Source organism: Perna viridis, chromosome 12 (genome assembly GCF_037379345.1).
Source record: "Perna viridis isolate PV_CMFRI_1.1 ecotype Kerala chromosome 12, ASM3737934v1, whole genome shotgun sequence".
Lineage (NCBI taxonomy): Eukaryota > Metazoa > Mollusca > Bivalvia > Mytilida > Mytilidae > Perna > Perna viridis.
Window position 1 is genome coordinate 8,318,689 of NC_142456.1, and position 129,746 is coordinate 8,448,434.

A 129,746-nucleotide genomic window follows, 5' to 3' on the forward strand; every position below is an offset into this window, starting at 1 on the left:
ATACCTACAGGAAGAATGTGCTAAAAAATTTCAAGCTGCTGTGATAGTGTAGTTGCTAAGAAAACAGTGAAGGGAACATGGACTATGGTAAAATAGTATACCCTATGAAAACTGATTTGTTCAATGTGTCATAGTTTTCCTTTCCTCTCTGGTCTACCCTGGACTTTACTTTTTAGAGTTGTTCTTTTCTTTAGTTACTTTGTATGTATTATTGTATGTTGTGTGCTTCTTTGTTCCATGTCTGGTCTTTGTCCCTGGCTTACATTCTTTTGATTTCCGAAAGAATCTTTGTTCCCCTGAGCAGGGGTATAATCAAAAATATATGCATTTATATTAAGTTCAAGAAAGAAGCTTGTTTTCCCACTTTTTCCTAAATGGTTAGGGCCATATCTTAAACAAAATTTATTGAAGATTTCCTTACACATATAGACCTATTCTACCCCACTGAAGTAATTGTCCTTAAACAAACATGTGACATCTTACCTAGCAACAAAGACACCAACACAGGGACCACTTGGGGAGGAAGTCATGGGTCATTGGCCCTAATAACACAACAATGACCTCAAAAAGATAATAAGGCATGGGTCAATGGAACAATTTGTATGTAAAAATAATAGCTTATTGATATTATTGGCCCATTGCATTACAAAAATATATTTGAGTTCACCCATTTCATGTCACTAGAATGGGTCATTGACCCAATGTGAGAAAGTTCAAGCATTATCCCAGCAACATCAACATATCATTAAAGACACATAAATTGTTTGCTAGATATGCTAAGAGCGCAAGATACGCCCGTCCGTAAGAATAGCTGACGGTATAAATTTTAGAAAACAATAACTGATTACTGATTACCAAAAAATTAGTCTGTATATATAGTGAGCAAAGTTTTTTCTTTAGTTATTCAAAAAGTATAAATGATCTTACAACTGTTTGACATGATGAAAGCATACAATAGCATTTAAAAGGGATTCTTTGTTTTTGAACAAGATAAAACTAAAATAAACTACAGAATTGAAAACTGGACAAATAATTCATTATGTAATAATATTATTATGAGGTAAAACCTACAGTTAATAGTACAATTCCTTCTACTTCTACTGTAAGGAAGTCCATATTGCCTTGTGGTCAGAATAATAAGTTTCTAGGGTACTACTCTGATAATTTTCAGTATTCATAAAAATCAAATCTATTGTAAAATTGAAGTCGTTTGTTGGTCCCAATATAATACAGCTTTTCAAAACTGTAAGTAAGCAGCAATCTTATGTCGTGGTAATTACATCAGATTTGACAACAATATAGATTTTTAAGTGAATAAAGTTCCGTAACTCTGGAACGACAAATAAAAAATTCTTCAAAAGAGAAAGGGAGCTTTCTTCCATTAATATTGTACTAAAATTTCATTTGAATCCGTAAAAGCGAATTTGAGTTATCACGCAACGTGTGGATGGACAGACGGACAATGGTATACCATAATATGTCCCATCTATATAGACAGGCGTATAAAAAGTATTCAAACTAAGTAAAAAAAAATGAATATAATCACAGATAGCTTTATTCCAAAACTTTTTTTATAATGAATCATGTCTAAATCAAACTAAAAAATATACCTTTAAAGATAAAAGTTAAAATAAGAATCATGTCTAAACATGATTAAAATCCTTCATTGATAGTGTAGACAATTAAATTGTAACTCTTCAATAATTACAAAATTTAAAATTCAGTTCTCAAATTTTTAAGATATTACATGTAACTTCCTTAACATAACGTATAGAGAAATCAAAACAGATTCTTCAGACATAACAGACAAACAAAAGCAAAAACAAGAAAAAGAAAACAAAAGTGACATTGTGACCAACAGAAAAGCAAGAGTTAATAATGGACTTGTCAAAATATCTAAAAGAAAAAAAACAAAACATTTTGTCAAAAAATGTCATCAGTCTACAATAACAGCAAAGCTGCCAAGAATTCTTATCAAGTCATTCAAATTACATCTCTCTAAAAATGTTGCCATCAGCTGGTTTTCAGGACATATGCAACCACTTCCTTGGAGAATAACTTTTGCAGTGAGTACCAGTAAACGACCTTTGACCTCTTCTACATTTGGTCTGTAATTAAACCATTCTGGAAACCACAAGTACATCTGCATAATATTAGCTGCATCAACTGGAGAGATCCTCTGAAATGTTAAAGTTTTTTTTAAATCAATGTTACAGAAACTTTTTTGTTTGGTACCAATTTTATTGAATATGCAACAGAGAAGTAAAGAAACTGTGAGGCATCAACATAGTAAAACATTTATACTTTAATCAGACCAAAGACTTATCAATATGTATTTATGGTGAGTGTATGTATTAGTGAGTACCTAGAAATACTAGCAAGCTCACAAAGAGAATGCCTCCTGCTTAGAATTGACTTAAATAATTTAACTCTTGCAGAGTGTCCATTTCATGTACAATCTATACAATTTTTATCTCAAAAGCGTGACAACTAAATAAAACTAATATTGGTTTTGTTATCAGTACAATGTAACTTTCTGAACAAGAAATAAAACTGAATTCGATGTTTTTTCACATGCAAGAATCACCTTCTGTCCGATTTTTAGAAAGACTGCTACTTAATAACCTTGTGTCTAATTCTTAGATTTCATATATGTACAATAATGAATGATTGGCTGTAGTTTAATGTCATAATGCCAATATTTTATCCATTTCAGGTAGAGAACATTTGATCAATCAAACACTCTTCTTTGAACTAGTATTGCACGCTGAGCCAGATTTTTTAATTTGCTTGCTCACAGAAGGTACAGACTTCAGGTACATGCAGGCATGTTACATCACTTGGCCACATTCAAACTTGGAACCAACCAGTCAACTTTATCTCCTATATGCTTACTAGAAATTCACTGACTACCATTTCTGAAGTATTTGTTATGAAATGGTCAGGTATTGAACCCACGACCTCTCAATATTGAGGCAAACATGTTGCCATAAGACCACCTTAGAAATTTAAGACGAAACTAGTCTATGCCAAAATCCTTTCAGTCTGGCTTTGTTCGAATGCTAATGAGACAGGGGTTCAGTAAGGGCTGTTCCATTTAAATTTTCAAGGGAAGGGGAGTGCCGATTTTTATTTTTCTCTTGGTGGGGGGAGGGGGGATATTTTCTAATATGTTGGTAGGGATATGTTTGATAAATTAAATTATGTTGGTAGGGGTGAAATTTCATCTCTAAAATTCAATACACCTGGGGGTTGGGAAATTTTGATGCTATGATTTCCCGAAATTTAATACTACACATGCCTTTTTCAACAGATTGATCATTTTTTTATATTTTATTTTTTTCTGGTGGTGGCAGTGGTGGGGGGTATCTTGTTTGTTTGTTTGTTTGTTGGGGTTTAACGTCCGAGCAGCAATATTTCAGCTATATTCAGACGAGGAACATGAAATTGATGATAAAATGAACATGAAATGATGATGAAATGAAAAAGGGATGGGACACAAGGACAATGGGGTCGACAAATTTTGATTGCCATTGGAAATACGGAGAGGTGGGTAGGGTCGGGCAATTTAGCCTCCTGTGGCGGAGTCCTATGGTTCCTTCTCCGGGAGAATACCACAGTAGGGTTCTTTAACATGCGAGGAACGTTGCATCTTTCCCAACATGGTGCACCACTATGGTTTGCGGTCAGGTTTCCGTATTATAGCCTGACAACCCCAGCATGTCACACGCCAGGGGTACCCCATTCCACCACCTGGGGCACTCATCCCAGTTGCTCTGTGGGCAGAGCGCCCTAGCCCCCGGTTAGGGTTCTGAGCACTATTTAGTCACCTTTTACGACAAGCTTAGCGCTGCTGCAGGCCTATTCTTTTAACGCCTGGACCTGCACGGGGTTGGGGGGGGTATCTAAAAGAATCTATAATATGCTGGGGTGGGGGTTGCCAACATTTTTTTTATATTGGTGTGGTGTCATCCCTCCCCATGTTAATTTAAATGGAACAGCCCTAAACACAGAATCAAGGCATTTAGTCTGATATGCAGAGACTTATCTTTTGTTACTGCAGGGTAGGAAACTCACTCAAATTCTAGCCAGTCCTGCATACAACTTTTCAATACATTATCTGTATGGCTATATAGATTTTTGCTAAAATAAGCCAGCCCTGCCAAAAATAGCCAGTCTAGGGCTTACGGGAAGGCTACTATTTCTAACTCTGTTACTGGTTCATTAAGGATTCATTTTAGATGGCTTTTGTTGCATTTTATTTTTCATATAAAGATAAATTACAAACCCTCTTTGGATCTCTGCTCAACATACTTTTGGTCAAACATTTCACAACCTCTGGAACTGCACCTGTTATTATAAAGAAATTTAAAGAATAGTTAAATAACAAATCTTTTTTGTAACTAAAACCTGATGATTGATAGATCATTGATTATTTACTGTTCTATGGTAGAAATTTTTAAGAGGAAAAGACAGACACTGCCTATACTGGTCCTACACATTTAGCTGTATCTTTTTGATGCTAACTCACAGAAGCTAATGGTAGATTGAGCAAGCATTAAATGTCATGAAAAAAAGTCATCGTATTTTCAAATAATATTTGATATGAATCAATTCCGTCAATTTCGGAAACACCGTCTTTGATGGTAAGAGAGGAATATATGTCTGCTGCTGAGTCGAGTTTGAAAGATTCCTGTCAACATTGACACACTTGGAAAAAGTAATTAACTTCCATGTCTTTATTAATATGTAGTACCAATTGTTCAATGTTATTTGCGAGGCTCCAGTTGCTATCAGCTGATGTTACAGATTTATTGTCTCTGCGAAACTTATAATTCATGATTTTGGTAATTGTCTCTTCTGTGCGATTTATATTAGGCAAAATAATCACAAATACAAAATAATTACAATTTTGTTAAAAACAAAACTGCTGAAAAAACATGTCACCCTATTAAGCTCTTCAATAGTGTAAAATCAGTGAATGAGACCCTATCGATTTAAAGACTAGCATGTAGTATACATGTAGATCACAGTTGATTAGGTGATGTTATCACGGTTATATTTGATTAATTAATTACTAGGACTTCCAAAAGATGTGGCAAATGAAGAAATGCAGATTTGGCAATTTAACATGGGAATTTTTAATGCAAAAAAAAAATCAGTACAAACAAATTTGATGGTGATAAGTGAGGTTCCAATAAAATGACTGGTGATAGGCCGAGGGAGCACTGTATACTGTATATATATATATATTACCATTCAAGGGAGGCAAATCTGTTTCCCGGTATGTCCTGCTATCTAAGACTTCAGATGATTGGTTCATATAAAATGGATTATCCAATTCAAATAGCTCATATATCAGTGTACCAACTGCCCAGAGATCAGCTTTGCTGTAATCCAGCCAGACATTTCTACCAGGTGTAGCTGTTGATATCTGAAAAGACCAAAAGCTTGTAAAATATTTCTGTTTTTAAGAGGGACGATTTAACTTACCCCAAGTAGCCAATTGTCAAATAATATTAAAAAGATTTCTTTTCATCTGTGTAACAAAATCCAATAAAAACTGAAAAAAAAACCTCTCTGAAAATGGCCTTAGGAAGAGAAAATACAAAATACAGGCACAATTTTCTTTTGCTTTAAACTGATTTCCATAAGTCCATGATTATGGCCTAAAAATATCAACTTTGTTGAAATGCCATAAAAGTATATATAAATATTAGGAAAATGAATGTTTTGTGGCCCTATTTCATTGTAATGACATCACAGTGATGCAGTAATTACATGTCATTTAACATGCACTACTGATTTGTACTGATATTGTCTGTTTTTATTTTTTAACATATTCACATCCAGAAAACTATGTCCACACCCAAGAAACAACTTAATGTTTTAATTCATGAGATTAACTATGTTATGAAGGAATATATTCACTAAATATGAAGTTGTTTCTTGGTTTTGAACACCATTTCTTTACTGGAAATATGACATAAAAATGACCAGAAGTACAAAATAAACAGAAGATCTTAATTCTAGCAAACTATAAGCATTTCTTGTGACATTTCAATGCAAGATTTTTCAGAATCATTATATTTACTCAGTTTTTTTTATGGATTCAAGTCTCAAAATTTACATTTATATTTTCAGATAAGAGTCTTTTATACCCCTTCTACTTTTACTGTAACAATTTGCCATTCCTGTAAAATTTTACATCCAATTTGCCAATGATCATTTCTCTGTTAGCCTCATAAAACCATGTCACACAGTTAATTGTACATAAAAAGTTTTTACTCCCCAAGATTTTTATTTAAATTATCCTGTGTAATTCAATTTATGTAATATTTACCTGTGTTTAAAGATCATTTGTCACATGTAACTATAAAGTTTCTCTCCACTGAAAAGTTATTTAAGAAATTCTGACAGTAAAAGAGAGGTAACAAATAATCAACTCCCATTTTATCAATATATTTTTTAATATTTTCTCATACCTCAGGTGCCATTAATGAACAGTTGCCTCCCCTGTCAGTGTCAGAGGTAAAATAAGGTAGCTCAAGTCCATATTCTGTGTCCGCCAAACAACAGCCGAAGTCACCAATCACAAGCTTTGGAACTGCATCATCTCCACCTATTAAATCAGACATTTATTTTATACATATTTTATAAGACAAGAGGCTCCCAGGAGCCTCAATCCCTCACCTTGTTGAATTTTGTCTTTCAAGGGCAATAAATTTAACAAGAAGTTGTCCAACAATTTTGACTTAAGATGACAGGTAGGACTTATCGTAAGGATCATTTCAGCAACTGAAAGTTTCCTTCTACCTAACATAGTTTTCAAGATATTGGCTGAAAACTGTTAAAAAAAACCCTGTCATTTTTCCCCTTTCAAGGGCAATACCTCATACAAGGAGTCATCTGACAATTTTTATGCCTAAAAACTAATAAGGATCATTTCAGTTATTGAAAGAATTTGGCTAAACCTAATGATTTTGGAGATATATGTGAAAACTACTGTCTGACCCCTATGTTCTGTTTTCAGTAACAGCAGCCATATTTTTTCGATGGATCAAAATTCCCCACATCAGTTCTATGGAGGATACCCTTATGAATATTCATACCAAGTTTAGTTTAAATTGGTAACGTAGTGTCAGAGAAGAAGAAAGAAATAACATGAAAAACGCAAAAAACATTGAAAAAGGGGCAATAACTCCAACAGGGCTTAACAGATTAAAACCAAAATTTGACTAGAGATAGATGTCATCATGCTGAGCACTTTAACCCTGTCAGAATTTAGCTTAAACTAAAGGTTTTGGAGATACATGCAAAAAACTACTATGTGACCCCTAAGTTCTATTTTTAGTAACAGCGGCCATGTTTTTATACAAATCAAAACTTCCCACGTCAGTTCTATGCAGGATACCACAAAAAACATTCATACCAAGTTTGGTTTCAATTAGTAAAGAAGTGTCAGAGGAGACGATTTTTGAAAGAAATAACATTAAAAATAGCAAAATCGTTGTTAAAAGGCAATAACTCCAACAGGGCTTAACAGATTAAAACCAAGACAAATAAAAAAAAAGTTCTATGCAGGATACCCCAAGGAACATTCATACTAAGTTCGGTTCTAATTAGTCAAGTAGTTTCAGAGGAGAGGAGTTTAGTATAATAGTTAATGACAACGACGAGGAATGCCAAGTGATGGCAATAGCTCACATGGCCTTTTGAATTATATATCTATCAGTATTTGACAGACCTAAGAAAATTTTAGAAATTAAATGCATTTTTGTAAAGACAGTGAAAATTTCACTAATCATATCAACAGAAATCTGCCTATGTACCAAAACATACATTACTGATTATGGTTTAACATCCTACGGAACATACTTCATGCATTTTAGGACAAGATTGATTGATCAACTCAACTTATCCTGCTTTGTTTTTTTTTAATTGTGCATCCCTAATGTCGGCATGTCACCAAACTATGACATATTCTGACCTTGAACCAAAGACTTGTTACTCTATTTTCTATATGCCACCAAATTGGCAGAGAAGCAGTAACTACCAATTCTAAAAAATTCTTTGAGTGACTCGGCTAGGAACCCAACCCATTACCTCCCACATCTGAGGTGTGCATGGTACACCAAAACCACAGAGGCAGAATGATAAACATTAGACAAACATAAAATTTCCCAATATACAGCACTCATTTCTAGAGAATTCTAGTTTAAATAGCTTTGAACCTAACCACAACAGCTCTTAACCCAACTCTGAGAGCTCTTTTCAGTAACTGTATTTCTCCAGTCCATAACATAAGGCCAAAATAAACAAGATGTTGCACTGTATGATGTGCTAGGAATACCCCCACTCCACCACTTCCGTCAAAGCTGGCAAAGGGAGATACAGTACAATTCATCATGCAAAAGCAATATCCTAAATATCTAAGCATTCTCATCAGTGGGAGCTGAGAAATCTGTTATGAAAATTTCCAATATGCAGCATCCTAAAAAACTACTAAGTCTATAGGTAAACTGGAAGTAGATGAGTGATGAACCTGAAAAAGGGAGACACGTGCAAGACATCATGAGAAAGCAATATACCAAATATCTAAGCATTCCCACCAGTAGAAGTTGAGAAATCTGTTACAAAAAATGTATAACAGACAGACTAGGTGATTGTAATATAGTCCCCACTCTAATGGGTGGGGGTAAAAAAAAAATATCCTAGATTCTCATCCCCTTCTGACCCAATTTTTTCATCCTTCCTGAATTTTTTTTTCAATCTAGGTCAATTTCTTTCAAATTGACAGCATTTTTCACTCAAATTGATAAAAAAAAATTCAAAACAAAATTAGCTGGCCCACCTCTCATTTTGAAAAATGTTAGATGAGAGCCTAGGAATTTTCATGATGGCCTTACCAGAAAGGTCAAGAAATAGGTTGTCACTCTTCATGTCCCTGTGTGAGATTCCTTGACAACCAAGATGGACAATGCCTTCCAATAACTGTGCCAGTAGCAGACATCTTGTTTTTATGTTTGGTTTTTCATCTTCCAGGTATTGTCTTAATGTGGTATCATACCTTTAATACACAATGTAAAAGTATAGGGACTGGGTTTCATAAAAATGTGTAAATTGAGGCTTTTTTTTTAACAAATCCTTCCCCCTACTTTCAAATCTTACTTGAAATCAAATTTTTGAGGATAAGATAGTTGATTTTGGAAAAATCTCACGTTAAGAATTTTATAAAACTAGGTTCAGTAAATAATAAACACTATTGAAATGTTTTAAAATACAAACAGTTCATATTGTGATAACATGATGAAATCATAATGTTGGAATCATAAATCCATGTCATTTTTTTTTCTTTAACACCAATTCTCCTAAATCACGTATGCAATTTTGGAACTAGTATAGCCTTTACGTTAAATGGCTGAAAATACCCCTTTATCATCCAACTCCTTAGTTTGGTTATGATATACCTTTTCATAACAATGTACATGGTCATATTTCGTCCTAGACCTCCAGAGAACAGTCTCTTTGGTAACGCAGCTGGATATGTTTCCATGGCAACAGACATCTGAGGGACAATAACTGGGTCGACAAATGCACCCATCATATCAACAATGTTAGGATGTGGTGGTAAAGATTTAAGTCGGACTCTATTTCTAAAATCAAAATCATAATTAAATCTTCATATTTCCTAATTTTTCTTGACATCGCTTTAAAAATATATACTTTATAATTCAAATCTAAAAACATAATTTATCAAATTTGATATCAACACAATGAAACCTTTTTATTTTAACCATTTTCCCAAACTATTAAAAATGGGCCAATAGAATTGTGTTTAAATTTGTAAATAAACTGTTTTTACATAGACGTGTCTCGCATGAAACAACATGGTCACTGATGCAAATCTATTTCATACCAGGGTATTTGATAGTGACTGGGTGGACATATGTATGAAACAGATATTGAATACATGTATTATGTAGTGATTCTAATACAACTATACTGTAAATTTCAATGACATAAATAGTTCATGTTAAACTGACATAATCAGAAAACTCAACATTTTAATCTCAAAAAGAGGTTCCTAAGTCAATAGACTGTAACTACTGGGGCATATGCATGAAAAAGATAAGAATTGTGATGAAGTGATGCTAATGCAACAAAATTCCACATATGATCGACAAAGCAAAAGTAGTTCATATTAAACTGACCTAATCAGAAACAAGAGCCTGAATCAATCACCTGTTTAATTTTTTGTCTTTCAAGGGAAATAGCTCTAACAAGACATGTACTTAAGTTAACTAGATAAAGTGCAAAAAATCATTAAACAAGAGGCTCCTAGAATCCTGAATCATTCACCTGGTACAATTTTTGCCCTTCAAGGCCAATAACTCTAACAAGGAGTCAGACAACTTCAAACCAATAAGACCTTTGTAGGACTTATAGGATCATTTCATCATTTGAAAGTTTTTTTTCTATCTGTCATTTTTCAACTTTCAAAAGGCAATAGCTCTAACAATATGACATCCTACAACTTTGACCCAATATAGACTTTGGCAAGCCTAATCATAAGGATCATTCTATCAGATTTTTTCTTCACAGAATAAAAGAAACCAGAAGTTCCCATTACAATTACATACATAGAAATACTGTGAGCAAGCTCATTAAGAAAATACCCCCCACTTCCAATGGACGTAAATGAATAACACTTGTTTGATATCTCCTTTTATCATCCAACTGTAAATGTATTCTTTCATCTGCATATGATACCCAACTTTCTACCAAATTTCATTAAAATCCCTTGAGCGGTTAAGTAAGAGTTGCATTTACGAAGTTTGAACATGTAAAACCTTAAATTAAGGTTATCTACCCTTTGAGTCCACCAACAGTAATTATATTCCTTCATGCACATCTTCATATGGTAGCCAACATTCCTTCAAAATTTCATCAAAATCTCTCGTGAGGTTTAGGAGGAGTTTCGCTTCCAAGGTTTTAACATGCATAACCCTTAATTTGAATTATCTCTCCTTGGAGTCCTCTGACATTTATTATATTCCTTCATGCACATTTTCATATGATACTCAACCTTCCTATCAAATTTCATCAAATTACCTCGAGTGGTTTAGGAGGAGTTGCCCTTATGAGGTTTTAACATGTAAAACCCTTAATTTCGATTATCTCCCTTTGGAGTCCTCCAACAGTAATATTCCTTCATGCACATCAACATATGATACCCAACCTTCTATAAAAATTTCATTAATATCCCTTGAGTGGTTAAGGAGGAATTGTGCTTACAAGAAATGTGGACAGACAGACAGGATGATTTCTATATATCCCCCAAAAACTATGTTTGTGAGGGTATAAAAACATTTTCCTGCCAATTATCTCCCCCTCGAAAAAGTTTTAATTTTAGTAATGCATGTTCTGAAACAAGTTAAGGACAAGAACTCCAACAAAAACAATAATCAGTCCTATATTTCAAGCAATCAGAAACAAGCCAAGGTTACTGATAGACACAGAAAGAGAAATTATACAGTCTCCTATATCACAGTTAATAACCTACCCACTACCCCAGGAGTCTCCAACTTGATAAACTGGTACCCTTGCTGGTATTGTTTCTTTCTCCATTGCTTTGATGATAGAATCAGCCTTGGACTCTACCTCATAGTTATATAATATTTTTACAGCCAGATTATATTCATTGTCACTGGTATTACCTAAGGATCCTACAAGCATATCAAAATAATTTATAAATGTTAAACGATACATGTAGTTGAAAATAAACAGGTTATACATGTAGTTTAAAAATAAACAGGTTATACATGTACGTAGTTTAAACACAGTGAAGAACCAAAAATTGCTAGTACAGTCAAACCTGTCTTATGTGACCCTTCAAGGAAGTAGGTAAAAAAAGTCACATAAGACAGGTGGTCACTTAATACAGGTTTGACATCTAGGATTTTTTAAAAACACTTTAAAGACAAAAGTTTGTCACTTAAATTAAAAACAAATAAAAACAATCCAATTTTATTAAGTCCTAAGTAAAAAGTCATTCTAATCTAAAAAATTTTAAAAACTAAAAAACATTATTAACATGATAAAGTTTTTTTTTAGTTTCTCTCAGCTGCAAAAAAAATCTGTTATGTTAGTTTGTTTACATTGATTTGCACAAAATATATTTAGTTCATCTTCAGCTTTACAGATGCTCTCTAAAAACATTGAAGAGCCTAAGTGTTTTCCAAAGAGCTTAAGCTTAGTTAACAAGTCACTGGCCTCGATTTTAGATATTGGGGCCGCTGCATCACTCGTATTGTCGTCATTGTCATCACTACCACTGTCGCTGTCCTGTGATTTGAAGTGGTCTAGCAGATCATTTCCTGACATTTCCCAATTTATTTCATTTGTATCACAAGTGCTTACGGTGCTGTCAATACCTAAAAGTTCGTTAAATTCACGACCGAATATCTCATGTGACATCTTTAGTGCTGCTAACGGAATATTATCATCCTGTTCATCATCGCTTAAGCTTTCTTCAGTTTCAGTTTCAGAAACAAACCAACATTTCTAAAAACACTTAAGAATGGTGTTTTTGTCTACCTCATTTCGTCGTCATTTTCGTATCTAATGTAAACTGTTTACAACTGATTACTATTCATACGTCAGTATTTATTTCCGCGAGTTTCCGGATATTTTCGTAAATTTGACGGAATTTTTTGTTTTAAAATTACTTTACATCCGGTTTTCAAACACTTCCGCTAAAATCAAAAGGTCGCGTAAGTCAGGTTTTTTAACCATTTAGACATGAATAATACAGTCGCTAGTCGCGTTACACAGGGAGTCGCTTAATACAGTTAAAAATAATAGAAAAATGAATTTCGGGGACCTAAATTAGGTCGCATAAAACAGGTGGTCGCTGAATACAGGTGGTCGTTAACACAGGTTTGACTGTAGTTGAATAGTCTGTCTCCAAACATTTTTCAGGTTCTAATCCAACCCTTCTATTACAATGATTTTCAAAATACATTTATTTAACAAACATTTAACAAATTTCTACAGTTTCTTATCCATTTTTACGAGCATATAGGGCTTGTAACTAATAGCATACATGTACAGCAGGTGTTAAAATCTCATACAAGTCCAACTCTAGACAGTTACAACATTAGAGCATGATAAACTCTGCTTTTTGGATTGTGATTAAGATGGTGTCCATGCAAAAACTAAGCAATGTGAGGCACAAGGCATATTTTATTTTTTTTCCATTCATCGCATATCACAATGAATCCTTTCTAAAAGTCAAATGTTGGTTTATGATTAACTGCAACATTTAAGAGAAATAAATTACAAAGAAAGCATTGAAATTCATTGAAAAGGGAGACAACTTTTCACTTCTTGCAAAATTTTGTTCCATTGTTGGAGAGCTTTAAAGTCATTTTCTGAGCCATCCATCCGCAATTAAAACAAATTTTTATACTACTAGACATGACATAAAACCCACCTGTGTAATCTAAATTTTGATCCATCACAGACCATTTGTCATCTTCATCTTTATAATTGGTCACTGAAAAGGAGTCATTCTCAACGTCAGCATCACTATCCAGACTCATCAAGGATACTGTATCACTGCACAGGGAAACCGACTGTCAAAACACACAAAGTTTAGTGTTTTTTTATTAATTCTTATCCAATTAATTGATATCATATACTGTGAAAGTACATTTATTTGTAGGTATTTAAACAATTTTCAGGTTTATTTTTTTATTAAAGTGTGTTAGTTCTAGTTTTTTTAAATGCTAATCTTTGTAAGAATCTGGCAATGATGAAAAAATCAAACAAGTTTTTAACATGCATGTATCATGCTATTGAAACTCCGAAATCGCTTTTCTGCATCTTCTGATACTTCTTAGAACTAACTGTCAATATGTCTTCAATAGACCAAACACTATCTACCCATATTGTGTGGTTTTTTTTTCTATGCATGATTCATTATTTTTCATTCAGTATTTTTTTGCCAGATTCTTACAGATTCCAGCACTTAAGAATAATAAGTTACGGCTAGATCAACCAAGTTGTAATTTCGCCCTTTGCTGGAAATCATAATTTGTGGTTTTACTAAACCACAAAAATGAGTACTCTGATTACATACACATGTAGTTGGGCAATAACAACACTGAATCATTTTGGATGCATATAAACTTAACAAAGTCTAACTACATTTAACAGGAACTGATTTTTGAAGTGCATATATACATGTACATTTATATCATTAAAATGAAATTCTTTTTTTCTATTTTAAGACACATAACAACAAACAGGATCAATAAGCAACTAGTTGGTTCTGCTGCTTATAAACAGATTGATTTGTTTTAAAAAGTTTCTTTCCTTCTGATAATAAAACCATCCATCATATATAAAGATTATGCTTTTCATAATACTACCAAGCTCAAGCAACAAACTTTTGTTCAAGATTGCAAAAAGTGCCAATTTTTAATAATGTTATTAAAGATCCAAGTTTCCTTTTTTATGTTCACATAATTACCATAGAAACTGAATTCTTGCCACTATCAAATACACAGAAGCTGTTTTCACTTCCTTCACTAATGATAACAAAACTCTCCTCACCGCTAGCAACAGACAGTGCATTCCTTAACACAGAGCAAACAGAATCATTAGTTATTTCCCCTTGAATGTTTTCCTCTGTGGGGTTGGGTAGATACCATTTATCTTCACCTTCTTCTTCCTCTTCATCCATCACTTGGTAGGATGGTGGGAAGCTTGGTTGTTCAACAGAATCTCCAGTTGACTCAATGCTGAAAGATTCATCAGTTATCTCCCTTTGACTGTTTCCCTCAGTATAGGATTAAATTCAGTAAAAAAATTCCCATTGCTTCCAATACAAACCCAAGTGGTGCCCCTTGTATATAAACCTTTAGAAATCAAGCAATTTAATGTATCACTCTTTAAGGTTCATAAGCCAAGTTTGCAACTTTAAAAACGCAGGGTCATGCAGCATTTTTTTGCCTTTCCCATAGCATGTTTACATACAATGTGAAAATGTGCTAAATTTTGACCCTAGCCCCCACCACTGTTAAAAATGCTGTGAAAAAAAGATCTGAACAGCAAAATAAAGAAGTGGTGTATTCTGAAGCGCAAAAATAAAATACCTTTCAAATTATACTAAATTGAAAAAATATTATTCAATCCCATGGCCACTGGCCTTCTCCTCATAATATATTGTTCTCCCCAAAAGGGGCAGTCCTTGTGATGTCATGAATATTTACTATATTAATACCAATAGTTTGTAGGTGACCATTTATCTGCACTTTCTTCTCTTTCATTGGTTGATGGAACAGTTGGTGTTGGACATGGATTTTCAACAAAATCTGCACATGCAAATAAGAGAGAAAAAAATTAGTCAGACAGGAAATATTCACATGAAATTTGACACATTTTCACCTGTAGAAATGTACTAAGTTTGGAGAGAAATACTGTATATGTAAAAGCATTCAATTTCTCATTGTACTTATTTTCACCAGATTTACTGTCAACTTTTACAAGAAAGCCCAGAATTAATAACCCTGAAATTAATTTTTAACACTATAAACAAAATAATTTACTTTCTTAACTGTTAAAAAATTTAATTAAGAATTATTGGAAGAGTTTCATGATTAATGATTATATGTATTTCTAACCTTTTTAAGTCTACAGTACTCAGCTATTTTGAAGATACATTATTTGTACAAACCTGAAGCATTTTCTAAGCTAGTTGTCTCCATTTCACTGACGTCTAGCCGATTACGTTTGGCTTCGTACACCACTGCATTGCATCCTTGTCCAATGATTTTCCCGAAGTCAAAAGAATTCAAACTCAGCTGCTGAATAATAGAACTAGTCTTTATCCTTTTTTGCAACACCTCCTACAAAAATATTGATTACATCGAAAGTTACTAAAACTTGATTGCAACATTTAAATGAGGTCATATATTCCCCAATATCATTATGACATGTAAATTGAACCTGTGCAAGACATACACATGCACAAATAATGTATATACAAGTACATGTAGGTTTATTTTCAAACTTAAACATTTGACAATAACATACATGTACAAGTGTATTATTGTTATCCACATTGAGAATAGTTAGTTTTAGATAGACTCTATCCACACCTGCGTCATTCATGCTGGAGTGTTCATGAGTTTTCAAGAAAACCAACGTTATAGAAGTAATCAAGAGAATGTAATCCAAAGACAAAGACCAGACATGGAAAACAGACAAACACAACAAAGAACATAAAGTAATTAAAATCATACATACAAAGTAAATATGTAAAAAAAAAATACACAATACATGTACCAGTACATGTACAATGTATATGGTTTGTACGTAATGTTTCAGAATGGGAATATAATTTATTGGTGTTCAATTAATTTAATAACTCCAGAAACATTGCACTCATCTTCTTTTCCTTAGAATGACATTAAAGCTAATTCTTTTGGATAGGAGACAAGGTGGAGCTCTGTTTAGACATTCAAATAAAATAAAATAGTTCTAAATATTCATCAAGTTATTATATACATTTTCCCTAGGTCCTTTTTTCATCAGTGACAAAGATTCTTACTGATATAGACCAGAAACAAGGTGGACATCTGCTGAACACCAAAATATATATCCACATACATTTTGAAATACATGTACATGTATATGATAAACCCAACATACTGTTTTTCCATGTATAGAGCAAACTATTTTCAACTTTTTCTTTGTTCCAGGAGGGGTGGTATACACCAAAACAATGAGTTTCTAGATTTTTTTCTGGAAAGATAATTTTCGGGAATCAGAACCGAAGTCGTCAACACAAGACAACATTGAACCATTTGGTAAAAATTTTAGCTGACCTGTTGAATGGAGCCAATGCATTGCTATATGGCTTGCAAACGCAGGGAAATATAAAAAAATACTTTTATTCAAAAGATTAATGACGAAAGGTTACACATTTCAGGGAATTTACCAGAATCCATTCAACTCAATGAGGTCTTCTGCTGGTAATTACTCCTTTCTTCCTAGTGTGCATTTTAAACAGAAACTAACTTTTTTGTCCATCACCTTTGCCAAAAAGAGGGTGCATGGTAAACACTAATGCGCATAATACACTGAATATGGTAGTACATTTAATTATTAAGAAATTGAGCACTACAGCATGAAAAACATATTACCTTTGTTGACATATTAAATTTCATTCCACCTAGTGCCTCTGAGGCTTTTCTTTTGTGTAAAGAAAAAGGCTCAGGAGTTTTAATTGTAATGTCATTTTGCCTGAATGGGCCACTGATAAGTTAATATATTCTACATATTTCTGTAATTACTATGGCTCAAAATTGGAATTGTTTTATGTTTAATTCCAAATCTGAATAATGAAATTTCACTTCAAATATGTGTCCACTTAGTTAAGTCTAGAGTTACACATAGTACCATATACATTTTGTACGTGTACATGTAGCTGGGAAACAGTGAACTGTTGCAGTAGCTCTTTAAGCTATAAAAGGGACCTTTAGAGCTTTGATTCTGTATCTAATACCATCAAGACAAAAGCTGTGCTTACTCTGATATCTGCAGACAAGCTATCGTTTTCATCTTGATGTGCAGCACTTAACGCCACACCAACAAAACCTAGAAATGGAACTGTTCTACCATTTGCTCTACCGAACTCAAATGCAGCCCTTCGTCTCAGCTGGCTTGCTAGTGTTTTGTAAAGTGACACATAAGTTCTAAAGAGGCGAAACCTAAGAGATGCTTCATAAGGGGTATGGAAGCGGAGTAATTCTGCTGCTGGTTGTCTAACATTGTCTGTTTTGTTGACAGGAGCCTGAGTTGGTGCAGGCTGTTTCTTCAATACTACACGGAGTACATCCTTCCCCCTCTTCAACACGTTAGAAACAATTTTTGCGGCCATTTCTTATGGCCCGTAATGAGGGCTTAGGCTTTTCTGTCGCCCAGCCCTCTGCGAAGTAATTAGTTTCCCTTTACACGATAAAATATTTAATTTTATGTTGATGCGCAGTTCCCCTATCCGACGTCCATCTTAGTTTATAATTACAAGTCTGACGAAATAACGAGGTTCCGAACGGAAGTCCCTTTTCCCGCCAAATATCTGAAGTTTACAAAAAATTGTGACCCTGGGCTATGCTAGCGGTAGTCGGTAGGGCTGCACGGACTGTTAGCCAAATGCTAGTTGAGACCAGCTGAGATTGAATGTGACTAGATATATGTCTCTGATGTGGCTAATTAAATTATTCAAATACATAAGTCACACTCACAGGGCCACAATATTTCTCTATGCTTTTCCTTCTATAGCAGTGTGGCTAATTCATTTTTTGTCTTACCTTTAGTTTAAACCAGACAGAAAGTGTAGATCTATATTAGAGTAAAATAAAGTCCCTGAACGAGCCGATTTCATTACATGTCTATGAGAATACTAAGACTGCTACAGGAAGAAAGAAAGACAAGTCACATAGACAAACAGTCGGTGTTGGTCCCATTTATACATCTACATAGATCTCTTGATTTACCACTCGCCTGTTTTAACAATCGATGTGTATAGAAAAGGGGGGTGTTTTACAGTTGGATTTTTAGTGCCATTTTAAACTATTTTCGTTTTGTGGTTCTTGAAATTATTGGTATTCCCAATGATAACAAAAAAAAAAGAGGCCGATTTACATACGGATGAAGATTTTGTTTCATTTACAAGTACAAGTACTTCATGAAATTTTAACTTCTTTTTCAAAGGTGCTGTGGCGGATCCGGGGGCGGAGACCCCCCTTGAGAAAATTGCAATTTTCAAAAACTGTCGAAAAATTGTTCAAGGTAGCCTCAGAATGCAGGATTTGAGGTACAATATTTCAAAATTTTCTGGCAAATTCACTTCGTGATCTTCACCGGTGATCCTATCAAGAAAGTTCTTTTGGGCCCGCCTTTTCCAGAACTCTGGATCCGCAACTGAGGTCTCCATATCCGTGTTGTATTCAAACCCACTGGTATTTCATAAAAAGTGAACCTCTCGGTCTTGAGACGGCTTGAGACATTGCACATGGTTTAATTTGCTATAGTTCCTGATTATGAAGCCGAAATATGACAAGCCATTGTGGAATTTATTCCCAATTTGTTAATCAATAAATCCTTTATTGATATGAATAAATATATTATTGATTATAAGGATTAATTACTGATATCAATAAATTGTCATCTGTTTATATCAACAAATTTTAAAATAAATCATACTTATTTACACATTAATGAATGAATATTGATATCAATGAATGAATTATTAACACGTTATTAAATATTTATATGCATGTTGATAATTATTGATATCTGAAATTTAAAATCGCATGTAGCACTTGACAAATATTCATGTAATCTCAAACGCACATGTATGTCATAAAAGTATTCTGACAATAACATTACCAGGGGCGGATTCAGATACTTTGAAAAGGACTGAGGAGTGCCAGCCGGGTTTTCTCGGAAAAAGGGACAGGGTGCTAGGACTTTATTGGCCTTTTTTGTCAATTTTACCCATAAAAATGACCAATTTTCCAATAATAGGAGGACGCCAACCCCCTGCACCCCCTCTGGATCCGCCAATGATTAGATTGACTCGGTGAAAGGGATAGGTTAGTTACTGGGAAACATCGGGATGCGAGTTATTTCTCTTTGAACGTTAAGTATTCAACAAAACCTTAGTCGCGATTCAGTCAGCTCAAGAAAGGGAAAGTGTTGTTTGTCTCTCATGTTGATTTTCGCCTTTTATGCTTTAATTTACGTCAATCTTGAAATTCTGGAATTATACAAATTTATTCCACATATATATAATGCTCGTCGATCCCGTTATCAATTCTCAAAAGCGGGAAATCACGGTCCGGTTTGGTGAGTGGATAAACAGTTTTAAAATTGAAAGTATGGCGAAAAACCATCTTATTATGTAAGATATTTTTTATGCAATATTGCCATTTAACTTGGCTCCCTTGGCCTTTTGCAAGCTTTCCGTAGGAATGCACAAATGTTGACATTGGTGTAATTTGATTAATAATAAGATACGTGTATACCTGTATCCAGAGACTTCGTCCTTTAAGTAATCTATATGTATGGGCATTTTAAACCCAGGGCGTGGAGCAATCATGCGGCGTGTTTGAATTGATATGAAATAACAAATGTTGTTCACCGAACCAAAATACTGTAAACGTATTAATTTTCGTGGTTGCTAATTATCGTGGATTCTGTCAAGTGAACACATTCGCGGGTATCAATTTCCGTGGATTCGTTAAATGATAAGCCTTACATAGTGTTAAAATCAATTTCGCGATTACTATTTTTCGCGTCTTTATACTCCCCTCGAAAATAGCGAAAATTAGTACACTTCGAAAATTAATACCTTTACAGTAATAGAGTATATTTTTATCATATTTGATGTTAGGGGCATAATGAAGATTAAAGGTCAAGTGAAGCGAGGCTAGAACAAATTTGGGGGTAGAATTTGTAAAATAAATCAAGATTTCATACCAAAAAAGATATTTTTCCTAAGTTTAGGGAGTGTGCACATGCATACACTGGTTCCACCCTTGGTGATTTCCTGAGTAAAGGTTATTTTCTATAAATAGTAATGCAAAACTTACAGACAGTATATGCAAACTGGCCTAGAATGTTCTTCTACAAAAGAAACTTTAACCATGTCAGTTATTTCAGTAGTTATTCTATAGCTAGTATTTAAGTACAAGTGCATTTTGTACATGTAAAAATTTGGCAGGTTGCGATACACCTAAACATTTTCGGAACATTTTACTGAGCATACTGAAATGCTTTCAACTATACTTTATAGAAAACCCTCTTGAAACAAAATGATCATGAGTGCTGAGATATTATTGTGAAATAAAACTTCGTTGCCGGATGTCTTTTGTTGATAGGTAAATGCGCATGGTGCAAGCTATTACACAGAGTACACTTTATACTCCTCCTTACCAGATTAAAAAACAACTTTCGTAACCATTTCATATATCCCGTGGTGAGGGCTTATTAAGCTTTTTTCGCCCAGCCCTATGTCAAGTTATGTTAAGTTTTATTTTACATGTATATATAAGATGTGTTAATTAATAATAAAAAAACCCAATATTTTTTTATATGTTATAACCGATGGGAATAGCGCCTAATTCATACTATACCTTATCTGTGTCTTGCTATGTTTTGATGCCAAAGACCAAGAATTATGTAAAGGGCGTACCGAATCTGTTATTTATGAAAAAGAGTTCCGTGATATCGTTTGCTCATTTGTCCAAATTTTGCAAAATTGAAAAAAAAATTTCAAATCGAAAAAGGGGAATCCAACCCGCACGGAGCTTGGATCCGATACTGCGATGTCCGTGAAAATTGGTAGGTGTAGGGGTAGGAGTAGAGTTTCAATCCACAGGACCTTTGCCACTAGATTCTGTGTTCGGTTTGATAATTATTATAATGATATGACCTGAATCTCATCAGTGGCAAATTTTACATAGAAATTGGTTATGAATTTTCAGATACTTCAAGATCATATGTATAGATATTGTACATTATTCTAATTTGATCCTTTTATTGTTTGTTATAATTGTATGCAGGACCCCGGAATTTGTCTATATCTCAAGCAAAATAGGCACGTTTTAATCTTGTATGAAGATAATATACCCAGACTATTTATAATTAAAGGATTTTAAAAGTTGAAATTGTAATTGTTGGTGAAAGGACGAATAGAGGACAAACATGTATGTACTTGAAAAACGGCACAGTGAAAAACGGGAGGCGAGGTATACGTAAAAAGCCACGTTTTTTACAAAGCTAGGAGTGCTTAATCTATCCATTTTCACGTCATTTACATAGCAAAGCATATACCTATTTACTGCACGTTACTATTCCTAAGTACACCATTATGAATTATATCTAGATAAAATGGTTTACCTATATATAGGAACGCATCCCTAAAGATAGAAATATAAAATACACGTACGTATAGATCATATCTGCACAATCTCGTTCTCTTAATTAATAGAACTAAGTTTGTATAATTCGTATTACGAACACCATAGATGTATGTACATCTATGCAAATACCAATGTACTACACAAAGAAACTAAGAATAAAAAAGTAAAGCAGCACATTAATAAAACACAAACAAATTAATTTTTTTTCTACTGATACAAAAAAAAAAAAAACAAAAACAAGAACACAATTTTCCATTTATGCTATTGCCACCAAACTAATGTTCAAAACTACATATTCTCTAACAACGTAATTCTATCTAGAGATCATGCCAACCATTTCCTCTTATAATAATAATATTCTGTGTAAAACTTTATTTCTTATCAAACAAATCAACTTTTCTCCTTAAAACGTTACCCTTGTTATAAACAAAGAAAATCTGTGAGAGATTTGGTTCGACGCCAGAAAATACACAAAATCAGTAAAGATAATTTCCTTGACTTAGTAGTTATAAATTGGGAAGTCGATCTCTTTCCAGTTACCATAGAAACTAGTAAGAAATATTACCTTCCTTTTACGGGACAGCGAATGATAGCACACACAATGCGCGTGTGTTTATTACATACATACCAAAGAAAGATTTGATTAGATCATTACACGCAAACCGATCCTACCATCCCATATTAATCTCCCAAATATGGGACACCTCTGACTCAAATTATCTTAAAACATATGCGCTTAGAACAAATTTGGCATCTGTATTTGGGGTCACATGCATCCCGCTGACCCGCGTTTGTAAGCGATTACTCAAGAACAGTAGCAAACGTACTGACACAGTTTCTCGATACGGATGGAAATTCGCCATGACAGAATTTTGACGATTTACTGAAATTTTCAAGCCTTGAAGTTAAATGTGAATGAACTTTAGTAACTTATTGAAGTATTTAGAGGAATAATTAATATGGCACATCGAAGGAAAAGTTCTCTTCCTCAGTGTAAACAAAAACGGATTTCTTCAGTAGTTGATCGAGTTCTGGCAGCTAAACTACAAGAAAATGATAAAAAGAAAGTAAGTTTTTACATTAATACGATTTTTCTCTTTTGATCCATAGATGATTGCTAAGTATATGTGATTTTATCTTAATTAGTTCATTAATTTAGCTTTATCAAGAATTCACGTGGGTGAAATTAACACGAGGCTGCAAGTGAAGTGATTGCATCTAAAAATAAACATTTGGTGTAATTAATTTAAACGATGTCCATTTGTGTTCTTTTTCTTTTTTTAAATACTGTGAACAAATACTGTGAACAATTATTTCATGCGTTTGTTAGTCAAAACATGTTCAGGGTGAGATACACACAGAAGATGTATGTCACATAACTCATCGCTAACATTCTGCACATTCTGTTTGTAAATATAGGGAAAAAAATGACACAATTTTATTTTTTTTCACTTAACTGTTGCAATAAACCATATTTTTTTCATTGAAATATAAGTTAAAATCAAGAATTTCCGGATTAGATTTATCACCATTTCCCCTCATGAGGCTCCGTTATTCCATATTTGGAAGATGCGTGCTAAGTTGATCAGAGGAGAATTACAAGAGACGTCACGTGAAGAATCTTAAGAAGCGAAAATAACACCACATATATCGTCTGCCAACTCTGTTAATCTGAAACAGCTGAGAAAGATAAAACCGCCAAAAATGCGCATTTAAGTCTTTGTGTATTACTACTCGTTGATTGACACTGTTTTGATGATTTAGAGAATTTTGAATGTGGTTTATGGAGAGAAAACGTTTTATAATCGCTTCACGAAAGTTTTGAAATGAAACAATTTTTTTTCTGTCAAATAGTGGACCTTTTTAGATGTTTTTTTAAGTGCGTTATAAAACACTTGAATACTAGTATCCATAACTGTAACTATTAATTCACATCTAGTCAGTTTTGTTTAACTTTGCGGACCTACATAATGCTTTTTTAAAAAAAAAATATGTTGTTGAATTGGAAATAAAATATGACTTTAATTTATTTGAAATACCATTTTAGAAGCAGAAGCAAAATTGATATTTAAAAATATATAAAATTTATAAACATCAGTCAAAAAGTATTTATAAGTATATCGACATTTTTAGCACTGCACCGTCTAAGCAAGAACTAATGTCAATATTTGAAGTAGTTCTTAGTAATTATAAAGTGTTAAGAAAAACATAAGAATATACATGTATGAGACGATTTAATGGGATACTTACTGTTCTAGTACAGTAACTGATGTCCATCGCATTAAATGGTTACACGACATCTTTATAAACTAAGAGCACATACATGTATTGTAAATTTTAAACGAATGACATTTATGACCAAAAAGTGCCAAGTATCATATCTATGCTTGTATGATTTAAAAAAAAATGTAAATTAAAAAAAAACTCATTTCAATGAAAATCCTTTAATTTTAGAATTATACACTATTAAACGGTTATTGTTTCTTTTAGATGTGAGAGTGTTAAAAATGTACGTTTTATTTATTATCATGTAAAGGGATGGGAGCCCTCGAAAACAATTGACTCCAAGCAAGTTGGTACCACATATAACCTCCTAATGTGTTTTGTTCAACAGATGGTTACCGTATCATGAATAAAAGTTGATAGTAGTAAAGAAGAAAGTAATTCAATTGATGAACGATTTTGATCGATCGATTTTCGATTCCAATCGATAATCGGACCATAACTCTATGATATGTCATGTTACGATAGACATCTTGAATACATAGCTCTTCCTTAGGGTCATATGGACATTACGCAATGGACCATGTAAACAAATATTTACTTGTTTGCATCATGTAGGGAGATAAATTAAAATCGAGGAAAGTAGCGGGAGGGTTTCTTCAAGTTGGTAAATGATTTTATGTCTACTTATACATGTTATTATGTACAAATGTAATATGATTTATTTTGTAATCGATGTTAGCGGAATTTTTAACAAATCTGAAACGGGTTGTCACGTGCATTATAGTTGTTGACAAATTGTCAAGATTCAGAGGCAGATCCACAGATTTATTATGTGGTGGGGCATTTTAATTTGAAATAAAATATTCATGATTGAACTCTATTGCTGTCCGAGTATTTGAAGAACAAAAAAATTAACATTGCTGAAAGTAAATCACAGTGCAATGAAATTTAAAGTTATCGAATATGATGCTAAAAACGCCAAAAGCGGTAATAGAATTTTATTGTGTCAATGATGGTCTAGCGACGGGAATATCATATCATATGCCAAAAATACAATGGGATAAAACAAGACGGACACTACTGATTTTAGTACATGTTCATGAGATTGTAATGTTGTTATTTTTAGCATGAAGTAATTTGAATATGTTTATTTTATTTTTCCACAGTTCTTTGACAGCGATTCTACATCAGATGATACGGAGAGAAAGTATGGATATGGAAGTGAAGATTCAGAAACACAAACCAGGAAAACAGTACTCAAGGAGAATCCCTTCTCCAATGGAAACAACAAAAATGGGGAGGATCCCGACCTGGATATACCCGAAGACCTAATGTCAGAATTCAAGGCACTGAAAAAGGCCACGCAAATGGACACAGCATCTCTAATGCGGAAAATGATAAAGGATTATTCCCAGTAAGTTTCTTCGATATTTTTTCCATGATACGCGTAAGACCACAGGAAGTGGATGTGTCCAAAAAAAGTATAAGGTTTTGGTTATCAGGCCTCATTTTGGTGTCACATGATCGTTTTTTGTTTCATGTCTTAAAAGTAACAGGTTATTTTGTCAGGCTTTTAATCAATTAAGTAACTTTTCCGGGACTTCTGTTAAAAATATAACCGAATTGATTGGTTTTGGTGAACGGGAGATAACTCAAATGTGTTTATCAATGTACCTATGCTTCTTGAGAGAGTCAAACAAACGCATATATAAATAATAATAAAAAAAAACCACTCGCACAAACATATTAACAAATTATCTACTATCAGTTTATTATAGAATTTATTATAGAGTTTAAACTAAATGAAACAGAAGCCAATGTATCTGTTGTTACACAGTATTTGCACACTATATAATATAAATTAAGTAAATGGTTCACGTTTAAAATATTCTTGACCGCCTACTTCACGATAATTGTTGGTAAAATTCTGTCATCTAAATAGAAACAAAAAGTGACATTTAACAAAATATCTTTAGTGTAAGTCTCTGAAAGAATTGGGCAGTTGGTGAAACATGGTGTGAAAAATCCCGCCATTTCGAAGGTGTATTTTGACTAAAAAGGATAGGAATTTCTGTATCACTTTGGTAAATTGAGTTATAATTTCATTGAAATGCACTGAAAATGAACATTTTAAGGGCAGATAACTATATCAAAAACCATATTTTTCTAGCATTCTATTGAAAAATTTCTTAGCAAAGACAGCGATGCAGAGATCAAATAATGGTCTTTTTTTTAAAGAGATAGCACCCTTTAGTCAGATAGTTTTGTTTTTGACATGTATGTTTCTGATTATTCCGATATTGCCTGATTGTTACAAATACTTACACTTAAATAGTATTCCTCAATAAGAAATAGATTGTCAATCTTTAATTGCCTGCAAAATTGAAAACAAATGTAGAAATCTTAATAAATTGTGTTCACTTCCATGATAAAATGCTTGGGCAAAGTGCTGCCTGTTGCATTTTCTTACAAACTTTTTATCAATATCAATGACACATTACTTCATATCATTTGAAATGGTGATCATTTTGAGAGACACCCTTGCTTTGTTCGTAAAAGTGAAAGTTTTGCTGTAATTGTGGAGAAAGTGACAAAAAATGAACTGAAAAGCTCCTAATTAGTGGTTCACGATCCTTAACGTGCTCCATTCACGATCAAGCTGTAGTACTTAACTTATATTATCGATTTAATCATGAGTTGTCTTAATGTCTTTTTTTTTCAGAAATTCTGGATGTGATAAACCAACGAGTGGGTCTCGATTGACAAGCCAGTTGTTCGATGTCTCTATCAAGAGCTCGGAGAAAGACCGGAATAACCAAAGCTTTCACGAACGAAGCCTCACAACAAGCCCTGGAGAGATCATCCGTTCAGATATAAGCAAGCAACGTCAATATGACTCACACGCCAGAGATCGAGTAACAAAAGCAGTTGAAGTCCAGAGAAATCCATCACCAGCGAGAACATATTCTGCGGAGCAATATTTGTGGGAGGAGGATGCATTCAATCCGCAATGTAACAGAGATACATCGTTTTCAAACGGCTACAGGGGCTCAATGAAGGTACCAACCGTTATCAGAGATTCCGATAGCGGATCTGAGGGGCAAAGTTTTTCACAAGGAAGCCGGCCTATGTCAAGACAGAATATGTATTCCCCGATGGGATCCGAACACTCGGTGAACATACGGACTGGACTACAAGACATTAACGGCGACTATGTATACACAACCAAATCACCGGAACCAAAACAAGTACAGGACCCGTATGGTGTCGGTTCCCCCATGGTTGAGGAAGGAAGTGTTGCATCTGCGTTTCCATTGGTTGCAAGCCTTTGTGACGAAAATGGAGTAATAATTTCACCTAAACATGATGACAGTGTAATTGAAAAAGAAAACCAAATTGATCAGGCTAAAATAAATCAAGAAATTATTTCTCAAACAGATGCACACTTGGCCATGCAAGCGCTAAATCCGCACGGCGTAACAGCTAAACTTCAAAAAGCCAGCGGTAAAGCCAATTCAAAGAAGGGGCAAATGAAACTCATTGCCGAAAATACATCACATCACGGTGTGTATACCAGCGTCCTGAAACTGCCATGGAGTCGAAGGACGAGAACTCCAAAGAATGATCCTAGCAAATCCCAAGAAAGGGTAGCGAAACAAGTAGTACCGTGCGAGGGAGCACACTTAATAGAAGATTTTTCGGAACTTGAGCAAATCAGCCCATCTCATATTTCAATAAAAACTGAACCCAGCGATGAAATACCAGAGTCTCCATCCACTACGCAATTACAACAACCTGTTATGTTGGTACCCGTGTCAAATATTCCAGCGTCACAGTCGGGGATATTTGTTCCAGCAACTAGTTTACCGCTGACACCGGAGCAGCCATCCAAACCACCGATGATGATGGTTTATCCGAACTCATCATTTGCAAATGTTGGTCGACCAGCCAGAAAAAGGGGAAGACCACCGAAGGTCCCTGTTTTGACCAGAATGCTGTCAGATACAAGTAAAGTACCGAAATTTGACTTTCCAGTGACCAATTTTTTTCCACAGTTCGCACCATGTCCTCAACCAGCCATAGTCTTAAATGTTAATAACATGATGAACACCGGAAGTGTCGCCAATGCAACAAACAACACTAATACAAACGTTAATACAATGTCTGCTACTAATGTCGTTGAAAATAATGTTCAAACGAATTTTCAAAATGAAGATACAAAGCAAGATTTGAAAGAAGATTGCGGAGTTGTACCAATGACAACCATGTCACCAGAAGTAGTATCTCTTAATGTTCCAGTCCAGGCGACAATTTACAACATGCCCGAAGAGCAAATGAAAGATAGAGACAATTACAAGACAGAGGGGCAGAAAGTTGATGAAAGTATTATTTCCAAAACTGCCATGACAACAACAACATCAGTAGCTAATGCACGAAGTGGTGCAATCTATCAAGAAATGATACTCTCCTCCAAGTCTCTCGTCAACGTCAGACCTCGAAAACGACAAAGTACAACTGATATGCTGAAATCAAAATCTACCCCCAAAAACGATTTTATATGCACTTCATTTAAGCTACGAAATGTTAACAAGCCCGAGAAGGAAAAGAAAAAGACGCCATGGGTCCCTGGTATGAAACGCCGGGGAAGGCCGCCGAAAAAGAAAATATACAGCATGGTCGAAGGACAACCAGAAGTTAACGTGCATCAGACCCAATTTTTACCGGCAACTATTCATCATTTTCCAACAACTGTAGCACCAAGCCCCGTGCAGCAGCAGGAAGTATTGGCACCAATGGTATCCACACCAAACCAATTAGTCACAACCCAGATATCACCAAAAAGTTTTGAATATACTGATCAACCCGGACATGACAGCGATACAAGTGATTCAACTGAATTTTCTACGACTTTTGAGGAACCCAGGCAAACAGATGACGAGAAAGACGAAAACGGCAAAGACATGTTCCAACAATTATTTCACTGCAAAATCTGTAACGACGTCGTTCCAGTCGACAAACAGGAAGAGCATCGTGAAAAACATGTACAAGTAAAATTTTGTTGTAACAAATGCGAAACTCTCAATATGTCGTATGCCTTAAGGGATGACTTTGAAAAAGACGAAAGCATCGATAGACTTTTTAAATGTCTTCATTGTAGCTCAGCAGACAATACAACCAAAGACTCTTCTGTTTCTCTGGTATGTCTGCTATGTAGCGAGCGTTTCTTGCAATTTTCATCCCTTGCTGCTCATAAACAGAACGCTCACAGTAATCAGACCCCGACGCCAAAAGAATTTAGCTGTACAGAGTGCGATAAACTATTCGTTAACTACCAGAAATACAAGCTTCATCAGCAACTGTGTCACCAGACTCGTTACCACGCATGTCCGTTTCAAAATTGTCAAAAGATATACACGTCACCTGTCAAGTTGCAAAATCATATTCAAAAGCGTCACGAAAACAGATTACATTTGCGTTGTATTTATGACGGTTGTACGGAAAAATTCTATACGCATGCCTCATTGAAAGAACACATTCAGAAGGGACATTACAGCGTGAAAGGTTATGCTTGCTCAAAACCCGGATGTGACGAAGAGTTCACGTCAGAACGAGACTTAAAATTTCATCTTTTGCTACATAATGATAGTGATATGTACACTTATAAATGTGACATTTGTGACTATCGTTGTCATCAACAGTCTGTTCTTGAGTGGCATATGAAAAACCTACATCCGGAAACGGACATGACGAATGAAAACGGGAATGTTTCTAACATTGAATAAACTGAAAATTGATTTTTATAACTCAATAGCTTAAAGACTATAAACTGTAAAAAGGTTATGAACTTATACAATTATTAACAATTATCCGTCCATTTGTTTATATATTTTCTTCTTATTGAGCGTAAAAAATCTTTGACATTTTTAAAAGGCATTGAGAATGTATCTGTAAGGAGTACATTTCGCTTTCGACCACTCCATGCCGCTTTTGTTAGTATCATATTAAAATCACTCAAAAATATTTTGACAATTTAAATAATGTTAGTAAAATTTAATATAATTATACTTTGAAAGTTGATCTTTATTTCTTAGTATTCTTTAAATACGTACTTTAACAACATATGATTTTTTATATCATCCAATCATTTATTGTATGTGTTACTTAAGATATTTTTCTATTGTCGAGTAATAAATTTGTATATATGTAAGTATCCTCACAAACATTTCCCATGCCGTTCTATCAGCTATTTATACCAATGTTAACATTTTCAATGGAAAATTGATATACCCATGACTAAACACACAGAAGTACATGTTAAAACACATAGGCGGATTCAGGGGCTTTAAGCTCGAAAACTTTGTTTATACATGTAAAACAAAAATCCCCGGAAATCATTGGAATAGGCTTTTTCTTAGGTCAGTCAGCGGGCCTTCATTTTCGAAATTTCTGAAATCACCATTGAAACACCAGAAAGTGTAGACTTTTTGTCACTTCTATGTGCTATTAAAGTGTGTTACTGTCCATCTGTCTGTTCTTTTGTTCTCTCGATTTAAAATTACTGAAAAAAGTTTGGAAAGGTTTTAATGTTTTGGTGTGATTTTTTTGTTTTGTTTTGGTCTCTTTTTGCTGCAAGTTTACTAAAGGTTTAAACGAATGAAAACATTAAAAATGAGGGACAAGCGTATCGTGTGTTTTAGCACAGCTCTTTATCTCAGACATATTTTACACATTGCAACTTTACGTATACTTTTTGCCGACATGACAGGGCAAGTTTTAAATTGACTTGATAACGACAACCAATAAATAAATGAATAAATAAATAACATAAACAAAATACCGAGGCATAAAAAAGACACCAGATATGGCCAAAACGGTCTCTCTACATACACAATGTAGAAAATATAACAAAATACTGCAAAAGATAATACTAACGACCGAAAAACATGACAAAAAATTCTCTGAAGGAATTTTTGAGATTATAACTAAAACGTAGAATCAAGATTTGCAATTTTGCGTTTAATAACTTAATTGTTTTAATTGAAAAGTACTGCAAAAATCGGGAACAGATAATTCTGAGACAAGTGCAAAATTTGTAACATTATGTTGATATTCAATCTAAATTTATCTGTAGGCACCAAAAAGTAATCATACTATAGGTAATTGTTCTAATAACATATAAATTCATAAATGTAAATTTGTATATAACGATTTAATCACCACAAGCCATATAAATTGTTGGATCCGGGTGGGTTTTGACTTTGTACCTGTTTAACAATTTTATTAATTACACTTTTTAACCCGATTCTTACGAAGACTAGAAAAAGTAAGGACAAAGAGAGAAAACAATTTACATAACGGAAACGTTCACTTAAATTAAAAAAAAGAAAACAAACAACATCTGCCCGGATTTAATATTAAATAGGGAGCGCATGGTCTCCAACCTAGATAGTGTGAAATGATAGGATAGGCCCTTTTATTCTTTTAATAAGTAAAAAAAATATACAAATGAGATCAGTTCTAACCTCTCAGACCCTAAGACAGTTCTAAAAGTATCATAGAACAGTTCTAGAGCCAGCTCTTATGACACTTCTACTAGCAGAACCGACTCTACGAGAACAGTTCTACTACCAGAGCAAGCTCTTCTGACAGTCCTGGCAAGGCTGGCTCTACGAGAACAGTTCTACTAATGGAGTCACCTCTGCTAGAACTGCCAGAAGAAATGTGTTTCATAGAACTTTAATTTCTTCTGACAGTTCTAGGACAGTTTTGTGAGAGGTTAGAGCTGATTCCATCTGTAGCTATATTGTTACATCGGGGGAAAAATAAACCACTGTCCTTTATTCCACCTAAATGGTAACTGGTAAAAAAAAAATTTAAAAAAATAACGATCATTTTCTACTATAAAACATAACATTTAAAAGTAATTCTATTCAACCTATAGCTGCAGGCCATTATCTTACGTTACAATGCATTTCTGTTGTACATTGTACCTATTAATGCAGTACACTTAAAAAGTGTATAAACGATTGAGTTTTATCAACAATCTGTAATGATATTAATTGACCATGCGCTAAATGTCTTCCGGCAAAATATGTCACCTTTAAATGACGTAACACCTTTCTTTCATTGGCTAACGTGAGGTTTAGTGAGTGGCAAAAATTGACGTTGATCAGATAGTTCTGGTCAATTGAAGCACAATGTACCTTTTCGTCACACTTCTATGACTTAATGTACTCTGAAATTTTACAAAATGACTAAAACAGTCCCATTTGTTTACCATTAAGGTTCGGCCATGTTTTTGATTTTACTGAAAAACGAAAGTCCTTATGTTTTGTTAAGTTTAATTTCGTATTTAATTTCGATATGGAATGGAGTTACTATAGGTAGTGAAAGCGAATATGGACGATTCGGAATACGTTTTATCGAACCCCTTGGCCGTTCATCGCTGTGGAGGCTAGATCCGTCTCGATTCCCAGTAAATGAAAATGACGACCACCTCAATTGTGGAGGTTTTGAAGTGAGTATTAATGATTATACCAAGGGATAAGTGCTTGTGTTAGTAGCGGAGAATTTATATTTTATGTTGTTTATCTTCAGCTTTAGTCAACCCGTGTTGTCGTTTTTTGTCGTCATATGTGGTCGCAAAAGTTGGTGTTAGTGAGCTATATTTTTTTATTAGAATGGGTGAGGGATGGTGGAAATGTTTTATTACGATGTGATGTTTGAATTGTACTTAATCACTTAACTTTTTCTAAATAAGTCAGCACAAGAAGATGTCCAATGCAAGGTTCGATATTCGGGTAAACTTGTTTAATAAAATATCTATTATATCAGTCTACTGTGAACGTTTCAATTTTAACAGAATTTGAAAAAAATAATAATATTCGCATGCATTTATTATCGCCTTTAAAAAATTATTATTGTTTCAGATTATACAATAAAAATACTAATTTAAATATAAAAATGTTCGGGTCTCATTTTCGCTCCTATTTGTATACCAAGGAATGGCGAAAATTAGTAAACGGCGAAAATGACCACTTTCACAGTAATTACACCAGTTTCAGATACACACGGGGTTTTAATATAACTTTTAAAATGTTACTATTAAGAATCGAATTCTGATTTCCTAGACATTTAGTGTTAAAGCATGTTTCGTAAATGGACGTCACGAAAACGAAGAGTAACGGAACACAATCTCAAGCTACGTATTCGTGAAGAAGAAAATAAAGCTGTCCAGATAAGATTGCCAATGGCAGAAAACGTCTTTGATAATAGAAAAAGATATACTTTGAATAAATTATCCCTTTATGTTAAAAGGTAGAATGCTTTTTATGTTCTTAAAATGATAGGCAATTGGCGACGTGTGATGATTGGAGTTAATTGAAATGACCTATATTCGAACCAAACTGCATTAGCCGTCACGTTAGATACATGTATCACGACATTCGTATTTTATTTTCCTTTAGAGGGCGCCCTACTCATACCCGTATACTCGCCAACTAGAAACTCTTCACCAGATACGACACCGTTATTTTTATGTACTGTTCTACCAGTAGATTTCCTATCGGAGGGATGCATATACAATTAATAAACTACATGTATCTTTATTATTTACATGTAAGAGAAGGATTTGTTGTAAGTCTAATGTCTATTCACATCGAAAAAATTACGTCAGACCTCAGAGACAATGAAAACAAAAGAGATTCCCGGATTAGGAGTAAAACTGAAAATGATACTCCAGGTCTGTCTAGAATCATGATACAATGGGTCAGTGACTGTCAAGTTTGTTTATCGAAAAAAAAAATACACTATTATAAATACTACTTAATTTTCTATCGCTGATTTAATGAGTCATTCCGAAATTTTTTTTTAATTGCCATTTTGATTATTTCGATTTATGTTTATAGTTCATATTCAATTTTTACACATGCTTCCTCAAAAAACGACCAACACCCCCGCTTTAACCGCCAAGTTGAACGTTGAAACTGAATACAGAAGTACTAAATCAACTCTTATTGGCCTATCTAGTAAATATAGAATGCAAAATAAATTGTGTAAACTGTCATTTGCAGATATTTTGGTATTGGTGTTTTCCCTAATTTTTAGCTCACCTGGCCAAAGGCTACTTTTAATGTTATTTCTTTCAAAAACCTTCTCCTCTGAAACTGCTTGACCAATTCATTCTATACTTGGTACGAATGTTTCTTGGGGTATCCTGCATAGAACTGATGTGGGGATTTTTGATCCGTCGAAAAAACATGGCCGGCGTTACTAAAAATAGAACATAAGGGTCAGACAGCAGTTTTACGCATATATCTCCAAAACTGTTAGGTTAAGCTAAATTCTGACAAGGATGAAAGTGTTCAGCATGATGAGATCTATCAGCAGTCAAATTTTTGTTTCAACCCGTTAAGGCATGTTGGAGTTGTTGCCCTTTTTCAACGTTTTTTTTTTGCTATTTATGTTATTTCTTTAAAAAGTCTACCCCTCTGAAACTGCTTGACCTGTTTTAAACTATACTTGGTACAAATGTTTCTTGGGGTAACATGCATAAAACTGATGTGGGGATTTTGATCCGTCGAAAAACATTGCCGCCGTTAATAAAATAGTACATAGGGGTCAGACAGTAGTTTTTCGCATATATCTCCAAAACTGTTAGGTTTAGCTAAATTCTTTCAATAGCTGAAATGATCTTTATTATTAGGACTACAAAAGTCTTTAGTGATAAAATTGTCAGATGACTCCTTATAAGAGTTGTTGCCCTTGAAAGGAGAAAAAAATGACAGTTTTTTACAGTTTTCAGCCAATATCTTGAAAACTATAATAGATAGAAAGAAACTTTCAATTGCTGTAGTGATCCTTATGATAAGTCCTACCAATGTCTTCTTGAGTCAAAATTGTTGGACTGCTTCTTGTTGAATTTATTGCCATTGAAAGGTAAAATTCAACCAGATGAACGATTCAGGCTCTTGGGAGCCTCTTGTTATATATGTTTGCACTAATTTAAAAGTCGCCAGTCACATTTAAAGTAAATTCCCATAAACGGTAAGTGATACATGCCTCTAAATGCTGAAGTCTGGCTCTGTATACTAATATAAGAAATAATTGTCACATCCTATTAGGGACCATAACTAATGCGTACCTGGTAGTGGTGGCTTTACGGGGTACATGAAGTAAAGATAAATTATTCAAACTCTTAAATAAGATCATTATTACAAAATTATAATTTCATTTTTATAGACATTTAAAATTCTTTAAAAAAGCATTTGAAGTACAGGCTCACCTAAACATCAAGCAAGCAACGGGTGATAATTTCATATATTTTGTCAATTTTAAGGTTATTAATGTATCCAGTGTTATACACCTATAGTGGTTTGAGCACCAATAAAACAGCAATCATTATGGAGGTCGTAGGGAAAGTGGAGAAAAAATTGTCTGGTTCTTGCAGTGACCTGTACTGAAAATGGTTTAAAAATATTTCTCGATAACATTCAACTTAAGTGACAGTAATTTTTTAAAAAATGGATGTTTAAAAAATCTGACAAGATTTTCGTCAGTTATGGTGCATTCATCTGCACCATGAAAACTGATTTATTCAACGGGTCATAGTTTTCCTTTCCTCATTTGTCTACCCCGGACTTGACTTTTTATGAGCAACTAGGCGGGTGTTTCTAGAAAAGCAGAGGACGCTTACCCTACCGGTGCACCTGGTCCATACTCCCAGTTTTTGGTGGAATCCGAGTTGCTCATTTGCTTTTGTTATTTTGTGTGTATAATTTTAGTTACCCCATGTACGCCTGTTTTCCATGTCTGGTTTTTGTCCCTGGATTACATTCTTTTGATTAACTCTTTAACCTTGGTCCCTAGATTATTCTTTCAGTGCCGTTTTCTACAGTTTGTATGATTCTACTAAGCTAAGCAATAAGCAATTATAAATCACGTGATTTTAACTACTAAGCCGAGTGCGTGATATGCAGTTTTAATTCCAATTACACAAATCTGACTGCTTAAATGATGGTCTTCATGCACCCCCACCCACAACCCCCAATCAACTTTTCGAATAAGTATAATAAACCTAAGATTGCTTGCACATCTTGTTATTCAAAATTTTATACATATAATGATAAACAGCACATGTAAGGAATACGGGAATTTCACCGACGCGGCGAACAGATGAATGGACTGAAAAGACAACAACTTGTACATGTGGTAAGAAGAGCATCCATAAAATTATATAAGGGGTTCTTTTCAAAACCATTCCCACGCAAAGTATATGTTTTTGGGGTGGGGACGTTGGGATTATAAATCTCAATGTCCGCCCCTGGATCCGCATATGACACAACTGAAAGAAGTTGTTTTCATATAATTTTATCTTGTCTGGAGATTAGTTTTGACAATGCATGTTATATTTCAGAGGCGATGGATACAAAATAAAGGACAATGTGGAATATGTGGCGATCCAGCTGATGGACCAAGGGAACACGAAATTGGCGGGAAATTTTACAGTGGTCATATTTCAAAATCATTTTCACAAAATACAGTGATTGATGTTGCCATCGAAACAAAGTCAGTTTTTAAAGGATATGTCGAATTTAAAATTTGTGACTACAGTGGCAGCTCACCGGTAACTCAAGATTGCTTAAATAATCATGTTCTTAAAATTGGAGGAACAAATCATTCTCGTTATAGAATTCTTAACCAAGGATACCACGTGATTCCACTGCAACTGCCAGAAAAATTATATTGTAAAGAATGTTTGTTGCAATTAAAATATCACATAGGTATGTTTAAAGTTCTAAAAATTACATTTACTGTGCATATCATTCAAATACGCTAATCTCGTTTGATGTAATATTGCCTATTATCTTTGTATATCTAAAATATTACAAAAAAAATTAGAGAAACATATAGAATGTAATTATAAGAAGTGAATGTTTCATTTTTGCTATTTTATTGCAATTTCAATTGCGTGTAAAAGCGTTGACCGGTCGCACATTTTGGACATGAGTGCACTTTATTGAAAATGTGTTACGGTCAAGGCTTTTACACACCATTGAAACATCAATATACGTTTTTCAATCAGGTTTCAGATACATTTTGTATCTCTTACGGTTTTCGAGATATTAGGGATCATAGGGCCACACCTCCTAAAATCTTTTTTTTTTTTTATTTATGGTGTGTTTTTGAAAATCTTGAATTGAATTTCAAATTTTCTTCTATTAGTGTCCAAACCGGTTGTTGTGTCCATAATGAATTATAAGTCCCTATGCTAAAGTGTGTCAAACATGATAATGTTGTGTCCACACTTGCTACAACTATTCAGGGATCGACCACTGCGATCGTATAATGCTGCCCTCCGCGAACAACTTCATTGTAAATTTCATCCTTATAACAGAATCCTGTATATTAACAGACAAGATAATTCTTTCTGCTGTTTTCATACGTCCACAAATGATGCCCTCTTCGTTGTTGATAATTTTTTCTTTTCCCAACTTTTGTTGTGGAGAACCAAATGACATGAAATTTGTTACGATTTTTCCTGTTATTAGAGGAAGCTGGATCACTGGCCCCTACCGTTTTTCAAAAGAGAGATAAAAATAGGTGTTGATTTAGATTTGTTGTAGAAAATTTATTTTTCCTTCAATTTTGACAATTCATTAATAATTTGTTTCTTATAAAATTCAGTTTCAACGTTGAGCGCAGATTATAAATATAGCATTTTGCATTGTCAATCTATCAGTGACCAAAGTGATGCGACACCCTTAAAATCAACTTTTTTATTTCTTGTCTGATTTCGAAAAAAAAACACTAATCATTGGATTTCAATCAGTAGTTGGATATCTCTCACTGTAATGAGTAACAAAACAAGGGATCAAAAGACTGCTCAAAAATATTTTTAAGACCATATAAAAATAATCCTCTGATTTTAAAGTTTTTTTTCTAAATAAATTATTCATTTTTACAAGGGTTTAAAAAAGAATGCTAGCTATATAATTGACTGCTTTTGAGATAATGGGGTACAAAGTGATTCATGAAAGGACACAGGAGGCAGAACATTTTACTAAAATTGAATTTCAGAATAAAGTGCAATATAATTGTACCCAAACCAGTTGTTGTGCCCATAATGAACTGTGAGTCTCTATGTTTTAGTATCAAAAACTAATATTGAGTCCACTGTTGCCCCCATTGAACAGTGTTCAACTTGTGCGGTTGAATCATGCTGCGATCGGGCTTTTTTAACCTATATAATCCAGCTTCCTCTCTTTCCCATTATTGATGATCCCAAATAAGTCTTGTTCTTTAGAACAGTATATAAAAGTATTCGTCTTTTGTCTTCATTAGCAAGAACATGGATATTGTCATAGACAAATCTTTTGAAAATTATAAATTATTGTAATAAAGCGTGTGAATACAATGATGTTAACTACTTTTGAGGTATGAAAAATGGATAAATTACATGCTTTGGATAAACCCGTAGAATGTGTGGACAGTTATCAAAAATGATTTCTCCACAATTTACATCACACTTCCACATTACCTCATTGAACAGAAAATTTCTTATCTTATCAAATGGGGTTTCGATAAAATATCATAAAATATATTTGCTGTAATAAAAAAAAAACAGATCATTTTTCTCAGACAAAGGAGACAAATATATAAATAATGCTTACTGGACCCTTGAGGCATGATTATTCAGTCAAATTTCTTCTTGACAACATTTACAACTGTTTCGGGGAGAAAATTTATCGACAGGTGTTAGGTTTTCCAATAGGCACAAAATGTGCTACCTTAATAGCACCTTTTTCAAATACTGTGCTGAAATTGACACTGAGAAGTTGACTCAAAATAAAACTAATTAGGACACTTTTAATTGACCTTTTCTAGATTTGGATGTTCCATTTGACAGAGTAAACTTGAAACTAAAATTTAGGATTTTTTCGTTTCCAATTGTTAATTTTCCCTTCCTTTACGGGGATGTACTTTTGGCTCCTTCATACGGTTTATATATATTTCTCAACTTGTTCGTTATGCCCGTGTTGGTAGCGATGTTTTATACTTTAATGAACGAAATCTCTGTATTAGAGGTAATTGTTGAGTCAAGGTTCTCGTTACCATTAGAGTTGGACTAAATTCTTCCATAAATTTAAATATTTGAAGCTGAAGTTTGGCTGTACTTGTAACTTAATAAACAAATGGGATTTTTCATCCTAGTTTTTATGATAGTGTTATAGAAAAGCTCGAAAGTTTAAACAGAATAATTTAAGTCTGGAAAAATATTTGAATAATCTTATCCGTAAGGGTTAAGTTCACCGTATCATTGTTAAATCTTTGAATTTTTTATTTGGATCTAACATTAACTCTCTTGTTAAATTAAATATTAATTAACTCTATTACATTTTTTTTTTTACAAAGTTCAACATTAATGAATCCCGCGCATTGTTATGTAGATGTGCATGCAAACATCACTGCTTTTTTTTATCCGGACATTGTTTTACTTATGGTGAATGTTCACTAAATCCTGTTGGGCGTTTTTTATTAATATTTTTGTTTGAGTAGACAAGGTGTACTTTTAGATTTTGAACTAGCTCAATACTCTTTCGAGATATATACAGCTTATTGTCTTTTGTCTTATTTGTTAAAGTGTCTGTATTATATTTCGATCTCAGGAGTTAAATCCAAATTCAATAGATTTTTATACTTTTGTTGTTGTATTTTCCCATCACTGTCTCAGGTTAGTGGGAGTTCGAGCGCTCACAAACATGTTTAACCCCGCCACATGCTTTATGTGCTTGTCCCAAAAAGGAACCTATGGTCCAGTGGTTGTCGTTGTTTTTCTACGTTCATTTTTATTCGTTTTATTGATAGCAATAATTAATTCTTATAAAAGATTTTCTTTAATATGCATAGTCATTAATTTATCACCTCATTTTCGTACTTTATTGGTAGAGTCCCGATGGGGTTGTCATGGAGATGAATGCTGTTTTGGATGTGGCAAACAAGAGGAATTTTACAACTGTGCAGATATCACAATAGGCTCAGAATTCACATTAAAATATAAATCAGCGTAAGTTCAAGACGATAAATATACTACCAGTATCTATGTTCACCCATCAGTATCGATTTAGCTAGGGATTGCAGAGAGAAGAGGTTTTGCAAAGGGGTGGGGTATTAAAAGCTTTTTTCATACTTCAGCTACAGAATTCATACTTTAGCTACATTTTTCATACTTTAGCTTCCGAAATGTCCTGTCGAGGTAGATTTAATAATTGGTTATACCAAAAATTTTAAAGCAAGCGTTTAAATTCAACCGACTGGAAGAAATGTTCAAAATTGAACCGTAAACTAGTTCACTGTTCATTATTCAAAATTATAAATGATATATGTTTACGGTATATTTTTATTTCTTTAAGTTTGTTTATGTTTGTTCATTGACATTGTTTCATTATCTGTTTCTCGTACTTTAAGTCCGGTATTGTTTTAATGGATTAAATCCACGTTTCTATGAAATAATTATAATTCTCAATTTCTGATAATTAGTAACAGTAAACAGGTCTTTTACCTAAAAAAATTTCTAGTTAAACAATATGCAATTTTAAAAATGATTTTTATATGTCTTCACCCGTAAAAGGACTGCTGCCCAGTGCCATTCGTCGAGGGTCGAGAGCCCTTAATATGGTGGCAGAACGCAGCTATGCCAAAAATATTTTTTGATGTCGTTCCTAAAACATAATATGGTGTTCCCACAAGATGTTATGTCATTTCCACAAGACAAGATAACATTATTGGTCCCTCAAGATAATATGTCGTTTCCACAATGCATCATGTTGTTCATAAAAGAAAGTTATTTTGTTCCTGCAATACCTTATGTTGTTCCCTCAAGATACAATTCGTTTCCTCTAGACACTAAGTCGTTCCCTCAAGATACTATATACATGTAGTTCCCTAAGATAATATGTTGTTCCCACAAGAAACTATGTCATTCCCACGAGATGAATACATCGTTCCCTCAAGAAACTATGTTAACTTGTTATGTTTCCTCAATGTTGTATGTTGTATATTGTTGTTTGCTCACGATACTACGCTGTTCCCTGAAGAGAATACATGTCGTTCCCTCAGGATACTATGTCGTCCCCACAAGATAATATTCAATCACACAAGATAGTTATATAGTTACGCAATATCCTGATGGGACAAGATATATTTCTCGTTTGAACGAAGTAGCATTTTATAGAAATGACAAAGTTTATTGAGTGAACAACTTACTGTCTTGAGGAAACAACATAATATCTTGAGGAAACAAGATAGGTATGTTGTAGAAACGGCATACAAAATAGTAATGTCTAAAGGGAACGATATGAATATATTGTTTAAAATGCACATTATGTTGAAGGAACGACATAGTATATTAAGAGGAAAATATTACTATCTTCTGAAAACGAAACAGTATCTTGTGCGAATGCCATATTATCTTGAGAGATCGACACCATATCTTGTGGGAATGACATAACTCATGGGAACAACATGTTATGTTGACGGAATGACATGAAAATATTTATTGCATGGCCGCATTATGTCACCGTACCTAAATACGCAACTGAGTTGAATGGCATTTGTAACCAGTTTTTTTATTTTATAACCATCCACGCATGTAAAATTGTGTGGGTACACAATATCCTGTCACAGACATATTCTATTTTGTATATTTTCAAACAAATCAAAACAAGAACAAAACAAACAAAAACAAAAATACCCCCCCCCCTTCCCAGAAAAAAAAACAAAAAAAAAAACAAAAACACATAAAACAAAAAACAACTAAACAAAACAAAAACGAGGTATTATCATAATTATAGTCCTAATTCATGGAGAAAAAGATATTACAGTGTCAGTGGTACAAAAATCGCCTTTAAAAAGTAGTGTTATTCTAATCAATCGGAATTTATTAATAATATTATCCTTTTTTGTGCTTATCGAACAAAAGAAAATAAAAACAAATTGGATATTGTTTAAATTCTGTCTAGTCGCTATTGATGTAACAAATGATTTTCACCAATTAATGTGAAAAAAATATCTGCTAGATATTTAATGCAACAGACAGACTGTTATGTCTAGAAAGTTGTTAAATGTTTTCCAGAATATCTCCGTGCAATATGTTGTCAGAAAAAAACGACTTCAATCTGTGGTACTGTTCAAAGCATTAACACAATGAAGCATTTTTTGTCCACATGATGTTTGTTTGTTCGTTTGTTGGGGTTTAACGTCCGAGCAGCAATATTTCAGCTATATTCAGACGATGAACATGAAATTGATGATAAAATGAACATGAAATGATGAAATGAAAAAGGGATTGGACACAAGGACAATGGGGTCGACAAATTTTGATTGCCACTGGAAATAGGGAGAGGTGGGTAGGGTCGGGCAATTTAGCCTCCTGTGGCGGAGCCCTATGGTTCCTACTCCGGAAGAATACCACAGTAGGGTTCTTTAACGTGCGAGGAACGTGGCATCTTTCCCAACACGGTGCACCACTTTGGTTTGCGGTCAGGTTTTCCGTATTATAGCCTGACAACCCAAGCATTTAACACGCCAGGGGTACCCCATTCCACCACCTGGGGCACACATCTCAGTTGCTCTGTGGGCAGAGCGCCCTAGCCCCCGGCTAGGGTTCTGAGCACTATATAGTCGCCTTTTACGACAAGCTTAGCGCTGCTGCAGGCCTATTCTTTTAATGCCCGGACCTGCTCGGGGCTTGTCCACATGAACACATGTATTATGTTATAAGATATGTCAGGCACATTAGAAATATTGTTCATTGATCGCAATGTGTTCCGTTTTATATGCTTGTTCTGACTGCCTTAAGGTGTACGCCTAACTGAACGTCTATTAAAATATTGATTCGAGTTAAACAGCTGCATACGAATGTCAGTTATATACAAATGTACTTCTTAGAGCTGATTTGTTTAACTTGCTAGCTGAACCATGAAATCATTTTTAGAGTCACTAAGGCTTTATTTAAAGTATCTTCAGCTTTTACTAAATACTTCATCATAATTTTTTTAAAAAAGACCTTATTTTCATATCATATAATCATATAATTAGGAAAAAATGACAAATACAAAGAAACGAAAGCAAAGGAAAACAAAAAACAAAAAAAAAAACCTCCAAAAATAAAAACGAAGTAACAAACGAGAAAAACAAGGAATTAATTATTTGCAGCGGCCAACCAATTGATATTCACATTACAGTGAGTAAAATAGTTTCAGTGAATTGAGTTGGTATTCCCTTGAATGAATGAACATTACCTATGAAATGCCTCCGGTAGGTAATTGGGAGAGATTGTATGAAAGATTAAATACTTTATTTATTATAATACTTAAATAAAACCTAAGTTCAAGAAAAAATACTCTAATGTTTAATTTTCGTGGTTGTTAATTTTTGTGGGTTATGTCATGTGAACATATTCGCGGGTATCATTTTTGGGGTTTTTTCAGGAATGATTTGCGTTTTCAAAGTGATAAAAGTCGAATTTGCCGGTATTATTTTTGACGCTCTTTTGTCCATCACGAAAAAAAAATGGGAAAATTATACCGCTAAAAAGATTACGTTTACAGTTTACTAACAAAAAATCAGTTCATGTTGCATTGCATATTATTACGATTTGTTCTGAAAAAAATATAGCTGACTTTTCCTATAGTAAACAAATACAGTTTTTGGCAGAGTTTTCCTATATCAAATTTACATAGATTTTAACAACTATTTATTTTCATAGTTTTTGTATTTTTTTTTCGGCAGCGATGCGGAATCGTACATTAAGTGGTGGTGCACTTTTCAGTGTCTGGATAATAAGTGCCAACTAAATGTTTGTTCTAGATTTTCTCATCTGAGGAAAAAGCGACAAACAGCAACAAATTGCAAAGGCACCGGTGTTTGGGAAAACAATGCTGCAATGGATACGTGGTGTCAGCTTAACTGTGCTTCTTACTGTCCAGATTTATACTGTAAATGTACCGGTAAGTTCTCTTCAAAAATAAAAAAAAAACGTGAACAAAGCTCAATACAGAATATTCCCTGTTCCTCAACACATTGACCACATGGTAAAAATACAGTCTTCAAAAATTTGAATTTGATCAGTCTGAAAATGGCATACACATATAAAAGGTTTTGCTAATATAAATATAGGCGGGTAAAACATGTAAGAGGATGAAATCGAATATAATATTGGTATTAAAAAAAAAAGAAATGTATTTTACAGTTTCACATTTACTAAGATTTATATTCTTCCTCCTTTTACCAACCTTACTTAATATCATTGGTTGCAGACCGAACATTTTACAATGCATGCAATATTGTTAGAAAATTAAGGTTACCAGGTAACACGCTAATTTCTCTTTCGGAAGTACTCCGCTATTTCGACTTTATTTAAACCAGATATAGTTTTGTCCACTATTAAGTCGCTGTAATAAGTAATTGTAGGAAAAAAGTGTCACATAAATATTGATGACTGACACGGACTGACACCATGTACCTTCTGCAAAGCGGGGTATAATGATGCGTAGTCTAGAGTATTCTGCTGTCTGATTTGTCAATTTCTATAGATACTGATGTCAATATCAACCGATAAATCATTTGACAACGACTGGAATGGATTGTTTAAGATCGTTTCGAGGCGTTAGAGCGCACATCTCATTTTTGTACTTTCAAAATATAGCGAAATCTGGTAAATTTATTCTATGCAGGATAGCCCAAGAAACATTCATACCAAGTTTGATTTCAATTGGTCAAGTAGTGTCAGAGGAGAAGTTTTTTTAAAGAAATAGCAAAAAAAAAAAATAGCAAAAATCGTTGAAAAAGGGCAATAACTCAATTATGGCATAATGGAATAAAACCAAAATTTGACCAGAGATAGATCTGATCATGCTGAACACTTTTACCCCAAGTCAGAATTTAGCTTAACCTAATGGTTTTGAAGATATATGTGAAAAATTACAGTCTCACCCCTATGTTCTATTTTTAGTAACGGCGGCCATGTTTTTTGACGGATAAAAAATCCCCACAACAATTCTATGCAAGATACACCAAGGAACAATCATACCATGTTTGGTTTCAATTGATCAAATAACGTTAGAGGAGAAGATTTTAGAAAGAAATAACATTAAAAGTAGCAAAAATCGTTGAAAAAGGGCAATAACTCCAACATGGCTTAATTGATTTAAACCAAAATTTGAAAAGTGATAGATCGCATCATGCTAAACACTTTCAATTTGTCAGAATTTAGCTAAACCTAACTGATTTTGAGATATATGTAAAAAAAACTACTGTCTGACCCCTTTGTTCTATTTTTATTAACGGCGGCCAGGTGAGCTAAAAAAATACTTGGTCGCTTCACTGTGTAAATTTCTGAATGAAAAAAAAAACAACAGTCATTTACGTGTAGCCAAACATATATCAAATGCATGCGAAATAATTTTAAAAAAAGTAAATTTATATTTTAATTGTAGGTGGTTTTGAAACATTGTCGACACCGACGACAACGACAACAACAACGCCTTCGACAACTCCAGGTAGGTGTTTTCATTAAAATTTTTAAAATATTGTAAACATTCAACCTGAAGGTACAACATGCTTGATGTTATCCTAACCATTTCTATCTATCTCAGTCAAGGGCAAAATCCTCGAACTACGCTTGTAATTCATGCGGAGCACATGTAAAAAAAAGCAGTAATCATACCCCCAATCATTTAATCGATGTGGGAGGAGTTAAGGTAACAAAAGTGTGACGGTGGACAAACGGAAAGATGGATGAAAATCCAGCGCTATATACCATGTCTTTAAACATTTTACAGGAGAATGGATAATAATTTATAATTATGTCCAACTTGTCAGTGAATTCAACAACAAAGTAGATTTCTTTCTATACACCATCCGCTATGTTATGCTATGGTTAATCATGGAATATAAAAAAATCATCGAGGCGAAGCCGAGAGAATTTCTTTTCCATATCCATGACCAATTTAGCCCATACGTCTTTTTGGAGTGGTCTTTGATGATCAAGAATTGGCTATTAAAAGGGATTAACATTAACATGTTAAAATAGTTCGCTGTGGAAAACTTTTATTTGAATGGGAAATATTATTATATTCTTACATTGAGCAATTAGTGTTAAAGAGGATTGTTTGATTGAGGTCAATTATTTAAATTTTTTATTTGCAAGAGACTCTCAATCTGTTTTCCGAATGCATTGAAGATTTTTGTTGATTTTACTAATTCACTGCATTCATTTTGGTAGCATTCCGTAGCGGTTTAAAATAAGGGACGTGAATAAAAAAAGGCCTAACTAAGCAAGACAAGACCATCTGTTTCAGAACTTCTGAAAATGAAGATTCTATTTTCCTCTTAATTAGAGGGAATGGCGAATGCCGGGTCCGTGACATATGAAATGCACCTGAACAGGGGCGGATCTAAAGTTATAAAAAGAAGGGGCTAGATGATTTTCAGTTTCGCGTTTTTCAAATTTTGCCCGAATGAAGCAATTTTTTTTTTAAAAAAATAAGGGGTTTCAAACAGGAACTCTTCTGGATATGCCCCTGCATACGAATTAAAGGCGTAGCTTTGTTAGTAAGTTGTATAAATATATTTGTGCATTTGATTTTATTGTTGGCTTAAATAAGTTATGTTCCAAATTTGCCCCCTTCCATCAACCCCGGTTATAATTGCAGTCTAAAATTTATTTTCAATAAAAGTTTAATCAAACAGTCTTTTTTAAAGAATATGCTGAAAAATCTTAATTTAGATACTTAATAAAACCTTAGTGAGTCCCGTCATTGATTTTGTGGTTGAGCTACATGTAGCTACATAGTTTGGACTAAAACTAGCGCAAGATTTAAGAAAGTAGTACATTTTATATATGGTCGTTGAACTCACTAACAACCTGTTTGATTAAAAAAATTCAAAAACATACACCTTTAGGGTGTCATAAGATGCATATCAAGTTGAAGACATCGTCATGTATGAGCAATTTTTCAATTTTTAATGTGCCTGACATATACCTCACAGCCAAATATTCATTAAATATTGTTGACAAAAAACTTGCTTCCTTGTACAGATGCTTCGAAAAGTACCAATACTTCAAGCCATTTTTCTTACAGCATATTGCAATACGTCTTAAAATGTTTAAAAAAATTATTTTTAAAGACATTTCACAACTTTGCTAGATGTAACAGTATACCCATTGCTTCCAATTATTATATGCTTTTTGACGAATGTGTTATAGAATACACGTACCACCATGATATTCGCCCGTCCACCAACACGTCATACGGTTGAAATCAACATAATATTGATAACGTCAATAATTTAATGTATTTCTTGATTAAGTGAAAATCCCTTTTTCCCCAATGCTTACCGACTTCTTGTTCCAAAGTTCAAAGTTCAACCTTATGGCATTTTAATAAGTACCGATCTATTCAAAATTCAGATCCGAAAATAGAGGTGATGCAAGATGCAGAAAAGTTTATGGAACAAACTTTGCTTTTATTTGGTCTACATATTACTTACTTAACTATAATAGTCCTTTTTGTAAATAGATTCTTTTTTAGATAACCTTAGCTTGTTACCCACCATTTGCTGAAAAGGAAGATGAGAGGATTATGTAGTTACTAATTATATTACGAGTTTTCTTTTTAAAGGGGAGATGTCTTTGCTCCTCTGTGTCGGATTTCGTCATATCGGTCAAAACTGCTGATGATTAAATAATCACACACTGATCCTTGTCTAGAAAGACCTCTATGCTGCGGAAGACGTTCGGTTTTTTCTCTTCCATAATGCAACGGACAGACCTTTCGAAAAAATCTGTCATTATTCAAATCAGACGTTGTTTGGCAATATTGGATAACGTTGCATTAAGGTTTACACATTATCCCGACTTTGCATGATTTGGAGAGGGCTGTCTGCTATATCTAGTGAGTGATGTTTGAAACTGTTAGGAGTCTTGCCTAGACCAATATTAACAGGTCGACAGTGACGTCAGGTTTAGTTATCTTTTCATTTTTGACGTTTGCATTGTATCCTTCTCAAGTCGAAGAGTATACCAAAAAGTGGGGAAAAGTAATCAAGGGAACCAAGATTCCTGCAGAAATCAAAAGAATGTAATCCAGGGAAAAGGTCTGGACATTAAAAACAGACACACGTTACAATGAACATAAAATAACCAAAGTTGACTTACAAAGAAACAAAAGTAAACTTTGAGCAACTCAAAAAGTCAAGTACGGGGTAGAAAGTGGAAGTGGAAACTACGACACGTTGAATGAATCTGTTTTCATAGTGCAGATGGATATGGCGTAACGGTCCACGAGTTCATGATGACAACAATAAAACTTCCGTAGTGATGACTTTAATCTTGTTTCAACATAACGCTGTTCAAAACCTTATTGTAAGATAGATATGATCAATTAGATTAGATAAATGAATATGTATTTATATATCAAATTTGCCGTTGTTTTGTTAACTTTGATCTCCCTTCTCTTTTGTTCTCCTATCAGTTGACAGGTAAAACTTACTTGCTGAATTATCTCTCTTTTCACGATAATACATTTCACTCAACATTCTAAAATGTTGTTGGATGTTTTTACAAGAACTTGTTTCCTGGAACTGTGGACTCATATAATATTATATGACATATCATGGGCTTGTACCAATATTGGACATACTTTCGTCTAACTACAAATATATACAAGTATACATTTTAAATAGTTGGTTTCATTTGTAGAGGGTATGTATTGGAAGTTGTGTTAGATATTTTTCATCAGTTAAATTATTCAGTTATATTTTCCTTTAAAAAGACAATGAAGTGTTCTTTAGGACAAAATGATTTATGTCTGCAAGTAATATGGCTGGTAATGGAAAGTTTTAACACATAAATTACGTTGATTACAAATATATTTACTAGCTATGAAAGTATTAATATATTCTTACATGAGTGAAGATTAAAGATCGGGTTATCTTTCACGAGTTTCATAAATGCAAGTCCTTTTCACGAGTGGGGCGTACCGGAACGAGTGAAAAGATTAAGAATTTCTCTAACGAGTGAACGATAACCCTATCTTTGACCTGTGACGAGTATAAATACCTATTTTCGCCATGAGAACGTATATTTCGAATGCCTCTCCTGGAGAGCTCTGCAGTGTCTGGAGTAAATAGTGACGTCAAATTATCTCTGGCCTTTGTTTTGAATATGTCTATGACGCTGCCACTTCTTGGAAGTTTCATTGGTTAAGAGATTGAGTTGAGACGAGCGCGCTTGATCTCGTCTTACACGGGTCGTCCCAACTCGCAAAGGTCCATTTCCGGAGACCATCTTTATTTACTATGGAATACCAGTATCAACATTGATAAAAAAATATTTCACAGACCGAGCAATTATCACCTCCTTCAATCATAAAGTACATGTAGTATGACACTTTCTAATTAAAAAAAGTAACGGTGATATAAAACAAAGAAATGATAAGTCACAGGTGCGCATCTAAAGAGTTAGACAAGTATTAGCTTCCTGAAAAACTATGAAGCGCTTCGCTGTGTCATTTTGTTTAGTTGGTACAATAGTGTCGTTTGGAAATTATTTTTTATTTAAAATATGCAACGGGAATATGTAGTAAATATTCCTTGGAAGTTCCATCCATTCAGTGGTCTAGAAGGACTTACGGATAAGAGATGGGTACCAATTTCCCCGTATACATAAGTGACCAAGTCCATGTTTTGCTTAAGTGAAACCCCCAAATTGAATTAGGAATAAAATCTAGAACAGAAGGTGCATTATGGGAATATGTAACAGAAATTCTGTGAAAGTTTCGTTTAATTCCATTCAGTGATTTAGGAGGAGCAACTGATAAGAGATGTGTACCTCTTTGTGTAACATAAGGAAGGAAGAAATGAAGGACGAACACCCCTATCACTCATTGAAAATTTCACAGTTGTGATTTTAAAATTATATTTTGACTCAGTAAAATTTATTTTATTCTAATGTTTCGTGCTGTCCGCTTTTCTCTGTATGTTTTGTTGGGATTTCGTACATTCGATATGTGTACTTCTTCCTTCGGTGAAAGAACTTTGAAATAGGGTTCGTTACGTAGAAATTCCTATGCCAATAATCTCATTTGTGCAAATGTGATATTCATTCTATAAATTAATCTGAAATAGATGGTTAAAATATAAAACCTGAAGTAAAATTAGTCTTTAAGTCCGCCCGTCCGTCTCTCTGTCTGCCTGACCTTTATATGACTGTTTAGTTATTTTGAGGTCAAATTGATAACAGAGGAAATAACCTAGATAACATGATATGTTTAATACTTTAATTTCTTATTGCAGTTGCGTATCTATCCAGGGGGAGGGTTCAGGGACTTAGACTATTATATTGTAGGAAAATTTAAATTCGCCGAGGACAAAAACGATTAGAAGAAAGACTGGAGCCCTTTTATATTAACTTCTGGATTGGACCCTCTTAAAAAATATCTACTCTTGTATCGAATTGAGTTGTCGCATTATATATGAACACAATTTAACACTGCTTTTTGTTTGTATCATATTTCTATTACAATTTGCTTCTTTTTCTAAAATGATACGCAAAGAAACCTCATTCTATTTTTTAAATATTTACCTTTGCAAAATGACAAAGAAAGACAGTCTGTCCTAATATTGTTCAATACTACCTCGAATAGTTCGCAGTTGGTAGTCCACGACATTTCTACATGACAGCGTATTTGACATTATCAGAAGTAAAGCAGACTGATTCATTATTAACGGAAACTGTGACACCTGTGCTGTTATTTAAATAATATCCTTTCCGATGAACTCAAAAATAAACCCAAACATCATTCTTTATGTAAACGTGTTACGTTTAATATCGTATTACGGTATTGAGTTCAGTCATTCTTTTTTTGCTTCCACTTCTATCCCTCGAATTTATGACGGACTCTAAATAATACATTTTAATCATGATTCCCCATGGTTTCTTTCTTTATAACTACTATTTATATTTTCATAAGGGCATTCGTTTTTGTGTTTTTTTGTCTCCCACAATAAGCATGAAAAAACAATAAGATTGCATTATATATGAACACAATTTAACACTGTTTTTTGTTTGTATCATATTTCTATTACAATTTGCTTCTTTTTCTAAAATGATACGCAAAGAAACCTCATTCTTTTTTTTTTAATATTTACCTTTGCAAAATGACAAAGAAGGCCAGACAGTCTGTCCTAATATTGTTCAAGACCACATCGAATAGTTCGCAGTTGGTAGTCCACGACATTTCTACATGACAGCGTATTTGGCATTATCAGAAGTAAAGTAGACTGATTCATTATTAACGGAAACTCGGTCACCTGTGCTGTTTTTTTTAAATTATATCCTTTCCGATGAACTCAAAAATAAACCCAAACATCATTCTTTATGTAAACGTGTTACGTTTAGTATCGTATTACGGTATTGAGTTCAGTCATTCTTTTTTTGCTTCCACTTTTATCCCTCGAATTTATGACGGACTCTTTATAATACATTTTAATCATGATTCCCAATGGTTTCTTTCTTTATAACTACTATTTATATTTTCATAAGGGCATTCGTTTTTGTGTTTTTTTTTGTCTCCCACAATAAGCATGGAGAAACAATAAGATTGCATTACTACTTAGCTAGTTAGAATAAAAGAATATGCTTAGAATATAAACGAAATACACTAAGATAATCTATTTTTTTTATCCTGATGGCGCATATTATTTTTTGTATGCTGATGGTAGCTATCAACGACGTGTTCATGAAATATGATTACATTTTTAAGAAGTTTGTTTAATTTTCGGATACTATTATCCTATTGACAGAATTAAATAAATTCACCATTTTTGTACTCATGACCAATAATAATAATCTTTCGATAAGTTTAATGATTATGTTGGGAATAGTATTTGATATTTTTAGTTTCATCAGAAAGTAAAAAAATCAGAAATTAGCGCGGGGATTAATGCTGTGTTATTACTCTAGTTAAATAAGAAATGCAATAATTTGTTTGTGATTTCAAAAAATAAATCCCACAATAGTTTATTTAAAATTTCCATAACACGAACGTTAATTGATACGATTCTATGTAAGTCGCATTTTTCGGGATGATAAAGTCATTGCAATTATTTCTGAATTAACAGTACTTCAATATATATATATATATTTATTTCAAGTCATTTGTAAACGTTAAACGTTAAAAAGTCAAATTAACGTTCTTTTTTCTTGTTTCTGAATTAAATAAACTTGAATAATAAAAAAAAGAATACTCTGTAAACATTTTAACTGTCTTAGTTACATGTTTCTTCGAAACAAGTGAGCGAAACGCCATTAGGAACATCTGAGTTTTTTTTTAGTAAATTTGCTTGTAAATAAATTTTAAGTACTTACAAAAATAATCAGACGTTAGAGTATTTGATGTGAAACACTAATTAACCCAATGTTTTAAAACGTGGTAAGACTTCACACGTTGTTGTAGTATCTTAGTTACATGTAGCATTGATGATTGTTTTACCTTAAATTTTGAAAATTCTGTCAGGTTTGAACTATACACGCTTATAATGTCGGTTGAGAATAAATCAACTTTAATTCAGAACAACAGTTAAAAATATTACAATCGTTTAGTTGAAGTGCATATACAAAACAAAAAAAATTCTTGGTGAACAAGTTTATAAATAAATAAGAAATAGTAATAATACCATTTGAATATGTAAGATACGTAATCTAATAAATAAAATATGACATATATTTGAAGTTAGCTCTCATTACAGAGGATATACCAGGGATAATATGTAAACATCTTAATAACTTTCGCACTACCACCTAATAGTAAAGATCACAATGAATATTTTATTTTACGTAATTCATATTCAACGGGTAATAGTTTTCCTTTTCTCGTTTGTCTACCCCGGACTTTTTATTAACAACTCGGCGGGTGTTTCTAGAAAAGCAGAGGACGCTTACCCTACCGGTGCACCTGGTCCATGCTCCCAGTTTTTAGTGGAGTCCGAGTTGCTCATTTACTTTTGTTACTTTGTATGTATGATTTTAGTTACTTTATGTTCTTTGTTGTGTATGTCTGTTTTCCACGTCTGGTCTTTGTCCCTGGATTACATTTGTTTGATTACCGCTATAACCTTGGTTCCTTTGATTACTCTTTTACCATCATTTGGTGATGAAGAACATGTTCAGACCTTCATTCAATGTTTTGTGCTCTGGTTCATTTTCGTAATAGCACATGGTCTTGTACCAACATTCAGTATATCTAAGTCAGACAAAATATTGACTTCCTTAAAGGTCTAAATCCTTGTACACCTGTCAAATGACAGTGTACTGACCGTTTATCATATGAATTTGTTTTATGCCCGTAGTTAATCACCTGATTGTATTCTTTTTTCGTCATTCAACGGATAAAATATAACAAGATCGTGATGAATATCCACACCTTAATTAGCCTGCTGTAACCATATCTTATCTTTAGAAATTAATCTATTGTAATTACTAACATTAGTAGTTAAACTTCCCACGAAAAAATCATTTGAAAAAAAATAGGCATCATATTCCAACGAGTTTACAATATATATCTAAGTAACGAATTTGCTGCATCATTCATTTAAATCTATTACTTTTTCAATGTTTTGTTACCAAAACGTAACATGTAAACAATCTAATTTCATTGGCTATGAGCTGAAAACATACTGCAATATTATTTTCCAGTGAATACAAAAAAATTGTAAAAATCTAGTAGTTTGGTCTGTTGAATGTAATTCGAATAAATGCCATTTGACAACGGCATTAACACATTTTTTGTACAAATTATTATTTTTAACAAGCTTTAGATGCACTTTATGATGGACCATTGATACCATTATATGATAATTTAGGTCAGTATTAACGTGTTTTATGATTGGATAAAAATAATTGTCCATCATCTCATAAACCAAATTTTGTAGATGGCTGTGACGTCATCAACCTTTTTCAATGATGTACTCGTTGAATTGTGATACTAAAATTAAATTATTAAGAATCACAATGACTGTTACATTTTTGTCTACCTCAATACCCATGGTACACACTTGGAAATTACCTGGTATACAGATTATTAAGTTTGCACCATGTGATTGAGGTTATTTCTTCGTAGACCGAAAAATCTAAGTCATTTTTCAAATAGATATATTAAGAAAATATTTACGTTGTGAGGTCTTGTATTCTGACTTTAGATTTTCATAATATTTTCAATATATTGACTGCTGATTTTACAAATTGTGACCTGTAGCAATGCTATGCTGCCTGTTTATATTGCACGGTACCGGAAACATTGAAAAGTAATAAAAACGGGAAGTTATGCGCACCATAAAACCCGATTTAACCCATCACTACATCAAGTACTACAGTTTAATCGTGAATTGAGGAAGTCACAAAATAGAAGCTATGCATTTCATTTTCGTTTTTATTTTCAACAATTACAGCAAACAAATCAAGGATGTCTGTCAAAATGATCACCATTTATAACGGATGTAAATTGATGTTTCAGTGCTAACAATCGTTTTTTATTGAGGTATAGCATTTAATTGTATCAAATGTTTAATATCAAAGGTTAACAATGTATTTCTTATTTAGGTATAACATTCAAGATGTTGTCCATAATGTCGTTTTTTTTTTGTTTGTTTTTATTTTGATAAAGTGTATAAAAAATGACAAATTTATTCCTGCAATGATCGTGAGGGAGCCTGTTTCGAATTGTTTTTAAATCGTGAATCATTTACCTTATTTAGTGTGCTACTACAAACGATAGTTCGCTTTATTCATTTTAGTTTAAACACATTTTATTGTCAATACAACAGCGGCAATAACATCAAGCACAAGTAGTACTCCTTCTTAACATACATTACATTACAACATATTATTATATAGAGAGCAGTGTTTTATCGAATGTTCCCAGTGAAATAAATTTTGATAATTCACACTGTGAAATAAATTCGGTAATTTCCCTCTTGGACTTTCTCCCGCCCGCCAAAACTTTGAAATCAACGTCGTTCACAAAATTTGAAATTTATGTTGAAAATAGCAACGAATACTGGATGAAATCTACATAATAAATAGAATAAACAATTGGTTATCTTGAATAACCAAAATATGATCACTCATGCCAAGAACGCAGAAGGTTTTAACTCGTGCGCGGAACAAGTTCCGCACACTCGTTTAATCTAGGCGTGCTTCAGCACTCGTGATCATATTTGGTTATTCACTCCTTCCAATTAATTATCCTATTATTATTATACATATTTAAACTTAACACTTCACATGATTATTTTCCCAAACGAAGTAGGGAACAGATTGATTTTGTTCAATGTCTTATAAAAAAAAATGAAAATGACATAAGATACATCATCTAAATAAGAAATAGATTTATAATCTGTAATTGTCTGTACAATTAAGGAAAATTGTAGAAATCTTCACACAATTTGTTGTCTGTTGGTTTTTCTGACAATCAAAATCAGTGATTCATAACTTCATATTCTTTATAAATGGTTATAGATATAATAATTCTAGATAAAAGTTCTTACGTACTTGTCCAATATAGCATTACACGATGTTTTTATTTCAATGTTAAACTGGTTTGTAAAGTTCGCAGGCAATTTCATTTTTGAATTTTAAATCAAACTAAACTTTATATAAATGTACATATAGTAGTCTTTCTAAAAATCGGACAGAAGATGATTTATGCATGTGAGTTCAGTTTAATTTCTTTTTCAAAAACAGTTCTCGATCACAAACCAGTCTTAGTTTTTTATTTGCTTGTTGCGCTTTCGGAGTGAACATTATAAAGATAGTACTTAAAATTGGCACTTCGCAAAGATTATTGTTCTTGCTTTAATTTCATTTGGTTGATTTTTTGTTGGAAATGAATGTAGATATGAATACAGAAATGATTATCATTATGTTGAAGTATAGCATATGGTGAAGACTGATGAGTTTTTCTTTATCAAGAATCACTTTACGGTGGCGGTGTCTTAATTTTATGTGAAATGGTTCTTAATGTTTTCAGTTATCGTCATTTCGATTTCTTTGAGAAATCATTTACCTAAATGGTATTATTACTATTTTTTTTTTGGTGGGGGGGTATTCTGTTTGCTTTACTTGATATTTGAACAATATTCTTGAAATACTGAGTTTTTTTGTAGTATGGTGAGATGTGGAGTTCTTTCTGTATTTTTTATCGTTGTTATTTTTGTCTTCTCTGAATCTGCTTCTTAGACGCAAAGGTTGAGGTACATTTTCGGGTCCAATCGGTTCCATTATTTAAAGCAGTAAACTTTTACTCGCTGAACTAAAGATTTAAACCTAAAGTTTAATTACCTATACTACTGCACATTGTGGTCATAATTATTGGTCAAAACTATTTTTCTTAAACTTCACAAAACAAGAGAGTAAATTATCCATTCGCCGTGAAATAAAAGTTATTTGCGCCAATGTATACCCATACAATATCTTGATATTCTAAAGTATCTTTTGTCTTTTTTATCGGAAATGATCAATTATATACTAAAAGTTAACTATTTTCCCCAAACGTAAGTGTTTTCTATGATATTTAACTTACTCAACCGGAACTAACTGAAATTATAATACCGTAATGTTCATTGTTGTACTTAATTTATTCCGTTACAAAAATGCAGAGTGGTAGCGTTCTCTTGCCATGCAACAACTCCCCTAAGTATACATAGTTCTTTCTCCATAATCTTCTTGTCGTTAGACTGCAATATTTGTTACACTCTTATACCCTTGTAAACGAGGTTTGGGTCTGTCTGTCTGAACTATATTCTAAGCAGCTTGTTACATTGCTATGAAACTTTTTGGGATGTTATATAACCACATGGAGGGGTGAATACAGTCAGGAATTTATGTGTGGACAACAATGTAGAATTTACAGCTGTTGAACTTAAGTATTTTTCAGCAAAACTTGGACTGATGAGTTGTCCACAAAAAAGTGCTAAAAAGTGTAAACAGTAATAAATCGACCTCCATGATAATTAAGTCCAGTATGAACCATGCGTCTAAATTGGCTCCCAAATGTTAAGGGTTATACAAGCTGAGTAGTCATTATTCACATTAGGGGCAGTATGTAGTTTTTAATTGATCTTTCATGACTGCTTCGGCTAAACACATATCAAAGAACATTACAGTGTGTAATTTTACATAAGACAGCAGTTTATGGTATCAAAGTGAATGACTGAAATGAGTGGTTAATTCCAACGAATTACGTTGATTTGGCGTTGTTTTTTTTTTGTTTATTTTTTTGTTTTTTGTTTTTTGTTTTTTTGTTTTTTTTGTTTTATCTCACCTGGCTTTATAACCCTCATTGATGTCATTTGGATTAATTACCTTTTAAATATCATTATCCTTCATCTTTGCAATTGTTGGTACGAATACCAGATACTAATGTTGAAAAAGAAAGTAATATTGTATAATTACTGCAATATGTGAAAACGAGTACTATCTTAAAAAAAAAAAGACAGCGACGCTGTAAAATTTTATTCTTTTTCTAAGTTTCTACATTTCTTTCAAGAAAATAAAACATGGCACGCTATTTCAAATTTTCGATTGTTTTTTCGAACGCAATTTCTAATTTCGATACAGATTTTTCGAACGCCACTACGTTAGCAGCATTTGGCCAATCGGGAAACATAATTGCGATCAGGTGATTTGCGTTTCTATAGAAGAGCGTCCTTAAGGTCAAAGGGTAAAAAGCGACACTAAACCAAATGCGTCGGAAAAATCTAATAATGTAGCAGTCGACATCATTTCAAATAATTTTGGAATTGGACAGGTTTCCGGAAAGGTGGAGGGGTATTAGGCAATGCAATGAATATTGACCAAACATTTCAACTTTGTTGTCATAACATTAAAATTGTTGATATCATATAAAATATATAAATATCATGAAAAAAAATGGTGTCATAATGGTGCCACAGTTATTCGTCATTTAACAAAACTGCTGAGAATTTCAGCCATATTTACATCCAGAAAAATATGTCCACACTCAAAAAACAACTTTATATTTTCACATATGAATAACTATGTGATAACGATTGTATTCACTAAATATGAAGTTGTTTCTTGTGTGTGGACACAATGTTCTTGCCAAACATTTCCGTAAAGTGATCAAAAAGTAACAAATTGGCAGAATATCTTAATTTTGGTAAACTTCAAACAATTCATTTGTCCTTTTAACGCAAGAACTATAAGCCTTTGTGTTTTCTCATTTGTTATGGGTTCAAGTCTCAAATTCACAATTAAATCTTTAAAATGTTTAATTTTCAGTTTAAGTCAATGAGAGCCGTTATCACTTCTCCTTTATTTACTACATAACAATACGTACAAGTTAACCTACTTCGCCGTTGATGATTTTCATACGTACAGTAATTTTTGCTTGGAATAACATCGAAAGGTTAAAACACCTACCTATCAGACCAGAAAAATTTGAAATCCGTTTTTATATTAGTTTAAATATATTTTGAACCTTGGTAACCTGAACACCTGTATTAAATATGCAAGTTTTACAGTTCAAAATGGGTTCAGTAAAGACGGATTCCACTGTAATATTGATAAATTTTATATTGCAATCGTTCTATTTTAGCAACCGAAATGTGTTGACTGTATATTTATTGGTGATAATATGATGTATGGTCACTGACAGTATATAACACTTTTGCCCGGCCTACTTTCCTACCCTTGCATGAACTACCTGTTTATTGAAGCGTCACTAACCGTGGCCACAAGTAGGGAAGAAATGTAAAAAAAAAACACGTCGTATAAAAATATGACTTGATTGAAAATGATAAGGATTGCAGTATAAAGAAAATAACTGTATATTGACTGGAAATAAAAAAAAACGTTAACGAATTCGGCACGAATCGCAAAAATAAAACGCTCAGCGAGCTTTTACACTAACTCAAAGCCTCATCTGTATATTGTTTTATTTTCTAGTCAGTACACAGTTATTGTCTTTACAACCTTTCAGTCATGACCAACATCACATTATACATTTTAATTCATTCGTAGACTTTTGCGATCTTTAAAATTCGTGAACTTGATTTTATTATTCTCTCATTCCAAATTTATACGTGTAGGCAAGATAAATATATTTTTGTTCAGTTGTTCTGTTGTTTTATGACAAAGGACTTTGTTATATCTCCATATAACCAAATCTACCATATAAATGAGTATACCCAGGACTGACTTTCCTTTTTCGTCTAACACGGATTTGACTTTTTATGAGCAACTCGGCGGGTGTTTCTAGAAAAGCAGAGGACGCTTACCCTACCGGTGCATCTGGTACATGGTCCGAGTTTTTAGTGGAGTTCAAGTTGCTCAGCTGGTTTTGTTACTTTGTATGTATGATTTTTGTTACTTAATGTTCTTTGGTATGCATGTCTGTTTTGCATAATGTTGATTTCTACTATAACCTTAGTTCCCTTGATTACTCTTCCATATCTATTGAGGAATTTTAATTTTTTTTCGGGGAAAGCGAAGAAATGTTTTCAAAAGGAGGAGTACCTGCCGGGGTTCCTCAGAAAAAAGGTTTTTGTTTGCCTTTTTTGCAATAATGAATGGGGTGCTAACCCCCTACACCCTTTTGTGTCCGCCATTGTAACTTCAAGACTAATTTGACTACAACGTTTAGTGAACTTAACTCCAATTTTTCCGACAGACGTACACCCTGTAAACCCATTAAGATCCGAATACAAGTCCTCCGGTACTTTTTACCTGTATTATATTTCTCTAATATCGTGGTAGTACATGGGAATGTACTAACCTCACCTTTCGGAAAATATTTGTACTACGACCATTATTTAGCAACATGTACATTTTGTTTGAGATAAACAAATGACGTCACGCAACACGTGCGTTACATTTTTTCACCTCTGTGTGTCATTCACATGGTGTAAGATAACCCAGGGTGTCGTATACTTATACGATTCTATTGACTCTAAATTGATACACATTATCTTTGCCTGCGTAATTTCAGTTTTGAAAAAGATTTGACGAATGATATGGTACTTTGAACCAAATGCTAATAAAAAGTGGTTGTCTAACAAGCCATTTTTATATAATTAAGTTATACAAATTCCATTTGTTATCATAAACAAATTTATAAAAAATTGGCAATCAGGATATTGTATGAATAGTGTAAATTCACCACAGTGTAAAAAAGATGTAAGTTACAAATAAAAGGATGAAACACAACTTTCAAATACAATGATTTGCACTGAAATATTGGATTTGTCACATTGACGGTCCAGAAAATGTGTTCCTTTCTCAAATGTCCAATTCCTATTTTAACCTCAGATCTCCCTCCTCACAAGCATGAACGTAAATAGGAAACTTGCTTTTTTGTTTAGGATTTTACCAATTAAACGCGGTCAGTTATATCTTTTCACACCTGCTCCAAGAGTATAGAATACAAACAAGAAATTGTAATGTCTATCTTTCAGATTTTTACAGTCATCAGTTACTACTATATTTTGCAGGGCTATTGAACATTTTTGTAACCCCTAGTCAAGCCACTGCAGTGTATGGCGTCTCATCCTACCAAATTCGTTGTTATGTCACTGGGGCACCGGGGGCTACAAATTGGTATTGGACAAAAACTCCACTAAATGGTGGACCACCAATCACGTTGAGCAGAACAACAGACAATGCACATTATAAGATAGAACAATCGGCAACTCAGCCACATCTGACTATTTTTGGAATCACCGAAGCTGATGAAGCCGACTATGTTTGTTACGCTGGTAACGGAGCTGGGTTACGGTCGAGTACGACGTCACGCTTAGAGGTAACTGGAGGTGAGAGATAAAGGGGTGTCATTTTGTTTCATTAGTCGTTGTCTAAGCTAACCACTCTGTATTCATTCGGAATATTCATGAGGAAAAGGGCTAAAACAAAACACAAAAAAACCACATCTACACAAAAAGAAGAAATTCGCTACAAGACATTTTGTAATAATGGTATGTCCTATTGATGAATGCTTATATAACGATTAAGGGTGAACTATACAGTTACATTTAGGCGTGTTGTTTCATACACAGAACTTCAATTAATAATAATGTTGGATGCAATGATTAAATGCAGTATAGAATTAATACATAGTATATTTCAGTCCCCTGTCGTATAATGTTCTCTCCTCAGCATAAGCTGGAAATTGCAAAAACATAAATCAAAAAGGGTATTTTTACCTTTTCTTTTTTTTTTCACCTCCATGCATGTTTTCCCCTCGTGGTAGTTTGTAAGTGTCTTGGTTTTTTTAAACATAGTATTTGGCTGTTAATTTTGAAAAGGAATCTCTGCTTTGTACTCTTAATAATATTTTTTTCAGTATGTTACATGTATCATAGCTACTGTTTGTTTTACAATAATCAATACTGCACTGGTTAAAAATTTGAACCTCCTTATATAGAAAATAGCAAAATGTGTACTTTTTTTTATGAAATATAACACACACACTTGAAATTTTTGTTTTTACTGTATTTCAACCAAATGAATTTTCAGAATTGACCTAAATGTATAATACTAAATATGTCGTCCAATGACTATGTTCTAACATTACCGATCTTGTATGGCGTTGTTATAATGGAGGATTCATGTTTCTTTTACATAATCTCCACTATGTCATAGGTTTACTAAGTGTCAGTGTGTCTCCTTCCGAGTACACGGCAACAGTCGGCGAATCAAGCCTAACTATCGAATGCACGATTAGTGGCGAACCGGAGGCAGTGACTTGGTATTGGAAAAAGAGTCCTTTAGATGGAACCCCATCGACAATTATCAGCCGAGGGGTGAATAATCAAATTCACCAAGTTGCCGAATCAACAACGAATCCACATTTAACCATTAAGAATATCGTGAAGGACGATGCGGCAGATTATGAGTGCTATGCTGTAAATATTGCTGGGACAAGTTCTAGTAATGCCAAAGTTAGGATATATGTCAAAGGTAATTTTAAGTTATTTAAAAAGAAGATTAATTACCGTTTAAATAAATGCATTTTGTTAGAAATTTGCTAAACCTTCGAAAGTTGACATTAAATATATCAAACTCTTTTTCATATCAATTCCAGTAGACACAATATATTACAGAGTTTTATTTAAAGACATCGTATGGACTGAAATAGTACATCACTCGAGGCACTATAAATAACTGATAAACGCAGATCTTCTGCTTAGCACGTGGCAGATAATAGGTAGATCGACTGAATATTTGACGAATAATTATTCCATGGTCATCATTTATGGAAGGTTGGTCGATCAAATAAAAGTTTAAGTTCTAAATAGGTATATTCTATTCATTTAATATTTTCGCCCTCAAATGCATGAAACATTTGTAATTGGACGTTAAACTATAACTAAACCAACCGCAATCTACATACGCTTGTCTGCAAATTTTTGATTTTTTTTTAAATAGATTATGTCCCTGCGGTTGTTCGTTTACTTGCATCTTCCGGCTGTCAATACTGTAACTCCAGGAATAACGTGACATGCGCAGATTGGTATTGTTCGGAAGGTATGTTTCAAACAATTTCAATGTTAAGCAAAATGATAATAAACTCAATGCGTTAATCTAAGGATAAAGAAATGTGCAGTATGGACAATGTTTGCCTTATTATTGTATAAATATATTGTTTATGAAAAAAGGCAACCATTTATTTTATGAACATGTATTGATATAAAATTCTTAGAATTTGAATGAGAAATGTCTATTACACAACAAAATCACCATCAATACAATTTTCATAATTGAAGTCGGTGCATTATTTTGTATTTATCATAGTGTAACTATATGTTGCCTATATTTTAAATGACATGAATTATTATCAGTAATGTAGTTTGTAGTACTAATCAGTAATAAGAAGATATACAAATGTACTGATTTTGCTGAAATTTGTTTAATTTTATGTGAAAAATTTGAATACATTTTCCTTGGTAGTTTTGCAGGATTCACAAAAATTCTTGCTTTAATCAAATTCACTACATAGAAAATTTACTATCGTTGTCATCATCGATTGTTAATTGTTGGTAATGCTGTTGCTACAATAATTATTGTTACTCTTTATTTTACTTTATTTGTTTTTGTTTCAGAATACCTTGCATCATTAAGTTTTTCTGGTAAGTAATGTCTTCATTAAATTTTAAATTTACAGATCTTCTGATATTACTGCATTCTTTATAAACTGACTAACAATTTCAATCAGCTTTTGTATTTTTTACCTAGATCTCCAGCAAGGAATCTTGCAAAATGTGACCCACTTTTCGAGAGATGACATATTTTTCTTTTTGATGGTTTGTTGAAAATGTTATCGTGAACATAAATTAAGTAGCACTCTAGCTTAGAATCATGCAAAATGTGATTCATGTGTAAAAAGTGTAAAAAGCCTACATACTTTTATTTTTGATATTTTGGTTGAATTGCAGTAATACACAGCCATTAAAAACTTTATAACAAAAATAAATACTTGTAGGCTATTTTGATTGTACAACATATTACATAATTTGCATCATTCTTGCAAAGTCTGCTACTTAATTGGTAAAACCTGCTGTTCCGGTTTTAAGAAGTAACAATACACACTTAATTTTGCAATCATTTTGAAGCTGTTACTCCTTAAGGATAAGGACATTTCAATAAATATTTTTGCAAATACAAAAAAAACATCAATCATATAAATGTTGATAATGACGATGTACTGTACTCGTACATTTTTATCAATGAGTAACCTCTCATAAACATCGTACGTATATACAAAAGTACTCAATACCAACAATATCGAAATAGGAAACCGAATCCAGCGCCAGTGAATTCTAGCAACGTATATCAAAGGAATTACTATATTTCTATCCCATGTTTAATATAAGGAATGTAGCTCCAATATTTTTGGGTTTAATTAATTAATTCTGTTTCAAATATACTCATAATCAACTAGAATGGATCAATGGGTAGATTTTTTAAAATGCACTTGATCCACACACATAAAGAATAGTTTTTGATGGTCAATGCGACTTTTACGAATCTTTTTATCTAGTCATTCTCTCAAAGAGTATCTCTATATAATGCTGCGATATGGTGTCCGTCTCATTCACATTGAAGGTAGAATAGTTTTGTTTTACTGATAAATTAAATTTATTCGTCATACTATAGGTTCTGTTACTGAAAAGATGAACATGCTTGCTGATGACTTCTGCTCTATTTGTAATTCCAACGATTCAAGCTGTCAGAACTATTTTTGTAAGTTACTTTAATTTGTTTTTTCATAATAAGTTATAATCGATTGGTGTTAATTTCCTCCTGTAAAATGAACGGGAAGTGGACTTAACATCTGCTTTTTGTTTTGACGTATACATAACGAGCTATTGGAAATCAAAATCGTGAACGTTACTGCGTGTATGAACTTATTTATGTACACAGGCAAATATTTTTCACGTGAAATTCATGTTAATCGAGCTGCACATTAAATTCATGTGAAAGTCACATGAAATTAACATGATTTTCATGAGAAATTCACTAAACACGAATTTCATGTGAACATTTCGTGTGAATTTCACGTGAAGGCTCCATTCACCCGAATTTCACGTGAACTCTGTCACTTAGTTAATTTGCTCAATTCAGGTGAAAATCATGTAAAAATCACATGAAATAATGAACTTATTTATGACCATACTTTACTTAAAGCATTATTAAGAGGCGAGTATTTTCGGCACTATAATACTCTTTGAAATTTCCGAAAAAAATATAGTTTGCAGAATCGGTGTGTTTGGTCTAGACACTGATATCATGATACTTCTTTGTTTGTAACATGATTAACATTCTTCATACGCATTTTCTGTAGACTTTCCTTCTTATGAAAATTCCTTTTGACTATTGCCTATAATTCATTTCTTTTATTTTGATAATTGTGTTATAATCTTTCATTCATCATTAATTTTTAAGTTAACTTTGTTGATAGGCTTACCAAATAGAGAGATTGTTTCTTTGACAGTCCAAGCAAGGTGTAACTTATGTCAGTCACAGGCTGCAATTGACTGTCCAACAACAATAGAATGTAAGTAGATATTTTAGGGTGATCCTACCTGTACCTTTGATATAACCAATAATCAATTGAGTATTTACATTTTATATTTTTGTATATAATTATCAGAAAAAAAGTAATATCAAGTCATTGTAATTAGAACAACATACAAAGAAAGCATAAGTCAAGTCACTGCAGGAAAAAAAAGAATACTTAATATTTAACTGTTACTGCTAATTTCAGGTTCCTCATTTTCTAGTCCACCACTGAAGTCTGAACCAGGTCAGTACATACCTGAATATTTTACATTATTTAATAAATAAAATGACAGCTATAATTAAAGGTTAATTACCAACTTAAAATAGACCATTAAATGTTATGTTTGGAAAATGTAGTACAATACAAAACCCTAACATTTCATTTGTTTTGGTTGGTTATTATAACGTCACAATTGACGCATGGTTGCTATACATCTTTTCCCTTGACATTGACATTTTTTTTTCTAATCTGTAGTGGACGATATAGTTTGATAATCTCTATATTGTTGAACTGTGATATCTGATACCAAATCGGGAGAAACTGTTCACCCTTTCCGGGCACTTAATTTCACCAACGGTTAGTTGCGTACGTGCTGTTCATTTTTCTATTTTCGTTGTAGTTATTTTGTGTTGTACTTTTTTTTCTTTGTTTTTTTTTGTGTTTCGGGTACTGTGTTTTCACAACTTCCATTGTCATTGCTACAAATGATAAAGTAATGTACTGACGTTGGTCATTTATCATTTTCCATGACGCAAAAAGTAATCTTTGAAAGACAAGGTGTCGAACACAAATGTGCTTAAGTTGTGTTCGCGTATATTTTCAACTGTTATTTGAAGGCACGCCCATGATAATACAATAATTCCGTGAAGCTGAGGAATGCTAATGCATTCGCAGTGACACTTAACATGAAACATGAAGCCAACTACGAGGGGTATGATAAATATATATTACTAATACATAAGTATTTTTATGTCAAAAAGCAAATTTGCTGGTGTTGGTTTTGATTACAGGATAATTCAAGTGTTTTAATAAAATGATCAGCTTCGATTTTGCCCCCCCCCCTCCCCCTCAGCTTTATACGCATACAAACTTTTTTTTTTACAATACCCTAATAATGTATGTTTTCTGTCAAAAATAAACTGTGTTTGTAACCATAATCTTTTATGACAAAAGTAAAAAAGACGTTTTGCATTGTGTCATTCTCTTAATCATTCAAAGGGAATTCAAAGGAACTAAGATCAGAACGTTCAAAAGGGAATACAATGGAGGGAAAACGACAACACAAAGAAAATTGAAATACAGAACAAAGAAACAAACGTACATAGAAATAAATGTAAATGAGCAATCTAGAATCCACTAACAACTGGGACTATGGACCGGATGCACCTTAAGGGTAAGCGTCCTCTGCTTTACTAGAAACAACCGCCGAGTTTTTCGCGTCTGAGGTAGACGAAAAACGAAAGTAAAACTATCATGTGCAGATGGGTACACCATGAAGACATGGATAGTATTATATAATGATTATGTAATTTTTCTTCATTTTTTTTGTAACTTTAAATATTTTCATAATACATCGTTTGCGAAAAAAAAAATGGAAATATTGTCAACAATAAATAATCAGTATTTTCCATTGACATTGACAAGTGCTTGTTGTATCTTAGATATGAACTAAGTTAAAAGCAAGTTTATAAATACTCTACTAGAACACCAAAATATTGATTATAAAAAAATATCATTTACAGTTTGAAGTAACAGTTTGTATATTTTGATAGCTCCAAATACACGTAACGTGGCGTTGGAACAAGACCGGTTGGATAAGTGTCAGCTGTTTTTTTTTCTGAACACAACCACCCAGTTGCCGAATTCTTACACGGCATCCTTTTACACAAGCAAACTATTTTTAATTTTTACTTTAAGTGAATACATTTCAAAAGAGTATTTACTTGAATTGATCTAACAATCTTTATGTTAGATTTTGCGTAAATTTCATGTTAATATATAGTCTTCATACAAATTGCACATACATTTTTCAATGAGTCAAGTGAAAAGCACTTAAATTGCAAAATTTATTTTGATGGAATGCTTGTGAAATATTATGACCGTGTATATTGTGTTTAGTTTTGTTTTCTACCCTTATAATGTTTTGCGTTGGAACTGGGGGAAAAATTCAGGAATATTTAATCAAGTATTTAATATGAGGTAATGTAAATTATAAAATATTTATGGTAATGATCCGTAGTATAGGAAGTATAGGAGAATTTCGCTTTTCATTTTGAAATGTTGTATTTTGATATTTGAAAATTATGTCCTCATGATCATTTTCTATTTTTGGACCTTTATTGTGTTAGGATTATATTTCGTGGCATATTACTTTTTGTGTTTTTTTTTGTGGGGATGGGGGTGGGGTGGTAAGGGTTGTTTGAAAGTCAAAATTCATATTGATATATTGAATTTCTACTGAAAACATAGATCCTTTTTTCAATGATCTCTCAAATAACGACTAACAGTTGTATTTTTGCAGATTTTCGTATGTAACAATAAAAAGATTTACCAAACTGAGATTACTCATAATTGACTTCTCATTTAACAAATGTCATTAACTTATTGGATACTGATTGTCATTGCACTTGTTGTTTGCGCTGTGGTTTGTGAATCTTAAAAGGTGAAGGGTCATTTGACATACGTATTTTATCGTTACAGTGGGATTGAGATGTGTTATAAATGAAGATTTATCTTTGCCTTATCACATCTGACTGGTGCTAATACCCAAATAACCGCCTTGGAGGTCTAAGAGTAGCGTGCTTGCCTCAAGTGCCGGAGATCGTGGGTTCGATCCCCAGTCATTTTATAAAATTGGTAATCACTGCTGCATCATCAAGCACGTGGTATTTAAGGGGTCAGAGTGACGACTGGTTGGCTAGGAGTCAAAATAGTGACCCCGCGGGTAGGGTGGCATGAACACCTGCGGGCTGCAGCTTCTGTTTCTGCGAATTAACCAAAATAAAAAAAAAACCTGCTCAGTGTACAGGATTAGTATAAAGCAGAATCTCTTCGGTGGTTCAAACGTTTTGGAAATGCAGGATATATCTGCTATTGCAAGTTAAACTATTATGATACATGAAGCTAATATCTAATTACTGACTCAAAAAATATTCGTTCCAATTGGCAGGAGTGCAGTTATTCACAACGGTATGTTCTCTGTGAAATGGTATAAATATAGCCATGAAATACCGAAATACGAACACTTAATAATTCAATTCAGTGTACAGTGGAGATGTGTGACAGTATGTGTGACTAAAGGATGACTTTGAATGAAATATTGACTTCATCTTCGTTTCCTCTGAATATAAATGTTTTGAACGCATTTTTAAAAGAGACGCTTACTCTACCGGTGCACTTAGTCCATGCTCTTCGCTTTAAGTGGAGTCTGAGTTGCTCATTTGCTTTTGTTGCTTTGTATGTATTGTTTTAGTTGTTTTGTGTTCTTTGTTGTGTGTGTCCGTTTTCCGTGTCTGATCTTAGTAGTACTTAAAGTAAAAAAGAATTTGAAATAGTGTCATTTAAAGTTTTGTTACGTTATGAAGAAAACAATCGTAGTTAATAGTGTAACTATTTATTTTCGCCCTCTTACAGGTTACCCATACCTCAGACATTGTCCTTATACAGATTGCACATTCCTCAGACTTCATCCTCTAAATGTTACACTCAACTAAGGCTTCGTTGTCTTACATGTTACATCTGCCTCAGACGTCGACTTACCTTATACATGTTACAACTACCTCAGACTTCGTCGTCCTCTTACATGTTACTCCTACCTCAGAATTCGTCCTTTTACATGTTACGCCTAGCTAAAACTTCGACATCTTATAGGTTACACCTACCTCAGACGTCAACATACCTTATACAGGTTACACCTACGTCAGTCTTCGTCCTTTTAAACAGTTTTAACCTGCCTCAGACTATATCCTCTTACAGATTGCACTTACCTCAAATTACGTTCTCTTACAGGTTACTCTTCCTTCTGACTTCATCCGCTTACAGATTAAACCAACATAAGCCTTAGTCCTCTTACAAGTTGCACCTACCTCAGCCTTAGCCATCTTACAAAAGAGTAATCAAGGAAACAAAGGTTATAGCGGTAATCAAAAGAATGTAATCCAGGGACAAAGGCCAGACATGAAAATCAGACATACACAACAAAGAACATAAAGTAATTAAAATAATACATACAAAGTAACAAAAGCAAATAAGCAACTCGGACTCCACTTAAAACTGGGACACCTACCTCTGACTTTGTCCTCTTACAGGTTACAACTATCGCAGACTTCGTTATACTGTTTTCACCTACCTCTGACTTCTTCCTCTTACAGGTTACACCTACCTCAGACTAAGTGCTCTTACGAGTAACACCTATCTCAAACTTCGTATTCTTACAGTTTACACCACCTCAGATTTCGTCCTTCTACAGGTTGCACCAACCTCAGACTTCGGCTTCCTACATGTAACACCTACCTCAGACTTCGTTTTCTTACAGGTTCCACCTACCTAAGACTGCCTTGTTTTGCAGAATACTCTTGCCTTAGACTTCAACATCTTCCAGGTTACACCCACTTAAGTTTTCAGTCTGTAACGGGTTACACCTGCCTCAGACTTCGTTGTTTTACATGTTACATCTGCCTCAGACTTCACCGTCGTACATGGAATACCTGCTGTATGCTTTGTTCTCTTACAGGTTACACTTACTTCAATTTCGTCCATTTTTAGATTACACCTGCCTTATTTTACTGTAGAAATATCAATTCTGACTTGTTCTTTGTTTTTCTCTTTTCTAGAGCAACTCGGTGGGTGTTTCTATGAAAGAATAGTACGCATACTTTACTGGTACGCCTATTCGTTCTCCAAAAGTAGAGTCCGCTAATTCAATTTTTTTGGTTTTTATGTGCGGTGCGCATGATTGTTGTCATCATATTATGTTTAATGTTGAATCTGCTTTCCTTGTCTAGTCTTTATTCCTGGATAGTGTTCTCTTTCATTACTGTTCAAGTCTTGGCTCCCTTGATTTCCCTTTAATCATTTTTGGATAGGTCACAAAAATAGTACATTTGTCACTTATGATTATGAACTTTTTATCTTGTTAAAAGTACACTATTAATCCTTTTAGCTAAGAGTAATAAATAAAAAAATATCAAGAATCCATGTTCTAAAGTTTCAAGCAGACTGTTTAAGCACTTTTTGTTAAAATTTGGTCTGCTTTACCGTAATTTTAAGGTGATAATGATGTATGATGGAAGTTCTGAGCTTCAATTCGAAGGATATATGCTTAGATAAATGGTTTTTTGCAATTACTAGTTGACTTGTACTTTGTGTCCTAGTTTTTAGTGGAGTCCGAGTTGCTCATTTACTTTTGTTACTTTGTATGTATGATTTTAGTTACTATATGTTCTTTGTTGTATATGTCTGTTTTCCATGTCTGGTCTTTGTCCCTGGATTACATTCTTTTGATTACCGCTATAACCTTGGTTCCCTTGATTACTCTTATAAGTAAAAGTATAAGTATCATTTGTATACACAATCGATTTACGTTTTATCTCAGAAAGGGAACAACCGAATGGCTATGATTATAACAAATTTGATGGGTTTTGGATATGGATGGTTGACCTTCTGTATGTTTTATATTTTGATAAGGACGTCTACTTTGATACTCGTGTGTATGCTTCCCACTTATTGTCAACCATGGAACTAAATGCAATTTTACTCCCGTCTTTCTCACGGAAGCATTATATAGAACTCATCTGTGTGTATATATAATCAAACATCTTATATTGCTGCTAAACAACTGTTTATTTATGAAGGCTAGGGTTGACAAAAACAATAGTAAAATTATGTTATCAAATACAAAGACAATTCAAATTTCGATATGCTGTACACGTGTTTCAAAGAGTAAACGTTCATCAGCAGCATTAAAAGCAAATACATAGGAAGATCTAAATCCAAAATCAATTCTTAAAAAAAACAACAATTAACACATAACCACAACTAGAGAAAGGAAGCTAAATTCAGTAAGCCCCTATTGTATTAAGATATTAAGCTTTTTTTCTTCTTTTTTTATAATTAGAAAAAAAAACATCTGTATACAAGTGGAATAATTTTGGTTAAAAGTATTTAGGATCGTTTGTTACTATATAGGCAGTCCCTATATGCAAATGCCTCTGTGACGTCCAAAATAACATTTATGATGTTGTGATAATTATTAGTTTCTTAGTGTTAATAAGTAAAATTAACACTATGTCTCATTGACTTGGATATTTTTATTATGAAACCAGACGGAAAAAATACGTGACTTTATACATATTTGCTTTGTATGACATTAGGAATGAATATTTAGTAAACAAATGAATCTGGCATGCAAAATTAATATTTCTCAACTCTTGACATATTAACTTTCATCCATACGTCCTAAGTACGAACAGAATTGACAGATAGATTAGCTGTGAGGACCGCTCCACATACTTGAAAATTAGAACATGAAAAAATTTGAAAATTAGAACATGAAAAAATAGTTGATATATAAGATTAGGTACTTTTTCACGCGTGATTTTAGAAAAAAACAGATCACGCTTACCCTACCGGTACACGTTGTGCATGCTCCTAGTTTTTGGTGGTGCCCGAATTGCTCATTTGCTTTTGTTTCTATGTACGTGCTGTATTTGGTTGTTTCATGTTCTTTGTTTTGTGTCTCTTTTCCATGGCTGGTCTTTATCAATGGATTATATTCTTTTGATTTCTGCTCGAATCGTAGTTTCCTTGTTTTCTCTTTTAGATTTTATCGGTGGCCAAAGGGCTTTTATGCTAATTTTGTGGAGCATCGCCACCGTTCATACATCATTTAACTCCGAAAAATATGTTTAATACTTCTAACTCATTTAAATACCTTTTCTTCCTGCTTTGTTGTCATGTCCATAAGGACTCCAATGAAAATAAAAAGTATGGATTTGTTTTGCGCGAGTTGCGCATGAATATGCATTTTACGGTGCAGATCATAACAGATAATTTACTCTCGGACGTAATTTTTACTACTCACAATAAAGTTTTTTAGGTATGCGAATAAGATCAGAATTATTTCAAAATCTATTATACTATTTTAAAGATAATTAAGATGTCTATAATAGAAAAAAAAAACCACGTGAAGATTCCATTACTGACGTCAAACAGTAGTTAATTACCGGGTTGGAGATCGGTGGTTGCTGACCGGACTAGAAGTCGGTGGTTACTGACCGACCTAAAGGTCGGATATCGGATTATAATCATATATGTACCACTGCGTCTACCTACCTTAAAATTATATATGTTATTCAAACATTTATCGTCGCCCTTGATTCCATTGTTGTACTTATTTGCCACATGGAAGCACAAGGGCTTTAGGATAATCATCATAAGGGATAGTTCATTGACACATATATGTTCATTTCAACTATTTTGCGTACAATTGTTTTTTTATATTTATTGTTTAAAAATTATTATCGATCTTGTTTCATGATCCCAGGTTTTGGTGGAGTCCGAATTCCTCATTTGCTTTTGTTTCAATGTACGTGCTGTGCGTGTCTGTTTAATCCTGGCTGGTCTTAGATTATATTCTTTGATTTTCTGCTCGAGTCTTTGTTTTCTTGGTAATTTTTTCAGATTTTAATAGTGTATAAACAGGAGCCAAAGAACTTATATGTTAAGTTTGTGGAGTATTGCCAGACATCATGATCATTTAACTCTGAAAATTGTGTTTAATCCTTATTATTCTTCGGAGTACTTTTACTTTTCGTTTTGTTGTTATGCCCATAAGAACCCTAATGAAAAATAAGTATGACATTGTAGCTCCAGCAGTCGAGATATCATATAACAACTACGCATGAAACATACAACTGTTGTTCATTAGAAAACAAATCTTTAAAGCAATATCTGAAATACAATGACAAAAACAAACCAAAAAAAATGTGAAGGTTGATTCACTTAAATGTTTGCACACGAAATAAATAATACAAAATCAAAAACACTTCGGTACAATACACATCAAAAGGGTTCTATCACATTGTATTGGACAAAGTTGATTTACATAATGTATCGACGTAATAAGTTTTGCTTACCAAGTTCACACAAAATCCATAATTATTTTTTTAAGATTTACAAGATAGATGTTTTTCATATTTACAAAGAGTAATCAAGGGAACCAAGGTTATAGCGGTAATCAAAAGAATGTAATCCAGGGACAAAGACCAGACATGGAAAACAGACACACACAACAAAGAACATAAAGTAACTAAAATCATACATACAAAGTAACCAAAGGAAATAAGCAACTGGGACTCAACTAAAATCTGGGAGCATGGACCAGGTGCACCGGTAGGGTAAGTGTCCTCTGTTTTTCTAGAAACACCAAAGTAAGGTGTTCCCGATGTTGACTACTACTGAGATTTTCTTTCTTTTAAACAATCCTTCATGTGAGGCACATGTACATTGAATTCAATATGAAATTTTATGTATGTTTTATTTTGTGTGAATTTTGTGCGTAGCTCAATTCACACCATTTCAACAAATATATTTTTGACTGTGTATTTATGAAAATAATCTTGGGGCCCTATTTACCCATAAAGTATTTGTATGATTCTTTCTATTTTGACAAGTGTGTATTTTAAAATGTTTCGTTTATAGCTGATCTGTCCAAAAAAATGAACATCGTTTAAGCCTTTTGATTTCAGATTCCGCTATATGGATGACGAGTTATTACTTAACAATCATAGCTTTGGGGATTTTATATATCGCATCAGAGAACTAGTTATAAAAGATACTACAGAGACTATGAAGTTAGCATCACATCTCTACCTACACTTAAAGATCGATGTTGAAGGAAAACTGTCGACAAATCTAAATGACAAACGCGATGATTTACCATTCCGTACTTTCCGTGACATCCCTTCAGCACCTGCGTTATCATATCGCATCTTATACGCTATGCCCGTGCTTTGCCATATGTACGCTTTGTCCTTGTACCGCGCTAGACCTCTTACTATTAGGTATTTAGAACAGGATTTTGTTGTTACAAGATTGAAGTCATAACTACTGAAATTTTATGGCCGTCATCATGAACTCGTGGATAGTTATTCATGGGTATCCACCGGCACCATGAACCGATTTGTTCCCCCTGCTTATTTTTCTTTTCGTCGTTCGTATATCCCGGATTTGACATTTTCTGAGCAGTTTGGCGGGTGTTTCTAGGAATGTAGAGGACGCTTAACCTAACGGTGCACATGGTCCATTCTCCCAGCTTATGGTTGAGTCCGTGTTGCTTATTTACCTTTGTTCCTTTCTACGTGTTACTTTCGTTTCTTGTTGTGTGCTTGTTTCCCTGACTAGTCACTGTTATTTTGATTTCCACTCGATTCTAAGTTTCCATGTTTATTCTTTCGTTTATTAAAAAAAAATATCAGTCCAAAATAAATATTGCTAATTTCTGTAGACTGCTCATATGTTTCAAGATGTAACTTTCATTCTTAAAAATAACAATTTAAAGCAGTGTTCCTATTCAGGAGTATTAAAAGTGCAACAAGTCGTTGAGGTCACATGCCGAGGTGTCCGGCCAATATACAACTCAGAGGCTATGGACGAGTGGTGTAAAACTGTCTGCTCATATGGCTTTTGCCCACAAAATATGTGTGAATGTAAGTGTTACATGTATAATATTCTCTGACTAACGCTGCAATTCTTTCCAAAAATACAATAAAGAGAAAGTGTAGATTAGATTTTTTTGAAAAATGAAATAATTTAAATAAATGGATTCATAGTTCTGTAATTCATATATATGTTTTACATAATTAATAAATTTATTTAGCATTGAAAGTTGTTAGAGTAAGTAAAAGAACTTTACAAGAAGCATAGTTTATATTATTTACGAATAAGTAACTTGTACCAACATGTAAAAACAATATAATTAGAAAATGCTTGTATAAACAGCGATTTTAGCACTATGCTTCACTTAAATTTGCAGTAAAAATAACCTGATTATCATTTTTGTTTTGTATCTTTATGTTTTGCTTATATTTTTTCAGGTGGTTATTTTTCTGGCACGACGTCGACCATGTCAACAACAACAACAACAATAACAACCTTATCAACATCCACGTCTCCACAGCCCGGTAAGTATTTATCCATAATTATACCTGTGCAATAAATCAACTAAATTTTACATGGCTAAAATAGGAATATCCCTGTTTCTTTGGTGAAAGAGTAATCAAGGGAACCAAGGTTATAGCGGTAATCAAAAGAATGTAATCGAGGGACAAAGACCAGACATGGAAAGCAGACATGTACAACAAAGAACATAAAGTAACTAAAATCATACATACAAAGTAACAAAAGACTCCACTAAAAACTGGGAGCATGGACCAGGTGCACCGGTAGGGTAAGCGTCCTCTGCTTTTCTAGAAACACCCGCCGAGTTGCTGAGATAGGAAATTTCCCGGGCCTTAAAATAAGAACTTTCTTGTCTGTTTAGCTTGAGAATAAACTTTTTTTTTCATATTTGTACAGAAACCAAAAAAGCTTAATTTTCGAAGCAAATTGTTTTGTCGTTCCCTCCGCGAAGAAGTGTAGAGGATAGAGTCGTCACATTCTGAGATGTTTGTAGTTATATATTTTTGAATCAAAATACAAGCAGGTGAATTGATTTAATTGCAAGTATTATTAAAGAACTTTACGTATAATGTGAAACCAAAAAGTGCAGATAGTTCCTCAAAACTAGGATTGTATATATAAAACATTTTATCAATGAAGGAGGACCTAAGACTAAAGGATTTTGATCTATCGCACATACTTTATGAAAAAACAATGATCCTCTCCTTAGCAAGTGTAAATGCCTGTTCAATGTACTAAGTTTGGAATGCATCAAACGAAATTATCATTGTGTACTTAGTGGATAGTTATTGGATAATAATTTAAGAGTAAATATCGATGTTATTACTCAAAAGCGCCACCAGTGATACAACAGAAATGCTTATATTCTACTAACTTTTCCGCACTGGTATACTTTTTATCTCGTAGCAGTATTGTACAAATCTGTTTTTAGTAATGCTGAGTGAAATATGAACCGTTTTCATGAAGAGAAATCTATGCATCGAATCACGATCTCCTACGTGATGACTACATGTGCTACATATATTCGTACATTTGTAACGTTAGATTCTTTATAGTATGATTTAATTTAGCGTTTCCTTGCACATTTTGTAATATACCAAATGTTGAACTAATATTTTTGCGTCACAGAATAACAAATTTTGTCATATCATTTTTTTTGTCAGTAAACAAAGATTTACTCAATTGCTTCATGATATATTCAATGCAACAATCCCAGAGATAAAAGACGAGAAGTAAAATTACTCATTGCTAAATTGTTTTAATTTGATGCAAGATTTTTCCGCCATTTTCATTTTCATTTTATTTGGTCTCTGCACCACGCTTCCTACGCGCCATTATTTATGTAATTTATATGTTGTCATTATTGTAGACAGACGTATTGTTCTTAAGCATGTCATTCCTAATAATCAAAAGATATAAAAGGGCTTGATTCACCATATAGATCATCCAGTACATCTTTGTAAGGAATATAATATTTCTAAGCTGACTCCTCAAAACTTCTTCCATATGGTAGATGTAATATATTTTGGCTAATTTAAAAACTCTAAACAGTACGTAAACGAACATGTACATTTCATTATAAAGCAACTTTTAATTACTTTGAATAATCTGTTTTATTAAAATAAAACTTATTTCAGTCGCAGATCCTTATTCTATGAATGTTATGAACAGAGTCATGTGCTCAATTTGCAGCCAAAGTGATGTTAATTCAGCCTGCTCGATCAAATACTGCGATGTGTACTACTCACGTAAGTATACAATAACGTAAAATAATGACATTGTGTTAGTCTTTTTAGAGTTACGAGGTTTATTAGAGATTGAACAAGGTCTGAAAAAGTATGGACATATGTCAGGTTAAAAACTATACCATGCAGTGTTTGAAATATTTATGTGTCCATTTTTATAATAGGAATTGATTTGGTTTTTGAATTACAAACTTTGGTCGGGAGTTTAAAAAAACAAGCTCGATCCACACAGCGACAGACCTTCGTTTCTTCTCTTACTAACTGCTGCAAACAAGCATTTTGAAATTCTCGGACATTATTCAAATCAAACGTCTTTTGACAATCGGACAACGTTGCGTAAAATCATTCAATGTTTCCCGACTGTGCAAGATTCTTGCATTTTCTGAGAGGGCTGGCTGCAGCGTCTAGAGTTAGTTTCAGACGTCAGACGCTGTTCGGAGCTTGACAATAAACATATTAAAACTGTTTACAATGAGTTAAAAATGATGAAGAATTATTTTAAGTCGGAAAAATCATCAACTCGCCCCCTCCCCAAAGAAACTTATCTAAGGGCCGATAGCTACTTGCATTGATACGAAAGGCCTTAAAAATTCAATTTTAAATAGTGATTGATGCGTGCGCTAAATTAATCAAATATTATGAATGGCAATAATGAAGTCTACTATTTAATTTGTAGATTTAGATGATCCTTCTAATCGTTTTGGTAAGTTTAACAAGTGTCAAGTTTTTTGTTAAAAAATAGAACTTTTTTAGATTGAACACGAGTGTCTATTTATATTGCTAGAATCGATTATAACTATCTAAGTGTTTGGTTGTTTTAAAGTATGAGAAGATCTATTTAAAGTCCAGGAGTAGTCTCTATGATAATACATATATGTCAAGAGGTATTAAGTAGCCCTCCAGCAAAGGATCATGCAAAATGTGATTCATGGATAAAAAGCCTACATATTTTTATTTTTGATATTTTGTTTGAAATGTAATAGTAAACAGATATTATCAAGTGGTTTTTCTTATAACCCGTGTTCTTATGAGATAAAAATTATGTAGAATGCACTGTAGATTTCAACATTAAGGGAGATAAGTCTGTAAATGGCGCTCAAATACAATAGAATCTACTGTATTTTCAATGTCGATTATCTCCTGTGAGCAGGCAGATTTGAATGAATAATTACACATTTCATACAAAAATAAAAATATGTAGCCTTTTTCGGGGTGTATCACATTTTTCAGATTTTGCATGATTCTTACAAAGACAGCTACTTAAGTCTGACTTGACAGATATTAATAAATGAAGTAAATGAAACACAAAAATGTAACGGTATTGCTGAATAAAAGTCCATAAAATGATATTTCAAATGACGGCTAATTTATTAAGAACAAATCAAACGTCAAGCAAAATAATCCGATTTCAGCAATTAAAGTTGCAATTTAGCATGTAAGAGCTAATATCGAATGGAAAATAATATATGTTGTGAAGTGGTTTAAATTAAATGTAAATATAAGAATAGTGAATTATTGAACTTCACGCTTCTGTATGCTTCCCAAGATATATAAAATTTGGAACCCTGGGAGACCGATTGTCTCAGTCTATAGCTGTCCTACTGAATACATTTCTAGTTTTCTTCACAATATGTTCAGGCCCTTCGTTGAGAACCTACCTACATATATCAACGACACTTCTCATGTCCTCAATATCCTTGATTATTTTGAGCCTGACCAAAATTTTCACTTTGGATGTGACAGCCCTGTATACAAACATCCTAAATAATGATGCTATGGTGGCTTTGAGGTGTTACTTTGACAGAAGACTAAATCCTTATGTCAAAACTGACATCGTGTTAAGGCTTGCCGAACTTGTCCTCAACCTTAATACCTTTAATGTTGATGGCAAAAACTATAGCCAGTCAGGTGGTGTGGCAATGGGAACTGAAATGTGACACAGCTTAGCTTGTCTATTTATTGGATACCTGGAGGAAAAAAATGTTCACTGAGTACATTGGCCCAGTACCAGATCATTACAAACGATACATAGATGATATCTTTGGTTTGTCCTCCTTGGAAGAACATCATTTGATGTCGTTCATCAACTTGTTTCTTCTTACCATACAGCCATCAAACATACCTTCAACATCACTCAAGAGAGCCTTCCGTTCCTTGACATCAATTGTGAAATTCAAGATTTCAATATCAGTTTTTTTACAAACCTACATATGCACATTGTTACTTAAATTATCAGTCCTGTCATCCTCAGTCATGCAGAAATGCCATTCCCAAGTCACAATTTCTGAGACTTCGCCGTTTTTGCAGTGATGATCAAGATTTCAGGGCTCAATGCAGCACGATGAAATTTATTTTGTCTAGAGAGACTATCCGAACAAAGTTCTGGATCGAGCGATCACGTCACTTTCCCAAGTTAAGAGATCTGAGTCTGTGGAAAAGATGACGAAAAACACAAGATTCCGTGTTCCTTTGGTATTGACAAATCATCCTCACAGTGTTGCAATCCAGATCATCCTGATTCGCAACTTTAAATCCATAGTTCTTAGAGACGAATACATATCGTCAGTATTCAACGATTCGCTTTCAATTACTGCCTATAGAAAGGGAAAGAGTCTGAAAACTGATGAGGCCGTCGGGCCAGCAAACGTCATTAAATTAAAAGATGGTTTGATCTGTACCTCAGAAAACGTCGTCTACGCTGTGGTTTGCAAACGCTGTAAAATTGTATACGTGGACGGGACCTATCGTAAATTGAGTGATCGTTTTGTAGAAAACAAACAAAGCGTCACGAATGAAAAGGATTGTCCAGTCAGGGAACAACTAAAGTTCCTAGAACAGCGTATCATCAGCTTTCTTTGGACTGTCCATTCCTTTGGAATGAATGTCAAAACCCTCATTATTTAGTCACCATAACACGGTTTTCAACTGCTTTACGTTTTAGAAATTTTCATAATGATCAAGATCAAGTTAGAGGGCACCTTGTCTCTATGGTAGCGATTGTCAGTTTGTTTTGTTTTGTTTTGTTCTTTTGCCTTTTAAACGTGGCTGTTGTTCACTAATTCATTATTCCTAATATCGAATGCCCTTATTTTACTGAGTAATCAAGGGGACCAAGATTCTAGTCGAAATAAAATAAAAAGAATGCAATGGAGGGATAAAGTCCAGACAGGGCAAATAGACACACATAACAAAGAACATAAAATAACCAAAATAATATGCACAAAGAAATTAAAGTAAATGAGTCAAAAATGACATGGAACTTCTCCCGTAAATAAACTGAGCAAGACAAATGTAATAATGACCCTTTCAAAATATAATTAGTATATATGTACTCCTACTTACGGCAGACACTATAGTAATTTCATTTGATATATGGTAAGAGTAATCAAGGGAACAAGGACTCGATTAAAGCGGAGATCAAAAGAATACAATACAGGGACAAAGATCAGACGGGGAAAACTGACACACACAACACGATACATTAAAATAACCAAAATGATACGTACAAAGCAAATGTAAATGAGCAACTCGGAATCCACTTAAAACATGAACCAGTTGCACTGGTAAGGCAAACGTCCTCTGCTTTTCTGAAAACACAACCGGAGTTTCTCATAAAAAGTCAAAACATAAAACAGTAATTAAAATACACAAATAAGGTATGTAAAAAAAGGTAGTAATTTTAATACATATAAATACATATGTACTTGCACATATAGCATATGGTAAGCTAGTAATTAAAATACTGTGAAAGCATTATGCTCGCGGGATACAAACGTTCGTGGGTTTGGTAAAATATTTTTCATAACGATAAGCACATATCCCATTTATTTGTATGGTAGAGTAGTCAATTTCACGAATTCAAAAATATACGAACTGAATTGATGTCTCAAAAACATACAAATTAGTGCATGTACCCACGTATTTAAATACTTTACAGTACATTTTTTACATATGTTTTTGTTATGATACAAACCACATTACACATATAACATTCATTTCATATATTATACATGGTAAGATGGAAATAACAAGACATATTTTATATATGTTAAGAAAATATTAATATTTCATTTTTAACAAATGGTACGACGGTAATAACGATACATATTTTAAATGCGTTAAAAAAAACTGCATTTCAAATAGAGCATATGGTAAAAATGTGAAAATGATAAGTTCAATCCGCCTTTTATTTTGAAATATCTGTACCAAGTCATGACCATTGCAGTGGTTTCCAACTTGACTGTTTTTACTCCAATATTGTTACTTTTTATACGACTTTCCTTTTGACTGCTGCCTGGATTTTATCTGTACGGTAATTTTGTTATTACCCTTCATACACATAAAAATGCTTAGACACTTATTACAATACTCGTATAACATATGGCAAGATTTTTTACAAAGAAAACACATTATGCTATATGATAAGACAGCATACTTTTTACTATTCTTAATTGTTTAAATGCATTCGGTGTGTCAAATTAGTGATTCAATAGGAAATTTAGAAATAAAGAATTTTGAATTTATAGAAAGAGAAGGATTCTTGTTCACAAGCAAATATTGTTCACGTGCAATTCGTGTGAACCAAGCTTCACGGAAGTTTCACATAAATTGCATGATGAAAAGTTGAGGATGACACTTACAAACTGTATAACTACATTTCAAGATATGTAAAACTAGACAAAACATCCGACATTTTTAGATCAGGATTTCTTACCTTGTCAAAAAAAACGTTAAAACAAAAGGTGACCAAATTATTTTAGTATGTTCATGGCAGTTATTTGTTACATTATTGAGTTTGTAACATTTTGAAAGTAATGATTATTAAATTTGTTACAAGTTACATTAAATGTCATAATACACTGTGCGATTTAATTTTAGATCGAGTTTTATCTTACTCGCCAGAACTATTTTGTGACCTTGCTACCAATGATGGAAATGAACGAATGCAAAACTTATATTGTAAGTCTAAAAAATAAATTTTTGTTTTGAACAAAACACTTACTTCTAAGTACACCAATTCTAGATATTGTTTAGGTATTAAGTAACTGTCTTTGTAAGAATCATGCAATCTGAAAAAACGTGATACACCCAAAAATTTGAATCCTTTAGTACATTATTTATGATTTTTATCTCCTTCTTTACAGGGGTTATATGAAGAGCCAAATATTAATTTCTGTTTATTTAAACATTTTCAAACAAATACATGTATAAAAATATATGTATGCTTCCAAACCACGAATCATATTTGCATGATTCATAGCTGGAGTGCTACTTAATTTTCGCGGTTGCTTAGTTTCAAAGTGTCTGTGAATATATTGGCAGGTATCAATATCAATGGTAAAAAGTCGCTTTTTGTAGTTGATCATATTGCACCGCCATTTTAATTCGATTTAACAAGAGTTTGCGGCGGCGGCGGTGGGGGACATATGCCAACGATTTGCTTGTTCTTCCTGACATAGAAAAGAATGTGTTTATAACATGCCGTTAAACATCAAAAACATTAAGAGCTGTGTTTGTGTCGAATGCTCGCACATGTGTTTTCCGAATATTAATGCAACGTTTGACATTTCATTTAAATGTCAAATGCATATTTTGTCGGTTTTCCATTAAATTTAAAGCATACTAACATAAACGAAAGATCTCGATCCTTTAATGATTAAGGTAGCTTTATGTTTTGTCTACTGGTTTTACGACTCCCCGGTAATGCCGAACTACCGATCTGTATTGCAATACAGTAATTAAAGCGGGAGGTTTAGAGCTCTGTAAAAACCTGGTTAACCTTATTTTTCCATCGGAAATGACCGTAACATTTTAGGACAATTGCCGCTGATTTCTACTTTCCAGGTAACCGCTTAATATTGCCTTTTTATATGAATTACCCTCCAAATCACTTTTGCTGGCTTTTTTACAATTCAGTTCCGTTACCATTATTTAGTTGATTAACAAATTAAAATCAAGACGAAAATCATTGATGCAACCACAAATGCGTTTATTATTATTTTTTTTTCATTCTAGGTGGACGTACCCATGCAGCATTTTTAACTGATCTTAAGACTTTATTATGTAATACCTGTCAGAATACCCATGCGGGAAACCAGTGCGACAGTTATTGTTCTTAATTATTCTGGCGACATTTATATGGTTGCTTTCGTTAAAGTTATTTCAATAATACCAGAAATAAAACCTTCAAACTTATTTATTTATTATCTATCTGCTTGTAATCATGTTGATTAATGAAAATGAACAATGACGTCAGATCTGCTTTAATGAAAAAAAAAAAACAAAACAAAACAAAACAGAAAAACAAAAAAATATTGAAAACAATATTTACGAAAATGAAAACAAAATATAAATGTATTTCCAGTATTCATGTCTGTATTCAGTAACTGTTATATTTATTTTCAATATCACATTAATATAGTTCATCGGCTTGGAGGGTCCACCATGCATCATCCCTAACTCATCAACTTCATTGTGAGTTTTAGGTACATTTGTACCGCCCATTACCAAATCAATATTTCTCCAAAGAATTTCACGTATTTTTAAGTATAAGCCTTTATTTGTACCCAAGGTCAAAAAGCCAAGATTTTTGTGAGTAAATTGTTCGAGGGTCTAACTCTTACAGGGGGAAAATGTGTAAAGATATTGAACAGATATAGGTATCACCATGTCGCACAATGTATCAGCTTTACAATGGCACCAGGAAAGTTGTAGTAACATTTAGGGTTTTGGGGTAAAATGAAAAAAAAAATCATAATCACTTCAAGTTCACCTGTATGCGCATTTTTTTTTTATTTCAAATACCCTACTCCAATAAGTAAGTCGAATTCATGTGACTTTCACGCGAAAATCGAAAATTCCATTTTTTGGGGTTTCGACATAGAAAAATATGTCAATTTAAGAGATTTTTAGATTGGGTAGGGGTACCAGTTTTAAGTGTGATAGCAATTTTTCTGACATGATTGTAAAGCTGAGACATTTGGATACATGATGATACATACATATGTCAGTTTACTTCGTTTTGTAGACAGAGTAAGTTCGAATAGAAAAGGTCATCCTCTCACGTCCAGGTTTTGAGTCCACTTTCGTACCCTCAACCGCTGCATACGAGCATATTTGAGTGTATTATAAAGTATACTGTCCGTATTTTAAAACATACGTTTTTATACTTCTCGTTTTTCATAGTATAAAAAAAAACATTTTCGAGGATTTGATACATCGCATCTACCCCCAAATAACTTGAGATAAAGGATACTACAGACACTGTAAAGTCAGCCTCATATCTTGGCCTACACTTTGAGATCGACGGTAAAGGAAAACTATTGACAAAACTTTATGAAAAACGTGATGACTTTTCGTTCAGAATTGTCAACTTTCCTTTCATCTGTGGCAACATCCCTTCAGCATCTGCGTATGGGAGTTCTCATATCACAACTCCTACGTTATGCCAGAGCGCTTACCGTAACTATGTAGGCTTTTTGTATCGCCTTAGACTTCTTAGAATTCGGCTTCTGGAACAGGGTTATGTTGATACAAGATTGAAGTCATCACTACAGAAGTTTTATGGTCGTCATCATGAACTCGTGGATCGTAACGATTTCTCCATCTGCACCATGGAAACTGATTTTTCAACTATTCATAGTTTTCCTTTCCTCTTTCGTCTACCCCGGATTTGACTTTTTATGAGCAACTTGGCGGATGTTTCTGGAAAAATATGGAGACGCCTACCCTACCAGTGCACCTTGTCCATGCTCCCAGTTTTAATTGGAGTCCGAGTTGCTCCTTTACTTTTGTTATTTTGTATGTATTTTTTTAGTTACATAATGTTTTCTGTTGTGTTTGTTGCCCATGTCTGGTCTTTATCCCTGTATTACATTCTTTTTTTATTTCTGTTAGAGTTTTGGTTCCCTTGATTACTCTTTGCAGGAATACTAGTTTCTTGCTCATATTTGTCGTTAAACAAAGACCAGTAACAAGTTAAAACACTGCTAGTAATCGTATGCTAAAATATGAGACAGAAAAAACGTGAATTCCATCTCCTTTTTTTTGAGCTGACGTTTCGGACCAAATCTTGTCCCTACATTTCAAATGTTTCACTGTGACGTTATAAAATTGCAGAAGTAAATTCACGTTGTGGTAATTCTTTCTCCAAGAATAAAAGTGTTTTTCATGATGAGTTTTATCTTTGGTCAAACAATCGTTTTAATCTGTCAAGCCATTTTGGAGTTATTGCCCCTTTTCGACATTTTTGCCGTATTTTTAAATGTTATTTCGCACAAAAATTCTCTCCTTTTACACTACTACACCAGTCAAAACCAACCTTGGTATGAATGTTCCTCAGAGTGTTTTGCATAGAACTGATGAGGAGATTGTGGATCCGTCGAAAAACATAGCCACCGCCACTTAAAGTAAATTATATGGATCAGACAGAAGCTTTAAGCGATTTTTAGGGTGTTCTGTATAGAACTGACGTGGGGATATTTGATCCGTAAAAAAACATGGTCGCCATTACTTAAAATGGAACATAGGTGTTAGACATAAGTTTTTCGCATATATCTCAAATACCGTAAGGTTCAGCCGAATTCTATCAATTGTAGAAATGATTCTCATTATGAGACCTACAAAAGTCTGGATCGGGTCAAAGCTTGAAAGGTGAAAAACTGGTTTTTCGTTTACAGTTTTCAGCCAATATCTTGAAAAGTAAAATAGAAAAAAAATCTTTTCTTGCCACTTTAGGACTGAGATTTTAAACCAAGCATTGAATCCCGAGGGTAAAATTATAATTTTTGTTCTGTAATTATTATCACATTCTTACATCTTTTTATTGAACTATGCAAAGCTATCAATGTAATCTAGAATAGCACGTTTATTTTGGCTTTCAATTGGCACCACGACATTTTCAATATGGCTATCGGATGATTAGTTATTTCTGTATACCGTTATCTAAAACAATCTGTCAAAACTAGTTACGTGAATACCCTTGACATTGACAATGATGACGACAAAATGATAAAGAATGAGGAAAGTTTCAGAGTATAGTTTTCCCCCGAGGGTATCATCAACCAAGTAATACATTTTTTTAAATTATTGGTTTTAACAAGAGGATTTGTGTTTGCTTGAACACACGCTGAATATGGCAACATCTGATAAAATGTTAAATGGGCTGGAAGGGAAGAACAAGAAAAGAACGATTTCCATAATAGTCGGCCAATTACCTTATTAAAAGTAATTAATTTAATTATTAATGTATGAATAAAAATGTACACTTGATTAAATATTGTAAAAAGTTAATAACCAACCTTTCAAAGGTCAATGTGAACAAACTAGAGTGCAAAGAGTGATGAATAATAAATTGCAACCTGTATAAATTCAGTGTGACCATTGTATTGTTGCGTGAAAGGAGCTGCGCAGATGTGGTATCTAAGCATCGTACAATTCGATGAATTGAACCATCCGAATGTGATTAGGTATACGTCACAACAACACAACGGAGGTCAACCAAAGACCCCAAATATCGGGGATATACAGCGTCAGTCTGGTCACCAGCTAACATCCAATCAGATAACTCCGTTTTAACAGTGTCTCTGTCAGTTAATTGAATTAAAGCTGCAATAGCTGTCATTTTCGTAATGTTTTGTTTCTGTTGAAATATACCTTAACTTTGAATTATTTCTACTGCATTGTACTTTTCCTGTATAATTTCATTTGATATCCACGAATAAAATGCATTAATTACATGAAATAGGTGTCTATATATTTATTGTCTTGCAAGACGAAAATCGACCTAGATAAATTCGTATGTATGTGATGCAAGGATCCTTTTGAAATTTACGTATTGTGATGTAATGTGGCTCAAATGTGATCATTATTTATTTGAAAACTAATCAAGAAATAAATGAAATGAAATGAAAACAAGACACGTGCTTACCTGTGTATCCGTTATTGTTATTTTTTGTTAAATTTGGCAGCTAATGTAGGTTTAATTAAAATATTTACATAAATGACGAAATGTACATAAAAATAGGAACAATGGACTTTAGTATTTTCACATTAGCTGACCATATAAATATCCCGTTTAGGCGTTTAAAAATTAACACTCATCAGGATAACGAACAACATATAACCTATATTGAGTACAAAGCGGCGATCAAAACATGTTATTATAAAACGAATTAACTACAAAATCATTTCGGAAAAGATAACAATTATTGAAAAGTCAATAATATTTAGTACTTACAAACGAAATGAAGGGAAAGGCGAAAACACCTTGTGTACGGGACTTGCAAATGATCTTAATAAAAGTGATAAGACCTGGAAAGAAACAAAACGAACAAATGATCCCTGAAATCTGATCTGAAAAAAAAATTCGCACTGAATCCAATAAATGTACCTCACATCAGTTAACCGTGTAGTTACTTCTCAGATACAAAAAGAAGATGTATGTTGTCTGTAATATACGTTCTTGAAAGAATGAACGATATATATGCAACAAATGCAGACGACGAATTTCAACACAAGTATGCCAACTAAAGGAGCTTTCTGTGAATGCTATCTAATAAAAACATGAACGAAATCATGTCACACAATTATTTTATCACTTTTAATGCTTTTTTGTTACTGAAATAAAAAACATCTTTTTGCATTGCCGTTTTCAAATAAAAACCAACTTTTTGCATTGCCGTTTTCATTCAAGTCATGAACTGTAATTAATTTTGCAGCTTATCCAGTAGGAACTTTCAAGTTTTCCCCTACGACGTACAATTCTCTCCTATTGTTTTAAAGACACTGTTTTCAGCAAAGTTTAGTACAGAAATGAAGCGATGAAAAAAGAAATGTAGCCAATACCCATCTGAAAAAAATACTGACACAAGCGATGAATGAGACATATCTCATCAATAAAAAATAATTTAAGTTTGAAGATGCTTTCATCCTGGAACTCCTTTCATAATCTCTGGATCTGCCACTGTATTTAGGTGCAGTGATATATTGAATTTACCGGCTACATTCAGTGGCGTTTTAAAATTGAGTTGTCGCCGTAGATGACTCAGTAGAGTAATATAATTATATGTATTTAATGTATTAATAATATTTTATTTTAATATGTGTATTAGATATTGAGCAATACAGAATTATTTATGTTTGTATATCATTGTAATCAGTTTAAGTTTAATATATATTCCAATTATTTATCACAAAAAATTAAAGTTCCATCTTTCATGGGAATTCCTCCAAGTTCTGCCCTGCAAGCATCATTTACTGTTTCACAATGTACATCAAAAATTTCTTTTATAAATTGTAAATGTAGTTCTTCAAAAAGTTCTCTGATTCTTAAAGATAGAAAACCTCAAATATTACTACAGTTATTGATTACAGGCATAAGTTAAGTATCAATTATTGTTCTAGTAGTTAGCATGTGTTTTTTAGCTAAACTGTTTTCTTTATTTTGAAATGAACTTATATGGTTTTTTGTATCAAGATATTTATGACTATATTAAATTGGCCGTAACACTTCATAACTTCACAAAAATAAAAGTTGTGTAGTTTCCACAATGTACAATAATCATACAAAGTATCGAGGCAGTTTTGTAAACCAACCATACTGATAGATATTAAAACTATGTCATCAGCATGCAACATAATACTAATTAAAAAATTGCCCAGGACTACTGGATCATGTTTCTTCGTCAATGAAATAACTAAAAAGGAAAGGTCTTAAAACATTCCCTTGCTTCACTCCCCTTTCTGATAGAAAAGGGCACTCAGCCGATTATAAAACTTGATTCTAAACGTTTCGTCGATATGCATAGACAATATTACATTAAATATTTTGCCAGGTGCATTTTGTTTTAAAAGTTTATAAAACAATCTAATACCACACACTATATTAACCGCTTTGCTAAGGTCTATAAAGGCTGTAAACTTTGTTTCCTTGATTTATATTCATCTGTGACATATTTCATAGTAAACATGTGATCGGACATCTCACTGTTATCATTAATACCAAATTGGATTTTACTTTCTAAGTTATTAAAATTCGTCAATTGCAGTAAAAATTGTTTTATCTATTAAATTTACTAGGGTCACATCTATTCCCTTTCTTATGTAATAGCAGTAAAAATTTTCTATTCAAAATCTACGAAAACTTTTATTAGAGAATATTATATACATGTATTTGGTTCAGAGTGTTTTTTGCTGATGTGAAAATATTACATATTACTTTTGAAAGAAGTATATATAATATAGTATTATTTGATGATGGTCAGTAATTGAGTAAATAGAAAAACTCCTACCCTAAATACTTTTGTCATTTGTTTTCAGTTATATGTAGATAAAAATTAGCTCATTTATACATTGAACCGATGATGTGTTAAAACTAAGTAATCTGATTGGATGTTTGCCAGTGTCCAGACTGACGTAATACAAACACCGACATTCGAATGGGCTGTCCTTCTTATTATGATGTTTTTGAGGCCAGCTGCAGCATGCATTGTGGTGTAAGGGTTTCCTCGTCTGGGCTGTCATTTTTATATACAGTGTATATATACATATAGTGGTCTAGGGCGCTGGACGTAGTGCAGGCGGTGTTGCCATAGATGTCAAAGCGGAACGAGTTCAAATCCCGCGGATATATATATATATATATATATATATATATATATACATACGTATATTCGGATCTGTTAAACATTAAATTTCCAATGCCACGCTAAATATGTGTGTTTCTTTGATAGGAAGAGTAATCAAAGGAACCAAGGTTATAGTAGTAGTCAAACGAATGTAATCCAGGGACAAAGACCAGACATGAAAAACAGACATACACAACAAAGAACATAAAGTAGCGCGGGGTTTAAATATCAACAACACCAATTGGAAAATATTTAATCTTACTTTAAAAACCGGAACTCTTAATAATCATAGATTTGCTGTGAAAACGAATGGGCATTCAAACGAATTTTCACACTATAAAACAAATAATTGTTTGTCATAAAGAATTAATCTGTTATGTAACTCTCGCGGATGAAGTAAATATTACATAATAAGTTTATGCGTTCTGAGAAATTTCAAACAATTAAAAACAAATAAATATGACAAATTATTCCCGATATCATGTATGATGTAATGTAAACGCCATGTTAAAAAATACTATCGGATTGCACGTCATTTTCTAGTATTATATAACTATAAGTCAAATGTTCTCTGTTGACTACTGAGTGTAGACAACCATATCTCTGCTTTGGGAGGAGAATCCGTATCATACATCAGGTAATATTACTATAACTTTAATTTAAACATTTTCATGTTAGTCTTTGGTCTTGTCGTCCTCTTTAATATAAAAATGTTTGTATTATCGGTAAACATCATCGATGTTTCTCCCATTCTAAGTCGGTTGTGTAATATGCACGTGACTATTCAACATTCGGGCTATGATTAAAATTCTGTGATAGTTTTGCCGCAATTTTACACTATTCTAACTATGCACAGAAACTGATTCTCCATAATCTCTTCTTGACTATGGTACATTTAAGGTTTTGACATGCTCCCTTAAATTTGAATGTTGAAAATCTTAATTTTACCATATCAAGTTGCCTCATTACTGTTGGAGAATCCATATATCTACCCATATCAAATCCGCTCTTTTGCAAATAACTTGTAATTGCATTACTTGCACATGTAGACATAACATCACAGCTTAGACAAAAATTAACACAGTCATGACATAAATTAACACAGCTATGTTAGAACTGTCAAATTTACAAAGGAAATGTTTGGTCGTGCCATCCGCGGGACTCTAACTCGTACCGTGACATCTATGGCAAAACCGCCTGCCCAAAGTCCAGCGCCCTAGACCACTCGGCCAGCTAGGCTATATAAATATAGCTTTCGCTGGCCTTGTCATTCCTCCTCGTAGGATCACTTTAGGGTTGTAAGTTAGTACACGATGTATGGTAGTACAGGACATTTCATCTAGGTGTTGTTATGTAGGATATAGGATCAAATTAACGATACATATCACAACAATCAATATTATACAAACGTCCTAGAATGTGATGACTCGCAACAGTCCTTCATCAGATCAATGTGATACAGGGACGAGACAGCTCATGTACCATACATCGTGTACTAAGTTAAAGATCTAGATTAAACCCACGAAGAGGAATGACCCTGCCAGCGAAAGCTGTATTTATATAGCCTAGCTGGCTGAGTGTCCTAGGGCGCTGGACTTTGTCAAATGTACGAAGGAAATGATTGGTCGTGCCATCCGTAGTACTGGAACTCGTACCGCTGTGACATCTATGGCAACCTCGCCTGCACAAAGTCCAGCGCCCTAGACGACTCGGCCAGCTAGGCTATATAAAAATATGACTATAGGTTGCTAGTGGAGTCAACGGATCCGTTGGTGTATCACTGTGTCTCAATTTTGTTAGTGGAGGAATTAAGCATTCCGGACAACAAGAATTCTATATTAGATTCTACTGGTCCTTCTTTTCTGATAATATGATTCTCTATTATTGACCTGTAGTAATCGGCTTCTATTAGGATAGAAATCTTAAAGTTCTCATCTGCTGAAACTGGGTGTGCTAGTTTAAATCCAGACAAATACGACCCAGTTGATGCTTGTCGGACGGAAGGTTTCATCGGTGCAGTGATTTACTGGTACGATCAAGATTCAGATAGGTAGTTTTCCTTCTTTTGTTATAAGATATGGCACATCGGTTTTCAAATGTCGCACTTTCGTGCTATTTGCGTTATCGCTAAATCCTGATAGGTTGATACTATTAGTTCCACAAGGTTTGAGTTTCAGTTTATCTGCAAGTTCTTGGGAGACAAACGATCGCTGTGCCTTTCATCAAATAATATATTTGCTTCAATAATGTCATGTCCTACACTTACTGGGTTTATTGCTGTCTTCAATACGACACGGCCTGATGATTGTGGGTGTAGGATATTGTTCAATTCCTTTGTGTTGTGTTGTATCGTGCCTACGTCCACTTCTCCTGTTGTCCTCGACGGCTCCTGCGTTTGTGTATTTTCTTTGTAAATACTGGTGTGATGACGCTTCTTGCATTTACTACAAGCTTTTGTGGATTGGCATGTGACTAAACTATTGTTTTATAAGCAGTTAAAGCAAAGGCGATCTCTTTTCATGTTTGACATCCGGGCATCATGATCTGTAACTTTTGTACAATTTGTAGACGAGTGTGGATCTTTACAAAATGCACACTAAGTTTATGTTTAAAGTCATTAAAGGAGACATGAGACCAAAAAAATCATTTTTTAAACATTTATATTTATAAATAAAAAAACTATAGTATGTGAAGATACGAGTATAAGAAGCGTTTCCTCATCAGGTTAGCGCTAATTGAAGTTAGAATGATTTATTTGTGTCATCACGACGACCTTGTTAATATGCATAAGTGAAAACCGGAACGGAAGTAACACCCACTTACCATACATGGAAATGCTCCGTCAGTGGTTCTCAACCTCCATTTGGGTGCATTGAAAATGTATGCACGTGCCCGAAAAATAAATCTTCACAAATAGTTTGTATATATAATGCAGAGTGGTCCAATAATTTGTGTGTGAGTCCGGAAATCGTGTTTAGAAAGTAAGAGGACTAAAGTTCCTCTCGTTTTCTGTCAGCATTTCATTTTCGTTAGGCATACATCCTCGCGTGGCGAAAACACAACTACTTTGCACACTATTTTTAAGACTTGAACTAGAGGGTGCAAATAAAATAGTGACACTCTGTGTTTCGTTCTTTTTTTTGCGCTAGGTTATATCAATAAACAAACCCGGTAGACTTAATAATTGCGGAAAAAAAGCGTGGGCGGTTACTTTTATCTTTATACATGGTTCGGCGTCTCGTGACACAGGTGTCGACGTAGGTGTATGACTTCGATAATTGAAATATAATTGCATTTCTTTTATCTTACGAATTTTGAAATAAAACAATTTACATGGAGAATTTTTCACAATACACAATTTATAAAAGGCGATCCTAGGCGAGTTAAAGGGAGCTTTTATGGTACTAACAATACTTTTTTATAGGTTAAAATATCTAATTTTAGCAAAAAAGATTTAGAACACGAGGAAGCTTCAGCACGAAACATTTATGGGTTCTCAAATAAAATTATCAAAAACCAATAAAAAAATAAACATCTTCGTATATTATCCTATAGCTGCATTTGCGGGGTACTGGTACACCTGTCAGGAGTAACGTTCCGTAAAAAGGGGTGAAATCAATATTTTCGTTGAAGATCGAGATCGGAAAAGTTTAAATCTTATAATGTGAATTTAATTCATTTGATATAAAAAGTCCAAAAGTCCAATCGAACATGACAGAACATAATGAAATATTTCTATGTAGTCTTCGGAAAGAAGTGGTGACGTCTCTGTGAATTCTAGCCTTCACACATGTAATAGTTAAATATTTCTGTCATTGTTGATTATTTTCTTCACGCAGCTGTTTAAATTGATACAAGTGTAAGTATATATTCGCTGGCAATCCACAACCTTCAATATTTTCTCTTTCAGTTGTAGAAATCATGTAAAAAGTGCAAAAGCCCCAAGCATTTCAACCACTCAATCTATCAATTAAGAACCAATGACATAGCACGGTCACGTGACCACATGGCTAATTAAAATTCGTATGAATTTGGGTCATCGTCAATTTTGAATCAATTTATCTATAATTAAACGATGTAAGTGACTACAATGGACGTTTTTTATGATATATATTAGGTGTAATAAATAAAATAAACCAAAAATTGAAAGATTAATCAAGGGAACCAAGGTTATAGCGGTAATCAAAATAATATAATCCAGGGACAAAGACCAGACATGGAAAACAGACACACACACAAAATATTTTTTTTGTGTCATGTCTCCTTTAAGGTTTGAGCTTCTGCTGTTGTTACTTCTTTCTACGTGCTTATAGTTGGTGCGGTGTCTCGCTTTAGTGTTAGTCAGAAAGGCATGTGTTGCTGTAGGCGGCTCACTTTGTTAGAACATCTTTCCTGCATCTGTCTGTCGATCTGTACTGTCTAGCAATATTTCTACGGATTTCACCCGGTAGTTTGTTGAGAATGATAGGTATCAGAAACGCTCCGCATCTCTCTTCGCCTCAAATCCTCGAATGTTTATTTCATTTTCATCATAGTAGTTTTTCATGCTAGATAACGTATACTTTGGTGATGGAATAACGACCATTGCTTGAATGTATATTGTGTGATAGTGATTGTTTGTATCTTTCGCGGAGCAAAACAAAGCTTTCTCATTGTTAGTATGTGTAATATGTGTAGCGAAAATCCTGTGTCGGTTTTCAAAGCCTCGCATGAAGAAGTGATACTTGAACTTCTGAACATTGCTTAGTGTGGAATTATCGTGAACCGAGGTCTCATAGGAATCCCAAAATTACTGCCATTGCATAATATTCCCGTCAAACGTTGGAAGATTCAATATGGGCAACTTTTTGTATTCATAAATTCTAGTTAAACGTCGTGTTGGTGGATATTCTGGCTCATGGAATTAGGAAGAGGACCAATGACTCGTATATTTTGACCATGGGAAAGTTGCTCTCTGGACAACTCTTCGATTGCCGATTGAATAAAATGCATTCGTCGCATTAGTTGTAGAGTATTCGTATTTTTGCAATAAAGAAGATGTGCAAAGATAACCATTCTGTGTATAATGTTAAATGTTACTTTCTTCCCAAGTTTTGTCGTTTTTCGCCCATCATTATAAAAAAACTAGTTAACATGTCATTCAAGTAAAACCTCTACCGTATCGGCCGAAATTGCGAAGATTGCACAATTTATGTCTGTCAAATGCTATTTAATTTATGAGCTAAAACCAAGAAAAGGAATTTTGTGATGGGCAGAATACGCCATGCATGTATTTTCTGTTTTGCTTGCAATTCCTTCTTATCTGCATGTGTACGATGCAGTAAAATGTCTTTTCGTTCGTTTGTTTGTTCGTTTGTTTGTTTGTTTTTATTTTTGTTCTTTTTTATTCACGTTGACAATTTTTAATTGATTTTTTTAAATGTTTAACGATCAATTTAGCTATGCTATCAATGTTTTCTGCTTTAAAGGTCTGTGCGTATTCAGCGTGGTTTAGATGTCATCCTGGTCACGGCACCATTATCGTAGAATGGTTTGATTCGGACACTATAAACTTGAGTATAAATGCAAAAGAATGTAAGGCTGCTTTCATACTTGTATTGATACTGAAAACATTATGAAGTCACAGGTCGTGATGTAGGTACAATGAGCGCAGCAAACAATAAGCTTTATGCCTGCATGTCACTACAAAACGGAAGCTGTCTGAACTTTGAGGCGCAAATTAGTAAAAAAAAAAGGATTTCAAGACCTCTTTTTTTAACTCTGGACCTACACAATTCGATTAAATGTTTCTATACTTCCATAAATACTGTAAAAGCAGAAATTTTCAATTTTTTTTTAAACTTCGATTTTTTCGTGGGTAGAACATATCAAAGAAAACAAGTCCCCACAAAAATATCTGTAAATATATATCAACAAAACATATTTCTGAATTGAAATGCCCTTATACATAAAATCTCACAAAGTCATCACATATGTGTGCGGTAGAAAGTGTAATGTGCCAAACTGTATTTGAGCCCTTTGTCATAGAAATATCAGATAATAAAGATCATATACTGAGGTGTAATCAATGCTCAATAATCACTTTGTTGAACTGTTTCCAGATATCAAAACATTAATAAGTAAGCTTGGCATATCTTAAATATAGTTTATTATCTGTATCAGAGTTAGTGTTACCTTTATTGGTTTAGTGAAACCCTTGTTTGTTTAATTGTTGAACAGAACCAAATTTTCATTTGTTTTATTTAAAAAAAATTCTCTGATCTCCCTTCCCAAGAGTGGGTGGAAGCTGTGGGGTTTATACGTAAGTCCACGGTAAATCAAACAGCTGATATGAGAAGTGAAATGAAATCTTTGAATCATAACTTCACGAAAATTTGTCCCCACGAAATCAGTTTCAAAGACAAAACCACGATTCGATTTAGGACATCCATTGGAAACATTAGTACTAATTGGACTTTAAGAATGAAGAAATTTTGTTTTACTTTTATTTTTTTTTCATAATTCATCAATTTAATATTTAAGGCTTGATTTCTTTCAATGAATGAATAAATACTTTATTGCATCAGCAAAACAAAGCTATGGCATATGACACAGTATATATGACAAATATGACAGAGAACAAACAATAAGTAGTATAATATGAATTAATATAGTGAAAATATGAAATATGCTTCAAATAATTTGAGTCCTTAGTTTCCAAGCCGCGTTTTGTTGTTGTTGTTGTTGTTGTTAAACTGCACGATCTTGCTTGTAACAAATGTTTAAGTTTAAGTATTACGCCATCAGCAATAATATATAATAAAATATGACATTTCAATGACCTAAATGTAGGACACGTCAAAATAAAAATTATATTCATCCTCCATGCAATACATGCAACAGCATTTACAGATTCCATTATATATAGGAGTATTGTCCTTTCTACCAGTTTCATTACACAATTTCAAAGTACCACTACGCAATTGGGTTAATAATACAATATTATAATCATAATATAAATACTTTTCAAAAACAAAGTCAATTTTATATCAGCTATAAAAAGATAATTTGTCACAGTTTACTACACTAGCATGCCAGTTCTGGTAATATTGATCATTCATGCCGTTTTTGATAAATTCAAATGAAACATTAATGTTATCCGATCCAGCCATATATTGTTCAAAACAAGGCTATACAGTAAATAACGATCTTTATAAGCCCAATTTGCTTTTCAATGAGAGGCATCAGTACATAAAAGTTTATAAACATCATATACAATTTTAGATTTCTAATATATATAATGCGAAACCAATATTTTATAATGCTATATTCACGTAAAATGCACATTGGCATGTGGCCAAATTCGCCATATAAAAATGATTTTGGTACTGGTTTATCTAGTCTAACAACGTTACGCCAAAAACGATTAAAAATAATTTCGACATCACTACTCGATACATTATGTACCAGAGCCAACAATTGTTCGCATTGTTTAGATAAAAGTTGTATATATTCTAGATTTCGGTCTGAATCCCAACGCAAATAGTTATGTCTTTTTCGGTAAACTACCATTCAAAATGTCACTACATATAGGTAAGTCAAATGACACTGCGGCATGATCTGAAAATTCGGTAAAGTCTAAGAAATCAAAATCACTCACTAGATCATAGTCTTCTGGATTTAGGAGAGAGTAATCAAGAGAATCAAGGTTGTAGTGGTAATCAGAAGAATGTAATTCAGGGACAAAGACCAGACATGGAAGACAACCACAACAAAGAACATAAAGTAACTAAATAATACATACAAAAGTAACAAAAGCAAATGAGCAACTCAGACTCCTCTAAAAACTTGGAGCATGGACTATGTGCACCGGTAGGGTAAGCGTCCTCTGCTTTTCTAGAAACACCCACTGAGTTCTTCATAAAAAGTCAAGTCCGGGGTAGACGAAAGGAGAAAGGAAAACTATGACACGTTGAACAAATCAGTTTTCATGGCGCCGATGGATACACCGTACCGATTCACGAATTCATAGTCATTAACTGTGACCTTTGGCGGTATAAAATGTATACTTTCCCTGTAAGTCTGTACCAAGTCGACCATTTGCGATAGTGATTTGTATCATAGCACAGCTTTCGACCGAATGCGCTAACAGTTTTGTCCATAGAGCATCGTTTAGAAATATTGGGTATTACATCGGGCTCAACGCTGTCAACAAACCTATCTAAATTATCGGTCTCAAGACAATCAGATATTTCAATCGCACGTCTGTTCATATCACCAGAAATATCATAAAAACTAAATTTTTCATGTGTAGTATAAGTAAAACAAATGAAAATATCATTTTTCAAATTAAAAATAGTTTTGAACATTTTATTAAGATTACACCATGATCATAATCTTTCTCAACAGACATACCATCGTAAACATTTTTTTAACAGCAACTATACCTCCTTCTTTTCTTTGGCCTATATTTATCTGTCTATTTACATAACTAACCTTTGTAAAATCCTCAATATCCAATAAATTATCTTTACCTAACCAAGTTTTTCAGAAAAATAGCAAATGATAAATGTCAGATTTTTAGATTTTGATATAAATAAAACTAATGTTGTTAATTGGTAAAAGTGATCAGTAGTAAGAGCGATAATTAGGATCAGAATGCTTTTTAGATGACCTTCGGGTACATGGAATTAGTACTGCAAAAACAAAACAATATTACATACTTCTTAAGGGCGTTATCAGTTATATGGTGTAAAACTTCTTTAGGAAATACAATACTTGGAAAATTTTAATACGGATATTTCGTATTGCGGATAATGGCTTCAGTTCGACGAAAAGCAATCATTGTCACTTAGCTGGTGACAAGAGTAAAGAATGTAGACTTAAAGTAAATCTGTTTTGTTTTATGTCCCTCCCGTAAAATCCATGTCCCTCGCAAAGTCACTCTTGCCAAAGCGAGTTCCCCGACAAAAAAAAAACACAAATGATGTCGAGATAAACCGGAACAATATAAATTCGCAAATTCCCCGTAAGACCCGAAAAACATCTTATAGAAGTCCTGAAATAATTCAGCAGGTCCTAAAATAAAATTGTGGAGGACCATAAATATTTATGGAGCTTATGAAATCGAATTGTGGAGGTCCATAAATTAAACACATCAGTAAGTATTCAAGGACCTCCTGAAAAATGATAACTGTGACTAATTCCGCGCCTCATAATAAACCATATCATGTCAAGAACGAAAACCGATGCATTTTACACCTTTGTAAACCAACCATTAGTCAAACACAAACAAATTTGTCAATCCAAAACAAGAGGCTCCCGACTCTAACAAGGAGTTGTTAATTTTGACTTTAGTAGGATATATCATTAGGATAATTTCATCAATTGAAAGTTTCTATCTATTTTAGTTTTCGGGATATTGGCGGAAAATTACTAAAACATAATTTTCTTCTTTCAAGGGCATTACATTTAACAAGGAGTCGTCCAATATATCAGAAAGAAAAAAAAATATCGTTTTGCTAGATCCTTCAATCTCAGTTTCCGCTATATAGATGACGTATCATCTTTAAACAATCCTAATTTCGGGGATTTGATACATCGCATCTACCCAAAAGAACTTGAGATAAAGGATACTACAGACACTGTGAAGTCAGCCTCATATCTTGACCTACATTTAGAAATCGATGATAAAGAAAAACTTTACGACAAACGTGATGACTTTTCATTCAAAATTGTCAACTTTCCTTTCATCTGTGGCAACATTCCCTCGGCTCCTGCGTATTGAGTGTTCATATCACAACTCATACGTTATGCCAGAGCTTGCCGAAACTACGCAGACTTTTTGTATCGCGCTAGAACTCTAACAAAAAGGCTTCTGGAACAGGGTTATTTTGCTACAAGATTGAAGTCATCACTACAGAAGTTTTATGGTCCTCATCATGAACTCGTGGATCGTTATGATGTATCCATCAACACCATGAAAAGAGATTTATTCAACGGGTCATAGTTTTCCTTTCCTCGTTTGTCTACCCCGGACTTGACTTTTTATGAGCAACTCGGCGGGTGTTTCTAAAAAAGCAAAGGACGCTTACCCTACTGGTGTACCTGTTCCATGCTCCCATGAGTCCGAGTTGCTCATTTACTTTTGTTACTTTGTATGTATGATTTTAGTTAATTTATGTTCTTTGTTGTGTATGTCTGTTTTCCATGTCTGGTCTTTGTCCCTGGATTACATTCTTTTGATTACCGCTATAACCTTGGTTCCTTTGATTACTCTTTGATCAAATGCAGACTTTTGTAGGCCTTTTCATAAGTATCATTTCGGCAACTGAAATAATTTGGCTAAACCGAACGATTATGGAGATGTATGCGAAGAACCTCAGTCTGACCCCTCTGTTCTATTTGTAGTGACAGAGGCCATGTTTTTACGAATCAAGAATCCCCACACCAGTTCTCTACAGAATACCTTAAGGAACATTAATACTAATTATTAGTTTTAAAGGGAAAGACCATCTTTGCATTAAGTTGGGCTCCTATGATAAATCATACCCACGTAAACAAAAAAAAACAACCTTTAATGCAAAATGCGCTTTTATAAAATGCTCAAGGCTATGCAAAGTTCGAAATTCTTGAAATATAAATGGATAGCCATCTTGAAGAACTCTACTATCTGAAGGAAGATCATAGCCAGATTTTATTGATTTTTACCGATAGCTTCCGATTGGTTCGTGACGTCACTAAGTTTGGCACTGATACAAGTACTGCAAATAATATGTAAACACAGAATATTCCGTAAATATTTCTACGATCATGTTTATCTAATCACCAAAACATGATGATTTGTCAAGCTTACGATTGCACGAATGATAAAAGAGAAATGTTCTAAAAGTTTGGTTTTTTTTACCAGCAACACGAACATTCTTCGGAAGTAGCTTTTCTCCTTACAAATACTATATAGTCATCTGGCTGCAAATCCCTTGTTCGTCAATGATGTCTGACATTTGCGTATACATGTTGTGCCTCAATCTCTTCTTCTATTTATTCTGGGGTGAAATTATAGGGGAAAAGTTCCAAATTTGTGATTTTTTCGGATATCGTAATCAATTACCTATTTACTTCCACTTTACAAACCGACTTCGTGACGTCACAGTTCAACCGGTCATGGTGGCGCCCATAGGTTCGGGAAATTCTAATTTCCTACTTATAAATCTCGATTTATTAATTAAGAAAAGAAAATTAATTTGTTTCAACTTAATTTTCATGAATATTGAACAGATTAGTTTCGATATTTATGACTTGCACAATAACATGGTCTTCTCCTTTAATTGGTCAAGTAGTGTCAGAGGAGAGGATTTTTGAAAGAAACTTCATTTAAAATAGAAAAAAGACGTCAAAAAAGGGCAATAACTTAAATATGGTCTAACAGATTAAAACAAAAAACTAGATAGATTTCATTATGCTGAACACTTTTGGTACCAGTATTGCATTGCATACTCCTGAGCAGGTGTACGTCAAAATATGGAGTGTACACAAATACAGTGCATTTCCTTTTTGCATCTTTACGGACTAATGTTTTGTCAAAAGATATGAACAATGACATATATAATAGAGCAAACATAACACTATAAAATGACAAACCTTGAAAATAAGACATAATAACATATAAATGATCCACTAAAAAGGTTGGTTTGGTGAGCTCAAAACAAAAGTGAAAGTGGAGAAAATGACTATTTACATATCAAAACTACTTTTGTGTCCGATCTTCGCGGACTCACCCAACTTTTTTGCTGGAAATTATATTTTCACATGTCCTTAGAAATGCTACATAAGTGAAAGTTTTATTGATCCAATTTACATATATTTTTTTTAATCCTAAAAAAAATATGTATATCACTTTTGAAGTCTATGCAAATTTTAATACGATACCGTTTTAATACGATTTGTCCATATCAGAATTTGCTAAACATAAGTTTTGGAGATATATGCATATGCGAAAAACTTCGGTCTGACCCGAATGTTCTATTTTTAGTAACAGCGATTATGTTTTTCTACTCTTGCATCCAAAATTTTTAATTATAAAAAGTTATTGCAGGACCTCGAGATTGAGGACTTCAAGGCTTAAACCGCCTGACTGTTCTTGCAAAGATTAATCGAGAGAACCTAGATTTTAGCGGAAATCAAAAGATTGTAATCCACCGACAAAGACGAGAGATGGAAAACAGACAAACACAACAATGAACATAAAATAACCAACACAATACATACAAAATAACAAAAGTAAATGAGCAACTCAGACTCCACTAAAACTGGGAGCATGAACTAGATGCACCGGTAGTGTAAGCGTCCACTGCTTCTCTAGAGACACCCGCCGGGTTATGGAGTCAGCATCTTAGGGTAGAACTCAAGAGTAATACAATACCTGTATGGGATGAACTTCCCAATTTATGGGGTATGGGGCAAAGGGACATGGGAAATGTGGGATGGGGCAATGGGGTATATGAATAGGGTAATAGGGAATGGGGAGAGGGAATAATTCTGAATGGTTAAAAAAATGTTCTGCCTTTTTCCGCAAGCAACGTACCTATCATAATTCCATGACAGCGAAATGAATAATTTTTAATGAATAAAGGTGTCGCAGTTCATTATTAATTGACATTTTTAAAAAAATATATTCCGGAAGTACATTTTATTTCTGGTCATTATAGATTGAAAATGTTCGCGCTCATACGGTTTTTAAACATACGTCGTTTTTAAAAAATTTGGATTGAAATAATTTTGTGTCGGGGACATTCGCATGATTTTAATACTGACAAATTAAATATATTGAGAAATAATAACAAGACCATTTAAAAAAAATAAAATGTTGATTCCCTTTCTATTGGCAGTAATATGTCATTTGTCGTAACCTCGAAAAGGATACACCCAGTGCAGGTCCGGGTGTCAAAAGAATAGGCCTGCAGCAGCGCTAAGCATGTCGTAAAAGGCGACTAAATAGTGCTCAGAACCTTAGCCGGGGGATAGGGCGCTCTGCCCACAGAGCAACTGGGTTGTGTGCCCCAGGTGGTGGAATGGGGTACCCCTGGCGTGTTACATGCTGGGGTTGTCAAGCTATAATACGGAAAACCTGACCGCAAACCATAGTGGTGCAATGTGTTGGGAAAGATGCCACGTTCCTCGCACGTTAAAGAACCCTGCTGTGGTATTCGATAGGAGTGGGAAACTTTGCGCTCCGCCACAGGAGGCTAAAGTGCCCGACCCTACCAATCCCCCTTTTTCTAGTGGCAATCAAAATTTGTCGACCCTATTATCCTTGTGTCCTATCCCTTGTTTTCATTTCATCACCATTCATGTTCATTTTATCATCCTTTTCATGTTCAACGCCTGAATATAGCTGAAATATTGCTGCTCAGGCGTGAAACCCCAACAATCAATCAATCGATCGAAAAGGATATTAATATTTCCATTTATATATTTTAAACAATAATTTTGGGCCATTATTGAAATTAAAATTGTTCGCATCCTTACAATCTGCAGAAATATGACATTTTTGAGAAATTGGACCGAAATTAATATGTCACACCCACACATATGATACTTATTTTGACAATTTTAACATTTTAAACAATAACATCAGTCCATAATTGAAATTGAATTTGTTTGCACCCATACAATTTACAGAAATATGTTATTTTGTGGAACTAAGACTGAATATGTATACATTTGGAAAAGTGTTTTCCTATTTTAAATTTGAAATAAAACAAGAATATCCATTTTTAAGAAGCGTGCAATATCACAAATGATGGGTATGTCAGAAATACATTATTAAAAGGAAACTAAAAAATACAAAATGTAATAATTTGTGATGTTTAATGTTTTATACTGATAGTTTACTTAATTATTCATGCTAACAACTTCATATTAAGTAACGTTAACTGTTTAGTGATTACAGACTACTGACAACTGAATCATTTGTATTGCTTACTGTGTACTGCCAAATAAGTCTTTTGTTACAACAGACAACTATCCTGAGGCTTCATTTCTTTAATTGCACAAGGTAGAACCTCTCCTTGATGGATTTGGTGTTAAGTAGTTCTTGTTTACACTTAGTTTTGGATTTAGATCTTTTATATTTGATTCTAACTCTGCTAATGAGAGGCTACTCTGTGAAAAACGTGTACAGTATATCAAAGTTTTCAATATATAGGAGTAATATTTTTGTGTTTGTTATGTTTTATGTTCTATCTTGCAACATCCATCCTTGAATGTTTCTACTGTTTAACGTTTAATAGTAATGTCATTGTTACAACTAAATAATATATTTGACTGACTCCTATATATTCCTGTTTGCTTTATCATTTTTCTCTGAATAAGTTTTGGTTGATCTCATTCCAGGAAGAGCACATCATGATTTTGTCCTCTAAGTCTTAACAGGGACCAGTTTATCTAAACTGTCTTGTTTTCTTTATCTTCAGTTTTATATATGTTATTGAATTTTATTTCGTTGTCTAAATCGTGCACATAGATCGTTTCGGTTTCCTGTTTTCATGTTTATAACATTAATTTAGATTTTGATCTTTCTGCAACTGCCCGGGTATTTTTCCCCAATATTTAAGACCTTGAGAGTTAAGCCACAACACTTTTATTATTAACCATTACTACACGGTAAGAAAGCAGTAGGTAAAAAATGTTCGTGTCAGCAACAAACAATGATTGATTGATTGCTGGTGTTTAACGTCCGAGCAGCAATATTTCAGCTATATTCAGACGATGAACATAAAATGGATGATAAAATGAACATGAAATGATGATGAAATGAAACAAGGGAATGGACCCAAGGACAAAAGGGTCGACAAACCTTGATTGCCACTAGAAAAAAGGAGGGATGGGTAAGGTCGGGGAATTTAGCCTCCTGTGGCGGAGCGCAAAGGTTCCTACTCCTATACAAAGAAAATATTTAATTGAATGAGTTATTTATATATTCTTTGTGTTTGACTGTTTTCCATGCCTGGTTTTTGTCCCTGGATTACATTCTTTTGATTTCCGCTAGAATATTGGTTCCCTTCGTTACTCTTAAATAAGCATTATAATACTTTACACAATAGAGGCTTCTGTTATGTTACACCATCTCTTTACCTATTTACATACAAAAGGTTGACAGACATTCAAACTTTATCTTAACACAATCGACTATAAAATATTACACAAAAACAAATGTTAACTACAAAGGCAATCCAAATTGTAATAGGCTAGAAATAAATATATATGGGAGTGGAATATGTAGAAGTGCTCGACACTTGTATTCCAATTCCATTACTTTTTATACTGTGATTGCTTTAAAATTTCTGAATAAATACAGTAACTGTTCTACACTAAATATTTCGAATGATGGCAAGTGATAATTCCCTGACTAGCATGTAAACTATCCTGAACAGTATTGTATCCAACATCCGTACATGTCTAGTGATTAAGATAGATCATGCCTACTATTTCTAGTATTTATATTTTTTTAATTATTCTCAAAGATAATCTTGTTTGAACAGACTTTAGAATTTTCATGTAAAAGATATAGGTTACCGAATATTCGAGATACCAAAGCCTTTAAAAGTATTTTACATCATTTCATATGGATTGTGTGAGGAATTTTCAATATTTCGCAAACTTTTAAAACACAGGTAGATATAATTTATTATGTATTTTTCTAACGAACACTTAACCGGCACTCTTAAACAATTATAATGAAACTTTTTCATGTTTTATTTATAAAATTAAAACTTCCATTACATCTTTATTATCTCCCCTTGAAAGATGATATATTTTTTTACAATTAATGTATAATTTATTTCAAACAATCTTTTTTTTTTTTTTTGGGGGGGGGGGCAGGGGTGTGGTCAAAAATAGTTTTTAATATAATTTAAACATTTTTTTACATCGTTTTAAACACCAATTAATTGAAAATATGTCTATTATTTTGGAATGATAGAAAAGAATTCTCCGTGTAATGGGAATGATCTACCCTAAGGCTTGTTCTAAAACCAATTTTATTTTGGCGAGAAATAGAAAGTTACTCACGACTATGGTTAGGAGAATGATAAAAGGTTTTACAAACTGAAAAAGAAATAAAGAAATCAGAAAATCAAATGAAACAAAAAATAAAATTAGGAGATGCTCCATGGGTTTACATTGAAAATTTTGTACAATCTGCACATAATAAATTCAAAATGGCAAAACTCAACTCCCAATCTCAGCAAATGAAAATTCAAACAAAGAATAAAATAATAACTGATGAAATTCAATAATTAACCGAGTAGTAATCAAAATGAACATAAATAACAATTTGCAACCTAAAGCATCACAATAATACGATTTTTGTCCATTCATGACTGAGGCAAATATTAGCCTTGAATCTCCCTTTTCTTGATCCTCTTCCCCTTTACAAGATGTCCTTGAAATGAAATGCAGCCATACATGAAACGCCTTTTTTCTATTATTTGGTCTGATTTTATACCCTTTCCCCATCACCACACCATCATTCAGGGCCAGAATGGTGAGTACATGTGTAGCTACGTAAGTCCTAATGTACAGGGTATAAACAAAATATTCCAAATAGTACCCGGGGAGACTTTCTCTCACAAAACAGCATCGGCATCTGTAGTCATGACTTCTGCGGTCCAGTTTTTGGGTAAAATTTCAATGCGGGCTAGTTCTTAGAGTCAAATTCCTAGTGCGTTATGCTTACTTGTTACTATGTACTAAAGGTAGAAAACCAAAAAGTTTTACATGCAAAACAGTATTATTAGAAATATTTAGCACTACACAGTACGGATATCATGAAAATCATGGTTGGATTGTCAGTACTAACTATATACACATGTATAAAATAAAAGATATGCACACAGCTGTAAACAAAGGATGGTATTACAATAATAAGAATTAAACGGAATATAGAATAACCCAGTAAGCATTGCAAAGGAGTCCATTATCACGCAGCAGTAACTGAAGATGAAGTTGTCATTGGTAACAATGTAATAGTCAGTAAACATAAAGCAGTATGGATTTTTTCTTTAAAACTAACCCATGTCTTATGATAGATGTATTTCACTATATCTCTGTCTAATCGTCTGTCCCCCAAACATCTTGCAATGTGATTTCAGAAATTAAAAAATAGAAACACTGTTTTGTTTTTTGTCGTCGTTTTGATTTTTTTTGTTTTGTTTTGTTTTTTGTTGGTTTTTTTTTTTTTTCAGAGATAAGAATCAAAGTCGGGAAAATGAATTTCATGTTTTCTTTGACTTTCAGATGGAATCTGTACTTCATGCAGGAATCAGTTTTAAATGAAATTTATCGTAATCCTATTGCAGTACCTAATATTGTTTGTGGTCCTGTCCTGATATGAAATCTTATTGAATTACCTTAGATTGAATAAAGTTTTCATGTTCAAAATGGAGAGGAAAAGATATTGCTATGCAAAAGAGACATGGCACTTTATATACAATTATAGAACAGAATCATGGTTTTATAGAATACTAAGTCCTCATAACGGTAAACAATACATCAACTTTAACCTATGACCGTATAAGAACTGAGAGCCCGTTTTCCGTTTGACAGGAAGTAAACCAGTAACAGTAATGTTGTCATACAGAGTAAGGATATTCACTAGTTTTGTATCTTTAACAAAACAAAATGGCTCACATCTAAATATTTTGTTAAATTATGAAGAAAAAATTATTTAATGTAAAACTTAAAAGGCATCAAAATATCAATACTCAACTTCGACCTCTTACAGAAGGTTGTTATACCTAGGAGTGGTATAGGAGATAAGCTCCCTGAATTAATTAAATACTCCTTATGGCACGCGGAACTGATAGCCTCTGACAACCGTAGATCAACCCTTACCTTCCCGTTGGTTGGAAGTGTTTAAACGAGCAGGAGAAGGAGCGAAGGCGAGGTTCTGGTGCCTTAAATCCAGTGCTTTGGATAAGTCCGAAAGGCAGTCCATCTAGGAAAAGAAAAACTCCGATCTCAAACCCAATAATGAAAACTGTTAGTTGTGCTCGACATTCATGTGGGTAGACAGGACTCATCAGCCATGGTAGGCAACCAGTCCAGGAGAAGGAAACTCTGAAGTAAAACCAACTTCTGCAGACCTCAAAGTTCAAGTCTATATCTATGATAAGGAGTCGGCGGAGTCAAAATTAAGGGATATGGTGAAACTGGGTATGCAAATCCCCCGATCAGTGGATAAATTGGATTACAGAAACACATACAAAAATACATATATTAGAGGTAACCAACGTAAAGTACCCAAGCGTATTGGAGCAATGGCACCTAAACGGCCGAATATCCTTTCGACACGCGAACCTATCAGCGCAGCCACATGGAACGTGCGCACCATGTACGAAGGCGATAGAAGTGCTGCAAATATTACAAATGAGATAAGGAGCTATAAACCAGAAATCCTGGACTAGATGGAGCGAAGCAGGGCAAATTAGACTAGCCAGTAGTGAGACCATCATTTATTCAGGGCATAAAGATAAAAACGCAAAACATGTAAGAGAGTAGCCATCATTATGTCACAAAATGCAGCAAGATCGCTCATAGGATGGGAACCAATAAACATAATACTCATACTTGCAGCAAAGTTTATTACCACACACAAACGAATAATACTTACAGTAATCATGTGTTATGCACCAACGAATGAAGCAGAGGAAGATGAGAAAGAACAAACTATGATCAGCTTCAAAACATCGTTAACAAGAGAACAGAAAGAGAGATCATTCTGATGACGGGAGACTTTAATGCCAAGGTTGAAAATGATAACATCGGATATCAAGACATCATGGGAAAACATGGAGTAGGTGAGAATGGAATACATCTGGCAGACTTTTGTTCAGAAAACAAACAAGTCATTGGAGGTACAATTTTCGCACACAAAACAACATGGATATCACCTAATCATAACACCAGAAACCAAATAGACCATATTTGCATTAACAAGAAATTCCGGAGAACACTTCTTGACATGAGATTAAAACGAGAGGAAGATCTATTATCAAATCTTCAACTAATATTAGAAAAATCCAACTGAAACTCAAGAGATATGGCGACAATAAAACCAGAATTTAAATACAATGTGGATAGGCTAGAAAAATCAGCAAAGATCAAGTCATGTATCATCAGACACTCTCAGAAAAGCTGGAATACCTTCGTCTTGACGATGAGAGCTCAATGGAAGGAAAATGAAACAAAATTAAAGAATTTTTCATAACTTCAATAGAGACACGTACTGGGAAAAAGAAGACCAGCAACAAACCATGGATACAGCAAGCAACCATGGACACTGGAAGAAAGAAAAAATCATCAACATAAAGCTTCTCAATGCAAGAAAAAATTTGACATAAACAGGCTTCAAAGCGAGTACGAACAGAAGCACAATGAAGTCAAAAAGAAAGTCTAGATGACAGGAAAAAGTTTATCGATAACCAAACCACACAAGCAGAAACAGAGGCAGAAAATAGAAATATGAGAGATAAGTACAATATCACAAGAAGAGTCAGGAAAACGATCTGCACCTGATAAAAACTAAAAAATACCAACGGAAAGGTCCTTAGCTGACAAATAAAAGTTTAAAAGGAAAGAACACTTCGAAAAACTTTGAAATAGACCAAGACCAGAAACAACGACGGATATACCACCAGCAGAACATGACATCCCCATAACACTGGTTACATCGAGTAAATATGAAATAAGAAAAGCCATAAAATCTTTCAACAGCAGCAATTCAGCAGGACCAAATGGAATACCAGCAGAGGCAATGAAGTATGCCCTGAAACAACTGTAAACACATTCAATCAACTCTTTGGAAAAATACGACAGGACGAAACCATACCAAAAGAATGGAAAGAGGGTTTCATCATCAAACGTCCTAAATGGGTGACCTAAGTCAATGCAAAGACTATCGTGGTATTATGTTATTGTCAACACCAGGAAAAGTTTTCAACAAAATCATTTTAGAATGAATGCAGATATCTGTAGACGAACTTTTGACAGACCATCAACAGGCTTTAAAAGGATAGGTCTTGCACAAGATAAACAGCAACTCTCACAATCATCACAAAATAATCACTGGAATGGAACTCACAACTTTAAATCAATTTCATTGACCTTGATAAGGCTTTCGATAGTGTAGATAGAGCAGCACAATGGACGATCATGAGACACTACGGTATACCCGAGAATCATGTAGCAATTATCAGCAATACACGTCAAGGCATGACTTGCAGGGTATTTCATAGAGAATATGTAACCGAAAAGTGACCAGTCCTGAGGGGAGTTCGTCAGGATGTGTCCGCTCACCGCTCTTGTTCTTGTTAGCAATTGACTGGATCATGAAAGTATGTACTAACAGAAGATATGGAATCCAATGGACACTCCTCGACCAGCTCGATGATCTTGACTTTGCCGACAATTTGGCCCTATTTTCACACAAGCAAAGCCAAAGCAGTAAAAAAAATCAATACTGGAAGAAACAGCTGCCAAGGTCGGTTTCAAAATAACAGGAAAAATAAAAGGTAATGAAGATAAAATCAACACCACCGATCCAAAAATGGTAGATGGCGGAAATATTGAAGAGTAGACGAATTTACTTACTTTTGCAGTAAAGTCAACACCATAGGCGGAAAAATAATGACATCAAAGTAAGAATATGCAAAGCAAGAACAGCATTTCTTCTCTTGGAACAAGTATGGAACGCCAGAGAGGTCAGCAAAAACACCAAAATCAGGATCTTCAACTCCAACGTAAAAGCTCTTATACAGATCAGAAACATGGCGAACAACAGTAGCATCAGACAATACTATCTAGTCATTCATCAACAGATGCCTTTGCAGGATTTTAAACTCCTACTGGCCCAATAGCATTACCAACAAGGATCTCTTGAAACCACTTCCTCCTCAAATGCAGATCAAGAAAAGAAAGTGGGCCTGGATAGGACACTAACTTCAATAGGATCCAAGAAACAAAACAGGCACTTCGTTCGAATCCACAGGGGAAAAGAAAACGAGGACGGGACGACCAAGAAATAGAAGATCTGTAGAAGATGAAATGACATCAGCAGGCTACAGTTGGCCGTCAATTGTGCAGCACGCCCAGAACAGAGTCAGATGGAGGCAGATTGTCGGTGGCCTATACTCTGTGCAAGAGTAAACAGACATAATGCGTAGGCACCTGACTAATAATACAAGACATCAAATTATCTCAAATTTTAAGGCCGGGCGAGGGTAAGACTCCGTCCCAATTTTAAACCTGGAACCCTTTTGGGAAATAAAAAATCCTTTCTATACTGTTCACTATCTACAGTTTTGCTCTTAGCTTAAACATACACCCCCCCCCAAAAAAAAAAAAAACAAAAAAAAACAAAAAAAAAAACCAAATATACAAACAAAAAAACAAAAAACAAAAACAAAATTAAACAAACAAAAACAAAAAAACAAACTAACTTGGAGTCGTTTTCATTTTTTACTTATGCATATTTTCAGACCTTATGAGTCATCCGTTGGAGACTCGTTAGCGTAGAAAGCAGATGTTAAAACAGCTTTTAGCTTAATTTATTCTGCAATTAAAAAAATTCTACTACACAATTAAAGGGTGTCGAATAACGGTAAGCATTATTCCTCCATTGTATGATATCGTCCCCACGTTACCTTTTCAGTTAGGAGCAACGTCAAAAGCAGGAAACAGGTAACAAGTTTAATGGTGCCATTATTGTACTAGTACTAGCCGGAATAGCTAGTTGATAAACAAATGATTACTAATGTTGAAAATTTCAATTTCATTGATTTCTTTATCATTCGTTGGTAGGCGTCGTTCGATTTGTATGGGAAACGAACTGCCCTGCCCTCAGATACACGCGAAGTTCGCATGTACACTTGAGTCTCAATAAAGCTGTTAAGCTACTGGATAGTCATATTCTGACGAGTATCCTACAGACTCGACTTTGCATCGACTACATACAAGACTACGAACAAAAACTTCAAAAGGACCTTTCATGCGAGATATTTTAGGATAATCAAGGGAGACAATATCACCGACAGTAAATTGATTTGCTATAAAACCAAAGCCAATTTAAAATGAGCTATTCGTAACCACATAAATAATTTGTAGTGATACAAATAATTAATAGGTTTATACATCTACGCCATGAAAACTGATTCATTCAACGTGTCATAGTTTTCCTTTCCTCTTTCGTCTACCCCGGACTTGACTTTTTATAAGCACCTCGGCAAGAGTTTCTAGAAAAGCAGAGGATACTTACCCTACCGGTGCACCTGGTCCATGCTCCCAGTTTTTAGTGGAGTCCAAGTTACTCATTTGCTTTTGGTAATTTGTATGTATGATTTTGGTTACTTCATGTTCTTTATTGTGTTGGTCTGTTTTCCATGTCTGGCCTTTGTTCCTGGATTACATTCTTTTGATTACTGCTATAACCTTGGTTCCCTATGTTATTCTATCAAGAATAAATGTTTTATGAGCCCCTTTTTGCAATAAATAAACTGGTTAAATCTTTGGGAACACACCACCTGTTAGTGATTGCGCATGAGGTAATATTACGTTCATTTTTTCTACAAATTTCCGATAAGTCCTTACAAATGTCCTTGTGTCTTTCAAAATAGACTTCTAGTACAGGCTCGTGTCACAATTTAGGCCATCACGTATACTCAATTAAGCCTGGTTTATACATTGAGACTCGTGACTCAACTGTTATATGTTATATTTAATTACATTGGGTCTTGTAGTATAATGCTGTTTTCTGTTTTGTTTCTGCTCGACCATTATTTAAAATACTATCCTTATTGTCTTTTCCTTACCGGTTTTTTTTCTTTTCTTTTCTTTTTTATTCCAATCATAGACACCGGACACAACTTGACAAAGTGAGGGTTTTTAAGAAAAGCATGTACAAATTCATTTCACCTGGTAACCGACACATTGGAAAAATTTCCGCGTCTGGTATCATTGTTTTGTTTTAAAAACAATGCTAAAATTCATTATGATCTAAACAATAAACCTCAGTTCTCAATACAATACAATTTTATGAATAAAACGGATATACAGTTTTACATTCTAAATCCCTGTAACACTGAGGTCACATTCCTTTTATTGCGCCAGGGAATACTTCTTGGTGCTGGGCTTCACTTACTTGTTCGATGTTTTTTTTTTTTTTTTTTTTTTTTTTTTGGGGGGGGGGGGTTTGGGTTAGGGTGTGAGTTTAAAAACTGATTTTCATTTCGTATTAATTTGATTTTTTTTTTTAATAAAAGGAGAAAACAGTATACAGGTATACCATTCTCAGTAAGTACATGTAGAACTGTTAACCATCTTCTTCTGTTGTTTTTTTTTAATACATATATATAAACGTCTCAGGATATGACGACTTTATTCGCTACACTGCTCCATCAGAAATAATAATTTGATTAGCAAACAAACGTGCCGATGAGACGTGCGGGCATATAAGTATATATAATCCCCCATCGTTTGGAGTCATTATTGGGACAATACATCTTATTCTATTTTTGCAAAAAAAGTCTTAACAATAGTAAGGTTTTCTTTGGAAAGCGCTTTGAAATTCTGAGTTTGTTCGCTACTACTTGTCTAAGAAAAGGCGCTTTCGTATTTTCATTCATGTCAAAGAACCTGTAAAGGGAAATAACCGTTGTGACTATTAGAAAGAAGATATGTGGTCGTTGCCTCCCTTGTACTGTAAAAACGTTATTATAAAGGTATATTAAAGCTAAAACAAATAAGAACAAAAATATCTGAAGGTTTGATAGTTTTTTTTTAATTAAAATTCTTTCATATTTAACATCACATATAACCAACACAGAAAGATGAAGTTGTTGGGTCTGACTGGCCATATTTACCAGTAAACAGTCAACAACAAAGATAATAGTATTATCAATTGTAATTAAATCAAATAAACCTCATTGTCATGGAAACCCAAAAATCTTGTAATAATAAGGAAATATAAATAAATCCTTCATATGAAACCTCAAAGTTTGAACTAAGAACAGAAGTCCTATAGTTTTAACAAGTTAAAAATAGGAGATGAGGTATAACTGCCAATGAGACATTCATCCTTGAAAAAAAACGATAGTGCTTAATTACCCTTTGATGTTTACTTTTTACTTATTTCTTCATTTTATGATTTAACGTGTTCTCTGTAAAGCACAAAAACAGGACCAGACATGTGGTTAACCAGATTTTGAGGTCAAAATACAAACAAGTCTAAAAGGACTACGAATTGTTTATCACCAGAACTGACATTTGTAATAATTTTAGCTTCATAAAACACTACCTTTTAACAACACAGTCCAGAAATAAATTGATATGATCACGCATTTGCTTTTCCTTATGGAATTCAATAATTATATTTACCACAAAAATAGTTTTTGTCAACTTCCTATTCACAGTTAATGTGTGGTTTTATTAGGAGAGGAGTTCCGTTTAGATCAAATCTGCTTGACCAAACATTTTACCCTTAATCTGTAGTTCTGTATGTCTGTTTTTCCCGGACTGTTTCTATGCAAGAATGTATCAGATTAGATCATAACAATCTGTTCTTTATAAATAGCCACAATAGAATTTTAAGATATAGCCGGAAATAGCTCTCTTTCAATGACTTTTTAGTTTTCACAAGGCTTTCTACATCAATTAAAAAGCAGCAATATAAATCACAACTACGTATGTAAGTGTAACAAGGTCGTCCGAGGCGGGGAGCGTAAATAACATTCCATTAATCACGAAAAGTACTCTTTTATTGATTTCTTTGTACTGTAAATAACTTTTATAGACATGCGCACTTCCCGTTGTTTCATTCATGACGCACGTAAACATATATTGACCGATATTAATTCGGGTAATGTCTAATGCAAGAATCTGGGATGGTTGTTTTGTAAAATAAACAAACACCAAATTATTTATTTCTGGGACTAGTAAACAACCACTCTAATCAGAATTAAAGGGTCGATTTATCGTCCGATTGTTAATAACTACCATTGACTGGTCAATGAAATTGCTAAGTCATTCTTTTCGTCAACAAACTGATTTCTTTCTACCTTAAACTACAAAAAGAAAAAAGAAAATTACCAAACATCCTCCATTGAAGAATCGTTTCAAATCTCTATTGTTACCTCGTAACTGTATTTCTGAACAAAAGAACTAAACCACAGCTATTTTTAGAAGTTGGTCAATCTGGGTCAATGTCTTTCGCATGGTTGTGATGACAATTTCAAGGTCTTGACGTCAGTAGCTATAATCTCCAAACTAAACCACGCCTATAGATTAATTTCATTTTATTTCACATTATTTAAGAGTTTTAATGTTATTTCTATATTATTCTTTGAATAATAACAGTATTGAAATTATAATTTAAATTTTAAAACCATACAACTCAATATATGTACAAAAATGGGCGTTTTAATTTTGTTTTGAGATTATATTTCATGCAAATGAAGTCGACTATTCAAGGAAGTAGTAGAGTCAAGGTTGAATAAGGTCACAATGCGAATGGGGCGAGTGCACTTTCGAGATATATGTCGTAGTATATGAGAAAGCTCCTCAGTACGAAAAGAACATTTGACGAGAGAAGGTGTTAAAGATAAAGGAAATTTAAATTCAGTGACAATAGTTTATAGACTTAGTATATTAACGGATTATTTCAAAAGGATATTTTTCTTGTTATTATTTATTTGGTGAGTCATTTATTTAATTAATTTAATTAATTTGATGTATTAATTGTTCTTTTTTACTCTTTTTCTAAAACAGTAATAATATAAATGTTAAGTTTTGTTTTGATCCATATATTTTTGATGTGATTTTTGTTCGGTAATAAGATAAAGAATTCAAATTTAAACAAAGAAATTGGGTCTTTGTGTTGCTATTATATTTAAACGAATTAAGGAACTTTTAAAGTTAGAAAAGACCAGGGTTGTAGTAATACTATGTGATTTTGTTATAATGATTTAAGAAGATGTCGTTTGATTCAACCAAATTAATTTACTTTACTATTGTAGGTAATGATTATGATCAAGATGTATTTTTTACAATGTAAACATTTAAAACATATAATACTGTGTCATTATAATGATAATTCGCTAAATGGCATAATTGTAACAATCGTTTCCCTATGTGAAGTTAATCAGTTAATATCGCACATGGATGCTTTTCAATTGGATAAGATGCAAATCTGATTTTAGATAAGTTAACTGATTTTCTCTAACATATTGTATCCCGTTAAATATAGAACTATTTAGTCTAAAGTTTCCAAAAATAAACACTGAAGAAAATTTATTATATCATATAATTGATTTTAGGGTTGTTTTGCATCAGACGAGATAGGAAAAAGTCGGCATGAACTTTTTCCCGTACTATTTGTCAATCGGGTTAGTCTGATTGACGTAAAGAGGTTTATTGATCGAGATCCGAAGAATAAGTCATATTCTTTGTCCTGAAATTACTCCTGTCCTTGGAAAAAATGTAGGCTTCTCATTGGTTGATTGTTTGTCTATAACACACGATTGCGTGCCAAATGGCGCATCATTTTGGGGGTACTCGACAGATGGTTTACCACATTGATCTAGACAAAAGAGTCGTTAAAGTACATATATGCATGTCTATGATTGAAATAGTTCTGGTTAATCAATTAAGTGCAGCGGCAGGATTTTATTCATTGATTGCACATTGAAGTTATTAGAACAGTGGTATTTACGTTTTTGCGAAGGTGGAGTGAACTGGTATAAAAAAACTATTCGCCTGAGAAACTAAAACTAGTTTAGTGGGTCAATGTGGTGATATATTTTTAGGGTCAACGATTTGTATCTTGCCACGTCCAACTTCTGAATGTAGGTACATAACATAATATAATGAGTGCCTGCATATATCAATTGTCATGTAGACTAATCAGATTTTATTTGGGGAGAACCGAAATAAATGACTATTAGTAAGTTAAACCTGAATAATAATATTGCTTGAATACATATATCACTAATAATGTTTGTCCGATCAATTTTAAATTTTTAAGTAGGGTGTGTTATTTTTAATTTCAGAAATAGTGAATTGAACTATGGATGACGTGCATATTGACAGAGGATCTATATGCGCATGTAGACCTGTATCGTATGATGATAATAGTCGATTTCATTCTTTACTCAGTCAAAATTCTAACTCGTATGGGAGATTACCACAAGCTAGTAGCTCGCCAATGATGATTCCAAGAAGATTTCACAATTCCACAAATTTTGTCCCAACAGAAGGTGATCATAAACAGTCAAATACATTACAAAGTGTATTACTAGGTGACGTTCCACCGGCGTATTCTCATTTGACATCTCACAGACTCTCTCCAACTTCTCACAGACTCTCTCCGTATTCAACTTCACCGGTTCAGCGACATTCACCAAAACTAAAAGTTCCTTCACATTTCAATAATTACTCTATCCATCGATCCAGTATGTCTTCACCACACGACCACTCTAGAGGAGTTTCACCGTGTAGATCACCGTACTCTACGTCTCCAAGATTGGCATCCTCAGCATCGCCTCGAATGACATCTCCCCTTCAAGCAATGTCACCACCACACTCTATCTCATCGCCAAACGTTCCGTCAAGTAGTCCACATTTGTTATCATCTAGTTTAGACTTGCCAAGATATTCCGGGTTTTCAATGTCGCCACTGCCGCCATCTCCATTTTCTGATTGTTCTCTGCAAGATGAACCTATGGATCTTTCACAAAGGACCAAATCTCGCGATTCAGATCTGAATGTTCATGATGATGCATCTAAAGTAAAAAATGGTGACGTATCTATGCTTAGAAAACTTTTATGTGTTGGTAAATCTTTGCATGGCGTTGGTACAATTAATGACAGCGATAGTGATTCGGACTGCGATAGTAAACCAGCTATTCAAATAACCGGAAATACTCGTGTGACTCTTGCAAAGAAAAACTTGCTTCCAGTCGGCTCTAGAGTTTCAGACTGGTTAGTGAAAATAGTACAATTTGTGAAGTCAGTTCCAGAATTTCATTCTTTAACTCACAACGACAAATTAACACTCATCATGAATTCATGGACTAAAATCATGCTTTTATATATGGCAGAGGACAATTTCCAGTTCGTGGTTACACCTATACATCATTCCGGTTCAAACATTGAGGAGTCGCAGGCGACACAGTCCCCAGAAGAACCAACTATGAAATCTGCCGAAACTATACAGACCTTTGTTAAAAAATTCCAGGCTATGAACCTCGACCAGAAAGAGTATGCATTCCTCAGAATGGCCGTCTTATTTAATACTGGTAAGTAATTTTTTGTCTGTTTAGTGTGTTATTTTAGTTATATTTCTGTTGGATCAGATTAGTTTTAATGGTCTCAAATATTGTTCTTTCAGATTAACCTAAGTACAATATATAACATATACGTATAAATAGGACATCATCGACGTCATTGCTTTCTCAGTTTAACATATGCAATTTATGTAATTATCGTGTCCTATATGTTAATTACTGTATCGTGGTACTGTTCTGCTTTCCGAAAATTCAGTTCTCTTGTTAGAATTTTTCACTCAATTATATTTAATTAGTGACCTGAGAGTTCAAATTTTCGTTAATGGTGCAATGCATCAATTGAGAACTGTCTACGCTAGCCTTGAATTTTCGACGTGTCTTTGTGGTAAATTGGGTGTGCATCTTTTTGACCTGAGACGGTGTCATTTGGCGGACATTTGGTTGGTATCGTTTGTACAAAGTCGTAGGATCAAACAAAAGGACTTGCCTCGGAGGCAGGTGTTTCAAAGTCATCCGGGTCAGACGGAGTTGGTGGGGTTATTGACTTCGGTTCGAATGTACGACATCAAGCGCGGTTAAGTTTTTTTTCAATTTTAGTTTTTAAACTAGTATATTCCGACACCTGAATATTATATTTCAAAATTAGTATTAAGTCCTTGAAATTTTTTTAATGTTTAAGATCAGGCCCTGCTCAACAACCTGTTTAATTGGACTAATCATGCTTAGTTGATTTTCCTTTATTTCCCCCCTCAAGATGGAGATTTTACATAGCATTAATAAATTCTTGGCCTTCCGTCTATTGTCGCATTTAAACGGTTCTTACAGGAAAGTTTTTTTCAGTATACATTATGGAAAAGTTGTATCTTTATTTCCTTGAAATTGATCCGACTTGTCTCCTTATTTCGTTTCCATAAATTAGGTAATACTTTGTGTGGGCTGCAGACATTTATCAAATAGTCCTAAAAAGGAATGTCGAACAAAGGTACGTTTCATTTGGTGGTCTGTTTTTAGAATTTTGATGCAATAAATAGTGCTCTGTATACATTACTGTTCATTTTATATGGTAATCGGTCACAGGATGTGGCGCGAAGATGTTACTACTTATAAGTGCAGAGATGACGTGACTCAAATACGAAAAATATTTTATTACAAAACGCCCTTCAAACTGACATAAATCACTCCCGTCCTTGGCGACCATCAAACTTAATAAAGCGATAACATTGAAATTTGTAGGTCAATTTCTAAAAGTACGCCCTTGGACGTATTTCCCTTTATAAATCCTTATTTTTGATAAACTGCCAGGACTTTTAAACTATTTTTAACATATTCAAAGGTGTGTATTTAATTACACGTAACAAGAACTGTTTAATCAACCTTGAGTATCTGAAACGGGATACTCGTACAGTAATGTCAAGTATAAGTTAAATTCTCCTAAATTACTACGCCTCATTTAATTTGAATGGGTTTTGCGTCTGCGGCCTTGTTGCTAACGTCATTGCTAGTTTTGTTACGCACTAAAATGAAGGTCTTTCGATTTTTCTGTATTACCTTCAAAATTCTCCTTGTGTACTCTGCTTGACCTATACGGCTGAAACCCAACAATAAAATCGTGACCGGACAACTGCGGTCAGCTATCTTTGTTTTGGTTGGCTGTTTGGCCATCTGCCAACAAATTTATTAAATCGCTTTGACCTGATGTGGACATTGACCTTAGTGTACCAATTCGATTACGTCGACCTGATTAAGGCAATGGCAGAAAAGGTTAAAAATTAATGTTATTTATTGCAGTCACGTATACAACTTTGTTTTATTTATCTTAATTGCCCTTTTAACCTCCATCTATATTTATCACTTCAGGATATTCTGGAATAGAACGAAAAGATGAAGTTGAACAGATCAGCTCGATGATTCAACGCCTGCTACAAGAGCACGTGCGTGTCTCGAGACCAAATGACCGTATGCACTATTCGAAATTACTTATGTGTCTGCCTGCCTTATATGGAATCAATAGTAAAATGCTTGAGAACCTGTTCTGCAAACATATCAATGGAAATATGGATATACATGTTCTACTGAAAGAAATGTTACAGAACTTGTAAAAACTGTAGACATTCTAGCATTATTATTTATTGTGGACATTTTAAATGGTGCTGTGCGCCAAAACTTCAGTTGCCAAGGCAGACGCCTCATTCCATTCATGCTGAAATCCCTCCATTTTATGAGCGAGTGTGGTAAAATGTTGGAATGGAAGAAACTACTCAGTTAACATAATTATATTTCTAGACCTATTCATTTCATTGAATGTGATTAACATTCTTTAATGAAATGCATGCGTGTTGATTTTTGAAAATGCTAACATGTATATTAAAAACTCCTGTGGGTTTTCTTTGACATTATACAGTATGACTAAAAACAATATACAGTATTTTGGCTGTTCGTATAACTTAAACACTGATATTTCACAACGAAAGTATAGCAGTAAATGTAGTGGAAGCTTTTAAGCAAAATTCAGCGAATTCTGTCGTGATCTATTGTTTGATTTGGAAATGTATGTTTGCTTATTGTTGGAATGTATGGGCTTATGTCGGATGTCGTGTAACATATATTTTGTCTATTTATTTATTTTAATGCAAAATAAAGAAAAGATTTACTGAATAGATTTATTCTTTTATGTATAATTTTTATTAATATCTTCCATTCATGCTTACAACTTCCTCTATCTTGACTAGTTGGTACTGAAGTCTGAATACAAGTTTTTGTGGGACCATTTTGTTCGCTTTTATTGGCAAGTTTCTGGTTTACTCGAGTTCTGGCCACATTGAAATAATTATAATAGTAGTACAGGACTATAAAACGGTTTTCAGGGTCGGATCCAGGATTTTAGATTTAGGGGGAGGGACTGTTAAAATTTCGCTGAGCGGAGCAAGGCGAAACATTTTTTTAGGTTAAATTTTTTAGATATTCTTCTAGTAAGAGTGGGTGCAATGTAGATATCTTTTGTGGTAAAATTTGCGAGAAATTAAAGTTTCAACCTAAAACTGCCTAGATCTACCCCTGACAACCCATGCTTTGCAAATTTTAGAGGGGCGCATGCCCCCGCCTGAATCCGCCCCTGGTTTTTCACTCTTCAATACAATACCCTGAATAAAGAAGAGAACAAAATAATTACAGTGGAAACATTTACGTTGAATACACAAGAAAGAAATTGTCTTTTTATCAAATTAAAAATTTGTAGGGTCCTGAAGTCCGAAATTATCAGTTGTAGTAAAAACAAATCTTGCAATTAAACATGAAGAAGATAGAAAATTAACTAAAAACGGAGACATTAGTACCTGAACGAATGTCGCAATTTTCGTATCGTGAAAATTTAAATTGACCGACGAATACAAATCGATTAAGTGTACATGTAACTCAATCTACTTAAATTTGAACCACCCTTTCTAAAACAAACACGTGTATCAAGAAAATGGAATGCACTTTAATTACTTCATGCGTCAATGTAATATGTACGATGTGGGCAATGCAACAACTTACTATGAAAACATATCAACACAACTACCATACATAAAACCTGTATAGACTAACAGCTCTTTCCGTAAAACAAATTGTTCATGTATCAAATCTTCATAAAACAAAGAAACTTTTGAATTACAACTTCCACCATTTTGAAAGCACTTTCAAGTACAGATCCTTGTAAGAACCAGTCAGATTCTATAAAGTAATCGTAATATACATTCTAATCAAAACATCTTTGAAGAACTTTTATAGATGAAATATATTGAATGCATCTCACATGCAAAACAATACCAACTCATTTGGCAGATCGAAAGGAGCGAGATTGTGCACTATGCTCGATAAAAGTCGTTTTTCATATTTACGGAATACAAGCCATTCTAGCAAGTTTTTTTTTTTAAATGGGACGTTATCCACCAACACTCTACAATCTAGTTGGCAGTATCTCAGGAATAAGGGAAAACGGTTCACATTTTTTTCTTGAATTTGAAGTCTACTGCTTGCTGTCTATTGCTCCAATCTGTCGGATGACAAATTTATAGAAAGTTATTCCCCTTTGATTAAAATCTTCAAAATCAAAACCAAAGTCGGGAATATGAAAAAGGACTGTTATGATCGCCGGATATCTCTGGAAAGGCCCTGATTTAAGCCAATCAACGCCCCTCCCCCTTTTCGAGACTTCTTGGTCAAGCACTGCAAATACACTTCAGGACTAGAATTGCCACTGGAAATAGGGAAAGGTGGGTAAGGTCGGACAATTTAGCTTCCTGTGTCGGAGCTCAATGGTTGCTACTCCTAAAGAAAACCACAGAAGGGTTCTTTAACGTGTGAGGAACGTGGCATCGTTCACCGTAGCAACAACATTGTCTACTATACATGACAAATATGTTGTCGTATCAGCAGACTAGGCCCAAAACAACATTGTTTTTGTCTGCAAAACGTTTTATATCCAATGTTTATTATCAGAGGTAGACGTAGAAAATAATAGCAGTGATAAGACCTATACTGCTACCACTCTCTCCAAAGAAGATATTGTGGAAAACCATAAATCTTTGCTATCCTCTTTTGGTCTCTCTACCAGGGACGATGATTGTGATTTACCGTCTATGTACTGGATTCCTAAACTTCACAAGAATCCATACAAACAACGTTTCATAGCTGGATCTGCAAAATGTACTACCAAACCTCTTTCAAAACTTTTAACTTCTATACTCACAACTGTCAAAGAGGGTCTGCAGTCCTACCACAGCACTTGTTACTCCCGTAGTAGTATTAATTCAATGTGGATCCTGAAAAATTCGAAAGATCTTTTGGAGACAATCAGTTCAAGACTATTAACTGAATATAATAGCATTAAAACCTATGATTTTTCAACACTGTATACTTCTATTCCCCATACTCAGTTAAAATCCCGACTTAAAAACATTATACATCGTTGTTTTTTCCAAAAAAGATGGTACACCTAGATACAAATATATAGTTCTTGGTAGAGATTCCTCATACTTTGTAAGAAATAATTCCAAATCATCTTCTAAATATACAGAGGAAGATGTTTACAAAATGCTGGAATTTTTAATCGACAACATATTTGTCCAGTGTGGTGGTCGTGTTTTTCAACAAACGGTCGGCATTCCAATGGGAACAAATTGTGCCCCTTTACTTGCTGACCTATTCCTTTACTCTTATGAGGCTGACTTTATAGCTGATCTGATTAAAAAGAAAGAATATCGTTTAGCAACATTTCTTCGGCTCCTGCGTATGGAGTGTTCATATCACAACTCATACGTTATGCCAGAGCTTGACGAAACTACGCAGACTTTTTGTATCACGTTAGAACTCTAACAAATGGGCTTCTGGAACAGGGTAATGTTGCTACAAGATTGAAGTCATCACTACAGAAGTTTTATGGTCGTCATCATGAACTCGTGGATCGTTATGGTGTATCCATCAGCACCATGAAAACAGATTTATTCAACAGGTCATAGTTTTCCTTTCCTCGTTTGTCTACCCCGGACTTGACTTTTTATGAGCAACTCGGCGGGTGTTTCTAGAAAAGCAGAGGACGCTTACCCTACCGGTGCACCTGGTCCATGCTCCCAGTTTTAGTGGAGTCCGAGTTGCTCATTTACTTTTGTTACTTTGTATGTATGATTTTAGTTACTTTATGTTCTTTGTTGTGTATGTCTGTTTTCCATGTCTGGTCTTTGTCCCTGGATTACATTTTTTTTATTACCGCTATAACCTTGGTTCCCTTGATTACTCTTCCAAACACGTTGCACCACTATGGTTTGCGGTAAGGCTTTCCGTATTATAGCCTGCCAGGGGTACCCCACTCCACCATCTGGGGCACACTACCCAGTTGCTCTGTAGGCAGAGCACCCTAGCCCCAGGGTTCTGAGCACTTAGTCGCCTTTTACGACAAGCTTAGTGCTGCGGTGGGCTTATTTTTTGTTTTGTTTTGTTTTTTTTTTTTTTTGACAACCCGTACGGGGCTTGCATATATTAGACATTTACACCAATTACTTTACACTGATACATAGCTCGTCTGAATATAGCTGAAATATTGCTGCTCGGACGTTAAACCCCAACAAACAAACAAACTGATACATAGTAAATATACAAACATGTAGCTACCAGTAATTCGGTCCTGATACTCTTCATGAGAATCCCATAATCGTCCACAAAGCTCTGAGTACATGAAAGGCTGACGTCTGTTACTCACTCCGAAACCTACAAACAGTCTTATAGCAATAAAATTGAAGGATTTTCTAAAAGCTTGATGGCTTCTGTAGGTCTTCATTCAAGTAAAGGCGATTAAATATAAATAAATGCCAGTTGGAACACACGTTATTATGCCTTCATTTTATGTGTCTTTCACATTAAGTTTAATAATATATCCTGTATTTCAACTGGGAGATATTGTACGTGGGGGAGTTGGTCTCCTTGTTCTTTCTTTTAAATGCATACATGTATCCTATTTTATGTAACAATATGTTATATGAAATCGTAAATGTTCTTTTGTCATTGCCCATATAGAGCCAATGATCGGTACAATAAAAATAAACTAATACCTTGTTATATACGAATATATATATTTATAAACGCATGCCTTCATACTTAAAAGATTTTACACGTACATTTACATGTACCGAATCTGATCCGGAAAATATGGGGTGAGGAGTGTTCCTGATTATCATATGCTAACATTTGCCTAGTTCATTTAAATAGGACCGAAGAAAGCGACAATTCGTGGTTCGTGTATGAAATCACATGTACTAGAAGTGGCAACACTTGGTGGTTCATACTTCACGCCAGATAATTAGTGGCTCGTACATGGTGGTTCTTTGCTACTTCATACTAGATAATTAGTGGCTCATACATGGTGGTTCATACTCCATGCCCGATACTTAGTGGCTCATACATGGTGATTCATACTTCATGCCAGATACTTAGTGGCTTATACATGGTGGTTCTTACTTCATGCCAGATACTTAGTGGCTCATACATGGTGGTTCTTACTTCATACCAGAAAAAAAACAAAAGCATAATAGCCGAGATTGGATCATTCACTTAAGAACTAGGCATTACATATTTAGTAACAATTAAGAAATGTGAGAGAATAAATGACACTGCCACTATTGTAAACAAAACAATAACGAAGAGTGGAATATGTGACAATGACGCATGTTGTATGAAAGAGAGATCAGATTATCTGAGTGTAACATCATGTAACATTTATCAAATAAAAGCAAATACACACACAGATTTGAAACAAAATAAAGTAACATAGTTATATACGATTCCATTAAATGCTAGAAAATACCTCTAAAGACTAAATCAAGAAGTATCACCAAGTCGTTGATACACGTGAAATCTTTACAAGGTTTCACAGTTTTATTGTTAAAATAGACCAGTTACTTCCATACCGTTCCCAAGATCACTTATTAGCAGGTTACTGAGGACATAGAATAACACTTTCCTTGGTTACAAAATAGAATAGAACATGTAGACTGGCAATCAGGCGATAAAGGCCACAGTATAATACAGAATACAGACATGTAGGCATTTGTTTGTGCAGTACAGAAATGGAGGGTTCGAATCATGTCATAAGCTGAACAAATCAGTCAAGTGATAAGTTTTCTGATATTTTTAGCATGAAACAAACAATAGTGTAGCAAATAGCGTAAGTCCCATAGAATTCTAAGCTTTTATTATTGTTGAATTGGATTTTGGTTCACCATTCAAAAACTTGAAAAATAAGACTAAATATTGTACAATTATAATTTGAGATGCTCACCTCGGGTGAACTATTCATTCAATCTTCTGATTGTGCTAGGAGTTTTTAAACAACAATAAAATAGAAACAGTTGACCTGCTTAGGAATCTCAGAGGTCTTAGCACACAAACACCTGATTTTTTTACAGAAAGCCAACTGAAATTATATTCTAGGCTCGTGGCAAATAATTACCTTGTGGATGGGTTCGGAGGGAAGTTTATATGGACCAATTTTTTATACTTTCACAGTGCTCGAGAAATTTTGCGGTGGTCTATTTTCAAGTCGTACAATGATGATTCATGAAAGGCAAATCTGTTTGTGTGTTTGTTTTCTGTTTGTTTTTGTTTTTTGTTTTTTGTTTTTGCTATATTTAGATCTTTTCAAACAAAAACTGAAATAAAGCAGTATATACATGTTATACTATAAATAATTATCATAATCTTCATATTGAAATCCTGATCAATTATATAGATGTATATAGTGAACCTGTGTCTTTATTTATGCAGTGTTTTACATGTAGTCAATTATTCATTTAGTCATTACAGGTACGTTGTACATGTACATTTCTAATGTTCTGCCGTGAAAGGCTTAACAGAAGTTATATTCCATGCATACGTATACATCAATTTGTACATGTATAATTATACATATAGATCAATAAATTTGACGTTGACAAAATAATTATTCTAGATTAAACTCTCCTCAGAATTATAAAACTCAACACATGTACACGTACTGAGCTTTTGCCATGTGGGTTTTTTAAACAGAAAGTTGCATTGTCATTCTTTGTTTTAATCATACTTTGGTATACTTATAACATTCATGTGTAAAACAACTTCAATTTGAGCATGTACATATTACCCCATGCTTATAGCTATACATGTAGATAATATTACATAATAAAATTACATAATGTCTTTCTCTTCCGGACATATTATGCTATTTTAGTACGGAATGCATGTTTCGATGAAATGATCACTTATTCAAAATCAATTGATTCAGCAGCTTGCGTTTACACCAATTTATCTTTAGATGGCTTGAAGGGCTTGAGTGCATCCAGGCTGCTATACAGCTACAGTGCACTTAAAATCTAAAATGGAAAACTAAATGACAAAAATGGAAATTTAAACAGTTCTTATGAGTAGGACAATTTTGAATACTGTTAAAATTTGGATGAAATTTGATGAGGATAAAGAAAAAAGAAATGAGCTAATATACTTAGCCCACGAACATAAAAGACCCCTACCTACATTTCTCGATGAAATAGTCAAAGAAATAAATAATATCATTAAATTAATAGTAAGCAGATATTGCTGAAATATAGCGAACTCCTTAGTTACATCACTGGCATTGTGAATAACATGCCCGAGAACTTAAAAAAATCCTTGGTTGAATTTTCAATTGGAATTTAAGATATAATGGGAAGGATACATGTAGGGCTGTCAAATTAGCAAGTTTAATAAGATGCCATGTCATGTATTTTTCATACACGTAGGATGCATTCAGTCAATAACATGTGCAAAAACAATTGTCACTATTTTTAAGCCTTTGAAAACATCATTTAAGTAGGAAAGTGATAAATATATATAATTATCAATTCAAAATCGGTAATAAGTCCGCGGCTTTCCTACGGCTTCGAGGATTTCACTATTTTTACTCAATGCCGGTTCTTTTGGCGAATAGCCATATATGCTCATTGTACCAAATGTGGAAAAAGTGAATATGTGGCTAAACTAAAACACAAATACGAAAGCCCCATTATACTGCACAGTAACATATTGATACGTCAGATAAATTTTCCAAGGGTGTTACAGGTAAAAGAGAGAGTTAGAGTTATCAAATTTATGTATAGTTATATATCCATGAAACAAATCTTTCCATAAGCTGACTTTCAAATAAGCCCATAAATGTTAAGTCATTTTAAAATGTTGTATAATGTATCCTAGTACATTAAGGTAAGAGTCTCTTTAATTGGAATTAAAAGGTTGACCTTGGTGTTGTTTGTTTGCAAATGTACTTACAAAATCTTTGTTAACTTATAAATATACAAAATTTGCATTTGTTTCTTTGTTTTCTTTTCTGAAAGATTAACTATTGAATCATGGCAATAGCATGTCCTGTTATACATATATATACTATGATATTTATGTTTTTCTTTGCTTACCAGTTGCCTCATGAAATATGTTATTTACTTTTTTTTCTTGATACAAGACCTACATGTACATGTACATGTATTTGCTGCATTAGTGGAGGTTCTGTGCACTATTAGAGGACAGATGTTGACTTCATTGGAATTATAAACAAAGGGTTTGAGTTCACATAAAACTTCAATTCATGACTGACTTTTAAGTAAGATTATCGAAATATCGTAAACAAGATTAATTTGTATACACATACTGAATGCTCCTTTAACAAGTACAATATTGATAAATACATGTAGGTTTGACCGTAGCTGTGGTTACCAAGCGTCAATAAACATGTAATAGAATTCTCGAAATCGTACAAATGCTCCGCGTAACATCACGCCTGTTGAAATCTGATTATAGAAAGGGATGGATAATCGTGTTATTTGTGAAAAAAAAAATCCGTATATACTTTGTTTGGTTCTACTTACGTAAACATTCGACGGTGGTCAAGAATTTAGATAATCTAATTGAGAGCTTAATGACGGAGATCGTGGAACATGAACTTGTATAGAAACGGTATTTATCCTGGTTCTACTTTAATGATTAGCAAGAAGTTGTAGAAGTTTCAGCACAGGGAGTTTAAAACAACATTTGGGCCTGGAGTATTCCTTTCATTTGCTTTACATCACAAGGCTACATGTAAAGTGTAAAGCATGACTGCGTGTGATGAAGTGAAGAAGTATAGATAATATAGTTACACGCAAAGACAGAACTATTCTGGTAAATATCAATGATACATGTTCAGTAAACGGAAATTGATTGATAAAAATACAACTATTGTTGTCAAGTGGATACTAGAGCCTGGCGCTTCTGAATGTAAATGTTTAGAAAACGAATTGTGTAGTTACTTGTAACAATTATGAAGTTTTTTTTAACCCTACATAAATATGTTCGTGCATCAGCTGAAACCACACTTTGACATATGCACGTGCAGTATACAAAGGGGCATGTGCAGTTTCAACGATTTCGTACAATACATTGTGTCTTTGTACAATGGGACACATATTTGAGGGCAGGGGCTCAAAAGAAGATTATAATTATTTTTTTAACCCAAATATCACATTTGTTACAGATATAAATGTAAATAATTTGCTTCGATGAATGTGAAAAAATAAATACTTTATCCATTAATATGGTGAAAATAAATATTTTGACTCAAAGAAATCTTCCAATGCCCACACCCCTATCCTACCTATATTCAATGTCAAAATGGTCGTCCCTTAACAAAGGTATAAATATTGAAACATACAAAGAAAATCGCATTGCATCCAAAAATACCAAAAAATGTTTGAGGATGTAAACCGCATTGCGTTAAAACAAAATTAAACGTTTCGAAAAAATAAATTAAAAGTACCATATCATACAAACATTTATTTACTGCATGACGATCGACATTGAGTATCAGTAAAACATATGTTACATATGCGTGCTTAAGCTTCACCGTTGACGATCGACATATTTGAGCAGATCAATGCCTAATACGACTTCTTATACATCATCAGAGATACAATTGCTACTGTAAAACAGTTTGCTGATG

The 129,746-nt window shown here is 33.7% G+C and overlaps 4 protein-coding genes and 1 long non-coding RNA gene across 10 annotated transcripts; 3 read left to right on the plus strand and 2 right to left on the minus strand.

Moving 5' to 3' along the window:
- Positions 1–1,537: 1,537 nt before the first annotated feature.
- Positions 1,538–18,103, minus strand: LOC148601080 (uncharacterized). Its single transcript, XM_088556303.1, has 12 exons — positions 17,603–18,103; positions 15,746–15,917; positions 15,293–15,383; positions 14,540–14,810; positions 13,499–13,640; positions 11,567–11,729; positions 9,471–9,656; positions 8,910–9,070; positions 6,486–6,622; positions 5,257–5,434; positions 4,289–4,350; positions 1,538–2,179 (listed from the first exon to the last, which is right to left on the minus strand). Exons 1-12 carry the CDS (start codon positions 17,951–17,953, stop codon positions 1,937–1,939), a joined length of 2,157 nt encoding a protein of 718 aa, XP_088412429.1. The 5' UTR covers positions 17,954–18,103; the 3' UTR covers positions 1,538–1,936.
- Positions 18,104–22,600: 4,497 nt separating this feature from the next.
- Positions 22,601–30,435, plus strand: LOC148601081 (uncharacterized). Its single transcript, XM_088556304.1, has 3 exons — positions 22,601–23,068; positions 25,394–25,641; positions 26,950–30,435. The coding sequence occupies exons 1-3, from the start codon at positions 22,961–22,963 to the stop codon at positions 30,008–30,010; spliced, it is 3,417 nt and encodes a 1,138-aa protein (XP_088412430.1). The 5' UTR covers positions 22,601–22,960; the 3' UTR covers positions 30,011–30,435.
- Positions 30,436–32,311: 1,876 nt separating this feature from the next.
- On the plus strand, positions 32,312–83,487 carry LOC148601082 (uncharacterized). Of its 5 annotated transcripts, XM_088555158.1 has the most exons (18): positions 32,353–32,745; positions 36,643–37,009; positions 40,176–40,293; positions 44,019–44,236; positions 45,725–45,787; positions 60,801–61,118; positions 61,948–62,265; positions 62,734–62,832; positions 63,408–63,434; positions 64,462–64,548; positions 65,267–65,362; positions 65,573–65,611; positions 74,944–75,075; positions 75,463–75,549; positions 77,185–77,295; positions 77,969–77,995; positions 82,171–82,251; positions 83,308–83,487. In XM_088555158.1, exons 1-18 carry the CDS (start codon positions 32,521–32,523, stop codon positions 83,409–83,411), a joined length of 2,517 nt encoding a protein of 838 aa, XP_088411284.1. In that variant the 5' UTR covers positions 32,353–32,520; the 3' UTR covers positions 83,412–83,487. The 5 variants fall into 5 exon arrangements, 2 of the variants coding, with proteins under 2 accessions (XP_088411285.1, XP_088411284.1); XR_015917099.1 differs by lacking the exons at positions 77,969–77,995; positions 82,171–82,251; positions 83,308–83,487 and adding an exon at positions 75,944–76,070 and having other exon boundaries at positions 32,336–32,745; XR_015917100.1 differs by lacking the exons at positions 77,185–77,295; positions 77,969–77,995; positions 82,171–82,251; positions 83,308–83,487 and having other exon boundaries at positions 32,317–32,745; positions 74,928–75,075.
- LOC148601083 (uncharacterized) lies at positions 47,777–49,271 on the minus strand. Its single transcript, XR_015917102.1, has 3 exons — positions 49,197–49,271; positions 48,782–48,941; positions 47,777–47,849 (listed from the first exon to the last, which is right to left on the minus strand). It is a non-coding gene; the product is annotated as an uncharacterized LOC148601083 (long non-coding RNA).
- A 32,026-nt stretch (positions 83,488–115,513) lies between the features above and the next one.
- LOC148601084 (uncharacterized) lies at positions 115,514–120,889 on the plus strand. Of its 2 annotated transcripts, none has more exons than XM_088554832.1 (3): positions 115,514–115,645; positions 116,999–118,246; positions 120,092–120,889. In XM_088554832.1, exons 2-3 carry the CDS (start codon positions 117,016–117,018, stop codon positions 120,331–120,333), a joined length of 1,473 nt encoding a protein of 490 aa, XP_088410958.1. In that variant the 5' UTR covers positions 115,514–115,645; positions 116,999–117,015; the 3' UTR covers positions 120,334–120,889. The 2 variants fall into 2 exon arrangements, with proteins under 2 accessions (XP_088410958.1, XP_088410959.1); XM_088554833.1 differs by lacking the exon at positions 115,514–115,645 and adding an exon at positions 116,473–116,550.
- Positions 120,890–129,746: the final 8,857 nt, after the last annotated feature.

Bases quoted from the DNA above. Each gene is read 5' to 3' on its own strand.
- LOC148601080 (XM_088556303.1), bottom strand. From the start codon at position 17,953: ATGGCCGCAAAAATTGTTTCTAACGTGTTGAAGAGGGGGAAGGATGTA. The intron at 13,641-14,539 runs GTAATTATGTGA...GTGTTTTGACAG, and splicing joins GCAAGAATTCAGTTTCTATG to TCGGTTTCCCTGTGCAGTGA. The intron at 11,730-13,498 runs GTGGGTTTTATG...ATATGCTTGTAG, and splicing joins TCAAAATTTAGATTACACAG to GATCCTTAGGTAATACCAGT.
- LOC148601081 (XM_088556304.1), top strand. From the start codon at position 22,961: ATGGCACATCGAAGGAAAAGTTCTCTTCCTCAGTGTAAACAAAAACGG. The intron at 23,069-25,393 runs GTAAGTTTTTAC...ATTTTTCCACAG, and splicing joins AAGAAAATGATAAAAAGAAA to TTCTTTGACAGCGATTCTAC. The intron at 25,642-26,949 runs GTAAGTTTCTTC...TTTTTTTTTCAG, and splicing joins ATGATAAAGGATTATTCCCA to AAATTCTGGATGTGATAAAC.
- LOC148601082 (XM_088555158.1), top strand. From the start codon at position 32,521: ATGTTTTTGATTTTACTGAAAAACGAAAGTCCTTATGTTTTGTTAAGT. The intron at 65,363-65,572 runs GTAAGTAGATAT...TGCTAATTTCAG, and splicing joins CTGTCCAACAACAATAGAAT to GTTCCTCATTTTCTAGTCCA. The intron at 77,996-82,170 runs GTAAGTTTAACA...ATTTAATTTTAG, and splicing joins TGATCCTTCTAATCGTTTTG to ATCGAGTTTTATCTTACTCG.
- LOC148601084 (XM_088554832.1), top strand. From the start codon at position 117,016: ATGGATGACGTGCATATTGACAGAGGATCTATATGCGCATGTAGACCT. The intron at 118,247-120,091 runs GTAAGTAATTTT...TTATCACTTCAG, and splicing joins GGCCGTCTTATTTAATACTG to GATATTCTGGAATAGAACGA.